Source organism: Staurois parvus, unplaced genomic scaffold (genome assembly GCF_062004578.1).
Source record: "Staurois parvus isolate SC_StPar_1 unplaced genomic scaffold, SC_StPar_1.0 ptg000011l, whole genome shotgun sequence".
Lineage (NCBI taxonomy): Eukaryota > Metazoa > Chordata > Amphibia > Anura > Ranidae > Staurois > Staurois parvus.
Window position 1 is genome coordinate 31,503,174 of NW_028317807.1, and position 144,179 is coordinate 31,647,352.

At 43.4% G+C, this 144,179-nt stretch overlaps 1 long non-coding RNA gene and 1 pseudogene across 2 annotated transcripts; one reads left to right on the plus strand and one right to left on the minus strand.

Annotated features, from left to right (window-relative positions):
• Positions 1 to 4,718: 4,718 nt before the first annotated feature.
• On the plus strand, positions 4,719 to 96,116 carry LOC149474155 (uncharacterized). 2 transcript variants are annotated; one of them, XR_016312159.1, is made up of 3 exons: positions 4,719 to 5,080; positions 44,734 to 44,773; positions 95,799 to 96,116. It is a non-coding gene; the product is annotated as an uncharacterized LOC149474155 (long non-coding RNA). The 2 variants fall into 2 exon arrangements; XR_016312158.1 differs by lacking the exon at positions 95,799 to 96,116 and adding an exon at positions 69,834 to 69,962.
• LOC149474156 (U2 spliceosomal RNA) lies at positions 70,966 to 71,108 on the minus strand (annotated as a pseudogene).
• Positions 96,117 to 144,179: the final 48,063 nt, after the last annotated feature.

A 144,179-nucleotide genomic window follows, 5' to 3' on the forward strand; every position in this document is an offset into this window, starting at 1 on the left:
CCCCTTTCAATCAGTGATTCAATTACACAGAATCAGCAGCATGCATGTCATGACTGTTGGGTCTGTTGGATTTCTATTACTCTACTACACCTGCTAGTAAATTATTTTCCATGTAGAAATATAATTTCTACCAAAAACAGTGATTGATCAGGTTAGTGATGGCTGACTGCTATTATTTTGAACACAAATATATATATATATATATATATATATATATATATATATATATATATTGATGCTGAAAGCAGGTAATATGGCAACCTTCTTGTTGCTGGTAGAAAGTATAGCCACCTCAGACCCAATGTCAACTAAGTTGCAGTTGAGATCGGCTGATCAAATCTCTAATGGCACTCAATAAAGAGGCTATACTAGAGGAAGCAGCGGCTTCCTCCCTGGACAATAACCTTAAGTCTCCATTAGTGGCCACCACTCTGGCTTGCATCTCCTCCTGCTCTTGTTGTAGTGCTTCTTGAAGGATAGAATTCATTTTGTCATTGCATCAGCTCACACATGGTCTTTCAGCACCGTTTTCAGTGGACCAACTCAGATCCCTGAGAATAAACAGATCCCGCGTCACTTGGTCTGGAATGCTGATAGTAGCAGTTAGTTTTTTTCTTATAGCCATCTCAACAATTAAAGAATGGCCACTACTAATTGGGGTAACACCTTGTTGTCTTTCACAAAAAGAATTTGTGGCACACCTTCTTGTTGGCTTTCACAAAAATAATTTGTGGCACACCTTGTTGGCTTTCACAAAAAGAATTTGGTGGCGTAGCTCAGCTACAGGGGTGATATCACAGTACAGGATCTGTAAACATTCCAAGATTTGAGCCAGAGTAGTTCATTCAGCATCTGACAATACAAGTACAGCTCTCCTGGGGCCAACTTCCATGAAACCGTCACATCGGTAAGGTGTCAGTGGCTGCTCCCTCTGTGCCATTAGAATCAATCAAATCAGACAAGAAGGGGTTTATTTACTAAAGCTGGAGAGTCCAAAATCAGACTCCCTTCTGCATAGAAACCAATCAGCTTCCAGGTTTCATTGCCAAAGCTTCATTGAACAAGCTGAGGTTAGAAGCTGATTGGTTTCTATGCAGAAGGGAGTCTGATTTTGGACTCTCCAGCTTTAGTAAATAAACCCCGAAGTGTCTGCTATCAAACATTATCCAATTTCTCTGCCTCTGTCTGCTTGGGTGTGAATGTCAAAGCTGCTGCCAAAGATACCATAGTAACAACTTAGATGGCGCTTGCTGTTGAGGATAGATTTTTCCATATCCTGCCAACTATGCCAAGTATAGGCAGGGCCTAACCAATGTACCCGAGAACTGGAAGGAGTCAACATACGCATAGACACGTAAATGTTACAACAAAAGAAAAGATTGCCCAAGCAACTTTGCGAGGCACACAAAGTGTGTTAAAAATGTCATATTTTATTGAATAAAGACATGTTAAAAACTTTCAAAGAATCCATATACAAAACATGATATACACTTAAAGCTCATAATATACAGTATATAAAAGTAAAGATGATAGTGCATACACAATCTGCATAGTCAATATGTTATATAAACAAGCTCTTGCATAGGATCTTGACATGTTTCGCGAAGCAGAGTTCACTTCTTCAGACGACAACAAAGTTGTAAGTATACAGATGAGCGATATCTAAACAGAGTCCAGGTCATTAATAAAAAAAAATAAGGAAGAAGGTAAAAAAATGCTCACCACAATGATATACGTGTCAGATAGTGATATAAGTCACATGATGGGCTGGAAATCTGCGCGGGAATGTAAATGGTGACTAGAGGACAACTGTGCTGTGAAGAGGAACAGATCAGCCTGCCAAGGGCAGGAGATGCAGGAGGAAACTGTCAAATGGAACACACTGAGATAAGAAAATAAAAAAACTATACTCACAGAACAAAATGAATTAAATAAAAGCAAACAAAAATAACCAGAAACATGTGGGTGAAAAAATAATGAAATAGTGAACATATACATGCCCGTGGAGGGAGTCAGAGCATACAAAGATAAGCCAGGAAACTAAAAAGTTTGAAAGGTGACTGGGTATATCCAGTGACTAACTAAAAGGAGTGCAGGTGTAGGTAAACATCTTTTAAGATGGAGGCTTTGTGTACTAAACAACTTATTTCTGGGCTATGTTAAATGCCTTGCCTATGGGGGAGGATCGCAGGTTTGAAGTGCATGCATGTGGGCAGTGCCATATGTTTGGTACCCAAATTGGAGTAAATGCACACAAAGACCAAGGAATGTGGCCCAATATATTCGAACAAAGATAAGCAACAAACGTAATTTGGTAGTTAGCAGCGAAAAAGCCCTTTTACAGTTCTAATAAGGTGGCAACAGGGCCTAACTGTCATGGCCAACTGAAGTACAGCAGCTCTTCATACTTAGGGTTATTGAAACATAGTTTCTATGCTGAAGGAGATGCATGGGCCAGCTTATGAGACCAGGCAGCTGGCAAAGAGGTGGCTGATAGGCAGTGTGGAGGCATGAGAGAGGCTGATAGGAGTTTTTACCCCAGATCCCACAGAGTATACTAGTTCATGGAGTCAGGCATGAGGTCCATTATATGTCCCTCCTTCACCGAAACCTTTCCCTGCGCTAGACACAATATCCCTCACTTATCTACTTTACAAATGTGTGCCAACTGCACTGGGACAGAGCTATTTTTTGCATTTCCCTCATTAAAGATGACTGCAGAGGTCATTCAGTGCATCAACATCCAATCGGACAGCTGCTCTACTGATGAAACCTATGGAGGCTTCAGAGGAACAAAAGTTCCTCTCGAACTCCATTTCCTCTGCATAACAGTGCCACCTACATTTGTGAGGCTGAACTGCACCTGCCTACATTCGTGCATTGGGTTTGATCTGTGATATGAAGAGCAGAAACTGTGGTCTAAAGCAGGGCTTAAAATTTCGAGTCTAGACCTACTAGCCAGGCACAAACCTTACTCTCCACTAGTTGCCCCACCCAACCTTGCTTAGGTCCGCTTCCAACCCCACCCCTGGCCCGTCCCCCAACCCCAGCCCTGCCCCCAACCACACCCCCTTAAAGCTTATGAAATTACATTTTTCTTTAGAATAAAGAGTCCAAAATATAAAAAACTGCAATTATAACATAGCTTTATTATGTCAATTTAAATATAACAGCAATAGCTTAATAGCAATAGGGTGCAATCAAAATATCAAGTTTTACAGCTCTAAACCTGTAGTGAACATTTTGTATTTTTTTTTTTGTTTATCTCCTGCATCTTTAAAAAGAGACTTTAGTAAGTATACAGATGAGCGATATCTAAACAGAGTCCAGGTCTTTAATAAAAAAATAGGGAAGAAGGTAAAAAATGCTCACCACAATGACATACATGTCAGATAGTGATATAAGTCACATGATGGGCTGGAAATCTGCACGGGAATGTAAATGGTGACTAGAGGACAACTGTGCTGTGAAGAAGAACGAGATCAGCTTGCCAAGGGCAGGAGATTCAAGATGCAGATGCAAGTCTCCTTTAAAAGATGTAAGTTTAGTTTACAGAAGTATAGCATAAGAAAAAGTGCTTCTTTTGATGCCAAAAACATGGAATAATAGTTACTGTAAACATGTTGTAACTTTTATCTCCAGCAGAGACCTTAGAGAAGTGTGGCATTAAGAAAAAATAAAAAAGTGTCTCTTTTGATGGCCAAAAAACATTACGTAAAACAAATAACAATACGAAACATTTTGTATTTTTTTTATCTCCAGCATCTTATTAAAAGAGAGCTTAGAGAAGTAGTGCATTAAGAAAAAACAAAAAAGTGCTTATTTAGATGCCAAAAAACATGGTATAACAATATTAAACATTTTATCAAAGATGTGCTAATAGAGCAGGCATGGTTTGTGCTGTACAGCAGGACCAAGACTTGTGTAATACCCTTTTTCTGTCCCCCACGGCAGGGGAGAGCGGACCTCTCCTCGAGTCCCCCGCGGCGATGGAGAGGGTGTCTCCTCTCAGCAGAGGAGAGCGGACCTCTCCTGCACCTGTCCCCTCAGCGGCGCTGCCAGTGTAATGGCGGGGCCGAAGAAGCCGGAAACCAGAAGTTGGAAACCAGAACTCGGCTTCACAATGAGGCTTGGAGCGCAAGTGCAGCCGCTCCATCATCTGTGCCGCTTGCCACACAAGAATTTCTCCTCGCATTTGGCGAACGGGTGAACGGCTTTTTCAAGCCCTGGTCTAAAGTACATGTGTATGTTGGGGTTGATCTATAATCTGAATTGCATAAATGGCGGCTGATCTGAGGTCTGAAGTTGCATGCATTGGGGTTGGTTTTGAGGGTGTGTATTGGAGCTGGTCTGAGGGTGAATACATATGGGCTGATCTTTATGCAATGCTGTAGGGCTGTGTACATTAATTATTGTGTTTAACTTGTCATTAGCAACATACCAACGAGCACAAGTCAAATGAAAACTAAGACTTCAGTGCATTATTGTTCACTGACTCTGTGGTTGTTTGATGCTAGTGTAGCGGGGCCATTGCTGTTTCCCTTTTAAAGAACTGTTTCCCTTTTAAGACTGGATGTTGTCAGAAAGGGTTTAATTGGCTCAGCTCTCAGCAGTACTGGAGTGTTTGTGGGAGTTGCAGTTTCATCACAGAGGCAGACAATGTAACTTTATACTGCACAGGACTACAGGACCAAGATGCTTTGCAAGGAGGAGGGGGGTAGGGGAGAATGTGTGCCTTTGCAGAGGACATGTGAGGGCTAGTCTGCAGCCCCTTCTGTTGCAGTACACTGACACTGTTTCCAGATCAGCAGCAGTTGCTAAGGACAACGGTTATCTACAGCAGCTGAAGTCAGCGGCAACAGTGATCATTCGTACCAGTCACCAGCGATGGCAGTTACCGATAGCAACGACAATCTCCCAGTGCAGAGAGAGGTCAGAGTGTTGGAAATCGCAGAGGAGGCGTGTGACCATCCCAGGTGAGGCACCTGACAACAGGAAACACTAGTCAGAGAGAGAGAGAGAGTCCCATTCATCATCCCTTCAAGGAGTTAACCCCTGGAGACTGTTCTTCTTGGATGTGGTGAGCAACTGCTAACCAGTGACATGTCAGTCCTTAAGAGCGTTCCACCGATTCACTAACACAGGCCTGTGCAACACATAGACTCACACAGTGTTACAATCCTAGAGCATACAAGTGAATTTGGGACTGAGCCGAAAGAGACATCAGTTTAGCTGGGGACATATTGCTGCTATAGTTGCAGGGGGTTAATACTGATCTATAGCTATATCCGTATATATTTATATACGTTAATATTGTGTTTATTGATATTATTGTGCAAATTCTAGAAGGTTTGTGTATTTAGTGCTATTTTAAATGCTATTTTCCAAGTTAATTTGCAGTCTATTTGCAGAGTTGTACCTGTCTTATTAAACCTGTTATAAAACTTCCTACAAGGTGTACTGGTGTGCTGTGGATCCAATATATATATGGTTCATCACTGAAGTAAGGACAGAAGTGCCCGTTAATTCCAGCGGCTCTTTCGGGGGTGAGGTCTACACTTATAAAAAATGGCTTAGAATTTGCTGCTCTGATCTCAGGATAAGCGCAGCATTTGATGACACTGGCAGCAGAAAATGATAGGTATTGACACTATTTACAGGTACTGTATGTTTTGGTTTAGTAAGTTCTGAATAGTGACTCTATCACTTTACATATAAAAAAGAAATCTAATATGACATGAAGTTATGCATTCTTTGTAAACATATGTGACACTGCCATCTTGTGGCTATTGCACTTGTCCCTTCTAAGTTTCCTTTCAGTATACAGTATAGGCTGGCCACTTTTTACAGTATACCTATAGCAAGAGAATTATGGAGGTTGATATTGCTGTACGCCTTCTAAAAACGCTAGTTGCCTGGATTCTTCTGGCTTCCATGCATTCGAAGATACTGACCTGGAACGAGCAAAAGTAGCTGGTGAAGTCGGGGCTCTAGGTCAGCTACAAAGAAGTACAAAGCCAATGAATCTGAAAAACAGCAAGGGAACAGGTCTTTTTTAGGAAAGGACAGCAGTGGGAGCCTCCATATTTAACATCACTTCAGATGTAAACCCTTACATATACCCAGGTGATACACAGATACTACATATGTTGTATCTGTCTATCTGCAGTCTTCTCTTCTCTACATCTGGCCTCAGGTGATACACAGATACCACATATGTTGTATCTGTCTATTTGCAGTCTTCTCTTCTCTACATCTTTTCAAAGTGCTGAATTTATATAGTTTGTCTGAGAGTTCATAAAAAGGGGATGGAGAATTGACATTTCACTGCAGAGCTTAGGGTGGAGACCTCTGAGAGCTGATTGGAGAAATGAAACACATTCCCTTTCACACAGTTCACAGGAACAGAGCTGAGACTCCTGATCTGCTGGAGGTTCCTCCCCTGTCACCCTTTTTCTCTAGGTGTCAGGAAAACTTGTCAGAAATGACTCATGCAGATAGAAATTACACTTACTGCTTTTAATTGAGTCAAGTACACATTATAGAAGGATATGCTTTATTCATATTTCATGTCTGAGGTTTACAACCGTTATAAAGAAAATCTATCATGTGAAAAACACAATGTCACGGTCAAGGTTAGGCTCAGAGGCTAATAGCTAAAGCAATAGAAAGGTTAACCCAGTAACCAGCAGGAAAAGTACACAAGCAGGTCCCCCTGGCTGGTGACACAAGCTCACCTAAGGCACGGAGTCTGAGCACTAACCGGGCTTCACCAGACCTACTGATGGTGGAGATGGGTTTCGCAGCTTGCTACTGCCAGGTTGCAGTCTTCAGGATCACCCCACCAGGAGGTGAGACGCCAGGGTCTTGTAACAGACTTAGCAGGTTGAGATCAAACAGCAGAACAGATGAAGAATGAGCCAAAGGTCGGTAATAAATGGTTGCAGGTCGGGTTGGAAGAAAGCACAGTCGATGAACAAGCCGAAGGTCAGTAATGAGCAGTAGTTAAGATACGAAGGGCAGAAGGAGCGCAAGAAGCAAGGTATTGGCTGGAGAAAAATCTGGCAAACAGGAAGTGCAGAGACATGGTTTAAATAGGAAGGTCATGAGAGGAGCAAGGAGTTTAAGGCTCACCAGAACCAAGGTATAAACTAAGGTTTGTCCCAGAAAACAGGCAGCATTTCAAGTGGCACAGTAAGAAGTGCTATTGCTAGATACAATAGAGGTCCTGGGTTCAGATCCAGATCCTGACAAACAATGGATGACCGCTCCTTCTGAAAATGCAAACTGTCTTGCTGACCCTAATAAGGCTTTCTGATTTTAGTGTTACTTTCATGTTCCACATATTCAAGGTTAGTGATGCAGGCATTTTGAATCCAGATGGTCAACATAACAGCCAACCAACTAGCATTTTCCAAAGGAGGTCAGCAATGGCAGGCCACACATAATATTCAGTAAATGTAGTGCTACAGATGATTGTCTGGGACTGTTGACACACTACTGGAGATGGTCAGAAACTGGTAATACGAAGGCTGGAGATACAATGCAATAGACTGTTAAGGCCCATTCATACTTGCTTGCAAAATTGGTGGTTGAGCCCTGGTTTTTACACCCCTTAACCCAATACAGCAGCTGAAGATGGACTCATACATGCTGCAGCAGTGATGCTGTTTTTTTTTTTTTTGTGGGGTCACCTCTAAAAATCATACCAGACTTGAAAGGTCTGGTTGGAATTAGGGGGAACCACATTCTGTTTTTTGTTGGGACCCTCCATTAACATCTCTTTCAGTCCATAATCTATTCTAGGATAAGAGTCTGGTATAAATGGAATAATTGCTCAGTTTGCAAACAGAACAAAGCAGCTGGGAGCTGTCATGTTCATGGCAATTTAAATACACTTTCTCCTTTGTAAATGCCAGTTTTAATGTAGTAGGTTGTAAATATCTCACAGATGCATTATTTCACAGGCAGGGTCACTGCTCCCCCCTACCCCCTTTGCGTATTATTTAGGCTCTGTTCACATCTGGGCATTTCGTATTGTGGGCAGAATTGCCGAGATTCTGCCCATGATCCCAAAATGCTGTGCAAAAATGACAATTTGCACCGCTTGTGTTCAGGTGCCATTCCTTTTCAATGGCACCTAAAACGCAGTGCAATTCTGCTGCAATTGTGGCACAATAAATCATGCTGCAATTGTAGCAAACCACATTGTGCAATGTTTGTAGCTCAAAAAGGAGCAGGAGCTTCCTTTGTGGTGACAAGCTTTGCACAATATGGTTTGCGTACAACTATTGTGGCAAAACTCGCAGAGTTACTCTTCCTTTTGAAGGAAAGCCGGTAAATGTCTGCAGATCTCATGACTTTTAAGTATATAGAATATACAGAGTTTACAAAATAAATGATCTTTGTTATCAGTCTATAGTACATTCTCACACATACAGTCTAAAAAAAGGTCCAGTGACGTGAAGTCTGCAGAACATCTATATGTTTGTAGGGTGTGCATGATATTTGATAATGGGAAAAGTCTGCAGAACACCAGATAAACTGTTGCTAAGTCTGAAGAACATTTGATAACATGAACATCCGATAATATACACAGTATGCTTGAGCAGTATCTTGTACTAGGTCACTGATTTGCAAAAAAAGCGTCTTTTTATTTATAATTTGTGGAAAAAATGTACTTTAGAGGTTCGGAAAATAACTGTACGTGACAACTAAAAAGAATATAATTATCCTTGGTGTGAAATTCTCAAGAGGCACTGCTTAATACTGCGGTGGTCTAAAGTTATATAAAAGCCGACCTTCCAGTAAATATACAAGACTGCATGAATAAGTACCTGACGTGTCACAATGTACAATACCAGTATCATTTTTTAACCACCTTCCGCCCCCCATATAGTACAATGACAGGCGCAAGGTGGTTCTCTCGTTCTGATAGGACATCATATGATGTCCTTCCATTCTCAGCTCGCATGCGCGGCTCAGAGGATGCGCAGCGCGGCGATCGCCGGTGCGCTGTGTCCCTCGGACACAGCGGATCACGGAAAGAGCCGAAGCTGATCACATGTAAACACAGAAATGCCGGTTATCTGCATTTCTCTCCTCTCGAGCTGTCACGCTGACAGCTCAAGAGGAGAGCCGGTAATTGGCTTTCCGCGGAGGGGACATGTACACTGATCATCAGGGAACTGATGATCAGTGTGCCCTGATGATCAGTGTGGCCCCAGAAGTGCCACCTGTCAGTGTCCATCAGTGCCAGCAGTCAGTGCTCATCAGTGCCACGTGCCAGTGCCCATCAGTGCCACATAAATGCCACATATCAGTGCATACCAGTGCACATCAATGCCACATATCAGTGCCCATCTGAGCTGCCTTTCAATGTCACCCATCAGTGCCAGTCAGTGCCACCTATCAATGCCAATCAGTGCCACCTATCAGTGCCCCAGAAGTGCCACCTGTCAGTGTCCATCAGTGCCAGCAGTCAGTGCTCATCAGTGCCATGTGCCAGTGCCCATCAGTGCCACATCAATGCCACATATCAGTGCATACCAGTACACATCAATGCCACATATCAGTGCCCATCTGAGCTGCCTTTCAATGTCACCCATCAGTGCCAGTCAGTGCCACCTATCAATGCCAATCAGTGCCACCTATCAGTGCCAGTCAGTGTCGCCTATCAGTGTGCATCAGTGCTGCCTATCAGTGCCAGTCAGTGCCGCCTATAAGTGCCAGTCAGTGCTGCCTATCAGTTCCGCCTATCATTGCCATATATCAGTGTCATATATCAGTGCTGCCTTTCAGTGCCCATCAGTGATGCCTGTCAATGCCCATCAATGCCACCTACCAGTGCCTCCTCATCAATGCCCATCAGTGCCACCTATCAGTGTCCATCAGTGAAGCCTATCAGTGCCCATTACTGCAGCCTCATTAGTGCACATCAGTGAAGGAGAAAAATCAATTATTTACAAAATTGTATAACAAAAACTAAGAAAAAACTTTTTTTTTCAAAATTCTCAGTGGTTTTTGGTTTGTTTAAGAAAAAATAAAAATCCCAGAGGTGATTAAATGCCACCAAAAGAAAGCTCTATCTGTCTCAAAAAAATGATAAAAATTTCATATGGGTACAGTGTTGCATGACCGCCTAATTGTCATTCAAAGTGTGACAGCGCTGAAAGCTGGAAATTGGCCTGGGCAGGAAGGGGGTATAAGTGCCCTGTAGGCTAGTGGTTAAAAAAGCTCTACCTTTCTATTATGGAGCATGCTCCTAGATAGTGCTAGGTTAGGTAAATTTAGTTACAGGCTCACTGTAATAAGTTGAGCTTCATGTGATTGTTTTGGTCTGTTCTATGTTTCACTGGCTGCAGGGTTGACTGCTTAGCCCTGTCTGTTTGGAAGCATTCTAGAAGATAGTGGACTGGGAGAGTCAAATCAGCAGCTCAATATTTATGCAGAGGTGAGTGGGGGGGGGGGGGAGTGCTAAGACACATCTACCCTGTGTGCGTTTGGGGATGGACCATCAGCAATGGGGGTTAGTAAAAGGTCCATGTGGAGGTGGTGTCCAAGTCCATCTGTAGTGGGGGGGGGGCTTATAGTAGTATGGACCTGTCTGAGGAGGCAGCTGTAAGAGCTTTTAGATCAGGCCGACGAAGGAGTGAGCATGCTCCGAACGTGCGCCATCTTGGAAACCCAGTCCATGTGGTGACATCATCCCTATGAGCCTCCATGCAGCCCTCTGCTACTCCCCGAGCCATGGACTCCTCCGCAGCAGCGGGAAAACACCCAGAGCGTGCCCAGAGGACCTGATGCTCCCACTGAACCTCCATAACTTGACTTGCCTACCTGTTACCTACCTATGTGAGTGCACTTTTACCATTAAATCTGCCTGATTTTAACTATCTACACTTAGAGTGGCTCTGCTGTCTCTGTTCTCTACCAATATTTATGCAGCCCTGGACAATCCCCGGGGATAGGTACCCAGTTGGTAGCTGGGAGCGTATATAAATACACTAATACTTGGAGCAGAGGTGTCATGTTCTAGAAGGAGGAGATCTCAGCCTGGAGGGCTGCTGCCCAGTAGGCCTGCCATGTGTCTGCTGTTCATCGAGGTCCCAGATAGGCTAGCTGGGGGCCTATTCTGCTGAAAGTTGCTGGAAATGACTGAGAGACTTTTGTCTGGGGATCTGGTCTGATATCACTGGAGAGGTGCCTGGAAGATATTGGAAGGCGTCTAATTACCCAAGGACATTAAAGAGCACAGGCTGGTGTGAGGGATTCTTCAGACTGTTTGCCGGTAGCCATCCCTCTTGTGGTGGAATCAGCGTTGCTCAAATGGGACATTGTTCATGGTGTCTTGTTATAGCTCAACCCCAATATTTGCTGCTGCAAAGGACTGTGCCCATAGTCTGAGTAGGGAGATTAGAGTCCTCAAGTTGCTGCTAAAGTTACCCAAAAATCTTTAAGCCCTTCCTACCACTGCCTACAGGACCTTTAAATGGTTCTAAATGCTGGGAGGCGGAGACAGGCATTCTGATCATGTGACCTTTGTGATTGGCAGTAACAGCAGTCACATGATCGGAAAGCTCTAAATCCCAAGTAGGCATTGGGAGCTTTCCAGTACCTGCCAGTAACTGTGCTGGGAGATAGGGACGCATATATGCAGCCTCTTGGAATTAAAGCCCACCCATCAAGAGTTTGCATATATGTGTACAGCCAGCGGGAACAGGTTAACAAACATATTTATATTATTATTTTGATCATCATAAGAGTGCCAGATATAGAATTACAAGCTGTAGAAATCTTGCAACCTGTAGCTATAGTAAAGACATTTTCTACATGTTTTGCTTAGGAAATCTGCAGGAAAAAAAATTAGAAGACAACTATAAAATGTCACTGTTACTATAGCAACTAATAAGTAACTGAGATCAATGCTTCTAAGTTATATGGCCTTGTAAAACCTTTCTGCTTGAGTTCTTTATTATAATACACAATCCAAGTGAGAGCAACAGGCTTTTATATGAAAGGAAATGTATAATCTATAAATGTAAATATATAGCAGTGTCATTGTCTATTAAATGTGACTACAAAAATGTTGTATTTTTATTTAACAGGTGTCTGCTTATGTACCTCCATTTTGTCTCTGCAAATATGTCTTTCTTTTATATATGCCATAAATATTATGAAATGGAGTTGGCATATGGATACATGTTTTGTGTTTAAACAAAGTATCTGCCATTTACATCCATCCCAGACGACTTCTCCAGCGGAAGATGATGGGGGGAAATTACTATGACATATTAACACATAAGGTACTTTGTAAAGTGTCAGAGATTTTGAGGGTCAGGATATAAATAATGTCCGCTGAAGCATGGAAGTATATGGCAGGGACATGCCCTCTAAATGGGATTTTAGAGTATTAAAGAATAAGTTACCCCAACAGTTCATATTCCTGATATGTGAATGCTGTACCATGTATTGTAAGAAAAAGCAGTGGAGGAACTACCAGGGTCACAAAGGTCGCACTAGGCGACTGGGCCCTGGTGTTCTGCCACTGCGGGGGGGGGGCCCAAGAGCCAGCACTGTGGCTCCACGGCAGGATTGCTGGCTGCAGTTGTGAGCAGAGAATGTTTATCACACTGCCCAGAGCCAGCACTGACAGTCAACCCCCCTTCATGAACATGTGAGAAGAGAGAGAGCTGGATGAGTTTCTCTTTGTCCCACCCCTCTTCTCCCGTGTGTGCCCATGGCCCTGTCCACAATCCAATCCCTGACAGCACTGTGCCTCACAAAGGGGATGAGTGAGCAGGAAAGCTCAGCAACTGGAGGATATATGCAGCCTTCCTGAGTCTCCTTCCTGGGATATGTGAATCATCCATGGTGTTTGAAATGACCCCCTCCCTCCCTTCTCTCACCAGCCTCTGAGTACTCTAATGTAAGGTAGACCTCCATGGACTGTAATGTATAAGGGGACTCAGATGTAAGGGGAGCTTTGGTGAGCAGAGACCCCCTTAAATCCAAGTTCCCCTTTACACCAGAGTCCACAGCATTCCCCCTTATATCAGATCCCCCCTTAAATCAGGGTTCACACAGAACCCCTCTCATCAGAGCCCCCCCTTAAATTAGGGTTCCCAGAGCACCCCTTACATCAGAGTTCCCCTATATATTACAATGTAAGTGGATATTCTGCAGACTCTGATGTAACGGGGGCTGTGGGAACCCTGATCAAAGGGGAATGCTGGAAACTATGATGTAAGTAGTGGCTCTGTTTACTAGAGACCCCCTTATCAGAGTTACCCTTTACACCACAGTCTGCAGTGTTCCCCCTAACAGAGTTCTCAGTGTTCTTCCTTAGAGTCCCCAGAGTTCTCCCTTACATTAGAGTCTGCAGAGTCCCCCCTTATAGTGTAAGGGAACTCTGTGAATTCAGATATAAAAGGGAACTCTGCAGATAAAGGTTAAAAAAGGGACTCTGTGAGTTCAGATGTAAAGGGGAACTCTGTGGATTCAAACTGAAAGTGGAGCTCTGCTAGTTCAGATGTAGGAAGAACTCTGTGAAATCAGATGTAAAGGGGAACCCTATGAATTCAGATTTAAAGGGGAACTCTGCAAGTTCATATGTAAAGCAGAACACTGCAAGTTCAGATGTAAAAGGGAACTCTGCAATTTCAGATGTAAAGGGGGGACTCTGTGGACTCTGATGTATTCTTGTGAATAAATCCATATGATTAGAAAGGTTATTTAAGTACAAAATATTTGTATAGTGTTCAGCATTAATGAGTACACTCCTTTTGAAAATAATGATTTTATTCAATTTCTCAATGAACACAAGAACAATTTCCAAAATTTTGAGTTTTATAAAACTTTTGCTTAGCTCATTACATGAAAGTAAGGTTAATAATATAATTTAGATTACAAAATCTTCAGTTTTTCTCAAATTAGTTGATGCACAAATGAATACACCCTACAACAAAAACTACTACATCTAGTATTTTGTATGACCTCCATGCTTTGTAAGGACAGCACCAAGTCTTCTAGGCATGGAATTAACAAGTTAATGACATATTGCAACATCTATCTTTTTCCATTCTTTAACCACTTCCAGTCCAGACACTTTTACCCCCTTCCTGTCCAGGGCAATTTTCAGCTTTCAGCGCTATCACACTTTTTTTTTAGATAGATAATGCTTTATTTTGGTAGTATTTATTCACCACTGGGATTTTTATTTTTTTTTGCTATGTGAATGGAAAAGTCCAAACATTTTGAAAAAAAGTGTTTTTCTTATAAAATTTAAATAAATAATATTTCATCATAAATCTTAGCCAAAATGTATTCCGTTATCTTTTTAGTAAAAAAAATAATAACCCAAATTAGTTTATAACCAAAAATTATAATTTTTAAACATAAGGGCTGTAAAAGCAATAATTTCTCCTTCTCTCTGGCTGCATTCTTGCAGCCATTGAGAACTACTGTGGGAGCTGTGATTGGTCACAGCTTGTCACATGGTACAATGCTGTTGTGAATAGCCTTGTACCATGTGACCTTTGTGATCATTCATAGATTTCACACGTAGTAAGCATTGGTGTCAGAAGTGACATCTTGCTTACTACTCTGCATGTGATCACTGATTGGCCAATCAGTGATCACATGATCGGGACCTCGCACAGAGGTCCGGTCCGACGATCGGTGTTCCACTGTGTCCTGAGGACACAGCAGGCACCGGATCGCGGTGCTGCTCGCTCCCAGGGAGCGCACACAAGCAGGGGGCGGGGAGGCCGTTTATAAACAGCCACCCGACCCTGCACTGCCACCGCCTGGCCGTTTATATACAATGGCTGGATGGGAAGTGGATAAGAATGTCCTCCTTTAGAGCCTGGATACTGGATGGAGAGTGATGCTCAACTTGTCTATTCAGAATTCCCCATAGATGTTTGATTGGGTTCACATCAGAAGACATACTTGGCCACTGAATCACTTTCACCCTGTTTTTCTTCAGAAATACAACAGTGGCCTTAGATGTGGCCTATAAAAAAGGGAATTCATAAAGTATTCAGGCCCTCTTCACTTTTTTCAATTTTGTCATGTTGCAGCCTGATACTACAGCTGTTTAAATTCATTTTATACTCAGTACCCCATAAAACAAAGTGAATTTTAGAAATGTCTGTGAGTTTATTAAAAAGAAAGAACAGATATATAACACGTACTTAAGTATTCAGACCCTTCACTCACGTCAGCAATTACAGCCTTGTGTCTTTTTGGTTATGACATGAGAAGTTTTGTACTCCAGGACTGGAGGATTTTCTGCAATTCTTCTTTGCAAATCTTCTCAAGCTTAGTCAGGTTTGATTAGGACCGTTGCTGGACAGCCATTTTCAGGTCTCTCCAGAGATGTTCAGTAGGGTTCAAGTCATGACTTTGGCTGGGCCACTCTAGGACATTCAGAGTTGTCCCTAAGCCACTCTTGTGTTGTTTTTGCTGTGTTCTTAGGATTGTTGTCATGTTGGAAGGTGAACATTTGGCCCTGTCCTGAGCGCTCTGGAACAGGTTTTCATTGAGGATATCTCTGTAGTTTATCCCATTCAGCTTTCCCTCAGCCCTTACCAACAGACTTTGTTGTTGTAAACTGTAAGTGCTAGGTTAAGAAATATAACAATTAGTTTACTGGTGAATGTTTATCTTATTGTGCACAATGTGTTAAGTTAAAAAAAATGCTGAGAGCTTAATACAACTTTAAAATCATAAAATCCACTTATGAATCTATTGGGTGCATGTCAGCATTATCAAATCACATTACAAATGTGTTCTTTTTTTTTTTTAGTAAAAAACTGCTTCTTAGATACCATAAATCACCTAAAGTCTAAACAAGCGTCCAGCATCGTTGTAGGTGTTTGCAGATAGTCTGCTGATTTTAAATTGACAGACCTTGAATGCAGGGGCTGGATGTAGACAGGGTTTCATCCACAAAATACTTGATATCCTACTGCTCTCATTGTTCCACACAGTGGCATTGCAAAGTAGGGACCAGTCTTGTTAACCAGTTCTGCGCCGCCCCATAGCAGAAATACTGCTACAGGGTGGCATGGGTGTGCAAAATCACACACACACACACACATATATATATATACAGTGGGGATCGAAAGTTTGGGCACCCCAGCTAAAAATTTGTATTAATGTGCATAAAGAAGCCAAGGAAAGATGGAAAAATCTCCAAAAGGCATCAAATTACAGATTAGACATTCCTATACTATGTCAACAAAAGTTAGATTTTATTTCCATCATTTACACTTTCAAAATAACAGAAAACAAAAAAATGGTGTCTGCAAAAGTTTGGGCACCCTGCAGAATTTATAGCATGCATTGCCCCCTTTGCAAAGCTGAGACCTGCCATGGAAGAGTCATCAGAAGAAAACCTCTTCTACGTCCTCACCACAAAAATCATCGTTTGAACTTTGCAAATTAACATATAGACAAGCCTGATGCATTTTGGAAACAAGTTCTGTGGACCGATGAGGTTAAAATTGAACTTTTTGGCCGGAATGAGCAAAGGTACGTTTGGAGAAGAAGAGGCACAGAATTTAATGAAAAGAACCTCTGTCCAAGTGTTAAGCATGGGGTTGGATCAATCATGCTTTGGGGTTGTGTTGCAGCCAGTGGCACAGGGAACATCTCACGAGTAGAAGGAAAAATGGATTCAATAAAATTTCAGCAAATTTTGGATGGTAACTTGATGCCATCTGTGAAAAAGCTGAAGTTAAAGAGAGGATGGCTTCTACAAATGGATAATGATCCTAAACACACCTCGAAATCCACGGGGGATTACATCAAGAGGCGTAAACTGAAGGTTTTGCCATGGCCTTCACAATCTCCTGACCTCAACATAATTGAAAATCTATGGAAAGACCTTAAAAGAGCAGTGCGTGACAGACAGCCCAGAAATCTCAAAGAACTGGAAGACTTTTGTAAGGAAGAATGGGCAAAGATACCTCAAACAAGAATTGAAAGACTCTTGGCTGGCTACAAAAAGCGTTTACAAGCTGTGATACTTGCCAAAGGGGGCAGTACAAGATATTAACTCTGCAGGGTGCCCAAACTTTTGCAGACGCCATTTTTTTGTTTTCTGTTATTTTGAAAGTGTAAATGATGGAAATAAAATCTAACTTTTGTTGACATATTATAAGAATATCTAGTCTGTAATTTGATGCCTTTTGGAGATTTTTCCATCTTTCCTTGGCTTCTTTATGCACATTAATACAAATTTTTAGCTGGGGTGCCCAAACTTTCGATCCCCACTGTATATATATATATATATATATATATATATATATATATATATGTGATCTTGCAGTTCCGGGTAGTTGTGATCTTGCAGTTCTGCCCTACCCGCACTGCCATTCTTGGCCTTGGCTGTCAATCACCGGGTCCAGGCCAGTGATTACTTTACGGCACCAGGTGCTCGCCAAGTATCTCCGATAGGGGAGAGACACAGATCTCTCCACTGTCAGCTCCTGCACACTGCTTTGTATGGCTCTGCATAGCAGAACCATAAATGCAGTGTGCTTACAGTGAAGCACACACACAGCCCAAATAGTGAAACAGTACACAGTTAACCCTTTGATCGCCCCAGAAGTTAACCCCTTCCTGCCCAGTGCCATTAGTACACTGTAAGTGCTTTTTATTAGAACTGATCACTGTATTGGTGTCACTGTGAACATTAGTGACACCATTTCAGTTCCCCCTAGTGTCAGAATGTCCGCCGCAGTCTCGCAGTATACATACCGCCATTTGTTAAATGCTATAACTTTCATATAAACCATTTAATTTACACATATTGAGATTTTTTTTTAGCAAAGACATGTAGCATAATACATTTTGGTCTAAATTTATGATGAAATTTGATTTTCAAAATTTTTTTACTGGACATGTTTAATAGCAAAATGTCAAAAATATTGTTTTTTTCTCAAAATTGTTGGTCTTTTTTTACTGATAGCACAAAAAAATAAAAACTGAAGAGGCCATCAAATACCACCGAAAGAAAGCTCTATTTGTGGGAAAAAAAGACGTAAATTTCACTTGAGTGCAGCATTGCATGACCGCACAATTGTCAGTTAAAATAACACAGAGCCGTATAGCAAAAAATGGCCTGGTCAGGAACGGGAGTAAATCCTCTGGAGGGCAACTGTGGTAAGTGGGGCAAATTAAATAAGAGCAAGGGCTCAAAGGTGGGTGGAGACCTGGTTTACTAGGCATTATTACCAGCAAAACCTTTTTCTTAGCAAAAAACAAACACAAACAAGGGAGGACTGACAACTCATGAGGCCACCGGCAATAGGGGATCATGGGGCCCCAGTGTCCTTGCCCAAACTCAAAAAAGCCTACGAAAAAGGTACCAGGGGCATCTCATGGGACCCCTTACTGACCCCGGGCCCTCAGGTAGTGCCCGAGTTTCCAAATGGTCAGTCCGCCCCTGCATACCAACATGTTTTATAGCTTTTCAGTAACCAGATAGCAGATCCTACCTGCAATTCACTGTTAGGGTTTGTTCACACCATAACACAAGTAATGTAAGACACACATCTTCCTGCGCTGAGGTGCATTGCTTTAGGCAGCCCATAAATACTGAATGGGCTGTCAATGCATGAACAAAGTCTTACTTTATTTATTACAATGCACACAACACACAGAGGTTTTGCAAAACACATATACAGTGCCTTACCTTTCGTTGTGGTGCTGTGCATTATAGGAAGTATGCTGACATGTTGAAAGAGACTGACATTATATGTACATAAATACAGTATGTGTTGATAAAAAAGAAATCAAAAAGTGTATTTTTTAAGTGGGTAGGTATGTGGATGGGTGGTAGGCCTGCTGGCCTTAGTAAAGAGAGAACAAAGAAGTGTCTCTTAAGTGCAGACTTTTGGCTGTTTATTAAAAAAAAAAAAAAAAAAAGGAAGTAATATAGGCAAGTCACTTTAAGCAGGATAAAACAGGCATTTAAAAGTCCATCTCTGGTGCACTGGGGTCACTTCCCGCACTGCTGGTCCATAGCTGCCACTCATTTGGATCTAACTAACAGGAGGCTTGCCCTAAGTTGTTGACACTTCCCATGCTCCTGTGCTTTATTATTATCCCTGGATGGATTATATCCTTGTCTTTAGACTTCTCAACATAGACCACTTTTTTCCATAAGTGATCCTGTTATTTGGGCCCATATTCCATTTTATCTGCTGGCCTTACTGCCTGGGAATGAGATCACCACTTTTGTGGTCATGGATTTTGTCTGGCTGCAAATAACCAAAAAGACCACTACTGCAACTCACTTTCACACATACTGTATGTACAGTTTCTGGAGGGGAGCTCCTTGTCCCAGGACAACCACAAGGGTCCATAGGCTGGCTTCCTTGATTCCCTCTAAATAACTTTGGGGACACTCTAGCCGAACTATGTTAGGAGCATTCATGAGTGTAATCTTCTACCAGCCCTTGCTGTAAGACAAAAACAGATTCTCATAACCATTTTTCTTCTTTATATCTGTTGGGATACAGTGTTCATGTACTCTATTTTGCAACAACTACTTCAGTGTTCAGAAGAGATATTCTTCAGCCAGTAGATGGCAGTGTTTATACATTTCTAGCTGCATCTATGATTAAACTCTATGTCTTTTTGCTATAATAAAGTTTCTGTTTCCTGTGTGCAGAGAAGCAGCAGATAAACACATGTGGACATTGCACTGTTCTGTAGGGCTATATATAGAATCTCTAACATGTTATGGGCCCAGTCACCCACTCAGACACCCAGTTATAGCCTGCTACAGCAAATGAGTGCTAGATACAGCAACAGAAAGAAGACTGCAACAGAATAGAGGAAAACTGTCCAGTAAAACAGCTGTAACAAAGCTTTCATTTGCAAATCTGACAAACCAGAACTACCAGTCATGAAAATGCAAGATAGAAATGCTGCTAATAAGAGAAGTATTTGGAAATGTATAAATGAAATCAGACCAGAACACCCTTCAGACGAGTGGATAGAAAAAGATCAGAAAGCTCAGAGCACAATCTACCTTTGCATAGAAGATGGTCAAATCATACATACAGTAAATGCAAGTGTTAAACTACTAGAGAAATGTGGGAATGACTACAACAGGTGCATGAGCTAATCTTATCAATAAACTGTATTTGATTAGAAATCTCTACCGAATCAACCTGATGAAAGGCCAGGATATGCAGGGTTACTAAAGGCACACCCTGGAAATGGCTGAATGCCTGAGAGGTATAGAAGAAATAAAAGATTTTCATGTCACAGAACTGTTACTTTGTGGTTTACCAGAAAGTTCTAAAACGCTTGTCACAGCACTTGATGACCAGATGATTAACTGTCATGGAATATGTTAAGAGCAAGCTTATGGCTGAATATAAGCATAAAACAACATTCACAGTGATGGTGCCGCTATCGTAACAAGAAACACGTGAATCATTTGGATGCAAGAAACAAGGCTTTTTTTAAAGTAGATTGCAGAATCTGGAAAGCTAGAATGCAAAAACAAACAAAACCACAAAATGCCAAAGGTGTGAAGGATGAAACTGATGTTTCTTCAGATAATGAATATGTTTTTCAATCCAAAAATTGCACCTCATCTTTTCAGGCATAGTGTGTTAATTCAATCAGGAGCTACGAGTCACATGACAAATTACAGAAATGTCTTTATTCACCTTGACCAGAGTGAAACAGAAACAAATCACCACAGCTAATGGGCAAATAATGGAATCAGAAGGAAAAGAAGACGGTTTTCTCTACTGACCTATTTCACAGAGTGTCACCAGAAAGATACTGTGAAAAATGCCCTGTATGACCCTGCTCTTGAAACAAATCTTTTGTCAGTGAAGAAGCTCACAAAACAAGGCAATGTAGTGACCTTCCAAGAAGACAATTGTGCCACTTGCAAAATCTAAAATTACAGATGAACTGTATCAGCTGAACTGCAATGAGGTGGTTAATACTGCCAAGGAGGAAAAACATTCAAACTACATTTACACATGGCACAGATGACTTGGGCACAGAGGTCCTGACATAATAAAGACATTAACTGAGAATAACTATGCAAGTAAAATAAAGATTAGTCCCTGTGATCAAACAATGAAATGCATCAGCTGTATAAAAGGAAAAATGACAAGAAAAGCCTTCCCAAAGCAGAGTAAGAGCAGAGCTAAAATAAAAACCTTGTACTTAATTAAGTCAGATCTTTGCCGTCCAATGGAAAAATTTACTCCATGAAAGAAGAGGTATTTTCTCACTTTTATAGATAATTACTCCAGGTATATTACACTACAGTTGTGTCCAAAATTATTCAACCCCCAATGCTGTAAAGGGGTTTAGGGACTATAGTGTACATTTGGAATTGTATTCAGAATCAAATCCTACAAGGACGTTGTAACTACCCAAATGCAACTAAAATGACATCAATTGTTTATGTAATACAGTAGTAAATGGTTCTTATGTGGTTTCTTCATTGCCACAATTATTCAACCCCTTAAAGACTACCACTCTGAAGAACAGAGGTTCATACAGGTGCTTTCCATCAGGTATTGAAAACACCTGTGGATGTCACCGAGCAGCAATCAAGCATAATAAGCACCAATTAGGCAGCTTTAAAATGACTGTGATACTCAGCTCCTTCTAGACATTTACTGGTGTGGTTACAAACATGGTGAAGGCAAGAGAATGGTCCAGGAAGACAAGAGAAGAGGTGATTTCTCTTCACAGGAAGGGCAATGGCTATAAGAAGATTGCAAAGATGTTAAACATACCAAGAGACACCTTAGGAAGCATCATTCGCAAATTCAAGGCAAAGGGCACTGTTGAAACGCTACCTGGTCGTGGCAGAAAGAAGATGCTGACTTCGACTGCTGTGCGCTACCTGAAGCGTAGAGTGGAGAGAAGTCCCCGTGTGACTGCTGAGGAACTGAGAAAAGATTTGTCAGATGTGGGTACAGAAGTTTCAGCCCAGACAATAAGACGCACACTGCGTAATGAAGGCCTCCGTGCCAGAACTCCCAGGCGTACCCCCTTGCTGTCTCCAAAGAATAAGAAGAGTCGACTGCAGTATGCCAAAAGCCATGTGGACAAACCACAAAAGTTGTGGGATAGTGTTCTGTGGACTGATGAAACAAAATTAGAACTGTTTGGGCCCATGGATCAACGCTATGTTTGGAGGAGGAAGAACAAGGCCTATGATGAAAAGAACACCTTGCCTACTGTGAAGCATGGTGGAGGGTCAATCATGCTTTGGGGCTGTTTTGCTTCTGCAGGTACAGGGAAGCTTCAGCGTGTGCAAGGTACCATGAATTCTCTTCAGTACCAGGAGATATTGGATGGAAACGTGATGCAGTCCGTCACACACCTGAGGCTTGGGAGACGTTGGACCTTTCAACAGGACAATGATCCCAAGCATACCTCCAAGTCCACTAGAGCATGGTTGCAGAGGAAAGGCTGGAACATTTTGGAGTGGCCATCGCAGTCACCAGACTTAAATCCGATTGAGAACCTCTGGTGGGACTTAAAGAAAGCAGTTGCAGTGCGCAAGCCTAAGAATGTGACTGAACTGGAGGCCTTTGCCCATGAAGAATGGGCGAAGATACCCGTAGATCGCTGCAAGACACTTGTGTCAAGCTATGCTTCACGTTTAAAAGCTGTTATAACTGTAAAAGGATGCTGTACTAAGTACTAAGATTGAATGTCACTTGGGGGTTGAATAAAACTGATAATGCTGTGAGCACAGAAAAGACATTTGTGGTTATTTCATTATAACTGTTATGTTATATTTGTCTGACCTACAAGTGCCTCTTTAATGTAAATGTAAGCAAGATGACTGAATGATCAAAAGCAATGTCAAACTGGCCAAAACACTCAATTTCAGTGGGGGTTGAATAATTTTGGACACAACTGTATATCGGTTACACAACAAAATTGAAGTACCCGAGAAACTTGAACAGTATTTGGCTCAAGATAGCAACAATGCAGAGTGTATTGCACACAGACAATGGAACTGAATATACAGGTGATAACACACAGGCGATTTTCAGAAAGCATGGCATACTATTTCAAACTCCTGCACCATACAACCCAGAACAAAATGGTGTTGCACAAAGAATGAATGAATCATACTCTATGTGAGAGTCAAAGAACCATGTTATTTGATGCAGATATGCCAACTACTGTACATACTGGGGGGAGGCAATTATGACCGCATGTGGTCTCCAATATCGAATACCAGGAAAATCAACTGAGAAAACTCCATATGAACTGTGGAAAGGAAAAGCCCCAAATTTGAACCTTCTAACATTTTTTGGAAGCAAAGCCTTTGTGCACATCAAAAAAGAAAAACGTACAAAATCGGATGCTTGTGCAAAGGAAGGTGTACTTGTAGGGTGCATTGAATCTCAAAAGGGATATAGAATTCTATACTAGGACACAAACAAGGTAAACATCAGTAATTGTCGATGAAACAAAATGTTCAAAATTTCATGAACTAACACAAACGCTTCAAACTGAGGGAAATTCCACATTAATGTCACATGAAGATAAGCAACAGTGACACAGAAATAGAAAAGAACGCAGCAATCCAAACATTGTAAAATCAGAAACCAAACCACAAGAGGCTTCAATCAGGAAATCTATCAGCAGCAATAAAGGCATCCCAGCGAAATGTCTGTCCTATGTTTCTCATGTAACAATAAAACCAGAGGCAAATTCATGGGATGAGATGCAAAGACTTCCCACCCATAAGAAAAAAAAGTGGATCAGATGCTTTGACAAAACTGCTTACTAGAAAAATATTTATCAAACTGAGATCTGAAATAGGACTAATATAAAGAGTGGTTGTTGAGTGGGGGTGTTGGAATACAGTGTTCATGTATTTTGAACAACTATCTCTGTGTTCAGTAGAGATATATTCTTCAGTCAGTAGATGGCAGTGTTTATACATTTCTAGCTGCATCTAGGATTAAACTCTGTTTTTTTCTCATAATTAAGTTACAGTTTCCTGCTTGCAGAGAAGCAGCAGATAAACACATGTGGACTGTGCACTGTCTGTTTTGTAGAGCTATATACAGAATCTCTAATAATATCATTAGAGATGAGCGAATCGAACATGGCGAAGTGGAATTCGTTTCGAAGATCAGGAAAAATTCGATTCGCGCTGAATCCGAAAATTAGCAAACTTCGGATGCACGAATCGAATTTTCCCAAAAATGGTGGCGACATGTGTGGCGACGGAGCGGGGATCTCTGGGAAGGTGCGCAGACAAGGCGCGCTGACCCATAATGCATTCATTCATGACATGTGATCGCATTAGCCAATCAGCAGCCAGCCAGCTAGCACTGTGTAATGGTGGAGCTATAAATTGCGGCCATCTTACAATTCTCCATTAGCCTCCGGTCATTCAAGAGAGACAGACCTGTCTGTATTAGGGACAGAGTTAGGGCCAGAGAGACTTTAGGGCCACAGAATCGTTACTTAGGGACACAGAATCGTTACTTAGGGACACAGAATCGTTACTCAGGGACACAGAATTGTTACTCAGGGACACAGAATTGTTACTCAGGGACACAGATTCGTTACTCAGGGACAGACACAGAATTGTTACTCAGGGACACAGAATTGTTACTGAGGGACACAGAATTGTTACTCAGGGACAGACACAGAATTGTTACTAAGGGACACAGAATTGTTACTCAGGGACACAGAATTGTTACTGAGGGACACAGAATCGTTACTCAGGGACACAGAATTGTTACTGAGGGACACAGAATTGTTACTCAGGGACACAGAATTGTTACTGAGGGACACAGAATCGTTACTCAGGGACACAGAATCGTTACTCAGGGACACAGAATTGTTACTCAGGGACACAGAATCGTTACTCAGGGACACAGAATCGTTACTCAGGGACACAGAATCGTTACTCAGGGACACAGAATCGTTACTCAGGGACACAGAATCGTTACTCAGGGACACAGAATTGTTACTCAGGGACACAGAATCGTTACTCAGGGACACAGCATTGTTACTGAGGGACACAGAATCGTTACTGAGGGACACAGAATTGTTACTCAGGGACACAGAATTGTTACTCAGGGACAGACACAGAATCGTTACTCAGGGACACAGAATTGTTACTCAGAGACACAGAATTGTTACTCAGGGACACAGAATCGCTACTGAGGGACACAGAATCGTTACTGAGGGACACAGAATTGTTACTCAGGGAAACAGAATTGTTACTCAGGGACACAGAATCGTTACTCAGGGACACAGAATCGTTACTGAGGGACACAGAATCGTTACTGAGGGACACAGAATTGTTACTCAGGGACACAGAATTGTTACTCAGGGACAGACACAGAATTGTTACTCAGGGACACAGAATTGTTACTCAGGGACACAGAATCGTTACTCAGGGACACAGAATCGTTACTGAGGGACACAGAATTGTTACTCAGGGACACAGAATTGTTACTCAGGGACACAGAATTGTTACTCAGGGACACAGAATTGTTACTGAGGGACACAGAATCGTTACTGAGGGACACAGAATTGTTACTCAGGGACACAGAATTGTTACTCAGGGACACAGAACCGTTACTCAGGGACACAGAATCGTTACTCAGGGACACAGAATTGTTACTCAGGGACACAGAATCGTTACTCAGGGACACAGAATCGTTGAATTAAAGAGTATGTCAGACAACACGCAGAGGAGTGGCAGAGGAGGCAATGTTTCAGGAGCGAGCAGACGTGGCAGCAGAGGAAGGGGTCGAGGCAGCACTAGTCGCAGCCAGAGGCCAGTGCTCCCGGTGTCATCCAGCGGTCGTGTCTCCACCGACAACCCTGCCGTCATCGATTGGTTGACTCGGTCGTCTTCCTCTTCCCAGGTCACCTCTGACACCTACAGCCAACGGTCGGTGGGTACGTCAGACACAACCGTTAGTTGGCATGGCCCGGGAGCAAGCCCACTGAAATCACGTGTCCTCTACCTGCCCCTGTCCTTTGGTGTTCCCTCACCAAGCGAAGTATCGCATGCTGTGGGCTCAGCCCCACTGTACAGTGAGGAAGAGCTAACAGAGGGTGGTCAGGAACGGGGGGAGACATCCGCCTCTTCAGCAGCCAGGCGAAGAAGTACTGGCGAGGAGAGTGGCTCGGTAGCCGGTCTAGAGACAGGTCTGTCTCCTGACCCACACGCAGCCGAGGGGGCTAGTAGTGAGGCGGAGACCCTAATTGATGATGATGAGGCTGATCGCACTTGGCAGCCTCGTCGTCATCTGCCAGGCCCGTAATCTGCCATGGGCCCCCGTACCGACTCCTCATGCTGCTGCCAGGCCCGTAATCTGTCATGGGCCCCTGTACCGCCTCCTCATGCTGCTGCCAGGTCCAGAGTGTGTCATGGGTCCCTGTACGGCCTCCCATTGCTGCTGTCTTCATCGCCACACTCTGCCATGTGCCACTTTCAGGTCTCCTCACACTGCTGGTGGGTTCCATTTTGTCATAGGGTGCTGGCAGATTACGGGCCTCCCATTGCTGCTGCCAGGCCCGTAATCTGCCATGGGCCCCCGTACCGACTCCTCATGCTGCTGCCAGGCCCGTAATCTGTCATGGGCCCCTGTACCGCCTCCTCATGCTGCTGCCAGGTCCAGAGTGTGTCATGGGTCCCTGTACGGCCTCCCATTGCTGCTGTCTCCATCGCCACACTCTGCCATGTGCCACTTTCAGGTCTCCTCACACTGCTGGTGGGTTCCATTTTGTCATAGGGTGCTGGCAGATTACGGGCCTCCCATTGCTGCTGCCAGGCCCGTAATCTGTCATGGGCCCCTGTACCGCCTCCTCATGCTGCTGCCAGGTCCAGAGTGTGTCATGGGTCCCTGTACGGCCTCCCATTGCTGCTGTCTCCATCGCCACACTCTGCCATGTGCCACTTTCAGGTCTCCTCACACTGCTGGTGGGTTCCATTTTGTCATAGGGTGCTGGCAGATTACGGGCCTCCCATTGCTGCTGCCAGGCCCGTAATCTGTCATGGGCCCCTGTACCGCCTCCTCATGCTGCTGCCAGGTCCAGAGTGTGTCATGGGTCCCTGTACGGCCTCCCATTGCTGCTGTCTCCATCGCCACACTCTGCCATGTGCCACTTTCAGGTCTCCTAACACTGCTGGTGGGTTCCATTTTGTCATAGGGTGCTGGCAGATTACGGGCCTCCCATTGCTGCTGCCAGGCCCGTAATCTGCCATGGGCCCCCGTACCGACTCCTCATGCTGCTGCCAGGCCCGTAATCTGTCATGGGCCCCTGTACCGCCTCCTCATGCTGCTGCCAGGTCCAGAGTGTGTCATGGGTCCCTGTACGGCCTCCCATTGCTGCTGTCTGCATCGCCACACTCTGCCATGTGCCACTTTCAGGTCTCCTCACACTGCTGGTGGGTTGCATTTTGTCATAGGGTGCTGGCAGATTACGGGCCTCCCATTGCTGCTGCCAGGCCCGTAATCTGTCATGGGCCCCTGTACCGCCTCCTCATGCTGCTGCCAGGTCCAGAGTGTGTCATGGGTCCCTGTACGGCCTCCCATTGCTGCTGTCTCCATCGCCACACTCTGCCATGTGCCACTTTCAGGTCTCCTCACACTGCTGGTGGGTTCCATTTTGTCATAGGGTGCTGGCAGATTACGGGCCTCCCATTGCTGCTGCCAGGCCCGTAATCTGCCATGGGCCCCCGTACCGACTCCTCATGCTGCTGCCAGGCCCGTAATCTGTCATGGGCCCCTGTACCGCCTCCTCATGCTGCTGCCAGGTCCAGAGTGTGTCATGGGTCCCTGTATGGCCTCCCATTGCTGCTGTCTCCATCGCCACACTCTGCCATGTGCCACTTTCAGGTCTCCTCACACTGCTGGTGGGTTCCATTTTGTCATAGGGTGCTGGCAGATTACGGGCCTCCCATTGCTGCTGCCAGGCCCATAATCTGCCATGGGCCCCCGTACCGACTCCTCATGCTGCTGCCAGGCCCGTAATCTGTCATGGGCCCCTGTACCGCCTCCTCATGCTGCTGCCAGGTCCAGAGTGTGTCATGGGTCCCTGTACGGCCTCCCATTGCTGCTGTCTCCATCGCCACACTCTGCCATGTGCCACTTTCATGTCTCCTCACACTGCTGGTGGGTTCCATTTTGTCATAGGGTGCTGGCAGATTACGGGCCTCCCATTGCTGCTGCCAGGCCCGTAATCTGCCATGGGCCCCCGTACCGACTCCTCATGCTGCTGCCAGGCCCGTAATCTGTCATGGGCCCCTGTACCGCCTCCTCATGCTGCTGCCAGGTCCAGAGTGTGTCATGGGTCCCTGTACGGCCTCCCATTGCTGCTGTCTCCATCGCCACACTCTGCCATGTGCCACTTTCAGGTCTCCTCACACTGCTGGTGGGTTCCATTTTGTCATAGGGTGCTGGCAGATTACGGGCCTCCCATTGCTGCTGCCAGGCCCGTAATCTGCCATGGGCCCATGTACCGACTTCTCATGCTGCTGCCAGGCCCGTAATCTGTCATGGGCCCCTGTACCGCCTCCTCATGCTGCTGCCAGGTCCAGAGTGTGTCATGGGTCCCTGTACGGCCTCCCATTGCTGCTGTCTCCATCGCCACACTCTGCCATGTGCCACTTTCAGGTCTCCTCACACTGCTGGTGGGTTCCATTTTGTCATAGGGTGCTGGCAGATTACGGGCCTCCCATTGCTGCTGCCAGGCCCGTAATCTGCCATGGGCCCCCGTACCGACTCCTCATGCTGCTGCCAGGCCCGTAATCTGTCATGGGCCCCTGTACCGCCTCCTCATGCTGCTGCCAGGTCCAGAGTGTGTCATGGGTCCCTGTACGGCCTCCCATTGCTGCTGTCTCCATCGCCACACTCTGCCATGTGCCACTTTCAGGTCTCCTCACACTGCTGGTGGGTTCCATTTTGTCATAGGGTGCTGGCAGATTACGGGCCTCCAATTGCTGCTGCCAGGCCCGTAATCTGCCATGGGCCCCCGTACCGACTCCTCATGCTGCTGCCAGGCCCGTAATCTGCCATGGGCCCCGTACCGACTCCTCATGCTGCTGCCAGGCCCGTAATCTGTCATGGGCCTCTGTACCGCATCCTCATGCTGCTGCCAGGTCCAGAGTGTGTCATGGGTCCCTGTACGGCCTCCCATTGCTGCTGTCTCCATCGCCACACTCTGCCATGTGCCACTTTCAGGTCTCCTCACACTGCTGGTGGGTTCCATTTTGTCATAGGGTGCTGGCAGATTACGGGCCTCCCATTGCTGCTGCCAGGCCCGTAATCTGCCATGGGCCCCCGTACCGTCTCCTCATGCTGTGACGTTGCAACAAGGTGGAATTCAACCCTACATATGTTAGACCGCCTTTACGAACAGCAAAAGGCCATCACCGATTTCCTGATGTTACAAGCGGATAAAGGTACTCCCCTGTGTAACTTAGATGTCAGCCATTGGCAGCTCATGCGTGACACCTGCCGCTTGCTCAGGCCCTTTGAGGAGGCCACGCTATTCGTGAGTCGGCAGGACTATGGGATGAACGACGTCATTCCTCTGTTGCACGTCCTGGAACAAATGCTGTTAACAATGGCTGGTCAGGGTGCGGTAGACGTGGCGCACAGATCTCAACGCCACATGACCCCTGTGGGGGCAGGACAGGAAGAAGAGGAGGAGGTAGAGGAGGACATTGGTGCTCAGGAATTATTGAGTGAAATGGGTGGTTTTTCTACTCAGTGGACAGGAGTGGAGGAGCAGGAGCATCTGGTAGAGGAGGAGGAGGAGACAGAGGACCCAGACGCACCATGGCAGTATGCTGTGGAGATGGAAGCAGGGAGTCCCTCGCATTCCTTGGCACAAATGGCCCATAGCATGCTCGGTTGCTTGCGTAGCGACAGCCGAATAATAACCATCAGACAGAGGGATGACTTTTGGCTGTCCACCTTGTTGGACCCTCGCTACCGTTCAAAAATGGTGGCCTTTTTCACACCTGCTGAGAGGGAGGTCAAAATAACGTACTATAAAAACCACCTATGTAGTCAGTTGGTCTCTGCCTTTCTGCGCCAACGTCCATCCTCAGACACTGTGGGCCCTGTGCGCTCGCGTTCCGCTGCCATGGCAGCAGGGGAGGGGTGGGGTGGTAGGAGCAGTGGCAGCTCCACCAGCAGCGGCTGCCTCAGTCTGCAGTCGATGATGAGTAGCTTTCTTCACCAGCGCAGTGAGGAAACTACTAACCAGCCGCAGCAGCAGCAGCATCAGGTGGACCTGGAGCAGGACCTCAAACAACAGGCTTGGGCCTACTTGGACAGCACCCTGCCAACCGAGGTAGACAATCCCCTTGACTACTGGGCAACGAAACTTGACCTTTGGCCCCAACTAGCTGAATTTGCCCTTGAAAGGCTGTCATGCCCGGCCAGTAGCGTGGCATCGGAGCGCGTGTTTAGTGCGGCAGGAGGTATTTTAACTCCGCGAAGGACACGACTGTCCACCCAAAGTGTGGAGAGACTCACGTTTGTGAAAATGAATCAGGCGTGGATTAGTCTGGATTTCAAACCACCAGTTCCTGACACAACTGACTAAATCCGCCATGAATCATGCCCCAAACATGTTATTATTTTTAACATAGGCCTCTGTATGGCCTTCAATTTAAGCTGCTTACGCTTCGCCACTCTGCCATGGGCCCCTGTACCGCCTCCTCTTGCTGCTGCCAGGTCCAGAGTGTGTCATGGGTCCCTGTACGGCCTCCCATTGCTGCTGTCTCCATCGCGACACTCTGCCATGTGCCACTTTCAGGTCTCCTCACACTGCTGGTGGGTTCCATTTTGTCATAGGGTGCTGTATGGCCTCCCATTGCTGCTGCCAGGCCCGTAATCTGCCATGGGCCCCCGTACCGACTCCTCATGCTGCTGCCAGGCCCGTAATCTGTCATGGGCCCCTGTACCGCCTCCTCATGCTGCTGCCAGGTCCAGAGTGTGTCATGGGTCCCTGTACGGCCTCCCATTGCTGCTGTCTCCATCGCCACACTCTGCCATGTGCCACTTTCAGGTCTCCTCACACTGCTGGTGGGTTCCATTTTGTCATAGGGTGCTGGCAGATTACGGGCCTCCCATTGCTGCTGCCAGGCCCGTAATCTGCCATGGGCCCCCGTACCGACTCCTCATGCTGCTGCCAGGCCCGTAATCTGTCATGGGCCCCTGTACCGCCTCCTCATGCTGCTGCCAGGTCCAGAGTGTGTCATGGGTCCCTGTACGGCCTCCCATTGCTGCTGTCTCCATCGCCACACTCTGCCATGTGCCACTTTCAGGTCTCCTCACACTGCTGGTGGGTTCCATTTTGTCATAGGGTGCTGTATGGCCTCCCATTGCTGCTGCCAGGCCCGTAATCTGCCATGGGCCCCCGTACCGACTCCTCATGCTGCTGCCAGGCCCGTAATCTGTCATGGGCCCCTGTACCGCCTACTCATGCTGCTGCCAGGTCCAGAGTGTGTCATGGGTCCCTGTACGGCCTCCCATTGCTGCTGTCTCCATCGCCACACTCTGCCATGTGCCACTTTCAGGTCTCCTCACACTGCTGGTGGGTTCCATTTTGTCATAGGGTGCTGTATGGCCTCCCATTGCTGCTGCCTCCACCGCCACACTGTGGCTCCACACTCTGGTTTTGGCCCCGTGACTGCCCAAATGAGTGAAGTGTGCGGTGATTCTAAGATCGACGGCACTCATCTGCATGTCATACTGACTGACAGTATTATTTCTCTTCCCCAGCAGACTCCAAGGGCATTTAAATTAAAGGTACAGTGTTCTGCACTAATATAAAGGCTCTCTGAAGCCTAGAAACACCCTTTTTATAAGTTAAATTCGCAGCGAATATATTCGACTCGAATCAAATTTATTCCGCGAATTCGCCGAATCAGCCGAATCGAATTTTTGAATAATTCGCTCATCTCTAAATATCATCTTAGTAAAACAATTTCCAATTGGGTTCTGATAAATAAAATATAGTTTTTAGTCCAAAAAGATGGCAATGTATAAATGATAAAATAAAAATAAACTTTTTAAAAACGTTTTCAAGTAGGTGGCAAAACATCCAATGAGAAAAAGGAGAGAAGCGCCTCTAAGTGCAATAAGTCTTTTAATTCAAGTCTAAATGTAGAAACACTCACATGTGTGAAGTAATCATAAGCATAAAAACCGTGGTTAACAATCGTTAACGGTGGGGTGGTAACCCGGGTGAAGAGCCGTCATCTTACTGCGATGTGGGGAGGTCAGCTCTCGGCTGGAACAGCATGGTGGCTGGAGGGGGAACAGCGGTGAGGCCAGCCTTCATGCACGTCCTCCCTCAGAGCCGGATGGAACGCACGCTGGAACGTAGCGGCGGCGTGGCCGTGATGACGTCAGATTCTTGGATCCTTTGGCTTGCTCCTTGACTATGCATCTGCTTGATCCCAACCTGCAACCACTTGTTACTGACCTTTGGGTTGTCTACTGACTGGCAAAACATCCAATCAAGCTGGAGCAGAACATCACTCTTTAGATATGACCCAGAACTTAGTTACTGGATATGTTTCCTAACTCCCCCATTCCCGCAGGTTGTTCCTCTTTCAAAGGTACTTATGGGTCATGATGCATCATAATTAATGGCCCATAGTGAAAGAGGATCTTCATTTACTCACTTTGTGGGTCGTATGCTTCTCTCTTAGCCCCATCTACCTATCCTTAATAACCAATTACCATGGAGAATGACTGACAGGCCGTTTGTTTATCTCCTAATTCCCCCATTCCCACGGGTTGTTCTTCTTTCAAAGGTACTCATGGGTCATGATGCATCATGATTAATGGCCCATAGTGAAAGAGGATCTTCATTTACACACTTTGTGGGTCGTATGCTTCTCTCTTAGCCCCATCTGCCTATCCTTAATAACCAATTACCATGGAGAATGACTGACAGGCCGTTTGTTTGGAACTCAAGGAGCGATACGAACACCCTCTAACAGAGGGTATGTTGTACATCTGAATCTCTCTGTGCCTCTCCCTTGCATAGTCCTCAGATTGCAGCACTAGAAACCTCTCATGCCTGTGGAAGCTCCTTGGTGGTTCAGGGAATTATGCCTTCCCTGAACACGCAAGGATGTTTCATTGCACTTGCAGGTTGCTGTTTCGTGGGGTCTGAGCCCTTCATCAGGTTCTTCTGACCCTATGTGCCAAGTTGGGTAGGTGGTAGGGATGCTAGGTACTGAAGTATTTCTGGAAGAGTTTTTGTCCTATAACGCCTCCCTGTGATACCAGCACTGCCTTGGGAAAAATAAGCTGAAAAACTCTCTCCACTCTGCTTCATTATACAGAGATTTGACAATCTGCTATTGCCAGCAGCTGTTTGTGTTGCTTATAGCTGTACAAACAGACTTTTAAATAATTTGGAAATATATCTTGATTGATTGTTTCATAGCTTTCTCCACACAAAGAGAAAGATAAGCTTTACAGAACACCTGATGTGTAAATATGCTTTTCCATGACTATTTTTTCCCATCCGCCTCCAACTGGATTTAAATCTGATTGCTGAAAATTTGAACATGAGCCTGGGGAAAATGTGTCCAGTTATCAGGATAAATATATTAGTGTTAATCCTGCGAGCAACCAATGGAAAACAATCCCCCTTAAAGTCACCTTGTCAGGGTCCACCACGGTGTCTGGTCCGGCGCATGCGCAGTCTCGGCGGCTCGCGCCGGGATACGAGCACTAGATCCCGGCCGGCCGCGGCTGAAAGAGACTCGTGCATGCGCACTAGGCGCCGCGAGTACATGCTGGGCGACCAATGACAGCGCAGGGCGCGGTATTTAAAGCTGCCCTGCGCTGTCACAAATTGCCGTGAGGTCTTCCTGTGTTCCCCTGCGTTCCTGTACTCTGCATTTGTTCCTGATTGCTGACCCGGATTGCCCTGACTATGCTGCCTTCTCCTATCCTGACCCCTGGCTTGTCTGACCTCTCTTCGGATTGACTACCCTGGTACTGACTCTGCGTTGGACCCGACTATCCTCTGCCTGCCGATACTGTACCTCGCTGCTCCCACGGTAACAACTGGCCTGTCTGACTACGATCCATCCATCCATCCATCCATCCTGCCTGGGCCAGCCAGCCCCTTTACATCAGGCTCTCCCCCTGTATTCATTCCCTGTGGACCCCTCTGCCACGGGTAGGAGTGCTCAGAGGTTGTGACCTGGTCCTGGTCTGCTTCAAGTCCATCCCCACCATCAGGGGCCCTAGTGAATACGCAGACCGAGACTTAGACTCCACGCTCTTGGAAATCCTGTCCGGTGGACTGCCAGAGGTACCACCAGGTGGATCTTAACACACCTACACCATTCACACACTCATATACTGTATATGTGTCAAAATATACAATAAACAAATAATATTGCAGCAAAAAAAGTCCCATATAATATAATGTATATCTCTTGAAGATCTTCCAATTTTACACCGATTCACAATTCTATTTAACCAAACTCTTCATATTCACTTTTATTGCTCCTCCACGATCACCCAAGATGTGCTCTGTACTGGAGGTTTTTGACCTCACATTTTATGTTTGGTCATAAAGCCCTTGTGTCCTCCTAGTGGGACTAATTGAATGATGACTCCCGGATGAATCTCCTTCTTCTCGCAGTGATCTCTAGTGCTTCTATTGTACCTCCTCCTCCTCCTTTTTTAATCGCTCCGCAAAAAAGTGGAATAGGCAGAAATAGTGTTTCATCCTATAAAACGCTTTACTACTTAAAAACATTTGAAATACCACCCAGATTTCATGGTGCTTGATCGCACCAGATATGTACAGCATAAACTAGTAATCACAGCCTCTTCTCTCATTACCCACCCTTGTATCTCGCGAGCATCATGACGTTAGCTTGTCCCTCCCCTACATTATATTATAGGGGACTTTTTTTGCACATATGTTATGATATATTGATTTAAGTATTGTCACAAGGGGTATTGTAGTAATAGGGAGGCACTGCACTATTATTTGTTTATTGTATATTTTGGAACATATATATGAGTGTGTGAAGGGTCACACTCTCATATATATGTCAGTATACATTCTTTATAGGGAATGCATCTAAACCTCAACCTGAGATAACAGTTGTAGTGAGTACCAGTAGTATATTCAACACTGGCAGAGCTATCACTGCCCATTGATCTTTTTGAGAGATTTGCCCCATTATGACAACCTAAATTCTATTATATTATATATGTAGGGACAGTTGAGTCCCTAGCTAAATTTTATGCTTGTTATCATTAGTCTATACCCCGTCTCAGCTGCTGTTTACTTTTTCTGGGCTCTCCATGTCTTCACTAAGCTCAGAGTGTTGATGGGTTCTGCCTGTTGCTGGAGGGAGGTTTTAGTAACTAGTGAAGCAGGGTCAGGTCCCTGGGTTGTAAATATTTATCTGATCCAGCCAATCCCTGAGTAGCTGTATTCAGAATTATGGCTTGGGGAGATGATAAATGTTTCAGCCCACCTTTCCAGGACTTTATAGGGCCTCTCCCTGGGAAGATTTCTGTGTAAAGAATTGCTGTTGAGGCATATACTGAAGGTCCAAGAATCTGATCTAAAGTTGGAACAATTTTTCTGATGGAAGCTGAGTTCACAAAAGATCTTGCTGAAGAGTGTTTCAGAGAAGCTAGGTAGAAGCTACTGTCAGAACTTAGTAGGAAGTATTCATTGCCTACAGATCAAGATATTTTTGACTGCTCTCAAAAAAAGGACAAAAAGTCAGACTTATCCACTGCAACTAAAGAAAGACAGTGACTGCTTTGCAGGGTCATAAATCTGTCTTGCTCTTCTTTCATTTTCAGCATTTAGCAAAAGGCTACTCTTAAAGGTCCTGCTGCTAATGTAGGATATCCACCCAGGACAGTGTCTCTGAACAGAGGGGATTCCCTTTCTGGAAAAATAACTAATAAGTTAATCAAAGTAATTGGTAGCAGAGGAACTAACAAAACCGGCATATAACAACAACCCTAAGCATATACAGGGGTTGGACAAAAATATGGAAACACTACATGATTTGCAGGTGTGAAAGGAACATTTTTTTGCTTCCACTGTGTGATAAGACACCTAGCTAACAGGTGGGAAGTCTCACTTTCATCATTTACTGCATGCGCTGGTAGTAATACAGAGCCTTATTAAAGCATACTGAGCTTCAAAAAGAGCAAATTGTTGGTGCCCACTTAGCTGGTGCCTCTGTGACTGAAGTTGTCAATTTATTTGCCATGTCACGAGCTACAGTATCAAAGGTTATGGAGGCATATACAGTTTCCCGGGAAAATGTCTTCTGATAAGCATAAGCACAGTCAACATGGTCAACTGACTGAAAGAGACAAAAGGACATTGTGCAGGATTGTGACCCGGAATAAGAAAACAACTTCTGCTAAAGTGACTGCAGAGCTCAATTTCAGTCCAGTAAAGACTGAGATTGATCTCTGCAGTCACTTTTGCGGCAGTTGTTTTCTATTTCTGTGTCGTAATCTTGCACAATTTCCTTTTGTCTCTTTCAGTCAGTTGATCATGTCGATCGTGCTTATGAATGTGGACCTCCTGACTTCCCGCAGCATTTTTCACTGACAAAACATGGAACATTTACTGACGGAGAACATTTTTTACTAACAACCTGAAAAATGACATAAAAAACTAAGATAATCAATATTTAAACAGTATAAACACAATATGGAAACACTGACAATAACCATAACAAGTACTTTGACTGGTTTACACTTACAAAAGTCAACACAGCATGACAAATTATCAGCCCCTGATATTTACAGACAGTTGTAAAAACCACTGATTTTTACAAACTGTTTGTAAATGTACTGCCAGTTAGCAACCCTGCCCAAAACCCTCTCAATCAGTAAGGAATGAGGAGGTTGTTTAACTAATAAGCAGGCCATAAATGAGTCGAAAATTTAACATTTTGTCTACTGAAAAATGAAAATAGCTCATATGATTGTGGACCAGGCACTTTCGATTGTGGTGAGAAAATCACGTCGTAACCGGCACACTAATGATGTGAAAAGCAAACGATTCTACGATTGACAAGAATTTTGGTTCAGTTTTTGACTCATCTATTGCCTGATGTAGAGAGTGCTAAAGATCTGCACTTGGATAAGGCTTACAGTGAGGGCAGATGAGAGCTATCTTCACCTTGTGCTCTAGCTTAAACCCTAGCCTACAATCAGGTGCATAGCAAACTGATTAAGAGGACTACTGAACTACTTCATTTGTTCATAATGCAGCAAATAGTCAACAAAAAGGGTGGTTTTTGAAAACCCTTATGTGCCTAAACATGGTAAAAGAAGCTGAGGAAATAATGGCAGGCTTGATGAGATGAATAGATATGTGATGTACTGGAAGGAGTTATTGGGATGTAGGCAGATTTGGAGCTTGGGAAGATACATTTCTGAGGATAATGTGGTCATAAAAAATGGCTGGGCACAGGGATCAAAAGTGATTCAATATTATGTTAGATGCAGAAGGAAGAATGGTCTAGGTTTCAGTTCCCCACTTCTACAAATGAAAGACTGTCCCTGCAGGCCTTCTACCACTGTTTGATGATATTTGCTTTGGAGGTTTGAGGACTTGGAGTATTTGCCAAAAGCAGGTGACAAACTGAGTTTATTGCACTATCTGGACCAGGGGCGGACTGACCATTTGGAAACTCGGCAGGGCCCAGGGTCAGTAGGGGGCCTCATGAGATGCCCCTGGTACCTTTTTCATAGGCTTTTTTGAGTTTGGGCGAGGACACAGGGACCCCATGATCCCCTATTGCCCGGGGGCCCCATGAATTGTCAGTCCGCCCCTGATCTGGACTGAGTTCTTCAACTAGATTCCACAGAGGGTACCCACTGCTTTTGTTACAGACAGTTGGACTTTCATACACCAAGGATCACAACCTGAGAATCAAGATGCTAGCCCTCTAAGCCACTTGGGGGACACTTATCACTGCTCAAGGTTAAAGGGGTACTACATATACAACGGACCAAGCCCTGTGTTTACAAGAGCAGTAAAATAATCAAGTTTAGCAAACAATATTTACTACCTATCTTAATGGGTTTTTATAATATATACACAGTATATATATATATATATATATATATATATATATATATATATATACATATACACACATATATATATATCACACACTATATTGCCAAAAGTATTGGAACACCCCTCCAAATCATTGGATTCAGGTGTTCCAATCACCCATATGGCCACATGCCTAGGTGCTCTATAAAACCAAGCACCTAGGTATGCAGACTGCTTCTACAAACATTTGTGAAAGAATGGGTCACTCTCAGGAGCTCAGTGAATACAGCTATGGTACCATGATAGGCTGTGACCTGTGCAATAAGTCCATTCGTGAAATTTGCTACTAAATATTCCATGGTCAACTGTTAGTGGTATTACAAGAAAGTGGAATCAACTGGGAACAACAGCAACTCAGCCACAAACTGCAAGGCCAAGTAAAATGACAGAGTGGGGTCAGAACATGCTGAAGTGCACAGTGCACAGAAGTCACCAACTGTCTGCAGAGTCAATAGCTAAAAATCTGCATACTTCAGATTAGCACAACAACAGTGCATAGAGAGCTTCATGGAATGGGTTTCCATGGCCGAGCAGCTTCATCCAAGCCTTACATCACTAAGTGCAATGCAAAGCATTGGATGCAGTGGTGTAAAGCATACCGCCTCTGGACTCTAGAGCAGTGGAGAAGTGTTCTCTGGCATGACAAATCATGCTTCTCTGTCTGGCAAGCCGATGGACGAGTCTGGGTTTGGTGGTTGCCAGGAGAACGGTACTTGCCTGACTGCATTGTGCTAAGTGTAAAGTTTGGTGGAGGGGGGGGGGGGGTTATGATGTAGGGTTGTTTTTCAGGGGTTGGGCTTGGCCCTTAGTTCCCATGAAGGGAACTCTTAAGGCATCAGCATACCAAGACATTTGGACAATTTCATGCTCCCAACCTTATGGGAACAGTTTGGGAATGGCCCCTTCCTGCTCCAACATGACTGTGCACCAGTGCACAAATCAAGGTCCATTAAGATATGGATGAGCGAGTTTGGGGTGGAGGAACTTGACTGGCCTGCACAGAGTCCTGACCTCAATACGATAGAACACCTTTGGGATGAATTAGAACAGAGACTGCGAGTCAGACCTTCCCGTCCGACATCGGTGCCTGACCTCACAAATGAGCTTCTGAAAGAATGGTCTAACATTCCCATAAACACACTCCTAAACCTTGTGGACAGCCTTCCTGGAAAAGTTGAAGCTCTTATAGCTGCAAAAGGTGGGCCAACTCAATATTGAACCCTGCATAATAAGACTGGGATGCCATTAAAGTTCATGTGCGTGTAAAGGCAGGCGTCCCAATACTTTTGGCAATATAGTGTATATACATACACACACACACTGTCCAGCCACTTTATTAGGTACACCTTGCTAGTGCCAAAAAATATCCTTCACACCATTACACCACCACCACCAATGTGAACCGTTGATACAAGGCATCCTAGATCCATGCTTTCATGTTGTTTACGCCAAATTCTGACCCTACCATCTGAATGTCGCAGCAACCAGTCTGCCTATTCTCCTCTGACCTCTGACATCATAAAGGCATTTTCGTCCACACAACTGCCGCTCACTGCATATTTTCTCTTTTTCGGAGCATTCTCTGTAAACCCTAGAGATGGTTGTGTGTGAAAATCCCAGTAGATCAGCAGTTTTTGAAATACTCAGACCAGCCCCTCTAGCACCAACAACCATGCCACGTTCAAAGTCACTTAAATCCCCTTTATTCCCCATTCTGTTGCTCGGTTTGCACTTCAGTAAGTCGTCTTCACCACGTCTACATGCCTAAATGCATTGAGATGCTGCCATGTGATTGGCTGATTAGCAATTTGTGTTACCAAGCAACAGGTGAGTGTATATATATATATATATATATATATATATATATATATATATATATATACTTTGGAAGTAATTCATATCTCCAAATGAAAATGTTTCCAGTTTGCTTGCTGCTGTGGGACACCAGTTGTCTATGAATTCTCACAAGTCACCAGAATGTTCAAAGCGCTATAATCCATAGAAGCCAAACCCATCAATTTACAGATTGGCTAAATGCTTGCTATGGCTTTCTGTGCTTTACTTATACCTATTGCCTTTTTACATGCTTCTTGCAATAATCCATTGTGGGTAGTAAACCCCCATTGTAAACAAAGGTAATAGCACAGCTAGTAATAAGATGATAGGGAATCCTGGGTATCTTCATTGTTCAAATTTGGTCAGTGAAGTTACCCGACATTCTAGGCTAACAGTTTATGTTACCGCTGCCAGGGATCTGCCATTTAGCAATGGGAATGTGGCATATACATGTCAATGGGTAGCAGGTCATCATGAATAATTCTGATTTAAATCAGTGAATGCTTTGATTGATGTGAGATTACTACTGGGACATTGATTACATTTATTTTAAGAGCAGGTATGTGAGTGTTTTATTTTAGTTAAAATGCTTGGGAAATATAGTGTGTGTTTATTTACTTTTATCCCTTTGTGGGAATAGGTATGGGGTACAAATTTACACCTGTGCTCATTTCCTTGGGGGGGGGGGGAGTGACTATCTGGTCACATACTAATTATTAAGGAGTTTCCAAATTCCACCATAATTCCCTCCTATATCACCCTCACCTTCTTTTAGGGGTACTCGAGTTGGGGAAGAGACCCTTGTCCTTCAATATTGGGACATAGCTACTCTATAGGGGGAGGACTTTGCTGCCCATTCCTTTCCTTGCTTCAATATTGAAAGGCATGTGGCTATCTATGTTAAAGGGGGGTCTCACCAGCTGCTGCCTCTTTACTGGCCACCAAGGGAGAGGGGAAGGGGAATACCACATGATTTTTTATTATTTTAATCACTACATTCAAACTGAAACAGACTGGAATGCTGCTATGTGCGAGCCAAGCTAAAGCTGGCTATACATGGTTCTGTTTTTTTATCTCGGGTAATTTTTGCTTCTTGTGCTGAAGCTTAAGTTGTGCTTACTGCAGATCCTGAAAAATTAGCTAGTGTTACTGTTAATGACTATGACCAGCCTGAACGTGCAGGGCTACCTATACACAGTACTACAAATGCAAAGGACAATGTCACAGAACAAGTGACAGGGACTGAATTCCTGCCCCCGGGAGTTTCCATTCCATTTGTATTTCGTGACCAGTTATGACACATGGCCTTGAGCAGCAATATTTTCTCATAAGGAGCTACACCTTCTGCCTCCTGACTTATGGGCTGGGCAGAATGTGAACTTCAGAACACTCCTAAGGCATGAGAGAAGAAAAGTGAGGATTGTGGGGCGAGGCTTCTCCAGAATATTAAAATATGTGCCTTTTATTCTCGTCTCCCGCCTTCCCCCACACTTTTCACATTCCAACAACTCTGGGGCAGGGTTGGAGTCTAAAAAACACCTGCTTTTCCCTCAGGTAACCTAACTGGTTTGGTTTCCATGCTAATTTTATCCCAACTGATAGTTATTCAGCAGAAACTGCTCAGGTGGATAGAGGTGTGATTTTTGCAGTCTTAATCTTTAATATTTGCTCAGGGAGGTCCCTGAGAAATACTGTTTCACAACCAGATTGAATAGATGCTTAAATGGGATGACAGTAAATTTTGGAATTTTACTGCGTAAGTGAGTGATCATAAACTGTCATGAATTATGGGACACACAGATGCCATGATCGCTATTTTACTGTGGATAGAAATTGTTTGGTTATATATTATATTTATGTAAAGATCAAATTCTGCACATATTAAATGTATATTTACATTGACATTTACAAGAAAAAAGGGCCCTTTGTCTGATATGTATCTTTTTCCCCTACCAGTGCAATTATCAAGTCGTGGCTGCCTCACATTGTTTTCCCTAGCCTAGCCCAACTTCTTTCTCCTTGACCATTACTCACTTCATTTCTCACTCCCAGATTTTTTTTAGCACTGCTGGAAGATACTGGGAACACCACTACTTATTTTTTGGAATTTTTCTGGAGCTTCTCATTGCAGAACTCATCTTGCTCTATGGCATAGACAATACTAATTTTGCCAGCCCCTGCTTGGTGCCAATGCTAGAACAGCGCCTCTGCTGCCTTCCTCCCACAGGAAGAAAGGGACCAACAAGATATGCAACCATATATATATATATATATATATATATATATATATATATATATATATATATATATACACACACACACAGGACACCAGGGTCAGGTCCAGAACAGCAGGTACATTTCCCCACTATTTGGGCTTTGGTCCTTTTAAGAGGGGTGGTTGGAAGGTATTGTAGGGTACTCAGGGGTTTTCACCCATGCAAGGTGAGGGGTTCCAGGGTAGTACGGGTAGAGAGGAGAGGACTGACTTTCAGAACTGTTCGGATTGCCAAATCCTTGTTAGGAATCTGGAATTTCAGAGGTTCAAAGAGTTTTGGGTGGGAAGATCCTCCAAACCTTGATTATACGGATTTTGGTCTTGAAGGGGTTAGCTCAGATGTCTCTGAGTCCAGAAAAAGAATGAAGAAACAACTTTCATCTGGCAGTGACAGAGGGAGCTGGACACATCTGAATGAGTAGGGTGAACTTGGGATTGATCCATGGTTGCTGACTGTGAAACCTTGACTTTGGGACCTCTGGAGCAGACAGGAAACCCAAAAACCCCAGTGTGGGTCAATATTGGGACGGTGCACCATTATCTTCTTCTGTCCCATTGAAGCAGAGTTACTGTTTCGTGTTCTTTTTGCCAAGTAAGCTATTATGTTTTGGACTATTTGCATATCCCAATAAAAACTGTCATATTTTACAAGCAGCTGGCGGTGAGCCTAGGCTACCACATAACAATAGATATATTAGAACCAAATAAAGTTCCAGTAACAGATCTTTATGTAGCACTACCCCCTTAAGAGCAGCTTAGTATTTTTGGGTTCCCTGTCTGTTCTGAGCCTGATTTGGAAGCACAACCCCTGCCGACACCACCATCAGACTTTGACCTGGAGAATGGCCAGAGATAACAGTAAGCGTGTACAAAAGTTAGATATTCTGAAAGGTTCAGCCAAATGATTGAGCACAGTACTACTTTAGAACAAACAAAAAATGTCGGGCAGAACAAACGTTTAAATGCCAATTCCCAAAATGAGCTGAAATAGGCTGCCAAACATTTGGCCTAACTCACTTTTGGGTTCTCAGTGACTGGGAACAGGGTTTAACTTTAAAGTTGAATATGTAGATAGTAATCTCCCCTTTAGTACCACCCCAGAATATAAAAATAGCTCTTCTGCATGCTTGTTTGGGCCCTAGTTGGTGCACATTAAGGTTGCAATCCTTTTTATTTGAGAGAATTATCTCCTGAAGAAGAAAAGTCAAAGTAGTAGGGACACTTTCCCTAACTGATAGTAACGGAACTGGAAAGGGTCCCTTTGAGGGAGTAAGTGAAGGCACAGATTGATATACTGTAGATGAGGAAGGGGTGGGAGTAGACTTCAGTGGAATTTGTATTCCAATAATTAGGGAATTGGCTTGATGAAGCAAGTCTCTTTACAGCTGTAATGTACTGGAGTTCAGGTATTAACAGTGTTACTGTCCCCCAAGACACATGTGATGCAGGAGAAGTCCTGCATTCAGAGCAATGGGTAAGGGGACTAAATCTTTAGGCCGCAGTACTGAGTTGGGCTAAGAAGTCTGTATTTCAAGTGGTAGACTGTTATGTAAAGTGTACTGCACTGAACTAGCTGAAAAAAAAAACAGTAGGATAACAATCCGGCCTGGGCCCTCTGAGTCCTGTGCCAGTATCCAGCACATGTCCTCACCCTCACACAGCTTCTCTCCTCCCGCCTGGAAGTTTCCGGGCTTTTGATTATATATGCTTCTGCTCCTTCGCCAGCTCCTCTGGGAGATGTAGTCTGCTCATCCTGTCGTCAGCATGCAGTTCAACAATGCTTTGCTATATTCAAGTCTGTAATAGCTAAACTATGAAACACTGCCATCTTGTGGTCAATCAAAATCCTGCAAACAGTAAGAGTACAGTGTGCTACATCCAAAACATATCCTGGTCACTTAAAATCTGTGACCCTCTGGTGGCATCTCTGTAGACTGAGGACATCTAGCTTCTGTTACTTCCACCTTGTTTTCCTGTATTGGGTATTTAAGTCCATCCAAACAAAGCAAGTGCAGTAGATATAGAGCAAACGGTGACATCTTTCTTCCCTCAGTAGCCTCAGCTACAGTACATACCTCTTTAACAGAATACTATGTTTGTGCCTGCCATAAAGTCTGACAACCAGTCAACCATTAGGTTGGGAATAACCACTGATCAGAGAAGAATGTATAGTTCCATTGCTACTGAATTAAGCTATACCAGTATATGTCTACCTCTACTAAAAATATGTAACTTTTAAGCAGTAGAGCAGATTTTTAACATCCAGAACAGATAAAGGATATAGCAGACGTACAATATGTAAGTGAGAAGATGCCTCTCAAGATCCTGACATCCACAGACTTATAGTTACTTTGCCTAATTATAAACCTTGCCCTGATTAAAATTATTCCTGTAATAAAAGAAAAAATAGTTAATGTAATTAATTTGGTTTCTTGTATTATTTTTTACAGATACATCCTGCTGGGCTGTTGATGAGTTCCATTAAAAAGTGTACGTGTATGTGTAAATGTATATTGTTTTTGTATATATATTCTGTCTTTATTTGTTATGGTCAAGACTGAGCTTGTGCAGATGTAGCTTTAAGCTGGGTACACATTGTTCATTTTTATCATTCAGTCTGCAGGCAGAAACAGAAAAAAAAACAGATTCCTGCATACACACAAGCTAGGTAGACCCATGAATCCCCCTTCCAGGACATTGTATTTTGGCAGCGAGGACTCCCTGCTGTTAGAGTACACTGATCAACACTGCAGTCAGTTGGCTACAGGTGCTGATCAGAGAATATTTTCCAGCAGGTTAGTTTGACAGAAGCCAAATTATCAGCTTTTGTTGAACAGGGAGGCTACACACGTCAAAATTGAACCAGTCCTTGCTGAATCAGCTGAATTTAAATCCATATGTACCAATCTTTAGGCTCCTTTTATATGTGTAGCAAGCTACTCTTACCTGTTCCGCAAAAAAGTATGCAAGCAGAGTTCAATAAATGAAGACTTGATTACACAACTGCATGACTCATGCCCCTCCCTCCTCTGTATTTGGAAAGACCTATACAGATGTAGCACCCTCCAACATAGGTAGGGGGAGCTAGAGTTTAATACTCAGTTAGAAAGGCTGAGTAGCTTCTCAGGTGTAATAGTCAGGGGGTCAAATTTCAGCCAGGGGCTCTGCAGATCAGCTCTCTGGGATTTCTCCCTGCTCTAGAGTTTTGGAGGAAATTCTAGAAGGAGTGAGGAGTGACTGGTCTGCACTCTCAAGGGATCCTAACCAATCCCCAACAGGATGTCTGGCAAGAGTCCAGGATAGACCTTAAAAGTGTACATCAGTAATGTGGTAACACATGCGCAATAGGGTGAAAACAGTCAGTACCGCTACTTGAGGTCTGAAAATGTAGCTGTATATGATGACTATATTGGAGAGGACTGATGGGACCTGGAGGTGAAGGAGTGCTTTCTTCCCTCCTGTGATTTGAGGTTCTTGGACACATATATAACCATTCATTTGGAGCCCTCTGGAGGTTACAGACTGCCCATAGGGGCACACTATTACCCTGTCCGCTGTGGTATGTATATTAAAGGATCCATTTTGCCACAATTAATTTTAATATTTAATTTTTCATCATGATGAATTGATTTGGTACCATAAGGCTGCTATTTTTGTAGGGGCATGGTGTTATACCTGTTCCCCCCGTTTGTTACTGTTGTCTCCCCTTCTTTAGGGCTTGGATGTATAACTAGTTTGGGGAGTAGCAAGGCCGGATCTAGCCTGTCCAATGTGGGGGTGCAGTAAAACATGTCAGGGGGGCAAAGGATGGGAGTTCAGCAGGGCAGTGTACTGGGGCTCACCAGGACAGAGGATAGGGGCATCACTTTGTAGGGCAGGGAACAGAGGCCATTAACTTGTAGAGCAGTGTACAGGAGTCCACAGGGCAAAGAACAGGGGTCAGCAGGAAGGAAGACAGAGGTCACTGCTGGTAGGGCAGAAGATAGGAGTCACTTCTGGCAAGGCAAAGGTAGGAGTCACTGCTGACAAGGCAAAAGGTAGAGGTCAGGGGTCACTGCTGGCAGGGCAGAGGTCAGGGGTCACTTTAGGGAGAACACAGCAGAGGTTAGGGGTCACTCAGCAGAACTCCTTTTCCCATCCCTGCACTGCACACAGGCTGGGCACAGGCAGCAAATCTACTTCTCGCCACACATTACACATAGCTGAGATTGGATTCCCTTACACATAATCTTGATCTGCACAGTGTGTAGCTGGCTTCTGCAGCTGCGCTACCATTCTGTCAGGAATGGACTTGCCAGTAATGGTGGGACTCACCTGCCTTGTGGGCTGCAGTACCAGGGCTGGCCAGCGGGTGCTCTCAGCAATCAGAGACTCAACCCTGCAGTCAGCCAAACACCTGAAGCTGATTACGGAGGTGTATTTAAGGGATGGCCAGACCTGCAGTCTGTGCCTTGGTGTGTGTTTTTCCATGGGCCCCTGTATCTTGTTACCTGCATTCCTGTTCCTGTTCCTGCCTGACTGACTTGTTGCCGACCCTGCTTGATCCTGGCCTCTGCTGACTTCTCCTGTTTGATCCCTGGCTTGTGACCCCGACCATTCTCTGTCTGACCCCCTGTACCTACCTGCCCGTTAGTTGCTGTACCCGGCTCGTGACCTGACTACTCTCTGCCTGATCCTCCTGTTCCTACCTGCCCGATTGTTATTGACCCAGCCTGCCTGACTACGCTTGCACTGTATGTATTGTTATCTGTGGGTGGTTTGGTTCATTTGCACTGTGTTTATGTTTTAGTATTGCAATGCGTTTTGTATTGTTAGTATTAATAAATTATATTGTTTATAACATATCTGAAGCCTGCGTTTCCCTGCGTCAGTTCACATACCTCTGGTCATACCCGAAGCCCTGACATTACACCAAGGCCAATCCTGACCAGAAGTGGCTGCACAGGGAAGCCATCTTGGCTTGTTGCTGGGAAGGATGGATCTTGATGAGGTTGTGTATTTGTCGCTGCTGGTTTTTGATGACAGAGAATATGCTTATCAGACTCTGAGGGAGTATACCCGGGATCAACTGCTAGCATGTATACGGATCGCTCATGTTCTAGTAGATCAGGGCACAGAGTTCTCTGAGGTGCAACCTTTGATTCAGGTTTGTGTAGAGTTGGCTTCATCTGGTACCCCTGAAAGCAGGAATGACTTTTTGCCACCATTTAGTGCAGACCAGGCAGAGTCCCTGGTATGGTTATTAGAGGATGATGTGGATTGCTTCTTGGAGCATTATGCTGCATGTCCACAACAGGTATTAAGGGATTGTATAAACGCAGTGCAGTCTTTGACCAGACAGGCTTTGTGTAACCTCAGCTTTGTTCAACCCATACTGCAGACATGGTCAGACTTGTTGCACCCAGCCTCAGTCAGCTTGCAACGTCATTCCTCTGCTCAAGGCACTCCTCCTGCATCCCCGACAGCACCCCCAGTGATGGCCCAGTATACTCTGCTAACTACCACATACCAGTCCCCTGCTCCCACTCGCTGCACCTATCCTTTCTTTGGCCCTGTGGAGAGGTCCTCTGTGGCAGCTGCTCCCTCCTCTGTTCCATCTTCCAGCTCTTCTCTGTCCTCAGCTGCTCCATTCGTTTGCAGACCTGCGTTTACTTGCAGTGCTCCAGTAGTTAAAACCAGAAAAAAGCGAAAATTCTTTCCAACCAGTACCATCCTGCCAGTATCCAAACCGGTGAGCCTGCCGTCTGAGAACCTGCCTTCCGTGGTTCAGCCTGGTGCCTCGGCACCCACACTTCAGCCTGATGTCTCTACCCAGCCTGATGTCTGTACCCAGCCTGATGAACTGATCCAGCCTGATGATCCTATCACGCCTGATGACCCAGTGCCCGCTGTCATACCTGGTGACCCGATGCCCGCTGTCGAGCCAGACGATCCAATGCCTGATGACCCAGTGCCCGCTGTCATGCCTGGTGACCTGATGCCCGCTGTCGAGCCAGACGATCCAATGCCTGATGACCCAGTGCCCGCTGTCGATCCAGACGATCCGGTACCTGATGACCCAGTGCCCGCTGTCATGCCTGGTGACCCGATGCCCGCTGTCGAGCCAGACGATCCAGCGCCAGATGACCCGGTGCCTGCTGTCGAGCCAGACGATCCGGTACCTGATGACCCGGTGCCCGCTGTCGTGCCAATTGACTCAGAGCCCACTGTCATGCCTGGTGACTCGGTGCCCACTGCCTTGCCAGATGACGCGGTGCCCGCTGTCGAACCAAATGACCTGATGCCCGCTGTCGAGCCAGACAATCCAATGCCTGATGACCCAGTGCCCGCTGTCATGCCTGGTGACCCGATGCCTGCTGTCGAGCCAGACGATCCAATGCCTGATGACCCAGTGCCCACTGTCATGCCTGGTGACCCGATGCCCGCTGTCGAGCCAGACGATCCAGCGCCAGATGACCCGGTGCCTGCTGTCGAGCCAGATGATCCGGTACCTGATGACCCGGTGCCCGCTGTCGTGCCAATTGACTCAGAGCCCACTGTCGTGCCTGGTGACTCGGTGCCCACTGCCTTGCCAGATGACGCGGTGCCCGCTGTCGAGCCAAATGACCTGATGCCTGGTGACCCGATGCCCGCTGTCGAGCCAGACGATCCAATGTCTGACCCAGTGCCCGCGGTCATGCCAGTTGACTCGGAACCCACTGTCGTGCCTGGTGACTCGGTGCCCACTGCCTTGCCAGATGAAGCGGTGCCCGCTGGCGAGCCAAATGACCTGATGCCTGGTGACCCGATGCCCGCTGTCGTGCCTGATGACCCGGTGCCCGCCGCTCTGCCTGGGAGCCCGGTGCCCGCCGCCCCTCCTGAGGGCCCGGCGCCCATTGCTCCACCTGGGGGCCCGGCACTCCGCCTGGGGGCCCGTCACTCCGCCTGGTGGCCCGGTGCCTGTCGCTCCACCTGGGGGCCCGGCGCCCGCCGCTCCGCCTGAGGGTCCGGCACCCACCGCCCCGCCTGGGGGCCCTGTGCCCGCCGCCCCGCCTGATGTGCCTCTGCCCGGAGTCCAGCCCGATGTGCCTCTGCCCGGAGTCCAGCCCGATGTGCCGCTGCCCGGAGTCCAGCCCGATGTGCCTCTGCCCGGAGTCCAGCCCGATGTGCCTCTGCCCGGAGTCCAGCCCGATGTGCCTCTGCCCGGAGTCCTGCCCGATGTGCCAGTCTTTGATATCCCGCCAGTTACCAGACCCAGGCGGTGGAACATTTTGCCCAGCTAGGACTGTTTGGAGCGTCCTGAGGCCGCTCCTTGAGGGGGGGGTACTGTCAGGAATGGACTTGCCAGTAATGGTGGGACTCACCTGCCTTGTGGGCTGCAGTACCAGGGCTGGCCAGCAGGTGCTCTCAGCAATCAGAGACTCAACCCTGCAGTCAGCCAAACACCTGAAGCTGATTACGGAGGTGTATTTAAGGGATGGCCAGACCTGCAGTCTGTGCCTTGGTGTGTGTTTTTCCATGGGCCCCTGTATCTTGTTACCTGCATTCCTGTTCCTGGTCCTGTTCCTGCCTGGCTGACTTGTTGCCGACCCTGCTTGATCCTGGCCTCTGCTGACTTCTCCTGTTTGATCCCTGGCTTGTGACCCCGACCATTCTCTGCCTGACCCCCTGTACCTACCTGCCCGTTAGTTGCTGTACCCGGCTCGTGACCTGACTACTCTCTGCCTGATCCTCCTGTTCCTACCTGCCCGATTGTTATTGACCCGGCCTGCCTGACTACGCTTGCACTGTATGTATTGTTATCTGTGGGTGGTTTGGCTTGGTTCATTTGCACTGTGTTTATGTTTTAGTATTGCACTGCGTTTTGTATTGTTAGTATTAATAAATTATATTGTTTATAACATATCTGAAGCCTGCGTTTCCCTGTGTCAGTTCACATACCTCTGGTCATACCCGGAGCCCTGACACATTCTGACGATGGAATTTCATGGGTCAGAACTGCAACATAGCAGCCAGCTACACATTGTACAGATTATGGTTGTATGTAAGGGAATCTGATCTCAGCTATGTGCTGTGTGGGGAGCAGGAGCTCTGCTGCCTTTGGCCAGGCTGTGTGCAGTGCAGAGATAGGAGAAGTAGTTCAGCATAGTTACCAACATTTTAAAAACACTTCAATGGTCACCTTTTTTTCGCTATGCGCCCAGAAAGTCACTGTAGATGAAGAACGTATTTAAATTAGGGATGAGGCATTCATTTAAAACGGGTGGTTTTGAAAGCAGCATATCACTAAGCTAATGCTATACTTTAATCACACATATATAACAGAGATGTGGTTATGCTAGTTCAGCATAGTGGCAGGCTAGAGCAGTATAATGGCAGTGTAGTGACAGATTGGGGCAGTATAGTGGCAGGCTAGGGTAGTATAGTGGCGGTAAAGTGGCAGGTTAGAGCAGTATAGTGAAAGGTTAGGGCAGTATAGTGGCAGGCTTGGGAAGTGTTGTGGCAGATTAGAGAAGTATAGTGGTAAGCTAGGGCAGTATAGCGGCAGGTTAGGACAGTATAGTTACAGGCTGGGGTAGTATAGTGGCAGGTTAGAGCAATATAGTGGCAGGCTGGGGCAGTATAGTGGCAGGTTAGGACAGTATAGTGGCAGGTGAAGGCAGTATAGTGGGAGGCTGGGGCAGTATAGTGGCAGGCTGCAGAAGTTTAATGGCAGAATAATGGAAGCTTAGGGCAGTATAGTGGCAGGTTAGGGCAGTATGGTGGAAGGTTAGGGCAGTATGGTGGTAGGTTAGGACAGTATAGTGGCAGGTTAGAGCAATAAAATGGCAGTCTAGGGCAGTATAGTGGTAGGTCAGAGCAGTATAGTGGCAGGCTTGGGCAGTTAATGGCAGTAAAGTGAAAGGTTAGGGCAGTATAGTGGCAGGCTAATGCAGTATAGTGGCAGATTGGGGCAGTATAGTGGCAGGTTAGGGCAGTATAGTGGCAGGCTGGGGTAGTGCAGTGGAAGGCTGGCGCAGTGTGGTGACAGGTTAGGGCAGTATGGTGGCAGGCTGGGGAAGTATAGTGGGACAGGTTGAGGCAGTATAGTGGCAGGTTTGGGCAGTATAGTGGCAGGTTAGGGTGGTATGGTGGCAGGTTGGGGCAGTGTGGTGGCAGGCTGGTGCGGTGCGGTGGCAGGCTGGGGTGGTGAGGTGAAAGGCTGGGGCAGTATGGTGGCAGGTTGGGGCAGTGTGGTGGCAGGCTGGGGCAGTGTGATTGAAGGCTGGGGCAGTGTGGTGGAAGGCTGGGGCAGTGCAGTGCAAGGATGGGGCAGTGCAAGGCTGGGGCAGGGCAGTGGAAGGCTAGAGCAGTGCGGTGGAATGCTGGGGCAGTGTAGTGGAAGGCTGGGGCAGTGCAGTGCAAGGATGCGGCAGTGCAAGGCTGGGCCAGAGCAGTGGAAGCCTGGGGCAGTGTAGTGGCAAGCCGGAGCAGTGTAGTGGAATGCTGGGGCAGGTTGGGGCAGTATGGTGGAAGATTGGGGCAGTATGGTGGCAGGTTGGGGCAGTGTAGTGGCAGGTTGGGGAAGTATGGTGGCAGGCTTGGGCAGTGTAGTGGCAGTGTAGTGGCAGGTTGGGACAGTGTAGTGGCAGGTTGGGGCAGTATGGTGGCAGATTGGGGCAGTGTAGTGGCAGGCTGGGGAAGTGTAGTAGCAGGTTGGGGCAGTGTAGTAGCAGGCCGGGGCAGTGTAGTGGAATGCTTGGGCAGGTTGGGGCAGTAGTGTGGAAGATTGGGGCAGCATGATGGCAGGTTGGGGCAGTATGGTGGCAGGTTTGGGCAGTGTAGTGGCAGGTTGGGGCAGTATGGTGGCAGGTTGGGGCAGTATGGTGAAAGGATGGGGCAGTATGGTGGCAGGTTGGGGCACTATGTTGGCAGGTTGGGGCAGTATGTTGGCAGGTTGGGGCTGTATGGTGGAAGGTTGGGGCTGTATGGTGGAAGGTTGGGGCAGTATGGTGGAAGGCTGGGGCAGTATGGTGGAAGGCTGGGACAGTATGGTGGCAGGTTGGGGCAGTATAGTGGAAGGCTGGGGCTGTATGTAGTGACAGTGTGCTCAGTCAGTTACAGTACAGGTTTTGGTTGAAGACTTCCCGGGGCTTGGCTGCTGTATACACTTCTCTTCCTGCATGCAGGTGTATGTGGGAAGAGTGGAGGAGGCAGCCACACACCCCAGCCCCTCCCACCAACGTTGGCTGTCTGGGAAGACAGGGAAGATAACCGAGGGACAGCGATCTGTATTAGATGACAGGGGAGAGGTACAGGCAGCCTCCTCCACCCTGCTGATCCCCTTCCCCCTCTGACCTGATAAGAAACTGGGCAGCACATCTACTATGTATACAAAGCTGCAGGGGAGAAAATACAGCTGTCTGAGCTCTGAAGTATCGTTCAGCAGACAAGTACAGTGTCCAGGGAGGAAGAGGGCAGCAGTTAGCTTTGGGAGGGCACAACTGAAATTTGGGTGGAAGATAAATAACTGAGGCTGGAGAGCAGGAGCCTGGGAGGGGGCCCTGATGGACAGGGGCTCACCTACAGGCAGAGGATCTTGGAAGGAGGAAAACTTGGGACTTCACTAGCCCCCAGAGCAAGGACCACCTATACAGCAGGGAGGGAGCGGCCCATCAGAAGGCCTGAGAGCAGCCACCGACCCAACAGCAGCATAGGAGAAGGACTGAGTGAGTAGACCTGTACCCCCTGGGCCAGTAAGGGGAAGGAACACTCTAGTTAGCTGCTACCCGGGACTGTTTCACACTGCAGTGGCAAGCACTGGATCCCCTGCCCAGGGATTCACCCAGTACAGATGGATGAGGAGAGCATTCATTTAGGGTCTGGGGTAGTACACCAGGAGATGCTGGCTATCTCTCCAGAAGAGAATTTTTGCTGCCTAAAGAGGCTTGTACATAGTTCCAGGGAGATTGTCCTCAGTTGCCATTCCTTTTGGACATCCCATACACCTCTTACCCCATCAAGTTCAATTCCCCTAATAAAATCCAAAAAGCCAAGCTCAAATATTGGTTACTGTCTCCTGGATGCAAGTCTGTGTGGAAAATGCATGTTGCCTGGCTGTGCAGGACTATAGGGGGACCCAAATTTCTAGTGACTCCTAAGTGGTTAGTGCTACCCAGACTATCAATGAGATAAGACAGTCTGCAAGGAAAAAAGATGTAGCACCCTTCTAGTTAGGTGGATGCTAGGAAAAATTTAGTTTTTAGCTCTCTTGTGTCCGAGGAGTAGCTGCTTTTGACTGTTCTGTTTTTTTACAGGCTGCAGGTTTGACTGCTCTCCAGTTTCCAGAAGGTGCTGGAACATAGGAGTGGGAGAGTGGGACAAACCAAATAGGCAGCATAAATATTTATGGCACCGCAGCCAATCCCTGAGGAGGTGTGTCGAAATGGGGGCTGAGTTCTGCATAAATAGCTTGAGGTTTGGAACAGCTGAGTTCATGGAAGGGAGACCACTTGTTCAGGAGGGGGGCGATTACCCTTCCAGCCTAAAAGCTGTTGTACTGATCCAAGCTACTGTTGGCGGAGGTCCTGGTTGTGGCAGAGGTGGGGGGCCTTTATCTGAGAGGTTGTATAACACCCTGAACACTTCACCTAAGGATCCAACATTTTCTTCACCAGAAGGCATCCACAGGGAGCTAAATGGGCACAGCTTTTCCATAGCCTCTTGAGTGTTGTTCCGCTGAAAGATCCTGGTGACCTTATGCTATTGGGATTGCTGGGCTAAGTAGTTCTTCTCCTGAGAGGTACATTTTTTCCTGTCCCCTCAAGTTTGTTGGAGAGACTTTATGCTACTTGGGATAAGTAGTCTTTTTTTTTTGTTCCATACTGAGAGGTGCACATTGTTAGTCCTCTTATCTCCTGGGAAAACTGTCCTTTAGATTGGAAGCTAAGTAGTTCCCCTTTCCAAAGGGTTCATACCTCTGACCTCTTTTACTCTCTCATGGAAAGTTTGATCTACATTGTCAGGAAATGTGTCCCTGAAGTTGCAGCCTAGAAAAGTGTGTCCTCCTGTTTCTGCGATACTGACTTTGTATCCCATACTACCCTATCCCCTATTCAAGTTATCCAAAATATATCCACAAAAAGACACTCCCTAGACTGCTTTTTGTGTCACTGTACCTGAACTGCACTTGAAGCGTGCTGGCAGGTCGTGCACCTGTGATGAAGGACTTTGGTCTTCATTATCATCAGGACAACAATAGTTTTTGTGAACTATAACAACCAGTGGCTCTCTTGAGGGTGCACTACAAAAAGAAATCAACATAATTTTTCCATATGTTTTTATAAATTGGAAATACGTTTATTGGCATTCATCAGAGAAGCGCCAAGATTCCGTATTGACAATGGGGCTCATTACCAGTTGAATGCCTGTCACATTATGTGCCATATGTAGCTATAAATTGTCTGCTTATTTGGTAGCTTGAGTTCTGTCCACTTTATATCTAAAGTTTCTACTTATTACAGCAGTCCTTAAAGTGGCATTCTCTGCATTAAGGTAAAAAACATCCAAGATTGGCTCCCCCCAGCTTCCCCTAAATACTTACCCGACTCCATTCTCTATCCAGTTCTGTACCCAAGAGCAGCTCTGATGCTCTCTATCCTTACTGGACATGGAGGAAGCAGCGGGAGGAGGGAGCGAGGGGTGGGGATGAGCCAACTATGTGTGCTTATAGACACACACAGTCTGGCTCAGGAGCGAGCCCACATGTCCTGGGCGTATTTGCTGCGAGGCAAACAAGGCACTTGCCTAGGGTGGCACTTTACAGGGGGGCGGCACCGTGCCTCGGAAGAAGGGACATCTTTGATGTCACTACAGCAGGAATCCAGTGAGGATTGGGAGTATCATGCCTCCCCTGGACACTGCTGTCATCCGGGATCATCTCTCAGCCCTGGCTCCCCACCACCATCCACTGCAGAGAGCTCCGGGAGCTCCGACCATCAGAGCAGCCTATAGCCTGGCTGGGCGCACTGCATGCTGGGAGTTGTAGTCCTTCCCCCGCCTCCCCAAACTACAATCCCGGCAGGCTGTGCAGGGAAAGGACTACAACTCCCAGCATCCAGTGCACCCGGCCAGGCTATAGGCTGCTCTGAGGGTCGGAGCTCTCCTCAGTGGATGGCGGTGGGGAGCCAAGTCTGAGAGATGATCCCGGAGGACAGCAGTGTCCAGGGGAGACAGGGATCTCTGTCACAGAGGTGGAAGAGGGAAGGGAAATGCGGTTGCAAGGGCAATACATGCCCCCCCTCGATTTCCACCCCGCCTGGTTAGTGATCTTCATGCCTACTGGGGGGGGGGGGGAGAGCTGACAGGCTGACTGACCAGAGACTGCCAGGTGACTGACCAGAGACTGCTGATCATACTACTGACACCTTCTCGTTGATCATACCACTAACTGACACCTTCACACCGGTCATACCACTAACTGACACCTTCACTCCGCTCATACCACTAACTGACATCTTCTCTCCGCTCATACCACTAACTGACACCTTCACACAGCTCATACCACTATTGACACCTTCTCGCCGCTTATACACTAACTGACACCTTCTCGCCCCTCATACCACTAACTGACACCTTCTTGCCGCTCATACCACTAACTGACACCTTCACAGAAGATGTGGCTGACCACTAAGTTCCGTCCATCAAACGTTGGTGCACTAGAGACAGTGGGGGTGCATGGGGGGGGGCGATTTTTGTGTTGCCTAGGGCAGCACAAAACATAAATACACCACTGCACATGTCTGCCCCTATAGCAAGCACTTTCTATGGGGCCAGACACTGAAGAGGAGTAGTGGACAGCATCGGTGGGTGACTCGAGAAGAAGAGGTTAGAGGCCGTTCTCTGCAATACCACTGCACAGAGCAGGTAAGTATAACTTGTTTGCTATTTAAATAAAAAATGTTAAAGTGGTTGTAAAGGCTGAAGGTTTTTTAACTTTATGCATAAAGGTAAAAAACCTTTAGTGTGCAGCTCCCCCCTCAGCCCCCCTAATAGTAAATATAACATACCTTTGTATCTACAGTATTTACTAAGACTAGCAGCATAAGGCTTAAAAATTGTTAGAAGTATGGACTTTATAAAATGCTTCATCTGTCCCCTGCCAGCTCTGCAGTGAGAACTGAGCGATCAAATCCCTCTGATTACTCAGTTCTCCCCTTCGATCTGAGCAGAGAGCCACGACTGTCAGTCTCCAGCTCTCTGCTCTACCCCTCCAGTGCTCACTGAAGCACTGGGCTGTGAAGGAGGCAGGAGGGGCTAGCTCAGACTCAGGTCCCTTGTCCAAGTTTCTGAGTGGACCCAAACCATATGGCCAGGAGTTTTTCAGAGCCTGGATCAGCTCTGTGACGTCAGCTGACAGCGGACTTTAGCCCGCTTTCAGCTGAAAATGGGTAACGGGAGTACAGAACAAATTGCACTTCTGTGATCCATTGGAGAAGTATGGTCAAAGAAGCTTTGACTATACTTCTCCTTAATGTTGATTAAGAGTGTTTAGTTTAATTGCAATGAGAAAGGTCTCTATGATATTTGTAGCACTACCCCTGCAGGGGCCGCTGAAAATTGCTTGTCCCCATTGGTTGCCCTGACCTTGTGAACTCCCTGACACGTCTGACACCCTGGGTTCTCACATATTTTTATCAAAGCAGATATGCAGACAGAAATGCTTAACATCAACAACAATTAAGATTTGTAACCATCAATTTACTTATTTCAGTTGTCTAAGAGTTGCAACATCCAGGTATTGACCTGAAACGAAAAATAATTAACAAGTCACAAAAAGCAGCAGGTGATGTAAAACAAGACCGATGCAATAAACCAACTAATTATGATAGGCTGTAAGGTAGTTGTGACCCCAGAAACAAAAGGGGGACTTTTAGTCAATATGCTCCCTCTAGACCCTGACGTCAAAGGAAATGTGGTAAACAGTAATAAACAGGCTAAAGTAGGAGTCCTTACTTTAAATACTAAGCAATCAAGAGAGCTATATTTCCACTTACTTTGGGGAGTAGCATTCCTTTGTAAGGGAGAAAGATTCTCGAAGAGTGAGTGTTCTTTAGTCTTCAGCTAGCTCTGGTGGGGTCCAAGGATATGTGGTACCACAATAAACCAATGGATCTTAGGGTAAACAGGTATTATGTGGGCTTCAATTGTAATCCAAGTGATTGGGTGTAAAGGTGTCTTCATGCAGTGTCTTTAAGTACAGTGTGAAAGGTAGGGTGGGCCTCTGCCCGCTCACCACTTAGACTGGCACTTGCCCTACGATGTGTCCTTTATATGCTCCCAGCTGCTGGGTATTGTAGTTCAAAGCCGTACTAGCTCCATCTTGAATCAAAGAGCTCGGAATACTACTAGTCCCACAATCTGCTTCCAATAAGTGGCTACTTTCAGGAAATGACATCAATACCTACTTGCTGAATACTAGGGGGAAAGCGTTCTCCCTATGACCTTATGAGAGGTGTCCCTGGATGAATGGCATAGCCAAGCCAGCACCTGGCTACACATTTATGAAAATTATAGTATGGATAATGCTAAGAGCTGCTTTACCTGACCTACATAAATGCCAGCTGTAGCTGGTGAATCATTGATTTTACCCCCAATTTACTGCTGATTTTTAATGCTATGCTGCCATGATATATGTATATGCAGTTGCCCTATATTTGGCAATAGCCATAAAATCCTTATCTGCATTTATCAGCAAAAAGAGACTAACAAAGTCTCAATAAGCAGAGAAGGACATACCTTTTGAAGCTGCTACACCACATTCGCATGCAGCGCGTACTTAGCTATCTGCGCACATTACAGTATCAAGTTTTTAATTTCACGTGTAATGGGTTAGCAGTCTCCTGATCTTCCTCCTACTTCTGGGTTATCTGCATTCACCCGCTATACCTGCCCTAGAGAACTTTAGCATTGACAGGGGTTCTAATCCCAGTAACCACTGCATTTAAAAGTAAAAAAAAAAAAATTAGAACTTTAAAGAGACTATGCAGTGGCAAAAACAAGTAGGTGAAATGCTTGGATTTGACTGGTTTTCTGCAGTAATTTGCCATAAAAATGTGATCTGATCCAGATCTAAGTCACAACAATAGACAAACACAATGTGCTTAAGCTGATCACACATGAGCAATTCTAATTTCTCATATCCTTATTGAACACACCCATTAAACATTCATAGCGCTGGAGGAAAAAATAGGTGAACCTTTGGCGTTTAATAGCTGGACAAACCTAATTTGGCAGCAATGACTTCAAGCAAGCACATTTGGTAACTCTGGCTCAGACGTGCACAATGTTCAGGAGGAATTTTTGATCTGTCCTCTTTACAACACTTAAGCTCAGACACATTTGTAAGATGTTCGGTGTGAACGTCTCTCTTGGGGTCCTTCCACAGCATCTCTATGGGGTTACGTTCAATGAGGTTAACATTGTCCTGTTGCATCAGCCAACTTATACTAAGCGTGAGCCATCCTAACATTATCCTGAAGGATATTTTGTTAAACTTGGGAATTCATTTTCCCCTCAATGATGGCAAGTGGTCCAAGCCCTGAGGAAGTAAAGCAAGCCCAAATCATTATGTTCCCTCCACCATACTTTGCCATTGGAGTAATGTTTTGATGTCAGTAAGCTGTGCCGTTTTTGCACCATATACTGTATAGTGCTGAGTGTTCTTCCTGAAAAATTCAACTTTTGTTTCATCAGTCCACAAGACATTTTCCCAGAAGCATTGTGGTTTTCCAAGGTGTCCTTTGGCCAGTTTCAGCTGTGCAGCAATATTTTTTTGGAGAGCAGTGGCTTTCTCCATCGGGTTTTGACATGAGAAATTAGAATTGTTCATGTCTTATCAGGTTAAAGAGGAATTTCAGTTAAACTTGAAAAATATCTAAAAAAAATAACTAACATAGAAAAATGTTGGTTATGTGATTTATTTGCTACTTTTAGCAAAATGTGTATTTTTCCAAAGTAAAATGTGGGCTGGAACTGCACTTACCCTGTAATGTCATTGCAGACATTTTAACTGAGGGCAGCTGAACCCAGCGTTTTTTCCCTTCCTGGTAAATAAGGCTGCTTCTCCGCCCTCCGCAAAGGCTAAACTCATGCATGTTCAATACAGCCACAAGTGCCATGCATGTACATACGAGAGCCTGAGCTACACACACACGCAGTATGTGACACAGCCTTATGCAGGCCATAGACGGGGAGAAAAACGGTCATTCAATCGGCCAACATTACCACTATTGGTAAAAAAAGGTCGGCTGATTTTCGTCCCGTCTACGGCCGGCAATTATATAGAATATATGCAGAAGAAGAAGAAATAGAAGATGCAGAAGAAGAAATAGAATATGAAGGAGAAGAAGAAGAAATAGAATACGAATAAAAAGAAGAAATTGAATATGCAGAAGAAGAAAAAGTTGCAACATTGTATCTATTTGTATCCATTTCGGATACAGATGTTTCTATTCAGATACAAATAGATACAATGTTGCTATACTTTTAAATGTCAAATATAATATGGGACTGAAATTCTTTTTTTTTCTTCTTCATATTCTATTTCTTCTTTTTCGTCTTCTTCATATTCTATTTCTTCTTTTCATTCATATTCTATTTTTTTCCTTTTCTTCTTTTCCTTCTTCTTTCATGTCACTGCTCATGCGCATTTTTAAATATTGGAAAAAGATCGGCAAATTTGTCCATCATTGCCGTGAAAATCGGCAGAACGACAAATTTGGCCGATTATTTTCCAGCAGGACCGATAATCTAAAAGGTCAAAAATCACAAAAAAAGGCCAAACGATTACCACACTAACGATCCGAAAGTCGGACAATTTTTTTTTTTCAGACGATTTTCGGTCGTTTTTTTCATCTCATCTATTGCCCGCATTAGGCTTGCGCATTACAGATGCTGAGACCTGAATTTCTAATGTTCTCTGACTGTCTCTCTTTTAGCCATCCTCCAGCCCTCCCCCAGCCCCCCCCCCCCCCCACAGCTAATTACAATTCTATTAAAGGAGGGGGAGACATTTTAAACAAAACTAACTAGTCAAAGAGACTGAAGGTCCACTTTAAAAAATACTTTTTCTTGCCACTGTAGAACCTTACTAGGAAATTCATATTACTTTTGGATAACATGAGAAAGGATTAGAACTTTTAAGGTTTGGAGAGATTTCCACTTAATTCCTGTCCTCAATGTACAACAGGAAGTAAGAAACTATGTTACTAACAAAAAGAAATTCAAACTTTTTTCTTTTTTCCAAATGTCACCAAAACAGGTGTTCCTGTTTATCTTTTGATCCAATGACAAATGCAAACTTTTGGTTTTCCCCTAACTTTCAGCTCTGATGACCAAGGTTACCAAAACTTAAAGAGATGGAAATCACAATGGCAAGGACAAAGACTGCCAAAAAAACTTGATTTTCACCCTTCCCCAAAACACCAGGAAGAGAATAATGAGTAAATAAGCACATGTTTTACCTAAAAAAAAAACCAAACATGAAAATCTCATTACTTGCAATGAATGAATTCCTCATAATTGTCATATGACCTTTTTATTTGTCTTGTTTAAACTGTGTATCCAATAATAAGCTTTGTAGATCAGTAAACATGCCAACAAATGAGCATCTTGAATTATGTCTTTAAGCGGATAATTTAGGTGCAACCCATAAAGGATGATGCTATAATTGAGATGTAGGCACACAGGCAGGAACAATGACAGGAGAAGTCAAGTAAAGTTCAATTAGCAATAAACAAGTAATTAGACTGGTGATTAGAATAACAAGCCTGTACTGTAACAGGTTCTGCTAACCTCTCTTGCCTCAAGCCTGGTCTCCACTGCCAAAAGAACACAGGCCCACACACCTACAATCCTGCCACTAAGTACTTCTGATCTTCTGCCCACAAAATGCCTCATCACACCTACTCTGCAAGCTGCCAGAGCATTCCTATTGATCTAATGGGGAAACTGGAATACAAGATAATTGCTGGCACCAAATATACCTTCTTTCTACACTTTCTTTTCACAGTTCTTGATGAAAGGGTAAATTCCCTAGGGAACAGGTCTCTTTTCACCTTTATTTAGCATTTAAAAGATTACTAAAAATAAAGTTAAAATCAGTTGGCATTAAAAGTGATTATGCTGCATCCCCAACTGGGGGGGGGGGGTGTAACTGATCACTTTGTCCCCAGTCTTTAAAAGCTGTCACTGCCCTGACACTATAGAACAGACCTTGGATTATAATTTAGCAGCAGCTGACTGGTCCTTCTCAAAGTGTTTGTCACCCTAACTTTTCATATTCCTGATATGTCTGTTGTAACGTACTTGTGTTAAAAAGTATGCTGTCCTCTTTGCACTGCCTTTTTTGTGTGAAATCCCTGGTGATTCTGCCAATCCTCCTATTTCAACCTGACCACACTAGGCACAAGAGGACATCCAGCCCAGCAGCATATTCATCCCTCAGTTTTCTGGCTGTGCTGGGAAAACAGCCTGCCCCATATGGAAAAAAAATATATATTTGAAATATATTTTAAAAATATTCATATATATGTATACATATATATATATATTGTGGGACCTCGCAGAAAAACGATAGAGCTTTTTTTTTTTAAAGCACACAGCAACTCGCTTCTTTTTTTTAAAGGCCTTTTAGCCCAATTTTATTTAAATGAAAGTTCAATAACATGCTTCCCACGCAGTGGTATCCACCACTAAACAAATGCAACAAATATTCAGCCTCCAGGCTTGTACACAGATTTACGTCTGTCTTCTGCAGACTCTTTCCAAAAATGGCTGTTTCGCACACAGCTAGCCACTAGCACACAGCTACTCTGGCTTCCACCTCTCCTAGGTGAAGCCCACCTGACTCCAAGGCAGTGACTCCTGTCTGCCGAGGCGGAGCCAAGAATCATGGTTTGGGCCTCTACAAAAAGGCCTGCACACACCTGCGCAATCAGTGTGCTGGCTGCTCTCAAAACATGGACCCAGGATTGGAGATTTCATCCCTCCCAAATCTCTTTTAAATCTCCAGGCCACAGGTCCCAAAACAGGGTTTACAAGCGAAAGAGGAAACTGATAAACCGGTTTCCTCTGCATTAAGAGAACTGCCTGGAGCCCCTCAACCTGTATAGTTGAGAATCCTGGGTTATAACAGTGAATTTCACTGTGGCAGGATACCGCACTGCCACTATATATGTATATATATATATATATATATATATATATATATATATATACTACATGTTGAAATGCATTTTTATTACAAAATATATGAAAAATATATTGCAAATATACTGTATGTCTTTAAATTAACAAATCTACATTTTTGGAATGCATTTGCAAATATATGTAAAAGTATATGTTAACATTTTTAGAATGCATTTACAAATATATGTAAAAATATATGTTAAAATTACTTTTTTATATGTTAAAAAAAATCTGAAGAATATATTTAAAAATAATATATTTTTAAAAGTATCTATATATTTTTAAATATATTCTTCAGATTTTTTTTAACATATAAAAAAAGTAATTTTAACATATATTTTTACATCTATTTGTAAATGCATTCCAAAAATGTAGATTTGTATTTTGAAAGACATACACTATATTTGAAATATATTTTAAAAAATATTTTATGTATATTTTGTAATTAAAACGCATTTCAAAATGCAGTATATATATATATATACAGTATATGTTTATTGAAATTTATTGTGAAATATATTTAATAAGGCCAAAATTTCAAATATAGCATTTCAAATATATGGCAATATATTTGGGAAGAATATTTTTAAAATATATTTCAAATATATTTTTCTTCCATGTGGGGCCTGTCCTCCAATGGTAAGACTTCTGCTGACACCCCCCCTCCCCCTGCACAGCAAATCCACTGGAAAAATCAGTATACTGCTGCTCTTTGCCTCTTGCTGACACCCACCATCCCCCCTGCAATCTCCTCCCTCATTTCTCCCAGACCCTTATGCAGCTGAGAACAGAGGTCATGGGATCACTATATATATACACTTTGCCTTTCATTTCTATTTTAAACTGAATGGTTTGTTTTACAAGGTGAAGGTTCACATACACTTTAAGCTTTAAAAAAAACCTTAGAAGCCCTTACACTGCAAATTACTTTTTATTGGTTCCTGTATAGCATCTTGGCAGAAAAGGATGATCTGTTCCCCCAAACAAGTCAAGTATAATCCTGAAAGCAGAGCAGGCGCTTGATGTTCTTGGTAAAAAGGTCTCTTCACAGTGCAATGGGCCACTTGTAGGTAAGTGCAGCTTATTTTCTCCACTGCGTGTGGCACTCATCCACAGCAGCAGTGCTGATGGGGGAGGAAGTCGAGGGGAACCTAATTCCTCTATGGTTTCCTTGGTCATTTGGCCTTCTGATTGGCGCCCCATGTAACTTTGATAGCCATCTTGGTTCAGACAGAGTCTATTTAATTCCCTGACCCCTGGTTTGGATGCATTTCTGCATGTGGTAGTGTAGGGACAGGATGCCCATCTTTCAGAGACAGTGATTAGCATTAGAGAAAGGTTCCCAGTGGAGTAGGGAAAGTGCAGGAACACACCATCCTTCCTGGAAGCCTCCCCATTTGGGTACATATTCCACCCCTCCAGACACTGTTGGCACCTCCTAGACTTTATTCTTTTGTCTCCTCGCTGTTACATCTCATGAGTGTGCCTGGTCAGGTTGCCTTCCGCTGGGTTTGTTGGGTATTGCTGGACTTTTGTTACAATATATTCCTGTTAATGCATTTGGACTCCGTGTATTTTCTGACATCCGCACCACACTGCACCTACCTACACTAATGAGTTGGAAGAGGCAGGTTGGGTGGGCCAATGATTACCGAAGCAGATTGTTGGATGCATAGCTGAGCAGCAAGGATTTTGTGTTACCTGGGTGCTCTACAGCAAAGCTGGGGAGCAGGTACCCAAAAGTGCCATTTCTTTGTGGTAAATGTCAACTTATAGTTTTTTGGAGGGAGGGCACAGTTTTTTTTAAGATTTCCATAGCGTATGAGACAGACATGTAGCCATAATTTGGTTATCTGCAGGCAACAGAAAAAGCTGCATTAGGCAACTGTCAGGTTGCCTGGCTATATGCAAGTCACCTATAGACCAGTACCTAGAACAGAAGGGATATAGGGGGCAGCACCAAACTCTGCTCTGATATGTATCATCTTCAAGTAGGGCTTGGTATGTTCTGTTTATATGTAAATTTTATTCTGCAGGATCCCCCATTTCTGTAAAGGAGGCAGTGGAGGTTGCGCTGTGAAAAAGGTACAGCTGATGTACCACAAATATGATGCACAGTAAAGGGGAACCTATCAAGGAGAGGCACAGATAGGGTGGTCCTCATCCAAATATTAGGCTGCTGTCTATTTGTAGCTATACCACTGGTACACATTTAATCATATGTTAACTTTATCAAATACTTGGCCTGATTCATTCACTAATTAGAAACCAGTCGGAACACTAATCCTGCCAATTTGCACAGGTTCCCAGGAAAATGTCCTGGTTAACATGTTTGCTGTATGTATATATGTTGCTATCCCATGAGAGATTATTGTCCAAAATGTTAAGCAGAAACTCCTGATAACTGGTAGCTGGTCTCCTGTTACAATTTGAAACTTTTAAAGCTGTGAACAGCATAGGTAGAGTGCTTTCACATGGACGCTCCGTATGTCCATTTTTCATCTGTCCATTTACGGATGAAAAACGGACCCCCATGTATTTCTATGGACTTGTGGGTGTAAATGGATGAACATCTTTTTACTTCCATTAATGTCCGCATCCGTTAACATCTGTTTTTTTACCGGAAGTAAACCCTATTTTCTTCCGCAAAAAGAAATGGAATGGACGAAAAACGGATGTCAACGGATTGTATGCAGTCCAGCAGGTCAGGAAAGGGGGGGGGGGGAGACGAGTGAGCGCACCTCCCTCCTGAACCATACCAGGCCACATGCCCTCAACATGGGGGGGTGGTCCCCCCCAAAGCACCTTGTCCCCATGTTGACGGGGACAAGGGCCTCTTCCCCACAACCCTGGGCTGTGGTTGTGGGGGTCTGCGGGCAGGGGAATCTTGAAGCCACCTTTAGCAAGGAGACCCCCCAGATCCGCCCCCCCATGTGAATGAGTATGGGGTACATGGTACCGCTACTCAGTCACAAAAAAAAAACTGTAGTGTGAAAAAAGACAGGAGACAGTCTTTGACAAGTCGTTTATTAAAAGAATGAAAATAAAATAGCTCATCTTTTGACAAAGGAGCGATTGTGGGCTCCGAAACATGTTACCACTCATCATGCTTTGACGTCAATACGTCCAGACAATACTTCTGATTCAGGTCCTAGCGCTGGCTTGCATTCCAGTGTGGCTATATTTGCTGCTGGAGGAAGATATAGCCTATCATATGGAATTAATCTGCAGTGTATTTTAACCCTTCCCTTTACTTGTTTTTAATTAAATTGATACACTTTAATGGAGGTGCCTTCTGTTTGTTTATTGTTTTAGTGCACAGAGACATCCAATACCCTGTTAGAAGAGCTGCAGCCATTATAGAAGTGGATTAACACACCTGGAGCTACCATACAGAGACAACAGCTTCTTGCTTTGGACCTAAACACTCTTTCAAAATTTGCGCTATAGAGTTTTTTATGTTTTTGTACTTTGGGGGAGAAGGGTAACAATCATTTATGCTGAGATGAGATGTTTGTGCAGGAAGGGGAATGGGGGCTATTTGTGCTGGGAAAGGTAATGGGGATGATTGGGGGGGGGGGGGATTTGTGCCAGGAGAAGGAATGGGGGATTCATAGGAGGGAGGTTTGGGTACGGCGGGATAATTTTATGCTGGGAAGGGTAATTTGGAGGGGTTTTAGCTAGAGGAAGGATTTGGGGAAATTTGTGCTAGGTGGGGGGGATTGAGGGAAGTGGATTGGTGCTGGGAGGGGGATTTTCTACTAGGAAGGGGGATTGGGTGGGATTTGTGCTAGGAGAGGGGATTGGAGGGATTTGTTTTAGGAGGGAAGATGGGGGGTGGATTTGTACTAGGAGGGTGGATTTGTGCTAGGAGAGGGAATGGGGGGTGCTGGGGGGGAACTTGTGCTAGGAGAGGAGATGTGGGGGATTTGTGCTAAAAAATAGGGATTGAGGGAGGATTTGTGTTAAGAGGGGGAATGGGGGGGGGGGTGCTAGGAGGGGGATTGGAAGGGGATGTGCTAAGGAGGGAGGATTTTTGCTAGGAGGGGGGATTTGGGTGGGGAGGAAGGATTTGTGCTGGAGATGGTAATTTGGAGCCGGTTGTGCTAGGAGGAGGGATTTGGGGGATTTGTGTTAGGAGGCAGGTTTGGGGAGATTTTTGCTAGAAGGGGGATTTGAAGGAGAGGATATGTGCTAGGGTAGAAAATTTGAGGAGTAAGAGGATGTCTGCTAGGAAGGTTGAAGTAGAACTACAGGTAAAGTTTGTTTTTTTTATTTTTTTGGGGGGCGGAGTTTATTTCACCTAGTAATCCTGCCACTAATAAAAATAAAGCAGTCTCTTTTGGACAGAAGCACTGACAGTCTTCAGTGAGAGTAGTGTTAGACTGGCAGATTTAGATGGACTTGACTAACAAATTGAAGTTGCAATCCAGCTAACACTTTAAAAACTGTTACAGCAACATTTTTTGGGGGGATAAAGGTTTTATATAAATGAATAAAAGCTAACCAATGTAAGCACCCCTGTCAGTAATGGATTTCTTCAACCCTTCAACTGCCATCTTTGCTGGATACCCTGATCTGTTAAAGCAAGTTGAGAAATAATAGGCTTACCGGCTGGATCAGCAGGTGAAAATAAAGGAAAAAAACTAAAAAAAAAAGAAAACAAATGCAGCCTCCACATCACAAATTTTGTGAACTGCAATTTAGTACATCTTTGTTTTGGGGTTTAATACCACTTTAATTACATTCTGGCCTGCCCTGACAGATTGATGTGGAAGAAGCATCCAGGACTTTAATTTAATTGCCAGGGGCCGCAACACTGAGGATTTTGCTGCCAGCTCCCAACTGGTGGACTGATGGTGCCGGAAGAACTTTTATTTAAGGGCTGGCAGCCAAGGCCTGTGGGAATACTGTGCATGCGCCCAAAAGGTAATTAAAAAGTCATCTCTCTGCCCCTGGGTACTCTGCTAAGTTAATGGGGCTCAAGCCTGGTACAGGAGGGCCAGCTGTAGCCCCCCATTGGCAGCCCAGTGTGTATGCATAGGGTTGAATTACAGTGACTGGAGAAAACAAAGGTGTATGCATTGCCCATGACAACCAACTACTGTACATTAAAGTATGTTAGATAGGTTGGGTACAGTGGGTATTCCATCCTCTGTCTGTCACTGTTGCTTAAATCTCATAGGGCAGTACAACCTAAATCAACAAGAGAACAACTGTCTTAGCACTAATCCTATAGCAGAAGCCTTGACTAGAGGTGCTAGAGAATGGCCATTAACTCTAGGTCTCTGTAAGAGCATATCCAGTCCATACAGTAGCCCCTGGTGCTTGCTTTACTCTAGCAGAAGGCATACCTGAGAGTCCCAAGATCAGGTCTTACTGACAATATCCTAGGAGCTGTCTGCCACCTACCTTCCACACAACACTTTTCAGTAAGGGAGATACATGATCCTTCTCCAGACCAAGATTCCAGAAGGATGTCCTCCAGCAAAAGTCCATTATCAGTCACAGTCCAGGTACCTGCTGAGTTCCAAACAGCAATTCTAGTCACACTCTAGCTGCCTCTCTTGGGCAGCAGCCCAAGGAGAACTAAAACCCTGCCTGAATAGGAAAGAGAACACTCTGGAAGGGCCTACCAAATATTTATCACCTTCCTCGGCCACCTTCTGGGTGGTCCCTCCCCGGGATTGGCTGTGGTCTGATAAATATTCAGACCTGACTAATTGACTCTCCCATTTTCTGAACGCTCCCACCAGAAGTAAGCAGGAGCAATCAATCACCCAGCCTGGAAAACCCTGACCAGACCTAGAAAACAGATCACCACTCCACCGAGTACAGTGAAGCCAAAATAAACAAATACATTTAGTCTAACTTTTGTGCAGAGCACTACATCTGGGTACAACTAATTGTGCATATTTAATACAAAGATACCCCCATTATTAGAGACTGGATCCCTGCAGCTCATATATCCAGTACGTTTAAAACATAAGCAAAAATCAGATGGTGATGTAAAATAAATCATACTTTATTTCCAACATATAACACAATAGAAGGTGTGTCCCGTAATGTGACATTTTTTTATTTTTTTATTTGCAAGTTAGCTTTTTATTGAGATTTTCAAGTTAACGAAGCATATATGTGATAACATTGTAAATGTACATAACAACATGTAACATGGTGTAGCATACAATTCCTTAAACGTAACAATAATTCTTAAATTATACCAAGGAGAGCAAATTCCAGTGAATGTGAACGTTTTTATTGTTTAGCGGTTCAGTCCAGGACCAATAATCAAATCCTGAATTATAGTCAGAAATAATGAGAAGAGAGTAGTGAAACCATTGTGTGGTTCATACAGAGGACTGGAAGGAAATCCAAGGTTCCCACTGCACGTAAAATGTAGTAGATTTACCATCTTTATGTGCCCTTAGTTGCTGAAAGCTTTATACCTCCTTAATTTGTCTAATAACCTCACTGATACCTGGACTTAAATTGGACTTCCATTTCTAAAGCATCACCAATCTAGCTGCATAAAGAATTTGCACAGTAATGGGTCTGAAGGTTGGTGGAAATTGATCAAGATTAATACTCAGAATTACTTGCTCAATATTTAATTCAGTGAATGCAGATATTAAACAGAATATAGCCTTCCCAAAATTACAAATATGAGGGCAAACTTACCTGGCCACGGTTTCTCCAACATTTATTGGACCCAGCTGATGTGAATTTTGCTGTTACGTATGGTATAAAATACCACCTAAAATTGATTTTTTTGGGCTATTTCTCAATATGGTGCACATTTAGTAAATATGTGATTGCACGTAATAGTTTTTTGCAATTGTGTATCAGTAATTGGTCTTGATTTTTTTTCCTCTTTAGTAGGGGAGCAGATTTCAGAAATATGTGTTTCTGTTGTATTTTAACGTGTCATTTCTGACATGACCACGCTCAAATAAAATTCCAGACATCTCTATCACATTTTTTTCTGTACCCACTTTTGTCAGATGCAAAATTCTATTAAAGTTTGTTTTAATATGCTGCTTAGGTCATTCGCCGGGAGGCATGTATACATTTTATCTAGTTGAAATATAAAGCTGTCAGTTTTCTGAAAGCAGTTCTTCCTGAAAGTTAGGTGACTTCTAACGACACATCATTAGATTGAAAGCTCTGTGATTCACACTGTGATGTCTGACCTATAAAATGTTCTATCTACATTGTGGTCATCATATAAACAGTAGAATTTAATTTTGTAGATGTCATGCAAAGTTCATTTGAAAGTCATAATGTAATTGAGCCTCACTGTGTGTATATCATAACAAGTAGAAAATCCTTTTGCCCCTAGGGCAAGACAAGTCTAGCAAATCTGACACCTACGCAATGCTCACAATAAAAAAGACTCACCCGAAACAAGATTTTCAGTACTCCTGGAAGAATTGGGAGTGTCAAACTGGCAAAGGCAAGTTACTTATCCATAGGGTAAATCATTGACATAAAACATGGTCTTGTTTTACGTAACATAAAACGTAACATAAAAAAATCTAACTGCACTGTAATTGGTCACACAAAGGTGTACAATAAACTATGTCCTGACTGGTTTCCAAGAGTAACAGAGCCAGTTCTGTTTTACACTTTTAATGATCTTAATAGGCATATTGTTCTGTGCATAGAGAATACATTCTCAGTAAGAAAAGAGCAGTTTTTTTAAGCTCCGTGGTGCAGTGAGCTCACTTGAACCTGAACATCAGGTGCAAAAAAATGAGCACACAAAAAGTGCACAGGGTGTACAAATGGACCTCCACTAAAGAGAAGGGACCCTGGCCCTGATCCCTCAGGGCACAAGGCCCCTGACAGGGACTGGGTTACTCATGGCCCACCCAGTCAAAACTAGGCAGACCCTTTTATTCAGAAGGCCTGTCAAAGTAAGACCTACCCAAGCACTAGGTGGGACTCCCCCAAAGGGAAACCGCATGGGCGGGAGATAACCTGACCAAAAGGTCATGTGCCCTCCCACAAGACTTTCAGGGCAAGCCTGAGAAGCTACATCCTACTAGTTGGGGTAAGTAAAGTGCAAACGTGCTGTGCAAAAGTGCAACAAGACATATACACAAATAAAAAGGAAAAGGGATAACAAATAGATGCTCCAGTGCCACTGTGCAATGCAATGGTAGGCCCTTCGACCAGGTATAAACTTCCCCAAACCAGTCAAAAGGCCCAGCCCAGGGGGCAGGTCTGAAAAAAGCATGCAAGAGTGAAGTGACCATAATAAACACAAAGTGAGCTCCCCCACAGTGAGAATTTATGGCAATCCTGGAATGTCACTCCAAGGGCACATACACCACTGGTTTCTCTTGGCCTGCCCCTTGGCAAGACCCAAGCAACACCATCCCTACCAGAAAGGCATTAGAACTTAGGGAGAGCCTTGCCTTCAACTGGAGACAAGCCTGATACACCAGGCCGGAATCAACCTAGAAGGAAAAAGGCCCTCCCACTGTTTCCACCTTATTACCTCAGGAGGAATATTAATCCTTCACTGTTCAAAGGACACCAGCGTTCTTCCTGCCAAAAACGTAAAAAACAGATACTAAACTTGATCTTGGCCAAAAGGCAGAGAAGTGATAGGTAAGAAGAGAGCAGTGTAACAAAGTGCAACAGACCAAAGCAACCAATTACTCTAAATCTATCACTTAACTTAAGTAGGCTGAAATTTGATTGGCTGCTTTGGTTTGGTGCATTTTGCATGTGAGCTTTATTAGGGATGAAATTCAAATTAGCACAACCATGCTTTCATAGCAATTCTGCTTGATTCGAATTTGCATGTGCCTTCAAATTTATGTGCAATTTCACTGGGTCAAGCCTGTTTAAAACCATAATACACTGCATGACCTTTAAAACAAGGTCATCAGATTAGAGGTTCCAATAATGATAGTAATTGCATAAGCCACCCCCTCATTATTAAATGGAGGGCTTACCATGGCCATATTGTCAGTGTATTTTAGAAGTGTTAAGAAGATAATAGTGAGGACTAATTCTGTGCTATTCTCTGCTGTAGACTGCAGTATTGGGCTACATTGTCTTGTGTGTCCTGCCCATGTTTACAGATATATTCAAATAACTGCTTATTAGGAACACTATTGCTCTATCGGCAACAAGTGTCATTGCTTGCTAGTTGTTTGGCCCCAATTTGCAGCTTTTTGGGGTTCTTTGTATTGCACTTTTTATTTCATTGTTTTTTGTACTTGATTTGAGGACAACAGTCCTTTTTTGCTGCTGTCCGTCAACTTCAAAGCCCATATTTTTCTATTTCTGAATACAATTTAGTGTACTTGCATCTAGGCTGTAGCCAGCCTCAGCTTTGTTTATTTTACCTGAGTTCATTGGGTTTCTCCTGAGCCCAAGACATTGACTGCTGCTTTCTGCCTGCTGCTGTTAAGTTTTCTCCAGTAGTTAACATGAGAAGTTACAATGTATTCGGATATAAATAATTATTCTATCTTGACCAATCACTACCGGGTTTATTCTAGTAATGTGGGCTGGGAGAGAGGATAAATATTTGGGGTGACCTTCTAGAATGGTCCTTCACTCCCAGATCCTTGCCTGAACAGGATGTAGCTGTGAGATGTCCTTATCTCCTAGGATTTTGCCTGGAGAAGGTTACCAGAATATGGAAATGATTGCTCTTTTGGGGGCCTGAACCTGGACCCTATAAAATCTAAGCTGTTATGTGGCAGAGACCTAAGAAATAGGAAGATAGCTGCTTGTCTGAGCATAATGAATTTAAGCTGGTCAGTGGTAGAGGCCTAAGTAGTAAGAAGATAGCTGCCCATCGGGGCCTAAAGAATCTAATCTGGCCTGTGGCAGAGGCCTAAGAAGCAAGAAGTTGGCTGCCTATTGAGGCCTAAAGAATCTAAGCTGGCCTGTGGCAGAGGCCTAAAAAGCAAGAAGATAGTTGCCCATCTGGGCCTAAAGAATTTAATCTGGGCTATGGCAGAGGTCTAAGAAAGGGGAAAATAGATGCCCACCTGAATATAAAGAATTCTTGGTGAAGTCTGCTGTTTGCTGCTGTTTTGGGCTATCCTCTACCTAAATCCTTTCTCCCCAAGCCAATAAAATTGCAAAAAAAAGGCTTGAAGGTATTGTAGTCTGTCTGTTGCTGTCTGTGGGCCAGTGTTGCCAGGGGCAGCTACAGGGTCCTGAAAGTGGGGACTGTCTGGAAATCAAGGAATTTGGTCATCCTACCACAGTTTAAATAGAAGCTAATCGATCACCGACAAAAAAACAAAGACAGATAGACCTATAATGAGACAGAGTTGCTGCCCAAATAGTTAGCAGGGGGTGAGCAGTTCCTGCAGGTTAAAGTGCTGGCAAGCAGTGTTAATTTTGACGTCAAATTTCAATTTAGTTTTAGTCATAGTCTTTTGACTAAAATGCCACTTAAGTTTTAGGCGTATTTTAGTCATCTGAATTGTTTTAGTTTTAGGATTCTATTAGTCTACTAAAATCTCCAGTACATTTTAGTCGACTAAAATAATTTTAGGTTTGAACACACACTACAGACACAGATTTAGCAGTTATTATATATTACAACTGCTAAATCTGTGTCAGTAGTGCATGTTCAAACCTTAATTCCATAAATAATAACATGTTATTAGATTTTGTACTCCAGGAGTATGTAATGAGTTTGGAAATTCTACAGCAATGTTTAAATAATGCATTACAATTTAACTAAAACCATTCGATTTTAGTCGACTAAAATGTACTGATTTCAATTTAATTTTAGACATAGTCTTTTGACTAAAATGCCATTTTAGTTTTAGTCACATTTTAGTAATTTGAATTGTTTTCGTTTTAGTCGTATTCTAGTTGACTAAAATAGTTTAAATTTCGTCCACGAAATTAAACACTGGTCGAAATTAAAACTGGTGGCAAAGCTTAATACAAAAAGGCCACCAATTAAGTACAGGAGGTTTTTCTGCATTTTGGCCTGTTCCTTTTCATACAAAACTGGCCATCTGTTGACAAATGTCTACCAAGCATAACTTTTTTTACCTCTTAAAATGGTGCAATGTGGTGTTACCAAGCTACAGTCAGTGCAAGCTTAGAGTCTTGATGAAAACACATTTGACACCTAAAACCACCTGAATAAAACCTTTTTTACCTAATTTGATTCAAATGACATCAGATTAGGGTGCTGATAAAAACATATACTGCCAAAACACTCTTGCTGAGGCCATCAGTAAAAATCATGCTACACAACATACAACTTTAAGGCAAATTAAAGGATTAGAGTTTTGTCTATGTTTCCTCGAAGCCTTATAAAGGGACCCTTCCCCTGCTGTCCCACACAGCAGTGCCAGGCTCTTCATACTGTTTGATTGGCAATAGCTTGTACATTCGCTTCACAATGGGCCAAAATTGCTCATTAAAATTCACCTCCCATCGACTCTCAATTTTTTTTTGAGCATTCACCAAACCAAAGCTGGGCGACTTCACTCATCCCAAATGATTGCTCTTTGTACTTTGCTGAATTATCTCAAATGGCACCAACAACAACATGCATGGGCCCCACACATCTCAGTTGTGGCCAACAGAAGTTAATGCCTGGCCTCTGTTCATCCTTAGACTTATTTATAGTGCAGCACTGTCAACGATACTTATGGTTGGCTGGTTCAAAAAGAAACTTGCATTAAAGTGTAACTCCAGATCACATATTTTAAAGGATTAAAATGGGAAGAATTAAAATCTCTGTCAATGTTTAGTTGCTGTATGTGTACCCATTGGGAAGATTTCCTTTGTAGTCACCAAGACAGGAAGTGAAACAAAATCTCTCTAAGGGACTGTTTAAAATTACAGTTGGGGGTGGATAAAATTGCATGGTTGAGCAAAGTTTTTAGCACCCTCAACTGCTTCCCCATCCAGGTAATGGATGTGGGTGTTCACATGCCGCAGCCATGATGCTTTGCTTCGTACTTGCAGCAAAAACTATCACTTCTGTTGCTTTCAAGCAAATGGGGAAGTGCTGCAAATGCCCTGCAACCATGTGTAGTGCTCACAGTTGTGGCACGTTAGTTTGGCAATAACATCTCCTCCTCAATGCCTGTCAAAAGCCTCTGAAAAGAGATCTGAACGTGGATTGCTTTTCAAAGGTATGGCAGCTCAGATGCAAGTCTAAACTTAGCTTAACAGACCACAATAAAAAAAAAAAACTGTCAAAAAAAAACTTTTTTTGGACTTTTCCTGATGGCCTGTAAATATTGCAATGTTGAATGTATAGATTATTAGTATAGAATTTATAGATTATTATAGTTTGCTAGAGTTTGCTCTTCGTCTCCATGTCCTTGTGCATGCAGTTTAACTTTTGTTTACTTTGAAGAGTTTTCGGCAAACAGCTACCTTTAAATTGCAGTTCCAGTATCTTTCCTTACCCTGCTTATCCTGAACCTTCATCTTAAGGAATGCTGCATTGCTTGTAACGAAGTAATATAGAGTTTACAGAATGATCTGCAGTGTTCCCTGTCCTGTGGTTGCTATGTTTCTAACCCTGGGACAAATGATCCCTTTTAATGTCATGCATGCTGCAGTTTTCAGGCTGTTGTGTGTTATTTTGGATATTGTTAAATTATTTGTACTTCTATTTTACTGTATTTATTTTCAATATTTAGTTCATTTAGTAGTAAATACTTAACCATCCTAAATAACTTACAAGTAAAGTCTTTTACACAAATCCAGTATTTTGGTTCTGTGCAGGAATTATACCAGAATATAAAGCATAAAAGGAAAGTAACATACTGCACCCTCTAGTGTCTGCTTCAGAAAATGACGCAGTAAGCAGTGTACATGATTTTATAGTATGAAATTCACGAAAACTTAGCAAAGTTCATCATGATTACAATGTGACAGTTTTTTTCTATATGACCACAACATATTTCCCTAACATTCTAATCAATGTATAGCACATAAAATAAGATATACTGTATGTTCTTTATAAAGCTGGCAGTAAAGATAATAATGATGATAATAATGATGAGAGGCTTATATCATGACCTTTTGCATATTATTTGTTGGAAGTCCTGGATTCTTATTCTAAAAGCTGCCATGAGACTTAAAACTGAATCCAGAAAAGCAGATATTGTCTAAATACAGGTGTAGCACTCTCCTAGTTAGGCTGCTAGGTCAATTTAATTTTTGGCGAACATGTAGGCCCTTTACAAAATAATCTAGAGTGGATGACTGGGGACAAAGAGAAGGCAAATTTATTAAATACCTTCTTCAGCTCTGTGTATACAAAGGAGCATGGGAGAGCTCTTGTCCATAATGGTCATAGTATTGACACAGCTCCAGATGATGGCTCACAATTGATATGATCCAGAAATATTTAGACAGTATAAAGGTGAATAAAGCACCTGGACCAGATGGCATACAGCCACGGGTCCTTAACCACTTGCCTACCAGGCACTTATACCCCCTTATTTACCAGGCCAATTTTCAGCGCTGCCGCACTTTGATTGACAATTGCGCGGCCATGCAACATTGTACCCATATGAAATTTTGATCATTTTTTCCTCACAAATAGAGCTTTCTTTTGGTGGTATTTAATCGCCACTGAGCGCTTTACTTTTTGCGCTATAAATAAAAAATGCAAAAAATTTGAAAAAAAAAAAAGTTTCTTTGTTTCTATTATAAAATTTTTCAAACAGGTATTTTTTCTCCTTCACTGATGTACGTTGATGAGGCAGCACTGATGGGCACTGATAGGCGGCACTGATAGGCAGCACTAAAGGGCACTGATAGGCAGTACTAATGAGGTGGCACGGATAGGCGGCACTGATAGACAGCACTAATGAGGTGTCACGGATAGGCGGCACTAATATGCAGCACTGATAAGCGGCACTGATAGGTGACACTGATGATGGGTACTGATAGACGGCACTGACTGGCATCACTGCTGGGCACTGACTGGCGGCACTGACTGGCACAACCCCTGGGCACTGACTGGTGGCACTGACTGGCAGCACTGCTGGGCTGCACTGGTGGGTGGCACTGGTGGGTGGGCACAGGTGGGTGGCACTGGTGGGCACAGGTGGGTGGGCACAGGTGGGTGGCACTGCTGGACACAGGTAGGTGGCACTTCTGGGCACAGGTGTGTGACACTGCAGAGTGGCACAGGTGGGTGCACTGCTGGGCACAGGTGGGTACACTGCTGGGCACAGGTGGGTGATCTGCTAGGCACAGGTGGGCGGAGCTAGTGGGCGCACTGCTGGGCACAGGTGGGCGGAACTTGCGGGTGGCACTGCTGGGCACCGATCATCAGGGCACTGATCATCAGTGCCCTGATGATCGGTGCCGATCCCCGCTCTGACAACTGCCGGTTCTCGGCAGTACTTTCCTCACAATCTGACAGCGTGAGGAAAGTGCAGCCGAGAACCGGCACTTGCATTTCCCTCTGATCAGCGTGTCATTGGACACCGCTGATTACGTGGTAAAAGGCCGCTGTGATCGGCCTTTTACCACATCACGTGATCAGCTGTGTCCGTAGGACACAGCGATCACGGAGATCGCCGGGTGCGCGCCCCCTGGGGCGCGCAGGAGAGCGCGTTCTGGGAGGCCGTCATATGACGTCCACTCAGAACTGGCCGGCCGCAGTTTAGCCGTCATTCAGCTATCTGCGGTCGGCAACTAGTTAAATAATTGCGCTCTGTCATATCAAAGCCATTGTTTCTAATCTTTAGGGACTCTTTAATGACTGGCATAGTACCATGGAATTGGCGTAAGGCCAATGTGGTGCTAATATTTAAAAAGGGGTCAAAATCATTACCAGGTAATTATAGACCTGTTAGTTTATCTTCTATAGTTGGGAAGATACTGGAGAGTTTAATAAACTGGAAAAAATATTTTAAGCAACAAACAGCATGGATTCATGAAAGACATAAGTTTTCAAACAAATCTGATTTCATTTTATGAGGAGGTGAGCAAAACCTTGGACAGAGGGGTGGCTGTAGACATGGTATACTTGGACTTTGCAAAAGCGTTTGACACAGTTCCCCACACACGGCTAATGTGTAAGGTGTGAGCAAACTGTTGACACTATATACTTTAACTCCTGTATAATAATAATAATAAAGGTAAAGTCTACAGGTTTGGAAAAATCTGTATGAAAATGGATAGAAAACTGAAACTAAAAGATTGTATTCAGAGAGTAGTGGTTAATGATTCATACTCTGAATGGTCTAGGGTTGTCAGTGGTGTACCCCAAGGCTCAGTGTTGGGACCCTTACTTTTTAATATATTCATAAACAATATAGGGTCTGGGATTATAAATATAATTTCAATCTTTGCAGATGACACCAAGCTGTGCGGTGGAATAATGTCCTTACAGGATGTCTTCAACTTACCAGCTGACCTCAATGCACTGTTTAATTGGGTAACTATGAGGCAAATGAGGTTTAATGTTGATAAATGTAAGGTTATGCACTTGGGGGCTAAGAATATGCATGCATCATACATACTAGGGGGGGGTACAACTGGGGGAATCAATGGTGGAGAAGGATCTGGGAGTTCAGGTAGATCACAAGCTTAATAATGGCATGCAATGCCAAGCTGCAGTTTCTAAAGCAAGCAAAATCCTCTCTTGTATTAATATTATTATTATACAGGATTTATATAGCGCCAACAGTTTGCTCAACGCTTTACAATATAAAGGGAGATAATACAGCAATGATACAGTTCAATACAAGAGGGTTAGGAGAGACTCCAGAGAGAGAGAGATCATTTTACCCCTCTACAAATCATTAGTAAGACCTCATCTGGAATACACAGTTCAGTTTTGAGCACCAATTCACAAAAAGAATATTGGGGAACTGGAGAAAGTACAGAGAAGGGCAACCAAACTGATAAGAGGCATGGAGGAGCTCAGCTATGAGGAAAGATTAGAGGAACTGAATTTATTCTCTCTTGAGAAGAGGAGATTAAGAGGAGACATGATCAACATGTATAAATACATCAGTGGTTCATATAGTGAACTCAGTGTAGATCTATTCACCCTAAGGTCATCACAGAGGACAAGGGGGCACTCTTTACGTCTGGAGGAAAAGAAATTTAATCTCCAGACACATAAAGGTTTCTTCACAGTGAGAGCTGTGAAAATGTGGAATTGACTCCCTCAAGAGTTGGTTCTGGCCAGCTCAGTGGACTGCTTTAAAAAAGGCCTGGATTCTTTCCTAGATACACAGAATATAACCGGATACTAACATTTACAGATAAAGTTGATCCAGGGAATATATGATTGCCTCTCGGAGGGATCAGGAAGGAATTTTTTTCCCTGCAGGAGCAAATTGGATCATGCTTTGCTGGTTTTTTTGCCTTCCTCTGGATCAACTGTGGGCAGGGGCGGACTGACAACTCATGGGGCCCCCGGGCAATAGGGGATTATGGGGCCCCTGTGTCCTTGCCCAAACTCAAAAAAGCCTATGAAAAAGGTACCAGGGGCATCTCATGGGGCCCCCTACTGACCCCGGGCCCTCGGGTAGTGCCCGAGTTTCCAAATGGTCAGTCCGCCCCTGACTGTGGGTGTAGGATTATAACTTTTTTTTTAATGGTTGCACTGGATGGACTTTTGTCTTTTTTCAGCCAGACTAACTATGTAACTATGTAACCACCACCTCCAGCCTGAACCATTGATACAAGGCAGGAGGGATCCATGCTTTCATGTTGTTTATGCCAAATTCTAACTCTGCCATCTGAATGTCGCAGCAACCAGCCTGCCCATTTTCCTCTGACGTATTTTTGTCCACAAAACTGCCGCAGACTGGATATTTTCTCTTTTTCAGACAATTCTATGTAAACCCCACAGATGAGTGTACATGCAATTCCCAGTAGATCAGCAGTTTTTGGAATTCTCAGACCAGCCTGTCTGGCACCAACAACTATGCCACATTCAAAGTCACTTAAATCCTTTTCCTCCCCATTCTGATGCTCGATTTGAAATTCAGCAAGTCGCCTTCACCACATGCCTAAATGTATTGTGTTGCTGCCATATGATTGGCTGATTAGAAATATGTGTTACCAAGCAATTGAACAGGTGTACCTAATAAAGTGGCCGCAGAGTGTATCAAATCCCAACCATGGCACCACCTGCCTGGAGTTTGCATGTTCTCCCTGTGCCTGAGTGAGTTTCCTCCCCCACTCCAAAGACATGCTGGTAGGCTAATTGGATCCTGTCTAAATTGGCCCTAGTATGTGTATGTAAGTTAGGGACTTTATATTGTACACCTCTTGAGGGTTAGGGACTGATGTGAATGTATAATATATAGGTAAAGCACTGCATAAACTGACAGTACCTGTAATGATAAGTACATGTAATAATAATAATGTGTGGATAATACACTAACTCATCCTGCACTATTCACCATGCTTGTACCAGTGTTGAACATAAACCATTACATTCATCCTATGCATTTAGAGCACTTATCTGATTCCTGATTATCACAGATTTTTATTAGTTTGTTTTTTATACATGGTTTAATTCAATTCAGGTTTTGCAAATCTAAGATTTGCTGTTTTTGTAGAAGGCCAGTTTAGCATACTTTAGAGTGTAACTAAAAGCAAAACTTTTCTTAATTTTGGATAAAGTAAGGTAGTTTTATAAACCCCTTTAATTTTGTTTTTGCCATCTCTGTCCCATTGTCCTATTCCTGTCCCATAGCCAAAACAGGAACTGAGAGGAAACCCCTCCAAAGTGAAGAAATGTTAGCCTTTAGTTACACTTTAAGTGCAGTTTAAAATGCCTTAAAGTGGTTGTAATGTTAAAAAGTTTGTTACCTTCATGCATTACATGCAAAAAAAGTTAAATGGTAAAAAATGTTTTAGCATTTGCTGTGCACCGCTATCCCCCCATACACATACCTGAGTCATATATCAATCAAGTGCTGTGCCCGGCTGCATCTGGTCTCTCCTTTCTCTCAGGCTTTCATAGGTTTTGCTGAGGCAATGGGAGCCATCTGCTGCTCTCAGTCAAATCCAGTGAGCGCCGAGCCAAGCTGTTTGTGCCTATAGATGCACACAGCCAGGCTTGGGACTGAGCCTGCACATCTGCCCCCATAGCAATCAGCTTGCTATGGTGACAGACACAGAGGAAGAATTGTCAAAAGCGCCAGAGGGGACCTCCAGAAAAGGAAGTTCAGGGCCGCTCTGTAAAATACCTTTGCACAGAGCAGGTGAGTATAACATCTTTATTATTTTAATAAAAAAAAATTGCTTTTACAACCACTTTAGGGGTTATCACAGCTTTAAAATTCAGAGTACTTTTCCATTCTGTCATTAAAATAAGTTTACAGTTATTATGGGGTAGTGTGAAGAAAATGGGAAAGTACTAGGTGTTACTTGGAAATCTTGATATACCCTTGATATATTGATTACAAATACTAAATAATTAATCTATGTGAGTGTAGACTGATCAGCTATAATATTGTGATCAATGAATAAGTTAGGTAAATGAATAACATTGATTATCTCATTACAATGGCATCTGAATGTTGGTGGGATATAATAGGCAGCAGGTGAACATGCTGTCCATGAAGTTGATGTGTTAAAAGCAGAAAAAATGGACATAGTAGTTTGTCATGTCCACAGCCAAAAGCGCATACAGAGGGCATGTGATCATCAGAACTGGACCGCAGAACAATGAAAGAAGGTGGCCTGGTCTGATGAATCATGTTTTAGTTTACATCATTTGGATGGCTGGGTGAATGTTTTGCTTATCTGGGGAAGAGATGGCACCAGTATGTAGTAAAGGAAGAAGGCAAGTTGGTGGAGATAGTGTGATGCTTTGAGCAACATTCTGCTGGAAAACCTTGGAAATGGGCCAGGGCTGTTTAGGTGGCAAAAGGGGGACCTGCCCAATATTAGTGGGTCATCATAATGTTATGGCTGATCGGTGTATATTCACCTGCAGATCCACCACTCATCCAAACCATTGCAAAGACAAGAAAGTCTCCTGCTGTTTTTTCTTTCTTCTAATCAGAGTGCATAGCACTGAGAGTTCAGCACCCAACAATGGCAGCAGCAGGTGGGAGGTTTTGTGAACTGAAATGTCACCGCCAGATCCTATGAGTGATGTATTAAGTCGCGTGATGATTTTTCTCATTGCCATTCATCTGACAATGTAATAGTTAGAAAGGCAACAATAAAATAAAAATCGTCTTCTGTACTCTGTGCCCTTAAAGATCAAAAAACTTTTACATAGCATCTCAAATGTTCTCAATAAAATGAAGTTAGCAAGGGACCTTATATGCAATCATACATCTGATTCAGCACTGTGCAATGTTCTCTGTGTTCTATACATTACTGATTTTGCATCTCAACATAACCAGTATCACTTCAACTGTTCATATTTATGCTAAAGAGATAAGAGATTCAGACTTCACTATGGAAATGTCATAGAGAGAATTGAGTCACTTTTTCAAGAAATAGTTTTTAAAGTTCCTGGTTTTGTAATATAATCTCAAAGTTAATATTCTAGGAACACTCTTACATAACAGAACAATAGGATGGCACCGAACAATATGTGTATTTAAATTTAAGATCATATAACCATTTCCACATTGTATTTTAATTATTTCTAGCCTACTATCATAATGAACAGTCTTCACATTTGTAAACTTACTTTGTGAAGTAAATATGTACCCGTGACCATAGAACTCCTCTAAATGCATGTAGGCTGCTTTTAACAATCTCACTGAAAAAGTCTCCTGGTTGTTATGCTGAACCGGTAGCTTCAATATTTCTTGAGTCACTTACCTAGAAGTGGTATAAAGATCTGGTGTTCTGACTTCACACTGGCTTACCTGGCTGCATGCTAGTTACAGTCCGTGACTCAGAATGCATTGATGCCAGGGGCAGGCAGCCAGAAAGCATTTTAAAAAGAAGGCAGCATGGCAGCCTATAAATTAAGTTCAATACAAATTTATTTTACTGTAAAAGTGAGTAAACAACAGGTACATCTTATTGAACTTATATAACCAGAAGGGCCTTTCATTGTCCTACACCATACATTTGTTTATCCTGATATACTGTGGAGTGTCACTCAGTTAGGTTTCAGCAGCACTTCTTTTTAAATCTGGTATGTTTATTTTGATTTTTGGCAGTACATGAGTTTATCCATTCCATAAGCCTGCCTTTTAGTTACACAAAGTCACAGGTTTTCATTGTGCACCATTACAACTTAAAAAAACAATGATGTCATCAGTTGATGAGAAGGACATCGGGCACCTGCACAATATCCTTGTTTTCCCCTCCCCTGGTCCTCTCTGTCAGCACTGGGGTCACATTAGCTGAGTGAGAGAGAGAACCTGAAGGAGAATAGAAACTATGGAATACTAGTCAGTACTAGTGGGCAAAGGTGTATTTGCTTTAGAAGAATAAATCACCTCTGACGTTGTGGGGTTTATTTACTAAACCTGGTTGACTCAGAATCTTGTCCACTTCTGCATAAAAACCAATCAGCTTCCAGGTTTTATTGCTGAAGCTTAACTGAACATGCTGAGGTTAGAAGCTGATTGGCTACCATGCACAGGTGCCCAAGATTCTGAGTCAACCAGGTTTAGTAAATAAACCCCTGTGTGTCCCACATGTGCAGAGGTTGCTGCAGTCTATAAAATTATTAGTTTCGGCTTTTTTTACATTTTGAAATAGGTGCCTCGAGATTGTGCAGAATTTTAAAGGCTGCCTCGAGATTGTGTAGAATTTTAAAGGGTGCCTCGAGATTGTGTAGATTTTTAAAGGGACTGAAAAAAGGCTAAGAAACACTGATCTAATACGTGGTATTTTACTGTTATTGTGATACAGACTAAGTAATATTTTAATATGTTAATATATTTCTATATATATATATATATATATATATATATATATATATATATATATATATTAATTTGTAGACTGTATTGTTTATCAGCTACAATATTACAAAACATACAAGATAAAGTGGATCCTGAGGATGCTCTGTCTGAGTGAGATCCATCTTCTCTGTGTTTTTTTTTTTTTCGATTGGAAGCATATGTACCTTTCTGATTGTACTGTAGCTGGTACTGAATGTTTTATACAAACCAAAAAAAATTGAAAAAGGCCTCTCCCCTCTTTCTGAGGTGAGCTATTATGGAAATTATCATTGTGTTATTTAGGTCTCCATATTCTCTCAGTTCAGGTTTCTTTCATAACCTTGTGCACTATATACTGTATAACTTTTATGTTTTTGGCCATATAGAGAGAACTCATACCTGATGTCAGATCTATTAAAGTGGTATAAAACCGCAGTAAAGGGAAAAAAAAAGTCCTCTGCAATGTAATGTCATAATCTGCTAGTATGCATCGCATGCTAGCACATTATGTAAAACTTACCTTAAAACAAAGCCCTCCAGCGGCGCACTGTCACCGCCGTACAGGCTTCCATCTTGACCCGTCTTCCTTCCGGGGTTTGCGAGCTCTGGCCATCTGATGTCACTCCCGCGCATGTGCGTGGGAGATCTGGGCCACGGCAAACGTCATTCCTTCAGAGCGCATGCGCCGACTTGATAAAAGAGAGAATATCTCCTAAACTGTGCACGTTTAGGAGATATTCATTTTACCTACAGGTAAGCTTTATTATAAGCTTACCTGTAGGTAAAATTTAAAAAAAAAGAGTTCACTACCACTTTAATGCTCATTACAGCACTTTAAAAGGCAGGTCATTTCACTTCTTAGGCTAATGTCACACTTGTGATCCTGTTGCAAGCTAGCGGAAGTGCTCACCAGCTTTCTTTGTGTGGCCCTCTTGCTGGCTATGGCACAAGGCATCACTACTTCGCTGTTGAAAATGTGTGAGAATGTAGGGATGCTGGAAAGAAAGTGACTTGCCGTACATTCAGCTGGTGAGGGAGCAACACATGCAGGCAGGTGAGTGTCTGACCTCCCTGCCAAGTCTTCCACAGAGCAGAGGTAGGATAGAAAATTAGCCATAGAATTAAGTCCACTCCTCTCTGTCTCATCAGCAGAAAGCAGAACACAGCCTGTTGATAGGACAGTGAGGAAACAGAAACAGATTGATAAGTCATCATTCTGTTCTCTCCTCCTGTCCACATTTTCTCTGCCAACACATGTTGCCAACACATTACAAAACATCTTAATTATGCCAACTTGATATTGTTTTTTTTTACAATCTGCCCCCCCCCCCCCCTTATGCTGCAAGAGTTAGTTGACCTCTTTTCACATAGAGAACAGTGGGAGACTGGAAGGAAATTTCCAGGCTACCAGACTGACTTTATTCCCTATGCTAGCTTTTCCCTAAAGCTGTGTATACACTAGTAGAAGTTAAAGGGAAAATTTGTGCAAAAATCCTTAGGAACAATTGTACGAAAATTATTAGAACATTCAAACTTTCAAAATTTCATCCTGCTCCCTTGAATTTTCTCATCACTGGAGTCGAAAATCTACATTGATTTGACCCCACTAATGGTTAAAAAAATTAATGAATGTTCTTGCAAAGAAAAATGTCAAACATAATTCTACTAGTGTATATCTAGCGTAAAGCTAGTCATAAACTTTAAGACTTCTCTCTCTCAGCCATGCCATGAAATCTAACAAGACTTGATTGAAAAATCAATTTTTTTTGATCCAGGTGGTGCCAATACGACCACCCACCAAAGGAATTTTGGATGAATAAGCAGAAATCGCCAAAATTTGTTCTGTGAATGGCCAGCTTAATACTTTTTGCATCTGTAGTAACTGCAGATTTTGTTACTAAGTGGAACAGAAATTATTATCTTACTCATTGTATGCAAAACATTCATCCCTTTAGTTGTGTTGTGGGTTACAAGCCTTATATTTTTTACTACTTAATTAAAACTCTTTTGGTTCCTACGTAATTTTTACAAGAAAATTGGCTGTATGTTCCAACTTCAAATAATTTTGAAACCATGGTAATATATCATTTTAACAGTAAAGGCATTGACTAGGAGATTCCATTTCCATTCATTTCAATGTGTTACTTTCATTCTGCAGTTCATTTTCAGTTTTTTTAATACACCTGCTTTATGAAAGGAAAAGCAGTCTACCTGTTTAATGTTCCAGCATTTAGACAATGAAAATAAACTGTGGTTCATATAATGAAGAAAAAAATTATGTAAAGAAAAAGAGATTGTTATTTCTAAACAGAAAGTTAGATTTACTTAGGTGGTCATTCCATTTTCAGAAAACTGAAAAAGTTTCAGGTTTGGCGCATGGCAGTTACCAATGGGAAACAGATAAATCAGTGAAATCTCCAGAATTCAACATGCTGGTCAAAATACCAGTTTGGGGTGGACTTGGACTTTTCAGTTCCTTGCAACCTGTCTGCCATATGACTAATCCTTTTTTACTGCAGTATTCGAGCATACCTTCCAACTGTCTCTCATTTGAAGGGACTGTCTCTTTCATAACCAAATTCCTATGTGTCCCCCTTTCACCTTGGTTCTCCTTTTTGGACAGATGTGTAGACCTCTATATTACATGCAATAGTTAATTACCAAAGTTTTATACTACACTAAATCTTTAACACAGACCTTTTTATTACCACAATATTTAAAAAAGCCAGTATAAACTGTAGCGCTCACCCCCAGAGGCACTGCTTGAAATAAACCAGGTCTCCCGTAAGCTGACCATACATACATAAAAAGTCAGCTGGTTCAGCAGAGATTCGATCCATGTATGGGCAGGCTGATTGTACTAAAGTTGCTCCATTGATCGACTTGAATACAACCACCCTGTCAGATTCTTTACATACACTTACTGCCATTAGCAGTAATCGTTGTGTTCTGCTAGCTGGGAAGGCTCCTCGCACCCATAGTAGAAGCAAAGAAAATCAATTAATCAATGGTTTGCCTTACCTGTTCAGAGGCTGCCAGGCCCAGGTAGCAATTCCAGAGCACACTGGCAAACACAAGCTCAGTCTAGGTGTGTTTTTTAGAACTTTTATTGTAGTACTTGAACACAGGCAGAAAGGGATAGGAGTACAGAATGTTGCAAAACACACACAGGCATTAGAGGACAGATTCTCTAACAATGTTCTTCAGCAGCAGCCTTAAGTATTGCTAGAAGTAAAGTGGACAGCCAGCTAATCTGAGACCCTGTAAGAACAGTCAGAGTCCTTGTAGTAACTTCTGGAGTCTAATCCTCAAAGCACAGGCACACCTGGAGCTCTAGGCAAAAGGTACTGTGTACAGTGTCCAGAGACAGCTCCCCACCCAGCTTCCCTGCAACACTCTTCAGTGAAAGGGGTCCTTCTGTAGCCCAGCTTCCTAAGGTAGTGTCCTCTAGTGAATTCTTCTTAATCCAGGCTCCTTCAGACCCTCAGAGAAGCATAAGAACTGATAGCAACAGCACTTCCGTAACACAAGCTGCCTCTCAAGGGCAGAGGTCCCAGGACAGAAAGCTTTAAACAGGCCCTCCCAAACATTTATCTTCTCAATCACACATTCTGGGTGCCCCCTTGCAGGGACTGGCTAAGGTCAGATAAATATTCATAACCCAGTGGCTAACCCTCCCACTCTATTTCTGGAATCTTTTTCCAGAGGTAGGCAGGAGCAATCAACCACATAGTTAAGGAAAATCTGATCAGACCTAGAAATCAAATTGCTGCTCTGCTGCTCTTAGTGCAGTAGCGCCAGAAACTAAATTTATCCAGCCTAGGGCAGGAGCCCTACAAAAGGAAGCATAGTAAAAAAACTCTAATGGGTTTAGCCAGTCATATTTTGCTTTCGGATTCTTCATATTCCGTATAACTAGGGACATGGCATGGATGTGTTCTACACACTTTGTGCTAAAAGGTGGCCCTCTTTCCCAAGAAAGTCAAGAGGTATGTTTGACCTGTTCTGTCAGCACAGAACCCCTAATTTAAAGCTTCTAAAAGAATTTTAAATGGGCCAGTAATGTCATAATGTACAGGTTTAATCAGCTTTCAAGGTAAATTTTTAGACAAAGCAAACCAGCTAACTATGGCATATGAAGAGAGTTCCAGCCAGTTGATTTTAGAATTTTACCCTAACTTCTTTAGACATTATTCACACACTGAAGGGTTTTATCACTCAGTCTGATACAGACACATAAAGTGAAGTGTCATACATCACATCTTTCATGTCAGTTCTTCCCCTGGATTAACATTTGAATGTAGACACGAAACATAAAACAATTTGTTTGACATTTCATTAATGGTGTCAGAGACACTATGCTGTCCTCAGGGATGTCACTTGGTTACAAAAAAAAAAAAACCATGTCACCGTGAATTACACCTGTGAAAAATATCTGAACTGTTGTTCTTATCAACAGGACATAAAAATGTAAAGCTGCCCCTAGATTAATCTTTTTATTTTGTTCAGCAAATGGGCATAATGAAAAAAATTAAAAACAGATTCCTCTATTCACACAAGTGAGGTAGATAGAGCAATCCTTTCCGGTGTGCCATTGTATTCTAATAGTGGGAGTCCTCCCCTGGTTGGCAGCAACCTCTGATCAACAAAAGTTTTCCACCATTCCTGTCCAGCAGAAACAGATATAGATGGATCAAAATGTGTCTGTTCCCTGCTGAAGCTGCCAAATTGCGATCCATTCATGGCCTGCTTACGGTAGGTTGTGAATCAGAAAATCAGAATGGGCCAGTCATATGGAGGTGACTAGGGGCCTCTGCAACCTTACAGACAACCTTGGATGAAACTGTAAAAGCTTGTGACTAGAGGTTTCAAGGGAAGTGATTTACGGTACATATCTTCTAAATTAGAACCTGAGTAAGAGGGACAGCCTGAAGAGAGTAAACATGCGGCACATGCAAGGTGGACATGGCTACATTATGCTGAATATTGGGCAGGCTTTAGGAGACATGGTTAAATAAAATCTGAGCCTAATCATAGCATACAATGCAAACATTTGCTACAGTCCCTGCATCCAAAAAATACTTAATATTTATGATGGCAGACACAGAAAAACGTAAAGGTTTATTTAAAAAACAAAACAAAACAGAATATAGACAAAAATCTCCTTTAAGAACCACTATATTAAAACAGATGGAAACTGCACAACAACCAGCAAGTCACAAGTATGTAATGTATAGCAGATTACAGAATACTGTGGTTAGAACTATGCACAATATCATGTATAGAGTACTGCAGCTAGAACTATGTAGCATTCAATATACTGTGAGTATGTATAGCAGTCATAAGTATGTGTCATAGTTCCCCTTATATTGCTGGTCTATGGCAGAAAAGAATGGCTGGCATCAGTGGTCAATGGGAGTAAAAAATGCTTCAGCGCCAGTGGTCAGTGGGAGGCAAAAATACCCTGGTGTCAGTGGGAGGAACAAAAGTGGCCAGTATTGATGGTCAGTGGAAGTAAAAAATGCCCTGCTGCCAATGATCAGTGGAAGGAAAAAAATACCTTGGTATCAGTGGAAAGTATCAATGGAAAAAAAAAAATGCACCCTGATATCAGTGATCAGTGTTGCTTCAGACTTCTTAAAGTCTAAAACGTCTAAATAAAACCTCATATACAGTATGTTTACACATTTTAATGTGTAGGTGGGTTGCAATTGAGATAGTTAGGTGCTGCCCCAGACGTGAGGGTTAGTGATGGGCTGCATTTTCGAGTTGAACGTAAGTTTGACTCGAACATGGGCCATTCGTGTGTTCGGTGAACACACTGGCGGTACAGGCATTCGGCAGGGTATTCGCCTGCCACACCCCACAATGCACTGCACCCTGACAGTGCATTGTGATGCCCCCTTGTGACATCATCACCCTATTTAAGAACTCTCAGACGGCGGGAGACAGTGTTGAGGGCAGAGCGGATTTTTTTTTCTTTTTCTTGGGTCGTCGGTGGCGGCGGCGTCCATCGTGATTGATGTTGGATCTACTTTGGGGGACTTTTTTTTATTTTTATTTTTAACCACTAGCCTACAGGGCACTTATACCCCCTTCCTGCCCAGGCCAATTTCCAGCTTTCAGCGCTGTCACACTTTGAATGACAATTGCGTGGTCATGCAACACTGTACCCATATGAAATTTTTATCATTTTTTTGAGACAGATAGAGCTTTCTTTTGGTGGTATTTAATCACCTCTGGGATTTTTATTTTTTTTAAACAAACCAAAAACCACTGAAAATTTTGAAAAAAAAAAGTTTTTCTTAGTTTGTGTTATACAATTTTGTAAATAAGTGATTTTTCTCCTTCACTGATGTGCGCTAATGAGTCTGCAGTGATGGGCACTGATAGGCTGCACTGATGGACATTGATAGGTGGCACTGATGAGGAGGCACTGGTAGGTTGCATTGATGGGGATTGACAGGCATCACTGATGGGCACTGAAAGGCAGCACTGATACATGACACTGATATATGGCACTGATAGGCGGCACTGATAGGCGGCACTGACTGGCACTGATAGGCGGCACTGACTGACACTGTTAGGCAGCACTGACTGGCACTGATAGGCGGCACTGATATATGGCACTGACTGGCACTGATAGGCGGCACTGATGCGCACTGATAGGAGACACTGACTGGCACTGATAGGTGGCACTGATTGGCAGCACTGATAGGTGGCACTGATTGGCATTGATAGGTGGCACTGACTGGCACTGATGGGTGACATTGAAAGGCAGCTCAGATGGGCACGGATATGTGGCATTGATGTGCAATAGTATGCACTGATATGTGGCATTGATGTGGCACTGATGGGCACTGGCACGTGGGACTGATGAGCACTGACTGCTGGCACTGATGGACACTGACAGGTGGCACTTCTGAGGCCACACTGATCATCAGGGCACACTGATCATCAGTGCCCTGATGATCAGTGTACATGTCCCCTCCACGGAAAGCCGATTACTGGCTCTCCTCTCCCCTTGAGCTGTCAGCGTGACAGCTCGAGAGGAAAGAAATGCTGATAACCGGTATTTCCATGTTTACATGTGATCAGCTGTGATTGGACACAGCTGATCACATGACCGAGCCGACATCTTCGGCTCTTTCCGTGATCCGCTGTGTCCAAGGGACACAGCGCACTGGTGATCGCCGCGCTGCGCGCTCCCTAAGCCGAGCATGCGCAGTGAGAATGGAAGGACGTCATATGACGTCCTATCAGAACGAGAGAACCACCTTGCGTCCGTCATTGTACTATATGGCGGGCAGAAGGTGGTTAATAAAGGACTTGTCAAATACTGTCTCCTGTCTTTTTTTTTACACTACACCTTTTTTTTGTGAATGGGTAGCAGTGCCATGCCAGTGCATACTGATTTACTGCATACTGCATACTGATTCACTGCATACTGCATACGGATTCACATTCATACTGCATACGGATTCACATGGGGGGGCGGGATTTGTGGGCATCCTTGTTAAAGGAGGCTTCCAGATTCTGATAAGCCCCCCGCCCGCAGACCCTCACAACCACAGTTCAGGGACAAGGTGCTTTGGGGGGGACCCCCCCCTGCCCCAAAGCACCCCCCTATGTTGATGGCATGTGGCCTGGTATGGTTCAGGAGGGGGGGTGCTCAGTCATCCCCTCTTTCCTGACTTGCCGGGCTGCATGCTCGTTTAAGGGTCTGGTATGGAATTTGGGGGGACCCCCACACCATTGTTTTTTAAATTGTGGCATGGTGGGTTCCCCTCAAAATCCATACCAGACTCAAAGGGCTTGATATGGATGGGAGGGGGGACCCCACGCCATTTTTCTTTTCTTTTTTTAATTGTTGGGTATTGCCGACAATTTTTTTGACATTCAGCTGTCAGTGGGGAATCCCGCTGACAGCTGAAACATGAATGAATGTTTCACTACTAAAATACCGCATGACTTAACAATATAAGTTATGCGGTATTGCAGTAACTGAAAGGTATCTTACCGCATACTCATATGCAGTAAAAGGTATGAGTGGGATGGAAGGAAGGTAATCCTAGGCAGTCCGGCAGGGCACGATGGTGTGATGTGAGTGGACCAGGTGTGTAAGAGGAAATTAAAAAAAAAAAAAAATAAAATTCCCCATAAAGTGAAAGAGCATTTAGTCCTCCTAGGGATGGTGCACCCAGATGCAATGTTAGGTACACCCTTCCCAAGGGGGATACCATATATGAATACAAATGCACAATCTGAAATAAATAACAAAATGTGTGTGGTGATATAGTACACCTTCCCCCTCAGGCGGTATCCCACACACATTTATTTTTGGTCAATAGTTGGGGTCATCATTGGTCAATAGTTGGGGTCACAAATCAGATAATATTTGGACTTGGCTTGGCTGCACCTTGCTTGATCCCTGCTGTTCTGCTAATGAAGGACAACCTTGAAGAGAGGAGCCTTCCAAGTTCTCAGTCCCTAAGGGTGCCCTCCACAACATTTCAATATTTGTACCATTTATACAAAGACAATAAGATTTATACATATCATAAAATCTACACATATTATTTTTATGGACATGTCCATATGAAAATCATCATGAAGCATTTAAGGAAAAGAATGAAGAAGTGTCACTTCAACAGGTTCATTTAAGTTTTCACTGTGTCACTCATTTGTGAATTATCACAAACGTGTCTCTTGCGTCTTGTCTAAAAACTAGTATAAATATAGATAAAGCTAGAGATAGGAAGAGGTGAGGTAAAAGATGGAAGAAGTGCTATGAATTGGTAGGAAGGAAGTGAGAGTTGAAAGGGTAATGGACTGGTTTGATTGAAGAAGACACATATGGGGTAGGTGGGGTTGACTGGAAAAAAGCTTTACATACTGCGGAAAGGCTTTACCAGAAAAGGTTTACCATGTTCTTGGTTTTAAAACACAGGAAGGTATTACAGGTGCAGAGTGGTGTTTCTTTAAACTAGAGAGAAGGGAACACCAGCTAGTGGTTTAGGAAACATTGTTCAGGTGCTCTGCGTGTTTTTCCCCATTTTAGACACCTCAGCTTTCAGTTATTGAGTTTTTGTTTTGAGTCACAACACCCCCTGCTAAATGTGGGAAACCACGCAAAACATGTTGTGTCTGAGAAGGTTATGAAGACACCTGATGTAAAACAGTACCGTCCCTTCCAAATATTGATATGACATGATTAGGCAGCGATAAACCTGCTGTGGGTACAAGGATATAACAAACTTTGGGTCGGTGGCTGAGACTCAGCAACTATGGTAGAGAAGGAGAGGTCAAAGATAACCTTTTTATTTACAGAAAGTAAGTGTGGAGGTCCATAATGTATGTAAGAAATAGTGACATCTCATGTCCATGTCTAAGCACCATGTTGTGCCCACAGTGAAAATTTCTACTTCTAAGCCTGCATAACAAAGAGCATACACTACCTGCTGCAAAGTTCCCTTTTTCACCCAAACATTGATGTAGTGAACCAATCTGCCCTTCTTCCTTTAGTCAGTCATCTAGTGATCCTGGAAAATACTGCTGGTGAAGCTGAAACACCCTCCTTGCTGCCTCAGACAGAAGGCCTGATGTAAAAAAAAATGCCAGTAGTAAAAAAAAAATTTTACACCCACCATATTCAAACCTGTGTCAGACACTCAAAAAAATAATTGATAGTGCTTGAATTAAAGAGAAAGATAAGGTTGGATTCATTGGCTACAGAAAGGACACCTCTATGGAGGTGATCATGCTTATTCTCCAGGGAAGCTCATCCAACTCTTTCATGATATGTTATACCTGCATACAATCCAACTCCACTGAAAACTGCCCAGCTCTGGTCCTGAAATGTTCTCGATTTTTCAGAGTACTATCAGGAAATGCCACAGATTCCACTAACTTCATTGGGTAGTACATAAAGTGGAACTATGACCTCCCATTAAAGAATGCTACAATAATTAATTATAAGTGCATCTGCATGTACATTTACTCTTGGCACCCCTGCAAAATCCCACAAATATGTGTTGCTCCTGCCAGTGATGACCACCAAATGCAGCTTCCTGTGATGGTGTGGCAATGATGCTGCACTGCTCCTGAATTCAGAGCAGTGTTGCCACGCTCGTGTAGGTTGTCTCTGCATGCACTAAATTAGGATGGAAAATGTTGCAGGGGGATTGGCTATCAGCTTTGTCACTGCTAATTTACAACCCTGTAGCTTTTCAATCAGCACTTGACCACACCTATTCCTCCCCATTGCTTTCTGTGCTGAGAGCACTGCTTCTGTTCCTGAAAATCTTCCACTGTGAGCTGCAGTGTCTAGTAGGGGTAGTACGTGAGACATAAATGAAAGCAATTTTTGTTTAATCAGATAAGGTGAAGGAAGTCTTTGTTTACTTTATGAGGCTTGTGCATCACATACAGTTGCAAGAAAAAGTATGTGAACCCCTTGGGATTACGTGGAGTTTTGCATGAATTGGGCATAAAATGTGCTCTGAATGTCATCTAAGTCACAACAATAGAAGAACACAGTCTGCTGAACATAATACTACACAAACATTAGATGTTGCCATGGTTTAATTGCACATAACATGTAAACATTCAACAGTGCAGGGAGCAAAAAGTATGTGAACCTTTGGACCTAATAACTGGTTGACCCTCCTTTGGCAGCAATGACCTCAACCAAACGTTTCCTGTAGTTGCAGATCAGACCTGCACAACGATCTGGAGTAATTTTGGACCACTCTTCTTCACAAAACTGTTTCAGTGTAGCAATATTCTTGGGATGTCTGGTGTGAATCGCTCTCTTAAGGTCATGCCACAGCATTTCAATCGGGTTGAGGTCGGGACTCTGACTGGGCCACTCCAGAAGGCGTATTCTGTGCTGTTGCAGCCATTGTTTTGTTGAATTACTTGTATGCTTTGGGTCATTGTCCTGTTGCATCACCCATCCTCTGCGGAGCTTCAGTTGGCGGACAGATGGTCGTACGTTTTCCTGCAAAATGTCTTGATAAATTCTGGAATTCATTTTCCCATCAATGACAACAATCCGTCCAGGCCCTGAGGCAGCAAAGCAGCCCCAAACCATGATGCTCCCTCCACCATGTTTTACAGTGGGGATGAGGTTTTGATGTTGGTGTGCTGTGCCTTTTTTTCTCCACACATAGCGTTGTGTGTTCTTCCCAAACAACTCAATCTTGGTTTTATCTGTCCACAGTATATTTTGCCAGTAGTGCTGTGGAACATCCAGGTGCTCTTTTGCAAACTTCAAACGTGCTGCAATATTTTTTTTGGACAGCAATTGCTTTCTCCGTGGTGTCCTCCCATGTACTCCATTCTTGTTTAATGTTTTCCTTATTGTATCTGTGTCAACAAAAATGTTAGCATGTGCCAGAGATTTCTGTAGGTCTTTAGCTGACACTCTGGGATTCTTCATTACCTCATGCAGCATTCTGCGCTGTGCTCTTGCAGTCATTTTTACAGGACGACCGCGCCTAGGGAGAGTAGCAACAGTGCTAAACTTTCTCCATTTGTAGACAGTCTGTCTTACCGTGGACACATGAACATCAAGGCTTTTGGAGATACTTTTGTAACCCTTTCCAGCTTCATGCAAGTCAACAATTCTTGATCGTAGGTCTTCGGAGAACTCTTTTCTGCGAGGCATGGGTCACATCAGACAGTGCTTCTTGAAACCAGTAAACCCAAAACAGGTGTGTGTTTTTTAAGGGCAGGACAGCTGTCAGCAACACATCCAATATCATCACACTGATTGGAGTCAAGGTTGGCTCACTCCTTGCTCCAATTGGCTCTGGGAGAAGTCATTAAGCTAGGGCCTCACATACTTTTTCCTCCCTGCACTGTGAATGTTTACATGTTATGTGCAATTAAACCATGGCAACATCTAATGTTTGTGTAGTATTATGTTCAGCAGACTGTGTTCTTCTGTTGTTGTGACTTAGATGATGTTCAGAGCACATTTTATGCCCAATTCATGCAAAACTCTGCGTACTCCCAAGGGGTTCACATACTTTTTCTTGCAACTGTACTAACTAGATTTGGAATTTGTTTAGACTGCAATGTATCATAAAAAGCAATTTATATATTACATAAGGTGCCAAGTGACCATATACTAATTTATGTGATATACAGTATCATAAAAAAAATATTTGTTATACAAGCACAGAGGTGATTGTACACAAGCACATAGAAAAGCTTTTTTATGAGATTCAAACAAATACATGTATCAACAATTCTCATATTTATAACCTCAACCACCCATTAATTAGAAAGTTTTCTTTAGATTTCTGAATTTAAGAGATATTCCCATTCAGTGAAAATTGATTTCTGTATTAAATGAGGGTTAAAGCTGGCCATACATGCCTTACAATTCTGGCGATTTCTGCTGAATAATTTCTGACCCTTGTTTCCAGACTGCTGATGTTCTTGACTTTGATGGTGTTACTGGCCGGAGCCAATGTTGTCAGTAAACATTATGAATGTTGCCTAAGGCAGTGCGGCAGAGATATATGCTGTCTCTATGGTACAAAGAGGAGATCCAGACGGATGAAGGATTGGAATGAAGTAAAACTTGTTCATGTCTGTTCTACCAGACTAGATCAAGAAGCTTTACAAGTCTGTATTTTGTGGAATCTGTTATTTAAATTCTTCATAAACTTTTTATTCTCTTTTTCATTGATGCTTACTGTAACTAATCTAAAATTGCTTGAATAAAACCAATATGGTTCACACTAGTGACTCATGGTCACATTTTCCTGTTTTCCCAGTTACACTAGCATGCTTCATGCACTTCCTTAGCAAACTGTCAAATTATCAGTTGTCCATGAATAAGTTTTGTCATTGGAAAGTAATATCTGAAGACCTTTCATGCTGAATGTTATTAAATGTCCTTAGCACTAGCAGTTTTAATATTTTCTAAATTGTAACATACTGGGCACCGGCTCCATCCAAATAGCAGAACTCCTGTGTTTCCAGCTTTGTGTGTTCCAAGCGTTGAACTAATTTACACAAAGTCCTACCTACACAACAATAAATACAAGAGGAAGAGTACAAGATGTAGATGGTATTCCATAATAGAGAATCCATAGATTCTGCAGTTTATTCATGTCTTCAGAGAGCCTTCTTAGATAAAGATGAAGCACAATGCTTCATCTTAGTGTAGCACCCTCCTAGGTGGGTGGCAGGTAAATTTAGTCTTTAGCACCACTTTGATCAGTTGAGCTGCTTGTGATTATTGTGGGCTGATCTGTGTCTCACCCATTGTAAGTCTAATTGTTTCCCCTGGTTCTGGAGAAATCTTGAAAATAGTGGGCTGGGGGAGTCAAGTCAGCAGCTGAATATCCACTTCCCATCTGTAGGAAGTCATAATATCCTGGACTTAAAGTGGAGATATGGGGATGATGCCTGCAGCTACAGGCATCATCCTGGTATCTTTTTTTTAAGCCAGTGATCCTCTGTAAAGTAATAGCAATCCTAGTGGCTAATTAGGCACTGGATTGCTTTTACAAGTGGCAGGATTGGGGAGCCTGAGACTAAAGCCGGTGCTATCGCCAATTTACCATAGAGCGGTGCAGGGACTGGAATGTTCCTGTTTATTTCTATGGTATTAAAAGCTGTAAGCAACAAGTATTTTGTCACTGTTGACTTTTCCAGATATCAGCAAAGCCTTTTTGGTGTGATCAGATGCTTTTAAAGGCAGAGGAGAGATCTGGGGTCTAATAGACCCTAGATCTCTCAGTAAAGAATATTTGTCACTTGTCTTATTGCTGTCATAAGGGATGTTTATATTCTTTGTGATAGCAATAAAAAGAGATAAAAAAGTATAGAGAAAAAATAATAATGATAAAATAAATAAATAAAAAAGTATAGAGAAAAAATAATAATGATAAAATTAATATTTTTTTTAAGTGTCCCTCCCCCCGTGCCTGGGTGGCAAGGTGAATGCATATGTAGTTTGTGCACGCATATATAAACGGTGTTCACACCATACATATGAGGTATCGCCATGAACGTATAGCAAGAGCAATAGTTCTAGCACCAGATCTCCTGTGTAACTCTAAACTGGTAACTTGTAAATGCTTTTAAAACATTGTCTGTGGAGATTTTTAGGTACTGTAGTTTGGCGCTGTTCTACGGGCATACGCATTTTTAAAGCATGGTATGTTAGGTATCTTTTTATTTAAAGTGGTTATTGTTCATGGTGTCCCAGTGTAGATCAGTCCATTATTTGCTGCTGGAAGGACTGTACTTGGAATCTTGTGGAGGAAGATAGGTGTCCTCAAGTTACTATTTTGCTGGAGTATCCCACGGTTACACTGCACTGATCCAAGTTCAAGTTTTGAAATCATTGATCACTGAGCCAGAAGAATGACTGTGGCAGTGAACCTGCTGTGAAAGTACCTTGGGACCTAAACAGCTGGTCTTTGGGGGGGTGAATGCTACATTAGCACCGGGGTCCCGATGGCAAAGCACATTGTCCCAATGTTGACAAGGACAAGAGCTTTCTCCCCACAGCTCTGGCCCAATGGTTTGTGGAGGGGGGAGAGATATGTGGGCTTGAGGGTGGCTTACTGGAATCTGGAATCCCCCTTTAACAATAAAGGGGCCCCCAAATACTGGCTTCCCCCTGTGTGAATAAGTAAGGGGTAAAACAAAATCACAAAAAAAGAAAATAGTAAATAAACTGCCTATTTATAATAGAAAGAAATCCCCAAAATTTTAAATCCCTTGTCAATTACCTCAGCAATGCAGATCCATGTCAATCACAATGAATCACGCCTGCTAAAAGAATATAAATCTGTATGACCATCAACATGGTCTACTCCTATTGCTTACTCATGCCAGATGATATCTCTTGGGGCCCCACCGCTAAAGTAAACAAAGGGTGGGTGACTTTATTGACCAAATATAGACATTATCTAATTTGGTCAGTGACATCACAGGGATCCCTGTGAAGTCACTGCGTTACAATTGGTTGCAGTACAATTGCGGTACAGCCCCATTCACCCAATGGAACAGGGTGTAGAATTTTTGAGGCGACATGTATACACCCCTGCCTTTGCAGCCTAAGGGGGGGGGGGGGGCAGCAGAAATGTGGCCTGTTTTTTCTGCCCCTAACCTCAAGTGTAATCAAGCCCTAAGGCAACAATCTCTGCCCTGGGAGCTCTGTGTTGAAAAATATAGGTGTCGACATACAGTGGGGTGCGGGGAATGCGGGCTGCACCGGGTGACATCATCACAGGGGGTGCAGGAGCAAGATGCCAGCAGAGCTTCTGGGCTCTGTGAAAGTCCTGACCAGTGTTTGGGGTGATCTCAGATTCCCAGCACAGAGACAGTTGCCCCCGGTGTAGGGGTAAAATGAGTATCCCGGACCTGCGAAGATATGTATCCCCTGAAGCAACTGCGAATGTGCCGGTTTCAGGCCGAAGGAGCCGATCGCTGATCTCCGGCTTTAGCACAGAGCTGCAACAGTTAACCCCTTACAGGCTGCAAACCGCTGAAGCTGAGCCCGCGGATCACTATGGGTTGCAAGATTAGTTAACCTCATATAGGTTCATTTAAAGCACTCTCCACTATTAAAGAGCAGAAAAAATAACTTATTTGTGCATCACGATTAAATATGAAGAATCCATTGCAAATGGTTGATACTTAACTACAAGAAAATACTTTTAATGGACATTCTTCACTGTCTGCATTCTTTGCAGTCTCCATAATTTTCTGGACATTTGGCAACCTTGCTCTTGTGGCTTTTTTGACCTCTAGCCTCTTGGTTGATCCTGGGTTATCTGTCCTGACTTGTATTACCGTCTGGATTCTTGCTTCTATTTGTCCATGTATCAGTTTCTTTCCTAGTCTCTCTGTTTTTCCACACCTGTCTGGGCTAATGTTGCTGGATACTGTTTGTCTCAGAGCTGATATAAGGATGTTGCCTAGTTGGTATCCTCCTGCTTCTCACCTGTTACTTGTCTCCTTTATTCATTTTGCTGTGAATTCCAGTCCTTTGGCTACTAGATTTTCTAGCTATCCCCATTTCCAGTCTGTCACATGGTCTGAATAAATGTCACCCTAATCAGGGGGCGCCACAGCTTTATTTATGTTTTTTTTCCCAACAAAAGTGGAATTACTCTTAGAGCTGGTAATATAAGGTTGCTCTTTTGTTTTCTTTCAGCCAGTAGACTGTACAAATCCCCTCCACACACTTGAATACTGATGCCTCCTCCTGTGTATGTGATGCCAGTTTTTCTAGAAGACTACACAGAGCAACTATATGGGCTGCAATGGTTATTTTTACACCACTCTTGCCATTTGTCTGTTAATATCATTTATCCCAGTCTGGTTCCTACTCCTCTGTTCTAAACTATATTGGAGTAGTTATTTCCATTTCCATTCCTTCCAAATTCTGTCCCATTATAGCAGGGGTTTGTTATCCACCATGTGAGTAATGGTAGACATATCTAATAAACTAGTAGGCCAACAAAACTGCCAGGCAAGTAGCAGTACAGCAAGGAAGCACTCCCACTCCCTCATTTCTCCCATGTTCGGAAAACCTTTCAGGGGACAATGATATCTTAGTGGTGGAAATGCATGTTGAGAAAAGACATACCTTCTTGTACCCTTGGTTTGATTCCTAGTTAGTCACTGTGCTCCTTGTATTGTACGATGTGAATAGATATTATGTCTATTGACCACTAGAATGGCTCCTGCCTACACAATGTCTAACATCCTTTAGGCCCCGATATCCCTGTGTAATGAGAGTCCATAAATAAGTAGCAGTCATTGTGACATAATACTCTGATCATCAAATTGAATTCCATCCTTAACTGAATGAAGATGAGGGTAGAAAACAGACCAGGGCTGAATAAAATTTACAGAAACCATCTACTGTATTTTACCCACCTCCTAGATTTAAAGGATAAGTTCACATTTGTAAAAAAAAATAATAAATGCAGGTTAAAAAATGTGTATTTATTATTTACTAGGAACCTAGAAAGCATTGCACCCGCGATCATCAGATCATTGTGCCATGCAGGACTCCTGCAGACCTCGTACGAGCAGGCAGACATACACAGACAGGAAGAGTCAATGAACTACCACAGACTCAACAGCGCCATGGTGGTTCATTGAGGACTACAAGTGGACAGCCGCAAAGGCTGCCAGGACTTGCAGTTTTTCATTCACAGAAATCTGTGAATGAAAGACGCAGCCAGGAGGGCGGAGCCTGGCACAGATCCCCAGTCTGCTGTCACAGCAGGGACTCAAGGAGGCATGGGGGCAACTGCAGCACTAACATGGTACACCCTGAATATGGGTGCAATATGTAACATATTAAAAAAGGTAACATTATCATTTAAGGCTACTCTCTAGGCACAAAAACTTACAGTGGTATTAAACCCAAAACCAAAAATGTATTATATTGCAGCTTACCAATCATTAGATTTCTTTGGATTTTTCACTCTGTTTTCACTTGGTGATCTAGCTAGTAACATACCTCCTGTATTACTAAGACACCACTCTGGAGGAATGAGCACAGGACACATCAGATAGCAGCATTATTGGTCTGGAGTTAGGGGAGTGTTAAATGTGTTAGCAGTTTTTAATTCAATACCACATTGAAGCCAAACTCCAGCTAACACTTTATAAACAGTTAAAGCAGACAGTTTTTTTCCCTTTTGGGATAAAGGTTTTACATGAATAAAAAAGCTGATTATTTTAATCACCCTTCAGTGGTAAATGTATTGTTTCATCCCTGTAACTGATACATTCTGCTGGAGCGCTTGACCTTTTGGAAAAAAACAGACTTACTGGCTGAATCACCAGAGGAAAACAGAAGAAAGAAAGACTAAAAAATAAAATGAATGCAGCCATTACATCTAGGAACTGGTAAGTTGCAATATAATAAATGTTTGCTTTTGGGTTTAATACTGCTTTAAATTAATTCCTTAATAGCCACACAAGATAAAAAAATCAACTTCTCGTTTACCAATTGCCTTTGAAAACCCATATATAACCTTGTAAAAGTAGTGGTGCTTTCATCATTGGGCTGCACATAGCCTGTGCAGAGACCCAGCAGGCCCAACCACTACAGGCTGCCTTTAAAAACTACAGGAAGGGGCGGAGACAAGACCTTTCACCCAGTACAAGGAGAGAGAGTAGTAGTAGTGACTAGTCTTTATTACAGAAAGCTGCTGCACACAGGCTAAAGTTTCACACTGAAGTGCTTCACAGATCTGGAAGAAATATGCAAAGTACATCTCATGGGGAATGAAATGAGTCTTTCACCAAATGTGATGACCCCACAGAATCCAGAATTAAAATGGGTCCGCCTTCCAACCTGCCAATATTTTTACCCTGAAGAAAGAACTACAGGAACAGGCCAACAGGGAGCAAAGGAGTATCCCACCAAATGTGGTGGCCCCAGTTGCCAATATTTCTACCAAGTTTGCATTGCTGTCCTTGCCTGTGTTTGCTTGACTAGGGCCGGAGTAGACATAGGGAAAAAATACAAATTCTAAAAAAGTAAATATGTAAATAATTTGCTATGGTGGCTAGAAATGTGGTAATTGTGGAACCACCCAGACCATAAGTTGGAGAATGGGGGCTGGTCGCCTCAGTTCTTCACCATATTTGGCATATTCCTGTTATATAACTCCAGAGCCTCTCCCTGTGCCATAATCACATAGAAGGAAGAGAAGGATGAAGAGCAAGAGGTGAAAAAGGAAGGGGTGGAGGAGAGGGGAGAAAAAAAAGAGACATTAGTAATGCTCAGCAACCTCCATGTGGTTCCCCTTTTAGATGGCCAGCATTCTTGGCAGTCAGGCAGAGTAGGCTTTTTTACTGCTATTCTATTCAGTGTTACCAACAATGTTCTTGATATGTTGCTTATATGGTTAGGATATGGAGATTTCCTAATAAGAATTTCATGACAGATGTTCAGATTCTACCACGTATGGCTGCTAAAAATAGGTCATCACATGCCAGTCCCCATGAATCAGAACGTATTCAAGCCATGATGTGTTTCCCAGAAACACAATCACAAAGTTCTGTACGAATTTAGCGACAGGGATGCAAACACATTCCAGACACTCCTTGGCAAACAATGTGATGGGGCAAGATTCCTGTCAGATTGCAGGCTGTAATTTGGATTGTGCCTCAGGAAGTAAGAACCTAGATTGCAGCTTGAAATAGCTTTCCTTTCTCTAAAATGATAGTAGTTCCTGTATACCGTAAACAATCATTTCTAATGTATTATAGATTGGTTCACAGATAATTAGTGTACCTATTAGTGTAATTATTTTGTATGTCTTACCTTGTTACTTCTAACCAGTTCTCATCAAGGGCATCAAATCAATTATCAGAAATACAGACTGATGTAAAGCATATGGGCGTTCTTTACAATGTGTATTACTTCCCCCCTTCTATGAATGGAACACAATCAGTGAATGGAGGGGTTGTACTTAGCAATTACCCACCTGTCCTTCATTCATTGATCACATTTCATAAGTAAGCTCTAAATGGCTTCTATAAATGGAGCAGCTAGGCAGAAAGGGTGGACATAGTCAGGTACCCTTGATGAGAGCCTGTGACAGCGGTTTCCTCCTCCATCAATGCCCCACCCACACCCGATGTCATTATTTCCTGGTGCTGTGGGTGTTAATAAACCTACGGGGTTGTCATGGGCTCTCATCAAGGGAGCCCGACTATACCCACCCTTTTTGCCAAGCTTCTCCATTCATAGAAGCTGTACTAGAGCTTCTATGAATGAAAATTAATCCATGAAAGGAGGGGGTGGAGGCGGTAGCGTTATCAATCATTCACGCATCCTCATAGATCACATTCCATTCATAGAAGCTGTAGTAATGGCTTCTATGAATGGAGTAGCTGGGAAGAAAAGGTGGGCATAGTCGGGCTGTCTTGATGAGAACCCGTGACAGCCCCTTAAGCCGGCCATAGATGGTTCAAATCTCATCCAGACCATCACGAACCGGCCAAGCTTCGAACCATATATGGGCTGGCTGAATCTACCCAAACTGATCAAACAACTTGGGTACAACCAGCCTGCTGGATTTTACATGTGGTTATTGCTAGTGGATTTTATAGCCGCTAAAAATAATCACTGTCTTCTCCCGGCGGGTTGGTGCTTTCCCCACCCCACCACCTGGAGAACACAATTGCTCGCCTGGAGGGATTCCCCTATCAACATACTGTCTTTGTTGATGGGGGAATTCCTGAAAATCGTAGTTGCAGGAAAGAAATTTGCATTGTCTATGGCCTGCCTTAGTTCTATTAACTCCCATCACATATACAAATTAGGGCAGGAAGGTGGGAAGGGCATTAGAGGAGCAAGATTTCTGCAAAAAGAGGACACATTTCATTGAAGGTAAATAATGTCCCTTGTACTGTTTTTTAATTATTTTGTTTTATCTGGCCTAAGGTATTGCTGTCCATAGTGTTTCTATCGGTTCCTGACAAAACATGTTAAAAAACATAGCTGTAAGTGGTACCTAAAATAATATATAGTATTGGCAGAGCAGTAAATGCTAACCTATATGTGAGATTTCCATTGTGCTATAGAGCAGCTAAAGTAGAGCAGGGGTCAGCAAACTTTCTAAACAAAAAGGGGTGAACTGTACCCACTGGGAGTAGAAATTGTAGAGTATACAGTGCATCTTTGACATTAGGGGAGGAATAGTGCACCATTGTTTTCAGCATTGGGAGAAATAGTGCCCTATTGTTGGTGTCAGTAAAAGAAACAGTGTCCCATAATTGGTGTCAATGGGAGAAATAGTACCCCATTGCTGCTGTCCGTAACAGGACTTATGCCTCGATGCTGGTGGCAGTAGGAGGGATAGTGTCTTGCATCAGTCAGAGGAAAGTGCCCCAAGGACCAGATAAAGGCAAGCAAAGGACTGCAGTTTGAAGACCACTGGGTTAGAGAATTACCCAATTGCTATAAAACAATACCTGAAGTTTCTTGCAGTTAAAAAGTGCTAAAATGTTGTCTTATAAGAGTGATTTGTGGTCCATTCACAGGAGTTGATTTGCTAAAGGAGTAGAGACTGTTCAGTTAGTAAAGTGCATGTTTGCTTTGCAAAATGAATATTCGCTGAGCTTAGAAAATAGAAGTGCGATTACATTAACCACCTCCCGACCGGCCGTTGTATATAAACGGCCGGATGGTGGCACTGCAGAGTCGGGTGGCCGTTTATAAACAGCCTCCCCGCACCCTGCTTGTGTGCGCTCCCTAGGAGCGCACAGCACCTCGATCCGGTGCCCGCTGTGTCCTCCGGACACAGTGAAACAACGATCGTGTACGAGGTCCCGATCATGTGATCACTGATTGGCCAATCAATGATCAAATGCAAAGGTCACATAAGGCTATTCACAACAACCTTGTACCATGTGACAAGCTGTGACCAATCACAGCTCACTCAGTAGTTCTCAATGGCTGCAAGAATGCAGACAGAGAGAAAGAGAAATGATTGCTTTACATCCTATATGGGTGTAAAAGCAATCAGTGTAAAAAAATATAAAAAAATCTTCATCACCCCCCAAAAGTAGTACAGTGTTACCATGGTGACACTGTACTGCTAGGGTGATAGTATGTAAAAAATAAATAAATAAATAATAATATAAAAAAAAACTAAAAATGTAAAAAAAATTTTTTTTAAATTATAATTTTTAGTTATAAACTAATTAGGCTTATTTTTTTTACTAAAAAGATAACGGAATAAATTTTGGCCAAGATTTATGATGAAATATTTATTTGCAAAATTTTATAAGAAAAACACTTTTTTCTAAATTTTTGGACATTTTCATTTACATAGCAAAAAAAATAAAAATCCCAGTGGTGAATAAATACCACCAAAATAAAGTTTTATCTGTCTCAAAAAAATGGTAAAAAATTCATATGGGTACAGTGTTGCATGACCGCGCAAAGTTCATTCAAAGTTTAGATAGCGCTGAAAGCTGAAAATTGCCCTGGTCAGGAAGGGAGTAAAAGTGTCCAGACTGGAAGTGGTTAAATACCCACTTGCAAGAAAATGTAATAAGAAATCTTACATATGATTGAGTGATTTTCACCCTATTTACTAAGCACAGTGAACATTTACATTACCAAGTGAACACTCTCTATTCCCCTTTAGAAAGCTCATAGAAGCAATTAAAAGGCAGATTAAAAAAAAGGGAAAATTGAGGACTAATACTACCAGCATTTACAAGTAAAGCTTTACAATTGCAGCAAATGATTTCCAAGCACATCTATACACAAACTACTCGCTACATGAGGGGTAGTCACATGTTAGTGATCGTGACTGCTCAGGCTGCACAGAGAACAGGTGCAGCCATACAGGAATCCTGTGTGGTTATCTTCAGGATGTATTGGGCCCAGTATGACAGACACCACAGCTGGATGTAAGAATGCCAATGAGAAAACCCCAAACAAACATTCAAACAGCTGCTGAACATTTCTATAGTTCCACATAACACAAATTAAATCTGCCAGGAAAATACATAAAATGCCATTATCAGGACCTGCTGTTGGCACTGTTGTTCCCAATGTCAAAGGGCGCAGTTCCGGTGGTCATCAGCGGGTGTCTCCCAGCAGCTGGGCTGTCCGAGTAATTAGGCTGCACCTGACATGGGCAGGTGGGATGTATATAAGGCTGCCCATATCTGAGGTTCAGTGCTTCAGTATTTCTCCTGCAAGCCTTGTGCTTGCCCGAGCCCTGCTCCTGTCCCTGCTCCTGTCCCTGCTCCTGTCCTTGCTCCTGTCCCTGCTCCTGTCCCTGCTCCTGTCCTTGCTCCTGTCCCTGCTTCTGTTCCTGCCCCTGTTCCTGCTCCCGTTCCTGCTCCCGTCCCTGCTCCCGTTCCTGCTCCCGTTCCTGCTCCCGTCCCTGCTCCCGTCCCTGCTCCTGTTCCTGCTCCTGTCCCTGCTCCTGCTCCCTGCATCCTGCTCTCCCAGTACTTTGCCCCCTGCTCCTCTTGTTTCCTGTCTTAGGCCTGACCTTGACCTGCTTGTATGTGCTCCCTCCATTTGTATATAGTTTGTTAGGTTATCATTTGGTTTGCTGCACTTTCACATTTATTTTGTCATTTACATTGTTATGGTTTATTTATGTTGGTAGTATTTATGGTAATACATTTCACGTAACCTTACTCAGCCTGCTTCCTGATTGCCTCAGGTGCAGCCCACTGCCTGTGGTATCCCTAACATAATACTGAAGCCACTAATAATTAGATCGGCTGCACCTGGGAATTAGGCCTCAGCATTTGCTAAGTGCTGCACGATGCATTCTGAGGAGGTTTTGTATTATGCACTGCTTGTAGCAGAAGACAGGGAAATTGCCACCAAATTTTGTAAGAGCAGACTAGGGAACAATTGCTGGAATGCATCCATCCAGCTCACTCTCTTGTTGATCAGGGCAGAGTTTTGTTCAGAGAAATCCAGCCATTCATTCAAATCTGTTCAGAGTTGGCTTTGTGTAGCATTTCTCAGGGTGGGGATGATTACTCTCCTCCTTTTAGCGTGTCTCAGGTTGAGTCTCTGGTGTGGCTATTGGAAGATGATAAACTCTATTTCCTTGAACATTATTTGGTATATTCAAAGAGGTTCTGCTGGATTGTATGAATGCAATACATTCTCTAGTCAGACAAGGGAATTGTGAGTTTTGTTCATCCTTTACTCCAAACCTGGTCAGATATTTCCTATTCAGCTTTAGTTAACATACACCAATCCACTTCTGCCTCTAGACAGCAGTTTGATCAGAGATCCCCCTCTCCGTTACCTGTAGAAACCACAGCTGCAGTTCAATATACTTTGCTTATGACTGTATATCACTATCCTGTCTCCACTAGCTGCACATTTCCTTCATTTAATTCTGTGAAAACCCCCTCTACTACTCAGATGCCCCTGGAAAGCCTGCAGAAATCCTCTTCTGTAACTGCTCCTTCTTTTCCACTATCTCTCAGTGCTCCTATTACCCCTCCATCTGCTGCACAATCTGTACATAGCCCTGCAATCACAAGATTCAAGTACCTAAAAAGAAAAGGAAATTTTTCCCAACTCGTACAATTCTGCCTCTGTACTCTCCTGCCTCTACACATGCTACTCTGGTCCAGTCGGCCCCCATGCCAGTAATTCCAGTGCCGCCTGCCATAACTCCAGCTGCTCCAATCCAGCCTACCATGATGCCACTTGCTCCGGTCCAGTCTGCCACAATGCCAGCTGCTCTATTCTAGTCTGCCACAACTCCAGCTGCTCTGTTCCAGTCTGCCATGATGCCAGATGCTCTGGTCCAGCCTGCCATGATGCCAGATGCTCTGGTCCAGCCTGTCGCAACTTCACTTGCTCTGGTCCAGCCTGCCACCATGCCAGTTGCTCCAGTCAGGCCTGCCACCATGCCTGCCACTACCTCAAACATGGGCCAGTCTACTCCTGACTTATCCTCAGTCCTGTCTTCTACCTTTTCATATTTGGAACTCTCAGCAACCAGGCCTCACCCTACGACAATTACATCTGCTCAATCTTGTCTTAGGAGTTCCATCTATCTTTTGGACAGACGGCCTCATTCAGTTAGTGGGGGCCTTGTCCTTTTCTCCAACCCTGCATCCAGCCTGTGTTCCAGCAACTCAGCGTTACCCCCCTGATCTCCTAACCATTGCCCAGCCTGATGACATGCTGCCTACTAATGGGGTCCAGTCCCCCTCTATACTCCCTGCTGATGGAGTTCAACCTGCCTCTATGCTTGCTGATGGGGTTCCGTCTGCTGCTGGTGCCCTGCTGTCTGCTGACAAATCTGCCTCTGGTGATTTGCTATCCTCTGCCAAGCTTGTCTCTCATGAACATTTTCCTGTTGCCCAGCTTGGTGGTCCTTCATCAGCTGTCCAGCCTGGTGGTCCTGCTCCTGATGCCCAACCTGGTGGTCCTGCTCCTCATGTCCAGCCTGATGGTCCTGCTCCTGATGTCCAGCTGGAGGGTCTTGTCTCTGATGCCCAACCAGATGGTCCTGTGCCTGATGACCCACCTGCCTCTGAGGGTCCCGTGTCTGATAGTTCGTCTGCCTCTGGTGCTTCTGTACCCTACAGCCTGCCTGCCTCTGATGATCCTGAACCTGATGACCTGCATGATTTTGCTGGTCCTGTGCCTGCTGCCCAGCCTGATGGTCCTCTGCCTGCTGCCCAGCCTGCCTCTGATGGTCCTCTGCCTGCTGCCTAGCCTGCCTCTGACGCTTCTCTGCCTGCTGCCCAGCCTGCCTTCTATGGTTTGGTGCCTGCTGCCCAGCTAGTCTTCAGTACCAGGGTCTCATTTGCTGTTGTGTCTAATTTTGCTGCACCTCCAAGTTTGTTGCATGCCTGGCATGAGCTACCCGTTTGGTCTAAGATCCTGATTGCTGCCTCTCCTGAGACCCTTTTGTGGCCATTTGTTTCTATTGCACCAAGCCTTATAGTCCAGATACCCACTTTGGAAGTAAGAGCTGCATTCTCCTGTTAAGCCCCAGTAATAGAGGTCTTCTTGGAAAGGGCAGAGTTCTATGTGAGCCTTGTCCTGACCTAGGTGGTACCTCTACTTTCCCAGGTGCAGTAGGGGACCTTTACTGGGTGAAAAATACTTTCAGTAGACTTGAGTGGCTGTTTGAGTGTAGAGCAGTGTCTGGCAACAAAGATGTTGAAGGTCCGTTTGTGATGGGACACCCTGGCGTCAGGGTAACTGTATGGACCAGGGATACTGGTGTTAGGTCTTCAGATGGCCTTTGGGGTCCCAGCATTGGGACATATGCTGCATTTGGGATGTGCAAGTTTCAGATATTGCGCCTCTCTCTCTTCTCACTGGCACAGAGTTGGTGAGGACCATTGCCTCCTGCTTCTGTGAATCAAATCCTGTGAGGCAGGGACGGGACCAAGCCATGCTGAGTGTGTTTATGGACACTTACATCCCAGCTTGGGAGTGTGTCTACATGAGTGCCCCAATAGCAAGTGTGTAAGTAGGTGCTTAGGATGTGGGGCACATTTTTTTTTTTATTTGAATTTTGACTGACTGTACCAAATCTGTGTTTTGTACCTAACTCACGTTATTCAAGCGTTGTGTGGCATGCTTAGCTAGCAGACTGCCAGGGGGTTAGTAAGGCTCTGTTTTTATAGGCTCTGTGTTTTCCTGGTCTGTCCTGTATCCTGTGTTGCTATAAAAAGGGGGAGGGCTCTGCTCTGAGCTGCTGAGCACATGGGAAAGAGAGCAAGCTAGGTTATGGACTGATGTAGCTGTCACCCCTGGAACCTTATTATGGGTACCCAAGCGGGGTCCCTCCAAACATCAAGTGGACTTTTTGAGCGTGTAAGCAGGTTGAAATTAGCTAGATAAGTGCTGCCCCGGATGGCAGGGTGGGGGTTAATGCCTTTCCTTGTTCTTTCGTTTTTGGCGGGCTCTCTGGGTTCCACCCACTGCACTCGAGGAGTACAGAATGTTGCTTCCTACTACGTGGATGTGAAGTCATCATAAGATGGGGTTTGCACTGAAGTCACAAGCTGCTGGAGAATAACTCTGATTGACTCTACCTCTGCAGGTACATCGGGGCAGCATATAACTTGATTAGGAGTAAGGACTACTGACTTAGACTGTCGACTGTTTTATTGAAGTTCTGCTGGACTGTTTTTCTGCTATGGACAATGTGGATACATTTACAAATTAACAGTATATTAATTCAGGTATAAAAAAGCTCCACAAATAAAATAAGGGTAGATTTAGGCAGATTTTGTAGAAACACATGTAGCAGGAGATATTAATCCTGTCTCATGGCTGTGATCTGCTGACTGGCCTCTCCTGTGTAACCTGACACTTGCCCTGACACAGACAAAGCAGTGAGGGATTTCAGCCCCCCCTTTCTCCTCTCAGACTGTAAGAGAGAGAGAGCCAATTATGAGAGCCATTAAAGGAGCCAATGACAAGGACTCTTTCAAGCAGGAAGTGCAGCTGCAAAGCATTGTGGACGATGGAGTTTTGAACAGAAACGGCCTTATAGGCTAATATGGAGATAGAATTAAAAAAGAACCACGAAAGCCATCATGCTTAGGGAGAGCAGAGTGAAGGATCCATCTTGGGGTTTTCTCCTGGGGGAGAGGGAGATTGCATGTGGCAGGAGAGAGATTGGACCTGGCAAAGAAGTGCTGATGGGCAGTGCACTGGATGCTTGGTGATCTGGATCAGACAAAGGAACATCCAAACTGAGAGAAGTGGTCTACAGTACAGTGCCTACACTGACAGTGTGAAGTGCTCATCGTGAGGTGACCAGAGGAACCTGTCATTTCCAGGACGATCGTTTGGGCCTTTGTCACAGGATCTGGTGAGAGGGATTTCTCCCACTGTCAGATGACAGGAACATTGCACACCATACCTTGCTCATATTCACCAGGCACTGGGTTGTGTAGATGGCCCTGCTGAACAGACACCGTGTTCACTTTGTTATACAAATACTGCCACAGGATTACAATTACACTTTAAGTGTTTAAGGAGTTTAAGTGCACCAACGAAAGTGGCTAGCTGAAGATCCCAACATTCATCCAGTTACAAAGAGACTGAAGTTACTGGTGCCATACGAGCACGCGCATGCGTAGTCAGGCCTCTATATTCCATGGTGTGTGAGGGAATAGCTTTACCTTGAAAGTAGCTATTAAGCATCAGTTGGGTACAGTGTTTTCCTATTGGGGTCATGGTGTCGTGGGTTTAGAAGGAAGAAGTCTGACACAACAGAGTCATTCTTCTGCTCTCCTCCTGCTTGGACATCATGGGGCCAAATTTATGAAGAGGAGTTAAATCCACTTTGAGGTTGCCATTTAAGTGTTTGCCTCTGCTCTTGGGGTTATTCATGGTTGGAATCCCCTGAAAGCAGCCCGAGTGTAAAAGTGAGTTATATTGCTTTCCATCACAGTATTTGTTGTTTTCTTGATTCTCCTAACATATACTGGTTGTTAATGTTTATTATTTCCCATAGAGGTCTACAGTAAAGCTGATCTCTGTGTTTTATTATAAAGTGTGTGCTTTTCATTGGTCCTTGCACTTACACTATTGCCAGGTGTGCCAGTTGGGGCTGAGACAGTTCTTGGGGTTGAAAGGAAGAGTGGCGGAGTGAACAAACTTAAGCAGCCCCTTCGGGGGTATCGCTACACACAGTAAATTTTCTAAGTACATGAAGAGCTGCTGATTGTCCTGCCATGATTCACCTGCTAAATAAGAGCAGCACCACCCCCAGAGGAGCCACTGGTTGAATGGGACCCTCTATTTCCCAAAGTGATGACTGGTTGATAACAGCCTCTAGAGAATAGATGGACAGATAACTGTAAAGACCTACCTAGCATGCAAATACCATAGCTAGGCCATGGGCCAGTGTGCTATAATGTCTGCTGGCAGTGTCACCCTTAGTATCTATATGGAGTGCTTTCTCAAGCAGGGGCATATATGTTGCAAGGCAAACAAGGAGTTTACCTAGGGTGGCATTTTACAGGGCGACGCTGCCCCTTGGACAAAGGGATGGAAAAGGGACATTCATGGCATGGGAACCAGGTGGGATCCTAGAGAGGCTGTGGGCTGCTTGGCAGGAGCTGTGAAGGTGAGTGTCTTTCTCTTTCTCGAGGGGAGGGGTGTGGTGGTGGGTGTATGGGGGGCTGGAGCAGTGGAAGATTCTCTCTTGGGGGTGTTGTTGGTTGGTGTCAGACTCTCTCCACTGGGGGGTCAGCCAATGTTTATGTTGCCTAGGGCAGCACAAAGCCTAAATACACCATTGTTTTCACATCAAATGTTTCCTAATCATGGTTTGGGGAAGAAGATGTTCACAATGGAAAAGGGCCCTGGGTTATCCCTGAGTGACAGTAAAGTCTACCCAAGGCAGGCAAACACAGAATATAGATGGCCAAGAGGCCTCTTACCACTGACTCTGCTTCAGCTCAGTCCCTCTAAGGCCAATATCAATTAGTGTCAGTGTTAGCATTAGGATCAGTGTCAGTGTGTTATAAGTCCCCTCCAGAGGGTTTACCCTCCTTCCTGACCAGGCCATTTTTTTGTTATGACGCTGTGCTATTTTAACTGGTAATTGAGTGGTCATGCAATGCTCTACTCAAATTAAATTTATGTCCTTTTTTCACAAAAATAGAGCTTTCTTTTGGTGATATGTGATCACCTCTGGGGGTTTTTTTTGCGCTGTAAACAAAAAAAGACCAAAAATGTTAAAACAATTCTCATTTCTGTTAGAAAAAATATCCTATAAACTCAAATTTTGCCATAAATTTAGGCCAAAATGTATTTTCATAAATGTCTTTAGTAAAAAAAAATCCCAATAAGTGTGTATTAATTGGTTTGTGAGAAAGTTATAGAGTCTACAAACTGTATAGATACTGGAATTTTTGCCATTTTGTGCTATAACAGCGCTGCACTAGTTTAACTGACAATTGTGCAATCATGCAATACTGTACATAAATTAAATTTATGTCCATTTTTTCACACAAATATAGCTTTCTTTTGGTGGTCTTTGATCACCTCTAGGTTTTTATTTTTTGCACTATAAATAAAAAAAAGACCGAAAATTTAAAAATAAATGATTATTTCTCATTTCTGTTATACAAAATATCCAAGAAACTCATATTTGTCATACATTTAGGCCAAAATGTATTTTGCTATGTGTTTTGGTAAATTACAATAGATGTATATTAATTGTGTTTGTGTGAAAGTTATAGTGTGTATAAACTATAGTATAGATATTGGAATTTTCGTCATTTTTTGCTATACTGCACTGCGCTAGTTTAACTGACAATTGTGCGGTCATGCAATTTTGTACATAAATGAATATTATGGTATTTTTTTCACACAAATAGAGCTTTCTTTTGGTGGTATTTGAGCACCTCTATAAACTAAAAAGACTGAAAATTTTGAAAAAAAATTATATTTTCTTACGTCATAAAAAAATATCCGATAAACTCAAACTTTGTCATACATTTAGGCCAAAATGCATTTTACTACATGTCTTTGGAAAAAATACCAATAACTGCATATTAATTGGTTTCTGAAAGTTATAGCGTTTACATACTATGGTATAGATACTGGAATGTACACAGCTTTTACTTTCTGACTGCCTATCACATTTCTTGAGGTGCTAAAATGCCAGGGCAGTACAAACACACCCAAATGACCTCTTTTCGGAAAGTAGACACCCTAAGCTATCTGCTGAGAGGCATGTTGACTCCATGGAAGTTTTTGGAAAATTACTTTTTTTTTTTTTCTTTTTACACGAAGTTGTCATTTAAATGGTATATTGCTCACACATGCCATGGGTATATTTGGAATTACTCCCCAAATTATATTCTGCTACTTCTCCTGAGTATGGGGATACCACATGTGTGATACTGTTTGGGAGCCTAGCCACATACAGGAGCCCAAAATCCAATGACCCTTTTGAAAGCCTGATGGTACGTAAATTCCTCATTTCACTTCCTCACTACCTATCACAGTTTCAGAGGCTCTGAAATTCCAGGATAACACAATCCCCCCACAAATTACCCTTTTTTGGAAAGTAGACACTCCAGACTATTTGCTGAGTGGCATGTTATGTCAATGAAATACTTTATTTTTTACCACAAGTTTTTGGAAAATGACAAAAAAATGTTTTTTTAAAAGCTGATGGTATGTTGAGTAAATAGAAAATAAATACCAAAACATGACATGCTTTAAAACTGTGCACACCCCGTGCAATGGCGACAAACTGCATATATTTTCAATATCCATAGGCGACTCTTTAAAAGCCTTTACAGGCTACAATTTTAGATTTACACAGGAGGTCTAGTGCTAGAATTACTGCCCTCAATCTGACGTTTGCAGCGATACCTCACATGCATGGTGCAACTGCTGTTGCGCACACTGTTGCGCACGCAGTTGCGTGCAAGTGTGTGTGTGTGGGGGGGGGGGGTGAAGGTGCTTTAATTTTTTATTTTTAGTTATTTTGATTTTGTTTATTATTTTTTCACTGTCCCTTATTTTTTTTTATCACTTTTACTGTTATCACAGGGAATGTAAATATCCCCTGTGACAGCAATAGGCATTGACAGGTATTCTTTTCTGAGAAATCTGGGGTCTATCAGACTCTAGATATCTCCTCTGCCCTTACATCATCTGATCTCACCAAGATCGGTGTGATCAGATGCTTTCCCAATTTGAAAATGGTGCCGTTTATATCCTGCGAAACTGAAGCGATGAAATACTCATAGCTTCTGTTTTCTTAGAATATAGAGATGATTGACACCATTCCGGTCTCCAACCAGCTCTATGTTCAGCTGGCAGAAAAACTGGCTGCATTGTCAGTTTCCAACAATGGCACGGGACTGCCTGAGAAAGCCATGGAAAGCAGCGGGCAGGGCATTTTCTCCCGCTGCTTGTAAGAGCAATCCTGCAGCTAATTAGCCACTAGGATTGCTTTTACATGAAAGCGGATTGCCGGCTGAAAACAACAATACCAGGATGATGCCTGCAGCTACATATAAGATGTAAACCTTACATCTTATCCAATCCTCATGACAGTTTTCGTAGAATTGACCATGTATTTATGCAGGTGCAACAGCTTCCATTAGTCAGGTGGATATCTATCCCTTTCTCACCCTGGTTGGACCATGATCCCCAGGTCCTACTTCTTGCATTCTCGGATATAGCACGGCGCTCTTTTCATTGGCATATTAATGAGTCTTTATTGACCATTTAGGTCACCTGTCAGCAAACTGAGTCCTTCATACAGACATATTTTGCGGACAACTCAGGATCTATTTCCTCGGCAGTGCCCCTATGGGAGGTGCATAAAGCTACGGTGCGCGGCCACATTATACAGCTGGCTGTGGCTCAAAAGTGGATGCAGGAGCAGCGCTTTTCAGAATTTCATTCTCTTTTGGCCTTGGTGGATGCTTGTTGGAAGTCGCACCCGTCCGCAGCCCTTTCCTGTAGCTCAGGCGGCAGCGTTTTTTCAGGATTTGCTGCTCCCTGGGTTGTCTGAAGTGGCGCAGATAGCCCTCAATGCAGGTGTGTCTGTATCAGAAGTATTTTAAGCTATCAAATCCTTGCAGCCCTCTGTGGCCCCGGGTACAGGTGGCTTCTCGGGCTTCTATTACAAGAAATTTGCAACTCTGTTGGCGCCCTTTTTGGCTAGTTACTTCAGTGACTTACGACAGGGCTCTTTGCCCTCTCCAGATGTGCTCAAAGCCCATATTTCCATGATTCCTAAGACAAAAGAGGATGTACAGGAACCGCAAGCCTTTCAGCCAATTTCAGTATTTCAGTTCTTAATGAAGATTTGAAGATATTGGGCAAGATTCTCAGTCTTCAGATCAATAAATATTTGAATAGCCTGGTCCATAGGAACCAAGTGCGTTTCTTCGCTGGGAGAAAAACAGGCGACAATGTTCACCTTATACACCTTTTGTAACAGCGGAAAACTCCAGGATTCTTACTGTCTCTGGACATATATAAGGCTTTCAATTCCTTATCCTGGGAATATCTGCGGTTTGTGCTGTCCCACTGGGGTTTCGGTGATTCTATCCTTTCTTGGATTCAGGCTTTGTACTCTTCCCCTTCGGCTTCAGTTAAGTATGCAAGATATTTCTCGGATCCCTTTCCTATTTGGCGAGGGACGAGACAGGGATTTCCCCTGTCTCAGGCACTCTTTGTCTTGGCGCTTGAGCCATTGGCCTTTGCGCTCCGGGCTGATTGTAATGTATCGGGGATCCCATATGCGGGACAGGAATTTAAGCTGAGTCTTTTTGCAGACGATGCCCTCTTGACTCTCACTAATCCTTTGACAACGTTCCCAAACTTGCAATGGGTTTCTCCTTGATTTCTGGCCGCCGTATAAATTTAAATAAGACTGTCACTTTCAATATCACCTTGGCATCGGATTTGGTTTCGTACTTGCAGTCCCATTTTCCTTACAAATGTGCTTTATCCTCGCTTGAATACTTGGGCATCCACCTGACCCCCACTTATGCTGCTTTGTTTGCTGCCAACTATTTTCCATTGCTTCGTTCCATCTCCTCTCTTATGCGATCTTGACAATTCCAGTTCTTGTCTTGGATAGGATGAGTTCATTTGGTGAAAATGACTATTCAGGGGCATTCTCCTGGTGGGTGACCCATGGAGTTTTGCAGGTACTACATTTCTTGACCTCGTGGTCTTTACCCACTTGGAATTCTCTTTGGGACTCACGGGATGTCCCTCAGGTGGAAATTTTTCTTTATCTTCAATTGCGGCATTGGCTGACCTTTCTGCATAGCACCTCCGCCTTTCCATATCAGAAATATGCTTTTGAACAGCTTTGCCAACAGTGTCCTGGCACCCCGGGTCTTGTTTCCCTACTTTATGCATCTTTAAATAGGCTCTCAACGCGTGCTTTCCTATTGTATGTCACTCAATGGGAGCACGACTTGGGGGGCGGCTGTGGATCCGGAGGACTGGAATAAGGCCTGGTCATTTATTGCTAAATGTTCATTCAACACAGACATGCTGGAGGCGGCAGACAAAGTACTGTTCCGTTGGTATCGAGTCCCGCCTCGTATAGCCCAGACGAACTCTACCTATAGTGATCGCTGCTTTCGGGGTTGTGGCCATCATGGAGATGTGTTACATATATGGTGGTCATGCCCAAGATTGATTCGGTTTTGGTCTCGTGTATTTGGCCTTCTCTTCACACTGTTTCATCTCTCCATATGCTGGGAAGCCCGGTATGCTTTGCTTCATTGCCCTATACTGGGCCTGTTGGCTAATCAGCAGAAGTTGACCTACTATTTGTTCTTGTCGGCAACAAGAACGATTGCTCAGGCCTGGAAATATACATCTGTCCCTCTTCAGGGGGTGCGGGACTGTATGTCCACTCTGATGCTTAAAGAACAAATGTTGAGTATCCGTACTAACTCCCAATGCACATTTTTGAAAATCTGGGAGCCGTGGTTGACATATGCTTTTCCCACGCTCCCCCCGGCTAGTCTGGGTCTAGGTTGTTTATCGATATTAGGTGTTCCCTGATCCCTGTTGTTGGTCTTGTCTTCTTTCTTTTCTTTTTGTCTTTGTTTGATTTTTGTGAGGCGGGAAAGATCTGCCTTTGATTTACTTCACTGTTGGAGGTATAACACTATATTTTTCATGTTTTCTGTGCCATTGATAGCCCCTTCGCTGGTGTGCCTTTTGCACTGCTGGTGTTGTAGCATTGTTTCTTTTGTACCCTATGTACCATTGACAGCCCCTATGTGGGTGTACCTTTTGCTTCAGTTCTTTCTGGTTTAAAATGTTTAAAATTAATAAAAATCATTGAAATACAAAGGGGCCACAAGCCAGGCTACACACCTTTTATAAGCATAAAAGACAAATAGGAAGCTGGGAACTGAATAAGCTAACCAGGCTCACCCTAAGTTGATTGGACAAACCCTTCAAGGCAGGTCATCTAGATCCCAAGCCCAGGTTGTCCTCTTCTAGGTTTTAAAATATCAGTTCTGGGAGCAATACTCAAATTTAACCTAGAGCTTTTTCCCACAGAACCTCTTCTTCTCAGCAGGATGTTTTCAGTCTTCCATGTTAAATGACACCTAGGGGTTTATTTACTAAAGCTGGAGAGTCCAAAATCAGACTCCTTTCTGCCTAGAAACCAATCAGCTTCTAACCTCAGCTTGTTCAATGAAGCTTTGTCAATGACCTGGAAGCTGATTGGTGTCTATGGAGAAGGGAGTCTGATTTTGGACTCTCCAGCTTTAGTAAATAAACCCCCTAGCGTCAATCAACCTAGAAGACTGTGGAAAGACTGCGAGTGTATAGTGCCCCACAATCACAGTGTTTTGATGCAGAGAATGTTGCTGATGTAATATCACCACTATGGGAGGAGATTGAAAAGGATCCAAGATGTTAAATGACCATCTTGAACTCATAAGAAAAAAAGCATAAAAAGAATAAATAAAGCAGCTTGTGACATCAAGGGGAGAGAGGGGTTCTCTGTTTAAAGGGGGTATTTTACGCTCAAACTGATATTTTCATATAGCCCTTATGACAAGTACCAGAAATGCCTCAATTCCAGCTCTGTGTGGGATATTAAAAATAAATGAGAATAGACAAAGTAATAGCTGTGCTGTCAGGTGAATCATGGTAAAAGGTAGAACATATTTGTGTGTATTAAACAATGCTACATGCAGTCATTTAGGGCCATAGAAAGAAAGAGTATATCATCTATGAGTCATTTATGCAGCATCATAAAAGGCCAACATGTGAAGATTTTTCCTTTTTGAAAAAAACAAATGTTTGGAACCTTTACAGTGACTGTAATTTACTTTAACAAGGTAGGACCCCCCAAAAATAAGAGCAAAATATATTTTAAGACCAAAGCTGTGAATGTCTGCTGTCACTTCAGTGTTGAGTGTACACACAGGTATGACACATTCTGTTGTTGAATCTGATATTTGTGTTTATTGTTGCTCTTTTTCTTTTTAAAACCTTCTGCAGTGGACCCATCAGGTCTTCCAGCCAGGGAACCACTGAACTTTACTTTCCGAACCCTCTAGCTAATCACTCTGGTATTTAAAAAATAAAACTGAATAGCTTTAATCACATGGTCACATAACATGTTTAGTCCCGAATCTTTGTTCTTTCTTGCATTCTGAGGGGTGTAGGCTGTGGCCATACATGATGAAAGATTAACACTAGTGGTTGGTTGCATCTGTACATCTCAGCTTAAACAACTGATAATCTTCTGAGTCAGGCTGCTTCAACCCTATCATTGGCCTGAATTGGGCCACACCATCAATGCCACAAAAAGCAGACCTTACTCTCCACACTAAGTCTTATGTGGGTTGACTTTTCATGAATGTATGCTCATGACACTTTTTCAGTGTTGCCTTTACACAGAATTAAACTGTTTGCACAACAAAAGCATCCCTGCTGGAATACTTGCATTTAGCACATCAGGGTGGGATATAAAACATTTTCACACAGTCAGATGATCTTTGATTTTAAGCGGATTTTCTTGTCTAATGAACCATTGTCAGCTGCATAGTTGCCACATCCATCAGCAACCCTGAAACCAGGATCTGAATGAGACAAAATACTCGATGTATTCACTCCCAAATAAGAAAACAGAAACCAGTCCGTATTTGTTTAAGAAGGAGTTTTTAAGACAACAACGCTGGAGCTCTATCAGGGTGAGTGAAGAGGAACTGAGGAAGGATTAGACTGGTTTATGTGGAGTTACAGGAGGGCTTGGTCTAGGAGTTACCATGGAAAGCTGGAATCCTGTATGACAGGTGTACTGCAGGAATCTCATAATTGTGGACAGATTGCTTATAAACATACTGACGTTTGTACAAAAACAGGGCAAAAGTTCGCTGTGAAGGAGATAAAGACTGAGGAGAAGACAATATTCATGTCTGAGACCACATGCAGAAATTTCAAACCTACTGAAAAATCTGTACTACCAGCGATACTAAAAATTACTGAAAGTGAGGGATGTCCTGCACTTTAGAGAGAAGACTATGGACTTCATATGGACAGGAAGTGAAGGGAAATCTCTCCAAAAAGACAAAAAAAAGGCAAAACACATGACAGATGTTTTGGTTATACTTTTAATTTGAACTATTTATTTACCCATAGTCACCCTTGTGTTTCCACAGACAGCAAGTCCCTAACCACCATACCAGAAATTTGGTCCAAATTTGACCCCAAGACAGGTGCCAGGCTCTTACTTTCTGCTTGATTCAGCTCCTACCCCTCTTCTCTTTTTTGAATATTTATGTTTACATCAAGCCTGTACAAATCAATGCCCTCTCAAGTCTGTGTATATTGTACAGCTTTATACATAGCAGGTACTGGAAATAATTTCTCCATCTAACCAGTGAAGAACACTGTAAAAGGTGTCACATTGTGTTCCTCTCTGAAATCTGTAAATAAATATTCCCAAGCACAATGCTTTGGAATCTACATTCCCATTTGCATTTTGGTGTGCACCTAGCTGTGAGACCATGCAGTCACTAACAGCTGTCTGTTTTTACGAACAAACCCCATGATCTGTCAACTATAGGGAAAAAGCAGTCCTTAAACTCTATTATACTAACTTTGCTCAGGGTAAAAAGAGTGCATCAGTTTGCTGCAGGCAGATGAAGCATTTTCTCAGTCTTCTCTCCCCTGTAGTCAGTCACAAGATGAGAGGCTATAGTAGGGAGTGACCTGTGTCCAACATTTGTAAACACAGCCAAGGACTGCACCAGGGGCGGACTGACAACTCATGGGGCCCCCGGGCAATAGGGGATCATGGGGCCCCTGTGTCCTTGCCCAAACTCAAAAAAGCCTATGAAAAAGGTACCGGGGGCATCTCATGGGGCCCCCTACTAACCCCGGGCCCTCGGGCAGTGTCCGAGTTTCCAAATGGTCAGTCCGCCCCTGGACTGCACATGCTCCAATATTTATATGATTTTTTTCGACTCTGAGCCAGCATTTCAGTCCAAGAAGTAGCTGGTGAGCCTGAATGGTAGCTGTACATAGATGGCTTCCTTCATCTGGAAAGAAAAGCAGAAGGCATTATCAGGTGATGTACTGTGATCTCCATGAAAGGTAATATATGCCTGAACACAGACTGTCCTTCTTAAGAGAAAAGCAGGTGAAGGCATTGTGTTATAAGTATAACACTTACACAATACTTAGAATGCAGTCATTTAACACAAAAAAGTATGTCCCATGTGTAGCAGTGTTCCAGCTAAATCATTATGCCTTTTAGGGACATTTACAGATAGACTATGATTAATCCCTTTCCCCCTAGTGCCCAGTACTAGGATTACTACACCACTTCCTGTTAGAGTGGATCCAGTTCTTCTGCAGAGGATTTTGGGACCTGTAGTCCTATAGCTAATATATACTGTATTTCTTAGTGCTGATTGAACTACAACTACCAGAGAGCTAGGGAACCAAAAGGTTGCTGGGAGAGCAGATATATCCTACAGCTATAATAGGCACCGCTTCATGTGAGTGTATATCTGATTAATTTTGTTCACAATGTCAATTTATTAAATGCTATACGGTCTTAAATCTGTTTGGTTTATCTGAGCAGCTTGGCACCACTTCTCCTCAAGAAAGGATTAGCCTGCATTGAATACACAGATGAATTGGAGAGTTTGCTATTAACCCTATTGCAATAGTTTTGAGCTTGTTCAATGGAGAGCTCTTGGAGGGGAGAAAAATCCTAGGAAAACCATAGAGGATGGCTCCATATATTGCCAAAATGTGCATTTGACCTCCTTAACAGGGGGCAAAAAGTCTGGTGAGTGAACAATTCACTTATACCCTGTTGGCATGTGGTGAAGATATTTATACACCTTTATGCGTCACAGCACAGTGGAGTAGAGAGGACTGTTACTTTTCTAATATATACAGTCACTTATGGACTTTTAATTTGTATATATATGTTATAGGAAAACCTAGCACCTCTAATAGGTGTAAGATATTAAGATGCCTGGATTCAGGGGTATGTTGTTAACCAGGCTTCTTTTACAAATGTATGCACACTTTATTTTCTTAGTGCCTGTCTATTTATAATTTTTAGCTGAATTGTATACACCTGTGGCCGTTGAGGTGATTAAAACACCTGAATCCAATGATTTGGAGGGGTGTCCCAATACTTTTGGCAATATAATGTATAGGTAATAAAGAATGAAGTGCATATTCAGCCTATGACCAAAGCTACTTACCCCAATGTACAGATGACTTTGGGTGAATTTATATTCAGAGTTAATGACTGAATTAAAACCCTTTGTCAGCCTCCTAAATTTGAAAGTGATTTTGAGAAATCAGATAATATGTTCTTAATTACACCATGACCTTTTTTCTTACCAGTATCCACTTTCTGCTAATGACATTGCTATGCTAAGTATCTGATAGAGATTAATGTAACAAATTACTTTGTTTCATAATTTGCCAGATTTTTATTACTTTTGAATGTGTTGAATCAACTGATGAACCAAACACAGAGACATAGACTAAAGAGAATATTTGATATATGAGAGTTAATCTTTCATTGAAAAGGTTACTTTATCTAGATTCTTTTCCACAGCAGTAAACTAAAATCTCATGATCAATACAGGTAAACACTATGCTGATGCCTGATATTTACTTCAATTGCTGGTATTGGGGTAAACAAAGGCTGCACATTGATTAGTATTTAATAGCTTTTCAGAAAGCTATACTGGTGCAGCAGTGTTACTACTTGCAAGTGATTACATGCTGCAAGTGATGTACTGTGCCTTGTTCTATCCTCTTACACTGTATGTATGGACCTCAAGCAGAATTTCTGAACCTTTTGTCAGTTGTGGCACCCTTTAAAGTATGCAAAATCCCATGGCACCGCAGTCTAAAATGTAAAAAATGTAAATGTTGATTATCAGTGGGAAACCTGAACCTGGGATGATGCACACAAGCGTCTTAGTGAAATTAACTTCACATCAAAAGTCCTCCATCATATCAGTGTCCCTTATACATCAACGTTCCTCCATCACCTAATCTTCTCAACACATCTAAGTCCTTCCATCACAAAGCTCACTCAGATCAACCCCCCCCCCCCCCCACACACACACACACACACACTGCGCAGTCCCCCAGCACAGCTCCCCCCAATTACACAGTCCCCTTTTCAACATCAAAGCCCTACCTGTTGGCTCCAGCAGCACAGCAGAGGGAGGAAAGATGTACAGGACTTCCATGCCTTCCTGAATCCTGGAGGTGGCCCTGCATGCCACCTGCCCAAGAACAGCATCATGAGATGACATGGTGCAGGTAGACTGGCTGCCAATATTATATCAATAAGTGATACCATGCATACTTCCCTACAGTGTCCTTGGTTGTTATGATACTGGTAGCCATGATGCTGATCCAGAAAAACTGGGTCCCGTGTTCAAAACACCCAGGGAACCCAAACAGCAACCTGGTTGTAAAACATTGACCTTGAGAATAGATGTCAGCAAAAAAAGCTGAATATCTCGCAAACATCTAAATGCATAGCTAAAAATCAATATTTGTGAGTAGCTTTAACTTACCTATACAGAAGAAGCAAAGAACACAGCAGTGTGGGTGGGAATCACAGACCTTGCATCACTGGAGAAGGCAAGTTCTGAAAAAAAAGTTTACTTTAATTTGCAGGTACTACTTAGAAACCCATGAAGGCTCAGTTACGCTTTAAGCAGTGTCACAATTGGTTGAGTATGGCCAAGCATCTTTATATATTGCAAATTATTGGTTATATTAACAAACTAGCATGGGTTTCATATTACTTAATGATGTGTGTTTGAGTAAACCCTTGTTTAATGTGGAAGTAAATGCCCACTTATAATAAAGCTTACCTGTAGGTACAAGGAATATCTCCTAAACATGCACCGTTTAATAGATATTCAGTGTCCCTGCAGCCGATGATGTCACCGACTCATGCACTCTAAAGGAACGGCATACCTGTGCCATTCCTTCAGAGCTCTGTGCCTTGGCTGAAACTCCCATGTGCATGCATGGGAGTGAAGTCATCGCAGCTTGGCCAATCAAGTGGCCAGATGCCGCGAACCCAGAAGGAAGACCAGGTGAAGAGTAATACTAAAGTTCCACTTTCTAATTATTAAAATGCCATTTTTTTTATGGGTTACCTCTAATTTTATTGAGTATTCACATACGTTCCATTATGTAAACATTATACAGTTCAGTGAAAGCATTTCACTTTGGTGTAGCACATGTTTATAGATTTGATTATTCTGCATATTTGCTGTTTTAAAAATCAACAACAGCTGTGTAGGCAGGTGCAGTTATCCTTCCGGGCAGTAAGTGGCTTCACACCATTATTGCATGGGAAGGAGAGTCTTGTAAGGCCTAATTTACACTAGTGCAGGTGGAAAAACTTCATCCCGCAGCTGCAACCACCCGCAGATGGGTGCCATTACTCTTACGGAGGTTACACAGCAAGTATTCATTGAACAAAAGGCTACAGTCCTGCACAATCTGGCTCTACGTGTCTCTGTAAGTTATAGTCTTCAAAAGTTATAGCAAAGTTAAAAATGGCTTTTTCTGTATTACATTTACCGAGGTGTTTAGGTATCTTCCTAGTGGAGAGCCAATTTTCTAGGACAAAGTGATTTTCTGTGTACTGTGACCGCAGGCTTCAAGGAGGTGTACATTTTCTGCTTCAATTTTAATTATAGTAAACAAGGAGAGGGGTCAGTGAAGACACTCACAGCCATTGTTGTGGCATGTTGTGGCTGGTTTAAAGACTGGCAGATCCATTCCTGGGGGTGGTGATCCTGTCCTGATACACTTTCAGATCACAATGCTCCCAAGGCCTCCTCATAAGACTCCTGTCTCTGTCATTGCTGAGAGTGTAACAGGGAACACACCCAAGGTCACTTAGAACAAAGTAAGGACTTTATGATTGCACAAAATTATGTTCTGCAGAAAATGATTGACATGAAAGCCCATGGGCTTATTGTGCCCTGTGGTGTAACATTTCCAAAGTCATTTTACATAATTATTAAAGAAAAAAAAAACACAAAGGTATTAGCTGGCCTCTATACCTAAACTGCTTAATTTTTCTAAATAGATTTATTAAAATATATTTACCAAAATGTATAACTAAATATGTACAATAAATATGGTTCAGGAGATTATCAGAACACAATTTGTTTTGTAGGATAACTGTTCAGTGTGTTTAAACTTGAATGGTTAATGCAGTATGTCTAAAAGGTCTACAGAAAGGCATGCCTAAAATCAATGCAATGCACAAATTTGCACCCCACAGTATGCCCTTTCCTAGATCTAATTATTATTTAGGCACTGCTGCTGTAGTAGATCTCATAGCATGCTCCTACGGGAAATAATGACCAACCAAACACAGATCTCACCCACCTGCAAATGGAACACTGGAGGGCTAGTGGAGGCATTGCTGCAGGAGAAGTAGATGAAGTAAACAGAAGCTTGAAAACAAAATGTGTCTTATTGTCCCTCCAAAACAGAACAGACAGATTCTGTGTTCAGTTAGGATGGTATTTAGATTCGTAGAACCTTACCTGCATTTAATTAGCTACAAAGCCTACATAACGTATGAGTTCAGTTTAGGGGTACAGAAGAAGCATTAAAGTATAACTAAGAGCAAAACATTTTTTTAAAGTCTTGGATAGAGTGGAGATGGCTTAGAACATACTGTATGTCAGATTTATATTGTTGTCTGTGCCCAATTAGGGAGATGCACCCTGTTTATTTGTCCTTTTCAACCATTATCACCAAGTGAATATAAAAGAAAATCCCAAATTTTGGGTTGTCCCCAGAACAGGAATAGTGGGGAATCTTTCAATAGGTACGCTAGTTATGGTGACCCCGATCACGACCAGGGATTCTCTCACTTTGACAAGATTTCCTCTAACTTCTAGCTTGGCTATGGGGCAAGAAGCAAAGGAAATCAACCCAATGGGTCACAGATGACAAAAAAAATCTGACAGGGGTTATAACCCTCCCCTACTACATTTTGGATAGAATGGGGAAGAATTGGAACACTTTTCTGTTATTTACTGATATTACAGAGATTTTCCTGTACTTTTTGTCCCAGTGACAATGGTTTTACCAGCCAGAAAATATGCAACAGGGACATGGACAGAAATAAAAATCTCACAGAAGTTCTAGCCTTCCCTACTCTGTTTAAGTTGCTATTAAAGACTTTTCCCTTTCTCTCTGATAAAAAGTTGTCAGCAGGGCGGGAGGTTTTAGTGGGGAAATAGAATTCTAAACAGCAGTAAAAAATTAGTCTGTGGTTCTAACTCTTCTCCACCTTATCTAAAACTAAACTCCCAAACCAAACTGAACAGAACTGCAAAATGTTTATTTCTGTCTGTGTCCCTGTTGCAGTTGCAGTAACACACCTAGGTCACCTTCTCACAGCCTGTTATTGGGGAATAAAGAAGTAGCAGAAAACTGATGAAAAGTTTGAAGGATAAAACATATCAGGAGAGACTTCAGGAACTTAATATGTACAGTGAGGAGCAGGGGCGCACTGACAACTCATGGGGCCCCCAGGCAGTAAGAGATAATGGGGCCCCCTGTTCCCCCGCCTACATGCAAGCACACCCACACAACACCGTACCTACATATTGCAGCTCAGCTGTGTAGAAGGGGCATTTAAAAATATTTACTGCAGCAAAGACTGCATGAATGTTCCCGGCTTCTTTCCATAGAAGGTTTAAAGAGGAGGAGGAGCGAGAGAGAGAGGAAGGGATGAGAGAGGAGGGGTGTGGTTTAAATTGCGCTAAAAATTGGGCAAGGCTTAAAAGGGGTGTGATTAAATAGTGTCTGAGATGACTTATATAGTGCAGAATGAGGTAATGTTAAATAGGGAATGTACAGAGTGGAGTGTATGACAGTGAATGTATGGTGGTGGGTAGTATGTGTAGGATGGTGTCAGTAGGTGGTGTCAGTATTTCTTCATTTTTATTAGTATTATTTTATTTTTTTTACAATTTTATGATTTTTTTTTTAAATTAATGTTTTATTATTTTTATTTTTTTTTTTTCACAATGCTTTCGGGTGGCCAGTAGATGGTGTCAGTAGAGCAATGGCATGGGTGTCAGAATTTTTTAATTTTTATTATCTAATTTTTTACAATTTATTTCTGTATTATTTTTTGCACAATGATTTTGTGGGGGTAGTGGACAGTGTCAGTAGGGCGTGAACAGGGAGCACTATTATATGTTGGCCTGTCATTAGATTGGGATGAATAAACAGAGCCTGTATGCCCTTATGAAGGAAAGGAAGGAAGGAAGGAAGGAAGGAAGGAAGGAAGGAAGGAAGGAAAGAAGGAAAGAAGGAAAGAAGGAAAGAAAGAAAGACACGAAGGAAGGAAGGAAAGAAGGGGAGGGTGGGAGAGTGAAAGAAAGGAAGGGAAAGAGGGAGGGAAGGAGGGAAAGAATGAAGGAAGGGGAGGGAAGGAAGGGAGGAAGGAAGGGGAGGGAGGGAGGAAGGAAGGGGAGGGAGGGAGGGAATGGATGAAGGAAGGAAGAAAAGGGAGAGAAGGAATGGAAGAAGAAAGGAAGGAATGAAGGAAGGAAATAAAAGGAGGGGAGGGAGTAAAGGAGGAAAGAATGAAAGGAGGGGATGGAGGAAGGAAATGAAGGGGAGAGAGAGAGAGGGAGAGAGAAGGGGAAAGAGAGTGGGGGGGGGGAGATGAGAGAGAGCAAGAGAGAGAAATGAAGGAAAAGGAGGGAAGGGAATGGATGGAGGAGGGAAGGAAGGAAGGAAATTAAAGTAGGGGAGGGAGGAAAGAATGAAGGAAGGAATGAAGGTAAGAAATTAAAGGGAGGGAGGGAATGAAGAAAGGAAGGAAGAAAATGGATGGAGGAAGGAATAAAGGAAGGAGGGGAGGGAGGAAGGAAGGAAGAAAAAGGAGGGAGGAAATGAAGGAAGGGAGGGAAGGAGGGAAGGAATGGATGGAGGAAGGAAGGAAATTGATGGAGGAAGGAAGGAAGAAAAGGGAGGGAATGGATGAAGGAAGGAAGGAAAGAAAGAAGGGAGGGAAGTAAGAAAAGGGAGGGAGGGAATGGATGGAGGAAGGAAGGAATGAAGGAGGGGGAGGGAAGGAAAGAAGGAAGGAAGGAAGGAAATTAAAGGAGGGGAGGGAGGGAGGAAAGAATGAAAGGAGGGGATGGAGGAAGTAAAAGAAGAGAGGGAGGGAGGGAATTGATGGAGGAAGAAAGGAATGGATGGAGGAAGGGATGAAGGAAAAGGAGGAAAGGAAGAAAGGCGGGGAGCGAGGAAGGAAGGAAGAAAAGAGAATAAATAAAGAAAGGAAGGGAAGAGAAGGGAAGGAAGAAAAAGGGAGGGAGGGAGGGAGGGAATTGATGGAGGAAGGAAGGAAATGGATGGAGGAAAGAATGAAAGGAAGGGGAGGGAGGGAGGAAGGGAGGGAGAAAGGAAGGAAATGAAAGGAGGGGAGGGAAGGGAAGGGAAGAAGGAAGGAAGCATGGATATGAAAGGAGGGGAGGGAGGAAAGAATGAAGGGAGGGGATGGAGGAAGAAAGGAAGGAAGGAATTATTATTATTATTATTATTACATTGAGTTTATATAGCGCCAAAGGGTTTGCTCAGCGCTGTACAATAGAGGGGGGGACAATACATGAAACATTACAGCAGCTACGAACAGCACACGAGGGGTAAGAGGGCCCTACTCTTTCGAGCTTACAATCTGGGAGGGAGGGGGTAGTGGTACAGGAGGAAGTGGCTGTGGGGGATGGAGTGGTAGGAGGAATGAAGGAGAGCAGCAGTTAGGTGAGGGTGGGTTTTCAGGGAGCGCCTGAAGGTGAGAAGGGAAGGTGACAGTCTGATGGATTGGGGTAGTGAGTTCCAGAGGATGGGGGAGGACCTGGAGAAGTCTTGCAGACGTGCGTGTGAGGAGGAGACCAGGGAGCAAGATAGAAGGAGGTCCTGTGAAGAGCGAAGGGTACGGGTAGGGTGGTACTTGGGAATCAGGTCGGTGAGGTAGTTAGGGGCAGTGTTGTGAATGGCTTTGTAGGTCAGAGTGAGTAGTTTGAATTTGATGCGTTGGGCGATAGGGAGCCAGTGGAGGGAGAGGCAGAGGGGGGTGGCAGAGGTGGAGCGGCTGGTGAGGTGGATGAGTCTGGCAGCTGAGTTCAGGATGGTCTGAAGCGGGGAGAGTTTGCACTGGGGTAGGCCGGTGAGGAGGGAGTTGCAGTAGTCAAGGCGTGAGATAATCAGGGAGTGCACAAGTAGTTTAGCGGTGTCTGGGGTAAGGAAGGTGCGTATTTTGGCGATATTGCGGAGGTGGAGCCTGCATGTGTTTGTCAGTGATTTGACATGAGGTTGGAAGGAGAGGTTAGAGTCCAGAATGACCCCAAGGACTTTGGCTTGCGGGGCGGGATTGATGGTGGTGATGTTAGTAGTGATGGATAGGATGGGGGGGGGGCGCGGGCAGGAGGGAAGACGAGAAGCTCGGTTTTGGAGAGGTTGAGTTTGAGGAAATGGAGCGACATCCAGTCAGAGATGTCGTTTAGGAGGTGAGTGATGCGGGCGGAGAAAGTGGAGGTGAGGTGAGGGGTGGAGAGGTAAATTTGAGTGTCATCAGCATAGAGATGGTAGTTGAAGCCATGAAAGGAGGGAGGAAGGGAGAAAGGAAGGAAAGATTTAAGGAAGGGGGAAAGAAGGAAGGAATGATTGAAGGACGAGGTGGAAGGGAAGGAAAAAATTAAGGGAGGGGATAGAGGAAGGAATGACGGTAAGGATTAAAAGGAAGGGAGGGAATGGAGGAAGGAAGAAAATGGATAGAGGACAGAATGAAGGGAGGGGAGGGAAGGAAGGAGGGGAAGGAAGGAAGAAAAAGGAGGAATGAAATAGATGAAGGAAGGAATGAAATAAGGGGAGGGAGAGCGAAAGGAAGGAAGGGAGAGAAGGAGGGAGGGAGGGAGGGAAGGAAGGAAAAAATTAAGGGAGGGGATGGAGGAAAGAAGAAAAGGGAGGGAGGGAGGGAATGGATGAAGGAAGGAAAGAAGGGAGGGAAGGAAGGAAGGAAGAAAAGGGAGAGAAGGATAGGAAGGGAGGAAGGAAGAAAATTAAAGGAGGGGAGGGAGGAAAGAATGAAAGGAGAGGATAGAGGAATGAAAGGAAGGGGAGAGAGAGAGAGAGAGAGAGAGAGAGAGAGGAGGGGGGAGATAGAGAGAGGGAGAGGGAAAGAGAGAATGAATCACAGAACTGCTGACTGATCTGGACAGGGGAGGCAGAGCATATGCTCTCTCTTCTACTCTGCCATTGAGGATGGGGGGAGGGGCTGGACACTGTCAGAGAAGACAAAGCATCAGAGACCTGTAAGGGGGTGGGCTGAGGAGCACAGAGGGGGGGCCCAGGAGGGAAATCTGATGCACAGTCAGGGATAATCGGTGCAGTGGAGGGACAGTGACAGCACCGATCTTCCTACATGGATTTCAACAGGGCAGCTGGAAGTCTCTCCCTCCCGTGGCTTTTAGCTGCTTCATTGAAATCTATGCAGGGAGATCGGTGATGTCACTGTCCCTCCACTGCACCGATCACCGCTGACTTTGTTCCTGATACATATCATTCATGGAGGCGGGGTGTGTGCAGTGAACACCCCACACCCATGGATGATATGCCTCTCACCTTCCCACTGGTCACCGGCTCCATCACCAGTTCGGACCCTTCACCCAATTCGTGAAGTGACAGGTGAGCTACTTCTGGGTCAGGATCTGAGACTGCCTTCTCCTCCGCTCCCCACACTGTTACTGGACAGTGATCTAATGCCCGAATGGTCAGTCCGCCCCTGGTCTGGAGGAAATCTAGAAAATGGGAGACATGATTGAAACCTTTAAATATATTCTGTTTCACACCAGTGTGCTGCAATATGGGTGCAGCGCTATTTATCTGCATTTTACATGTGGTTTTAAGTACGCTCCAATTAACCTTTACTAGACCATTAGTTTACATGAAATCACATCAAAGTCCTGCATGCTACATCTTTGATGCACTTTCAGAAAATATACAATCTAATAGATGTCAGTGGGAACACACCTAAAAATACATGTAAAATGCAGATACAATCATGCTACACCCAAACCACAGCGCATCGGTATGAACACAGCTTAAGGGTGTAAGGTTCAGGGGGCAGTGTTTTCAATATGAAGCCAAGATCAAGAACATGGGGACATGACATCAAACTAGCAAGAGGAAAGAGGACAGGGACAACCCTTCAAACCATTGGATTCAGGTGTTCCAATCACCTCTATGGCCACAGGTTTAAAAAATCAAGCACCTAGGCATGCAGACTGCTTCTAAAAACATTTGTGAAAGAATGGGTCGCTCTCATAAGCTCAGTGATTTCAAGCATGGTACTATAATAGGTTGCCACCTGTGCAATAAGTCCATTCGTGAAATTTCCTTGTTATAAATATTCTACAGTCAAGTGTTAGTGGTATTATAACAAAGTGGAAGCAACTGCGAACAACAGCAACACAGACACAAAGTGGTAGGCCACGTAAAATGACAGAGCGGGGTCAGCACATGCTGAAGCGCACAGTGCACAGACGTCGCCTACTGTCTGCAGAGTCAATAGCTAAAGACCTTCAAACTTTGTGTGACCTTCAGATTAGAACAACAACATGCATAGAGAGCTTCATGGAATGGGTTTCCATGGCCGAGCAGCTGCATCCAAGCCTTACATCACCAAGCGCAATGCAAAGATTCGAATGAAGTGGTGTAAAGCATACTGCCACTGGACTGGAGCAGTGGAGACATGTTCTCTGGAGTGACGAATCATGCTTCTCTGTCTGGCAATCCAATGGACTTGTCTGGGGTTGGTGGTTGCCAAGAGAACGGGACTGGCCAGACTGAATCGTGCCAAGTGTAAAATTTGGTAGAGGGGGGATTATGGCGTGGGGTTATTTCTCAGGGGTTGGGCTTGGCCCCTTAGTTCCAGTGAAGGGAACTCTTAAGGCGTCAGCATACCAAGACAACTTTGTGGGAACAGTTTGGGAATGGCCCCTTCCTGTTTCAAAATGACGGCACACCAGTGGAGACTTCAAGCCAGGCCTTCTTGTTTGACATCAGTCCCTCACCTAAAAAAATTTGCTTCTGGAAGAATGGTCAAACATTCCCATAGACACATTCCTAAAACTTGTGAACAGCCTTCCCAGAAGAGTTGATCCATATGATCTAAGATTGGGTTGCCATTAAAGTTCATGTGCATGTAAAGGCAGGTGTCCCAATACTTTTGGCAATATAGTGTGTGTATATATACATATATATATATATTGTGACAGTGTGACGATCTGTCACCCAGGATTCTCAACAAGGCAGGTTGAGGGGCTCCAGGGTAAATGTTTGATACGGAGGAAAGTGGCTTTTCACTTTCCTCCTTTGTTTGTTAGGTCTGTTTTGGGATCTGGAGCCTGGAGATTTCAAATAGATCTGGGAGGGATGAAATCTCCAATCCTGGGACCAGGTTTTGGGAATGGCCAGGAGACTGATTGCACAGGTGTGTGCAGGCCTTTTCATAGGAGTCAGGAGGGCTCCACCCCGGCAGATAGGAGTCAGGAGGGCTCCACCAAGGAGAGGCGGAAGCCAATAGCAGCAAGGGGCTGCTAGAGACTAGCTATGTGCTAGTGGCCAGCTGTGTGCAAGAGCCATAATTCTTGCAGAAGTCTGCAGGAGACAGACATCAAGCTGAGTATAAGCCAGGAGGCTGAATCGTTGTTTTGTTTGATGGTGGATACCCCTGCGTGGGAATCTTTATGTTATGGGACATTTCTTTAAATAAAATTGGGCAAAAAGGCCCTTAAAGAAGCGAGTTGCTGTGTGCTTTAAATGAAAAGCTCTACCACTTTGAAGCGAGTTCCCACAATATATATACACACATACTGTATATACTCTATAAATATTAGGGCAGATTCAGTGGACACCTTGGTCTTTTTGTGCCATCACCCCTCTAAGTTTCTATATATCTTATGTAGCACTACCCCCGTAGCAGTTACTGAGTTTTGGGTCCCCTAAGGTCCTGCACAGCCAGGCAACACACACTTTTTACACAGACTTGCATCCAGGAGAAAGTGGCCAGTCCTTGAGCTTGTTTTTTTTTGGATACCCAAAGGCAACGGCAACTGAGGAAAATTTTCCTGTAACTATGTGGAAGTCTCTTTAAATAGCAAACATTCTCTTCTTGGAGAGCTAGCCTGCTTGGGCAAGGACACAGGGGCCCCATGATCCCCTATTGCCCAGGGACCCCATGAGTTGTCAGTCTGCCCCTGAGCCTGCATCTCCTAGTGTACCACCAAAGACCCCAGATACTCCTCTATCTAGATTCCTGAAGGAATCCATGGGCAGGGGATCCAGTGCCTGTCACTTTAAATGTAAGACAGTCCCAGGTAGCAAGCATATACAGTTTCCCACAAGAGTTCTCCTTCCCTTTCTAGCCCATGGGATGTAGATCTACTCACTCAGTCCTTTGTCTGTGAGCTGAAGGGTCAGTCGCTGCTCTCAGACCTTCTGCTGGGCTGCTCCTTCCCTGCTACACAGATGGTCCTCACTCTGGGGGCTGATGAGGTCTTGAGCAATTGTCAGAGGATGGATCGGCACTGATCATCAGGGCACTGATGATCAGTGCCCTGATGATAAGTGCCCAGCAGTGCCACCCACCAGTGCCACCCATCTGTGCCCAGCAGTGCCACCCACCTGTGCCCAGCAGTGCTCAGAAGTGCCACCCACCTGTGCCCAGCAGTGCCACCCATCAGAGCTGCTCAGCAGTGCCACCCATCAGTGCTCTGCAGTGCTGTCAGTCAGTGCCCAGCAGTGCCGCCAGTCAGTGCCATCAGTCCGTGCCGCCAATCGTGCCCATAATTGTTGCATATCAGTACTAGCTCATCAGTGCTACCTATCAGTGCCCATCATTGTTTCATATCACGGCCAGCTCATCAGTGCCGCCTATCAATACCACCTCATCAGTGCTGCCTATCAGTGCCCATCAGTGCTGCCTATCAATCCTGCCTATCAGTGCCCATCAGTGCTGCCTATCAGTGCCCATCAGTGCTGCCTATCAGTGCCCATCAGTGCTGCCTATCAGTGCAGCCTCATCAACGCACATCAGTGAAGGAGAAAAATTACCTGTTTGCAAAATTGTATAATAAAAACAAAGAAAAACTTTTTTTTTCAAAATTTGTGCTCTTTTTTTGTTTATAGCACAAAAAAATAAAACACTCAGCGGTGAGTACATACCACCAAAAGAAAACTATTTGTGTGAAAAAAAAATGAGAAAAATTTCATATGGGTGCAGTTTTGCATGACTGAGCAATTGTCATTCAAAGTGTGACAGCACTGAAAGCTGAAAATTGGCCTGGGCAGGAAGGTGGTATAAGTGCCCGGTAGGTAAGGGGTTAAAGGGATGAGGTAGCAAACCTAGGAGCATTGGTGGGGGACCAGAGAAGAGGAAAATCGGGGATGCTCTATGCAAAACCAATGAACAAAGCAAGTAAGTATAACATGTTTGTTATAAAAAAAAAAAAAGAGAGAAAAATGAGCCTTAGGCAAAAGAGCAAAGATCAAAGCTTGGTAATACATAGCAACCATTTCTCAATAACGCATTAATGTGCTTTTTGCCATAAACCAAGGAAAAGGGGAATGCTATATTACTGAATATACTGTATGTATTACCTGTATTATTTATTAAGTCCTTGAACCTAATATTCACACCTAAAAAATGAGTGTCCTTATGCTACCAGATACAGAGAAATGTTGCTCCTGTGTGTGGCCATCCCTCCTTCTAAGCAGGTCATAGCTAGGTAAATCTTAGGATTTGTTTTTCCCATACTACAACAGAAGTTGTCCCTGCTCTGCTTCAGTGTAAGGGTCTATTCACACTAGCCGCATGCTAAATGCTCCAATTTAATAGAGGGGCTAGTGTCCATTGTGAAAGGCATTGAGGGACAGTGCGATCCGTCGTTCAAAGCACTGCTTACGTTTTTTTTAATATTATTGAAAATATGAAAATAGCTGTGTGTTGCTGTTCGATGTGTTGCAGTGCAATTACCTGCAATATCAGCATGTCTGCATTTTCCCGCACTGCATATCATATCAGCATTGCAGTGTGAATAGGCACATAGAAATCAATAGTTTTCTATGCACTCTTGCAGTGATTGGCATTGTTCAGATGTGGATCTAAGCTGCCATGCCAAATTGTGTGATGTAGTGTAGAGGGTGGGCACAGACACATCATTATTGGGAGGTTTTTGATTTACTGAATCAAATAGGAGTTCCTTGCTACTGAAATGAAAATTGGTACAAGCCTTAATTGGCTGACATTTCTCATTTGCATCAGCAGCTTGTTGTGTAAAGCCTTTTAAATAGACTGCAATTGTGTAAGCTCTGAGAAATGTCCCTACAGGGTTAATTCCTCCAGCACCAAACCCTGGTATTCCAGCAGAGGAGAGGTGTATTGTGGAAAGGCTTCATTGCACTTCACTGTAAACGCAATACATGTTCAAGAGACAAACAAGGAAATATTCTATTGAACAAGAGGCTGTGTGAGGGTGGGACAGGTGCACCGGAGCTATCAAGTGAAGGTGTGCCTGGTGGGGATTAACTAAAAGTAGCTGTGCAGGTTTATCTGTTGCTTTGAATCTCACCATGGTAATTTCGGATAAGCCATGCTCCATACAGTCGTTCCCTTCACCTCAATTCCTCCCAGAACTCAAGATTAGAACAAAGCCTGAATCATCAGCCCTGCCAGTCCTTGAGTTTGATTCCTTTTGAGGACTTTCGTAATCCCAATGTCCCATTCACCTGTCACTTTAACTTGTAATTATCTAAATGTCACGTTATCCATAAGACAAGGCTTATAGCAGCAAGGAAGAGTATTAACCCCAACACTGTTCCTTTACAGAGTACATATAACTATTTAGGTCATGATCACGGTCTCCCAGCTTCTGCGTGTAAACAGCAGTACAACATACCAGGACATTGTAGCTGGTTACAAACTCATTACAATCTAAGGGCTAAGCTACATGGATGATTTCTAGCTTTGGCTACTGAAAAATGATTAAAGGACACTTTTCCTGACAAAAAACTAGAAACTACCATTGCAAAATTCAGATTTTGAAAAAGCTAGTTGCCAATACTTTGGTCATCCAAAACAAGTATGCAGATCAAGACTTCTGGTGGGAGGTTTACGAATTTGCCAGTCTCATACAGTAGTTGGTAAAGTTGAATAAAGACACCAGTCCATCTAGTTCAACCTGTGTAAAGCAGGTGTGTGTATCTATGTATGTCAAAAGCATGTTCAATATTTCTGTACTGTATATTGCATTCCCTAAGATACCTATCTAAGAGTTTTTGGAGATTATCAACACTTCCCACTAACACCACTGATTGCGGAAGGGAGTTCCTTATCTTTACCACTCTAACAGTAAAGAACCCCCTACGCAATTTAAGGTTGAACCACTTCTGCTCTATCAAAATGCACAAGAAAGAAAAGTAATGCATACCTTTCATGTTTCTGAGATAAGAAAAAGACACTTTATAACATATCCACTTGAGCTGCTGAAGGTTTTACCCCCTTCATGGTCAGGCCATTTTTCTAATTTAGCACTATGCTACTTTAACTGGTAATTGCATGGTCATGCAGCGCTGTACCCAAAGAAATTTATAAATTTTTATTTTGAGCTTTATTTTGGTGGTGTTTGATCCGCAGTGGGTTTTTTTTTTATTTTTGCGATATAAATGTAAAAAGACAGAACATTTTGAAAAAAACTATAATTTGTACTTTCTGCTATGAAACATATCCAATCAAAAAAATCAAAAAAATTAAATTTCTTCATAAATACTAGCTATGATTTATTCTGCTACATGTCTTTGGTGAGAAAAAATCCCTATAAGTGTATATTTATCGGTTTGCATGAAAGTTATAGTGTCTACAAACTATGTTGTATATATATATATATATATATATATATATGTATATATATTGGAATTTTTATAATTTGTTTAATACTATTAATGGCGGTGATCAGCGACTTACAATAGGACTGCGATAGTGTGAGGGCAATCTGACACTATCTGACACTGGGGAGAAATGACTAACTGCCACTGACATCAGCAGTGACACTAAGGCTGGCCATAGACGGGCCGTTTATCGGCCGAATTGTCGGCCGATAAACGAAAAATTGGTCGTTGCTGCCATGGATGCTGCCACTAATGCTTATGAAAAACAGCCATTTTTCATAGATTTTCCAGCATGACCGATAAAAAGAAACGAGAAGATCCACGAAAAATGGTCGACGGCATTGCCCCACTAACCGTGTGAATATCGGCCAATTTTTGGGTTGGACGAAAATTCAGCCAATAAACGACCCGTCTATGGCCTGCATAATACAGTGATCAGTGATAATGCTTTACACTGTCCCTGTACTAATGACACTGGCTTGGAAGGGATAACATCTAGGGTGATGAAGGAGTTAAATGTGTGCCTAACAATGTGCAATGTGTGTATTATGTTCTGCTCTTAATAATAGATCCCTTTGTTTCTCATCCCTGCAAAGCAGGGATGTAGAGAGCCCTGTGGGCTCTGGGCTGTGATTGGACACTGCAGATCAGCAAGTCCTGGCCATGAATCATTGGCCAGGACTTGCTGACAGACTCCCGCTGAGTACAATCACAGAGGGTGTTGGCTGGAGGCGGGTGTGCGCATGCGTGCGGCCGAAACCAAGAAGCAGGCGACATTGCAGTATGTTGCTGTATCTGCATGGATCGCCCATCCACAGTACATTGTGGGTGGCCGATCTGGAAGTGGTTAAAGTAAGTAGATAAAAGATACAACCCTGTCACACCCCCAATTACATATTATTGTGAGGAAGGAATACACAAACATGAATAGCTAAACCCTCAAAGTAGCAAGTGCAACAGTTTAGAGCAGCCTTTCTCAACCAGGGTTCCTCCAGAGATTGCTAGGAGTTCCTTGAGCAATGATCAGTTTCTTACTCTTAGATAAGTAACTACTGACACCAATGATCTATTTAGCTACTGTAAGGGGAGCATTCTTCCCACTGACCAACAGTGAAAGAACCATTCTTCCCACTGACCAACAGTGAAAGAACCATTCTTCCCACTGACCAACAGTGAAGGAACCATTCTTCCCACTGACCAACAGTGAAAGAACCATTCTACCCACTGACCAACAGTGAAGAAACCATTCTTCCCACTGACCAACAGTGAAAGAACCATTCTACCCACTGACCAACAGTGAAAGAACCATTCTTCCCACTGACCAACAGTGAAAGAACCATTCTTCCCACTGACCAACAGTGAAAGAACCATTCTTCCCACTGACCAACAGTGAAAGAACCATTCTTCCCACTGACCAACAGTGAAGGAACCATTCTTCCCACTGACCAACAGTGAAAGAACCATTCTTCCCATTGACCAACAGTGAAGGAGTCATTCTTCCCACTGACCAACAGTGAAAGAACCATTCTTCCCACTGACCAACAGCCTAATGTACAGTATTGTGAGCTCTAAATATAATTACTGTAAAGGGTTCCCTGAGATCTGAAAGTTATTTCAAGGGTTCCTCCATGTAAAAGAGTTGAGAAAGGCTGGTTTAGAGTTTGTGGAAAGGCTTTAAGGTAGTGCAACACTTTTGGTAGTTAAATAGTACATCTTTATAGGGATCTATATATCCGAGCAAAAAGGACACATGTAGGGAAGAGGGATTTGATTCCAAAACAGTGACTGTGGTATTGGTATGTGTGAGTTGAGATTTTCTTTTCCTAAACGGCTTTTAAACCCTAACAGTTAACTTTTCTTACATCATTCCCAGTTATCTTTGAGAATTGTAGAACCCCTTTTCATAAGGGGAAAGGGGAGGATACTGTAACCCTGTCCTCAGTAAATGTTGTCAACTTCAGGAGAGGAAATGTGTTACTGGTATAATCATCATGTGAAAATAAAGGATAAAAACAAAGTGCCAAAGACTAATCCTAAAACTGGTCTTGTGTAGTAAGTTTAATTGCAAATAATGCCTTTTAGTCTCTATGCATGTGAAGGTTATATGCAATTAATTGCACTCCACTAGATATGTGCATGCTGGAAATTTGCATTTAGTTCCCTTTTGGATGCATTCATTCATTGAAGAATTTTGTTTCATCACATCCATTATGTTTAACTGATTCCTTTTTGGAATTCATTTCCTTACAGTCAGCACTTGTTTCGTAAATATTTGTTGGTCAGGGTGGATTCGAAAAATGTTGCAGTTTTTGATTGGTATTTATTTTGGGTGGATTTGATATTGATATATCGAAACTATTCGGAAGTATTCAGTATTTTCAGACTCAACGGAATAAATAATGCAAAATTCAGTGGCCCTGAATATTTCAAACTTAAGAATTGCATTAGACTGAACTGACTGTAACAATTACAAATTTAATTTAAATCACAAATTTACTCGAATCCAAATGATCAAACTAATTAAAAAATCAAACTACTTTTGCATTATGTGACATCATTCGAAAGAAACAAATGCATTTGTTAATTTCAATATATCTTTTTTTGGATTAGTTGACATTCATTACTATATTTATAGATTCGTATACATCCGAATTTCTGAAAATATAATTTTTTGAATGAAAATCATTTCATTACGAAATGCACATGTCTACACACCACCTATAATCAAGCAACATGGAAAAAGTGAGAAAAATTATATTTCTATCTTTTCTCTAACAGGCAATACAAATATGTACAACAGAATACAGTAGTCGCTTCTGTTTGTTTCCTTGATGAAAACAACAGGGATCAAGATGACACCAGGTCTTGTTAAACTACAGTACTCATATACTCATTCACCTCTATGAGTAGCCTTTAATTTGCATGTTTCAAATTACTGACTAGAATTACATGCTTCTTGAGGGGTCTTTTTCCTTTCCATAGTTTTAACAGTTTAGTTTAGTTTGATAACATTTGACCTGGATGACAAGGGTATGCTGTTGATATGTCCAATTCATAAAACTTAACAAACCTTCATCCTTATTATACATGTGAGTTGACAGTTAAAGCAGCAAATTCAAAGTGCTTGCAAGGATGTAACAATAATTCAGTTTTTGATGGCTTGTCCTTTAGTGTGCAGGTCTGTAATTACACTTGCATAATGTATTCTAACATGTCATAGATCTACAGTATATAAAATTATCTCTTGCCATGTGAAATTGTGTAGAAATGTTGTGACAATTAGTTCCACCTCATCTTTCTTTCAGCAGTGAAGGTCATTCACTAACACCAACTGATATGTCTCCAAGGCCTGAGCATGGAAATGATAACAATGAAGTGTCTTTTCTGTCGTCATAGTTTGTCCTTCAAGAGTTCAGTAGCTTTTTTAAGTCTTATGTTACACAAGTAAATCATCAAACAATTTCATTTTACCCTAGTTTTGAGGACACCAGATCACTTGTACCATCTGTACAACAGTGGCACTATAATAACAACTGAACCTCTAAAGATGCATTCAGACATTAAGGAGTGTTCCTTCAATCCAGCCATTTATGGCAGGTTTGGGGATGTTTGCATATTAGCAAGTACAGTTAGGTCCATATATATTTGGACACAGGCACCATTTTCATACTTTTGGCTCTGTATGGCACCAGAATAAATTAAAATAAAATAATCCAAATGAATATGAAGTGCATTTTTTCAGCTTTAATTCAAGGGGTTGAACATAAAAATCAAATACACATTTTAGGAACGGCAACCATTTTTATACACAGTCCCTCCATTTTCAGGGGCTTTGTAATTGGACAAATATTTATAATGATAAATAAAATGTTCGTTTTTAACCACTAGCCTACAGGGCACTTATACCCCCTTCCTTCCCAGGCCAATTTCCAGCTTTCAGCGCTGTTGCACTTTGAATGACAATTGCGTGGTCATGCAACACTGTACCCATATGAAATTTTTATCATTTTTTTGTGACAGATAGAGCTTTTTGTTGGTGGTATTTAATCACCTCTGGGTTTTTTATTTTTTCTTAAACAAACCAAAAACCACTGAAAATTTTGAGAAAAAAAAACTTTTTTTTTAGTTTTTGTTATAAAATTTTGTAAATAAGTGATTTTTCTCCTTCACTGATGATGCTGCAGTGTTGGCACAGATAGGTTGCACTGATGGACATTGATGGGCACTGAAAGGCAGCACTCATATATGGCACTGATCAGCGGCACTGATAGGTGGCACCGATAGGCAGCACTGACAGGTGGCACTGACTGGCATTGATAGGTGGCACTGACTGGCACTGATAGGTGACACAGAAAGGCAGCTCAGATGGGCATTGACAGGTGGCATGGATGAGCACCGAGAGCTAGCACTGATGGACACTGACAGGTGGCGCTGCTGGGGCTACACAGATCATCAGGGCACACTGATCATCAGTGCTCTGTCCCCTCCAAGGAATGCTGATTACCGGCTCTCCTCTCCTCACGAGCTGTCAGCGGGACAGCGCGTGGGGAGAGAAATGCCGGTAACCGGCATTTCCCTGTTTATATGTGAGCAGCTGTGATTGGACACAGCTGATCACATGACCGAGCCGACATCTTCGGCTCTTTCTGTGGATCGGTGATCCGCTGTGTCCAAGGGACACAGTGCACCGCCGATCGCCGTGCTGCGTGCTCCGGGAGCTGCGCATGCGCGGCTAGAATGGGAGAACATCATATGATGTCCTCCCAGAATGAGAGAACCACCTTGCGTCTGTCATATTACTATATGGCGGGTGGGAGGTAGTTAATATTTTGTTGAGATTCCTTTACTGGCAATGCCTGCCTGAAGTCTGGAACCCATGGACATTACCAAAGACTGGGTTTCCTCCTTTCTGATGCTTTGCCAGGCTTTAACTGCAGCTCTCTTCAGTTGTTCTTTGTTTGTGGGACTTTCTGCCTTTAGTTTTGCCTTCAGCAAGTGAAATGCATGCTCAATTGGGTTGAGATCAGGTGATTGACTCGGCCATTGCAGAATATTCCACTTCTATATTCCACTTCTTTTCCTTCAAAAGCTCCTAGGTTGCTTTTGTAGTGTGTTTTGGATCATTGTCCATCTGTACTGTGAAGCGCGGTCTAATCAACTTTGCTGCATTTGGCTGAATCTGGGCTGACAGTATATCTCTAAACACTGCAGAATTCATCCGGCTGCTTCTGACTTCTTTAACATCATCAATAAACACCAATGACCCAGTGTCACTGGAAGCCATGCAAGCCTATGCCATCACACTGCCTCCACCATGTTTTACAGATGATGTTGTGTGCTTTGGATCGTGAGCTGTTCCAAGCCACACTTTTTTCTTACCATCATTCTGGCACACATTTATATTAGTTTCATCCATCCAAAGAATGCTTTTCCAGAACTGGTCTGGCTTTTTAGATGTTTTTTGGCAAAGTCTAATTTGGCTTTTTTATTCTTCAGGCTTATTATTATTATTATTACATCGAGTTTATATAGCGCCAAAGGGTTTGCTCAGCGCTGTACAATATAGGGGGGACAATACATGGCACAGTACAACAATAACAAACAATGTACGAGGGGTAAGAGGGCCCTACTCTTTCAAGCTTACAATCTAGGAGAATATGTTTTGATAAATACCTGAAAAAAAACTAAAATTGTGCCTGTGTCCAAATATATATGGACCTAACTGTACCACCACAGTTCTGGCAGATGATCCATATGGAAAAGTGGTCAACAGTTTACACTGATTATTGAGGTAGGCCAGTGACTGAATCCCTAAATCCCTGTCTGTACTAACATAAAAATTCTGCCAATGTGATGATTTTAGAAAGATCTTTAGTTTTACAACTGAATTATGCGTGTATGGCAGGTTAGCTTCTAATGCTTATAGGCAGCATAATGGCCAACTTTTTAGTAAAATAGGGATGGGTTAGAAATGTTGACTTTGTGTTTTTGCCGTTTGCACCTTCTTGCTCTAGAGACAATGACAGACAACAATTTTAACTCTTTCCTACTCTGTCAAAAACTAGAAATATTGCTAGCTGCGCTTTAGCTTCAATGTTGCAAACTCCTGCACCCCCAATTCTCATAGTGGTTCATCAGGGTTAGCTCATATAACTGTATTGTGATGATGTTATCATGCTGTGCACTGTAATTTCATATTTGCACACAAAGGGAGACTATACATATTGCTTCTCTGGTTCAAAGTGCTTGAGTGGTCCACAGGGAGAGTGGGTGTCACCTCCCCATGCACAAGAATAAAATGTAACCTCTTTGTCTGAGTTGTCAACATATGTTGTGATGACACTACAGGGTGCAGTATTATATTGCATCTTTCCCGTCGTAGCTTATTGCTATGTTGAGATTTGGACCTAGAAAGGCAACAATCCTGATGTCATGAAAACTCTACCATAAAAACAATTGCCTATTGAAGGAGACCCTAGGTATCCTTCCACACCTTTCCTACTGTGAAGAGTTCATTACAAAATGTGATGTAGGAATTTCTGTAGTTCCAGATTGAATAAAGAAACAAGAGTACACCTCTTGATATCATAAAGGCTTCCTGGTTATATTGATTGTGACTAGACTTCTCCTTAAACCTGGCATAGCCCTGGAATGCACAAGGCATACAGTCACGTTATTTCTTTGGTCCAGTATGATATCTTGATGTGGACAATCCCATCTAAATAGACATTTTCAATTTACATAATTGACTCTATGATGACTGCACTCCAAGAAGAATGTTTGACATGTTTTTGGAGACAGTAGCTAGGTGAAGACAGTAGTTATGTCAAAGAAAATTATATGGTGGACAATTTACATAATTTACATGGGGTACTAATATCGTTATGGGCAGTTTGTTTATATTTAGAGCATTGCTGGTGTGTTATGGCCATCCACAGACTCATACTCAATAGTAGAGGTGAATGAACCCTGCAGATAGATCTGCTCATTTACAGTGTAACCATGTGGTTTCCTTCCAGCAAGAGAAATTACATGAAAGTTGATAAAGATTGCATTTTTTTCTAAGAAAGCAAGTCTTACCTCTAGCAATCAAGTTTTCGTGTGATTATAAATAGTACTTCAATGCATAAAACTCTTTGGTCCATTTTCTCTTTAATACTAATCTAGACATCAATACAGCATACAACTGATTGTTTTGTTGACAGTTGAATGACAATTATCCCTCCATACACAAACGCAATCCCATGCATTGACGTCACACTAGGAAAGGTTGGTCTTCTTTCGAAAGGATCCGCAA